Source organism: Pinus tabuliformis, chromosome Q (assembly GCF_031772625.1).
Source record: "Pinus tabuliformis cultivar Carrire ecotype Pingquan chromosome Q, CPIR1, whole genome shotgun sequence".
NCBI lineage: Eukaryota > Viridiplantae > Streptophyta > Pinopsida > Pinales > Pinaceae > Pinus > Pinus tabuliformis.
Genome location: NC_142296.1, coordinates 991465124 through 991609302, shown reverse-complemented (window position 1 = coordinate 991609302; position 144179 = coordinate 991465124). Strand labels below are relative to the sequence as shown.

At 38.4% G+C, this 144179-nt stretch overlaps 1 protein-coding gene across 1 annotated transcript; it reads left to right on the top strand.

Moving 5' to 3' along the window:
- The first annotated feature begins 39648 nt into the window (after positions 1-39648).
- Positions 39649-103824, top strand: LOC149222803 (long chain acyl-CoA synthetase 6, peroxisomal-like). The gene is made up of 23 exons (XM_089385639.1): positions 39649-40013; positions 48965-49025; positions 49127-49204; positions 49465-49536; positions 49665-49746; positions 50042-50147; positions 50260-50336; positions 60488-60532; positions 60664-60750; positions 61376-61465; positions 61632-61711; positions 61835-61928; positions 62318-62406; positions 62525-62613; positions 98624-98753; positions 98875-98993; positions 99128-99251; positions 99495-99581; positions 102491-102594; positions 102695-102780; positions 102922-103008; positions 103094-103180; positions 103330-103824. Exons 1-23 carry the CDS (start codon positions 39881-39883, stop codon positions 103402-103404), a joined length of 2082 nt encoding a protein of 693 aa, XP_089241765.1. The 5' UTR covers positions 39649-39880; the 3' UTR covers positions 103405-103824.
- Positions 103825-144179: the final 40355 nt, after the last annotated feature.

Below are 144179 nucleotides of genomic sequence, written 5' to 3'. Positions count from 1 at the left end.
AACCCTTCTATTCTTTTCATAAAGAAACTAGCTTACATTCCTTTGATACCACATAAAATTATTCATAGTACTTAACATGAAACACAACAATTCAAATTAGTTTCCTTAACACAGTTCTACTTTCTATGATCAATTCTATTTAAGGCATTCAAGCATTTAAATGTTAGTTGAGACTCTAGAATTTACAGGCAAGACCCAAGCATTCAAGCATTTATATGTTAGTTGAGACTCTAGAATTTACAGGGAAGACCTTGCCTCCTGACCAATGAGGATTAGGCTATTGCGTCCTGATTCTCCCCCGTGCTTCTCATTCCAGAACAGTTCTTTCTACAACAGTTATTGATTCATTGGTATTAAGACTCTTTCTCAGTCTAACCTAAAATCTTTTAATTCGCATAGCAAGTCTGAATCTGGAGTTTTCCACTGGCTCTTACTAGTCCAGTTCTGGAATTTCTCCAGGCAACATCTTGCCTTCTTTTCCCCTCTCTCTCCCTCTCTCCGAGTTCTCTCAACTCCTGGGGATAAAAGGGAAATAACCGCTCTTAATTGTTTGGTGAAAAAAAGAATTACTCAAGTCTTTTCCTGTAAATTCTGAAACACAACACATGTAAAAAAAACAATTCCACGTCAATATTATTTCACATACAAATTTATTAAGGTCACCTAATAACCGCAGTGATTTTTGTTAACTGATTTACAAATACCTGGGGATGTCACAGTCCCTCCATTCCTCCTTCCAGCCACACACTAAGGGGGAGGCCCCAACTCCCAGCTGACTTGTGTGGATTAAGACACCCCATTAAGTATTAAAAAGTTCAATTTATAAAAGCTAAACAAATATTAGTTTTTAAATAATTTTAATATAACCAAATTTCATAATTTATTAATCCATAAGAAACAAAAGCTCACTTGTGTGGATTAGGACGGATTAAAAAGTTCAATTTATAAAATCTAAAAACATATTAGTTTTTAAATAATTTTAATATAACCAAATTTTATAATTTATTAATTCATTAAAAAAACAAAAGTCTAAAAAAAAATATTAGTTTTTAAATAATTTTAATATAATCAAATTTCATAATTTATTAATTCATAAAAAACAAAAGAGAAAGAAAATCATACTCCATAAATTATTAATGTATATTAAAAAAAAATTATTTTCAAACTATCTAATAATTATTAATATTATTTAATTTTAAGGTCATGGCCAAATCAAACATCAAATTGGTGTATGAGATGGCTCAATGATTTGACTTCTAAGTATCTAATAATTATTAATATTATTTAATTTTAAGGTCATGGCCAAATCAAACTTTATTGGTGTGTTAAAACACTTATGAGCATAGTCCTCATCAAAAGATTTGACACTCAACAAGAGATATTGGTCTGCATGGTAGGAATGATGAAAAGAATTGAAACGCTAGATAGGAAGTCTCTCTATCTTATGCAAACGTGAGATATTGGTCTGCATGGTAGGAATGATGAAAAGAATTGAAACGCTAGATAGGAAGTCTCTATACAAAGGCATACATATTCTACCTCACTTTGGTTTTGAACCTGTGACCTTTTAGGAGGAAACACATGCTCTTAGCCATTACCCCCACTCAAACTATATAAAAAAAGTTAATCCACACAAATGAAAGGGTTAGCTAAATTAGTGTGGAAAAGATGTGTTGTAATGTCCTGTCTTGGAAAGAAAAATAAATTAATTACTTCAAACAAAAATAAATTAATTACTTCCAACTAATTAAGTTGACTGGGATGGTTTTTGAGCTCAATGTTTATGATAACCCATGGTATTCATGTTGAATATAGCTTATTTAAAGAGGGAAATTAAACCAACAAATTAATAATTATAACCCATGATATTCGTATGCAATATAACCTATTTAAAGGGGTAAATTAAACCAACAAATTAATAATTATAATTATATATTTCTTAATTATAATTAATAATTAAATTAGCTTAGATCCATCTTAACTCTTGATCTACCAAGGGTCCAAAGGGATCAAATCCCTTGAGGTGCAAAACTCTTTTAGGGCAAAAATATATTTGATCCCTCTAAGTGCTTGTGTTAAGATGGATGTAGGTCGTTTATCAATATTTTTAAGTATTTCACTTTTGGTATAGTCTAAGTAATAGAAAAAATGACCTTTTCCCTCGGAATTTGATGATACAATTTTGGAAGAGATTGTGATTTTTTGTTGTTTAAAATAATTTTTGAATGTATAAATGAATTTAGCTACTTAAACAATTTAAATTTATGATAATTAAAAATCTCTACAAATTTTGACAAAATTAAGAGGAAAAAAATGTTTGGGAAAAAAATCGTTTTGTTTATTAATTAAACTACACTTTTCACTTTCTATATTTACAAGATTAGAATCAACTTCTTATTAAAATTTTCTCAAGAGTTGTAAAAAAAAGAAAATAATGAATGAAGTGGTAGCTAGATATGTATTGGTTATGATTTTTTAATGGAAATCTAGATTATACCCATCAAATTTTAAGATTTTGGGTGCCTAAGAGGTTTTTTGATCTCGCTCAATTAATTTCCACCATAAAAAATTGTCACCTCCATAAACAACTCAAAATTAAATTAAATTAAATTTAATTGGAAAATTTAATAAGTTAACATTTTTTTTTTTTTTTTTTTTTTTTTTTATTAATGAAGACTGGTTGGGCCTAAGCCTAATCAACCAATTTTACATAGCTTTTCCTTACATCTTTTCCACCATTAAGGAGATTCCACAAGCCTGAGAAATCTGGAGTGCCTGGACTACCTCTCAGAACTCTGCTCATTTTCCGACATGATGACAAGGTTTGCAGTGACTTTAGCTGAAAACCACTGGAGATTCTGACGCATTATGAGTTACTATCCACTGTAGGCGATTGTTTTCAGTGTCAGGCTGTTACTATCAGTTGTTGTCGAAGCTAGAGCCCTCCATCCGAACCAATTTGAGTGCAGAAGCGTCGGTAAAGAACTGACCAGCAGTATCCTTATACGAAGTCCTCCATCCGAGCCCATTCTGTATGCAGAGTCATCGACATAGTGGTTGCCAGCAAAGTCCATATGAGTGCCATGGTAAGGTGCATATGCCGCCTTCAGAATCGGTGGTAGAAAGACTTGGCAGTAACAAAGAGAGACTCCTCTGTTCAGATCTCCTTGACGAAGCATTTGCAGGCCGCCGTCTTTATCTAGCAGCTACTACCCTGTGTGATTGATTTTAAGATGGAGAAAGGTCCCTAGATTTACCTGTGCACATCATGTTATACCCTGTTACAGTTGATATGCCGAAATTGTCAGTCATAATCCTCTCGAGAATGTTCAGTGTGTTGTGATCCATGCTTCCTGCTTCTTGTTCTGTTCTGCCCTTGAGTTAGGGAACGCAATATGAATTAGCGCTGTTGCCATTGTTGTTGAGAGTTCCCGGTGCTAAGAGACAACCTTTGTTTGCCATTTCGTCCGCCTCCCTATTCAGACTTCTGAGGATATGGTATATTTTGAAGGAGGTGAAATCTTGCAGGATTAGCTTTAATCTTTTCAGAGACTTGTTGAGAATGGCATTGTTGAACTGGTCATCTGAGTTGATCTTCTTAATGAGGATTTCAGAGTCTCCGAATGCTTGGCATTCTTTGATGCCTTTATCCCGAACTATTTGGTAGGCTTTTGTGAGAGCAAGGAGCTCTGCCTGATTGTTTGTGCAAATACTGAGCCCCCAGCAGAAATGGACCTTTCTGAGGTTGTCTGAGAAGTATATGACTCCTCCAGCTCCCGCAGCCCCCGGATTTCCTTTGGAGGCACCGTCAAAGAAGATTGAAGTTGTGTTTTGGGTCTTCCACCAGGTTTGAAAGGCAGCTTCAGGTTCTCTAATTTTCCAAGATGGAGAGGGGAGGGGAGGGGGAAGGGAACAAAATTTGCTAATGGGATGAGGGTTGTGGAGATTCAGCCAAGCCTTTTCAGAGGGGAGAAGGGAGGAGTCAGAGGTTTGGGAATGCAGGAGGATAGATTCGATAAGAAGAGCTTTAGCAATTGAGGCGGATTTAGTAGGAGAGCGAGAGGAATTGTTGAAGATTAAGTCATTTCGGGCAAGCCAGATTTCCCAGCATACAAATTTGGGAATGGAGAGCCAAATGTGAAACCACAGGGATTTATTTGGGATGGTTTGAGGGTAATATTGAAACCATTCAGAAAAAAGATCAGCCACGGAGCTGTGATGGGGAGGAGAGACGGGCAGTCCAAGGAGAGTTAGTTTCCAAACTTCTTTGGCAAAAGCGCAGTCAATGAATAGGTGGGAGGCTGTTTCTCCTGAGTTTCTGCACATTGCGCATCTATGAGGCCCAACAAAATTTCGTTTTGACAAGTTGTCCCCTGTGAGCTGTTTATTCTGCATGAGGATCCAAAAAAAGAAATTAACTTTGGGAAGCCCCTTGGCGCTCCATACCTGTTTCCAAAGCGATGGCGTTCTAAGTCTATCTTTTTTGATCTGCAGGGCAGAATAACCCAAAGCTGACGTGTAAAACCCAGTATCACCCCACCCCCATCTGTCTGCGCTGTTGCGGTGGACCGGCGCTGCATTTGAGAGCAGCGATTTGAGAATTTCGATTTGGTATTGGAACTGCGCCGGCACAGGTGGGATCGCCCAGTCGATCCAGTTTCCTCTACTGTCCCAAGCTGAGATTTCATTCAGCTTTCTTATTCCTGCATCGTGGAGCCAATCTCTGATGTCCCGGATTTCTTCGTGGGAGTTGAGAGGGGGACTGTTCATGATGCGGTCTTTCCAGAGAAGGGTCTTCTCCCCATTGCCCGGAATGCGGTACAGATGTTTCCTAAAACTGCTGATGCTTTTCCTGCAGAGGTTCCAGGTGTGTGTGCCTGTTGTTGTATTGTTTGCTGACAGGTGCCTGAGAGAGATCCCCTGCGCATATTTGGAGGTGAGCATTTCACTGACCGGGTGTGAAGGATCTGAATATATTTTCCACAGAAGCTTGCATCCAAGTGACAGATTAGAAAGAGCAGGGTCTCTGATTTGTAACCCTCCGTCCAATATTGGGCGCTTGACTAGATCCCAGTTTGCCAAATGCATTTTATTGTGATTGCCTCTGCCTCCTTTCCAGAGAAAGTCTCTCAGGAGACAAGAGATCTGCTCCATAATGTGTTTTGGGGCCAGAAGGAAAGAGGCTTGGTAAATGGGGAGAGCAGATAAGACGGATTTAAGAAGGATAATTTTCCCTCCCTTGGTTAGCCAATAACCTCCCCAGGAAGTGATCTTGTCTTTAATTTTGCTAATGATGCCATGCCACAGAGATCTGTTGTTGACTCCAGATGTGAGGGGTAAACCTAGATATTTGATGCTGTCCCATTGTGCGAAGCACTCAAATCCTAGGGTCTGGGCTATGATATTGAGATTGTGTTGGCTCACATTCCATCCATAGATCGAACTCTTTCTGTCATTTATCACAGCTCCTGAAGCTCTACAATAACTTTTTAGCACAGCATCGAAGTTGACTGCTATTCTAGTAGAGGCTCCGCCTAGAAGAATGGAGTCATCTACAAAGAGAGCATGATTTATTGGCTTTAGAGCATTTGCAGTTCGGATTCCTGGGAGATCACCAGAGTTCATTTCCGTAGCCAGCTTCCTGCTAAGAGAATCAGCCATGAGAATGTACAAGAAAGGTGAGAGTGGACAGCCTTGCCTTAATCCGCGATGAGCTTGGAAGAAGGATGTTGGGCGACCGTTGACCATGGGGGCAATCCAGGGGTTTGAGATGCAAGCTTTGATGAGATTGATAAACTGAGGAGGAAAGCCAAAGGATCGGAGGACTTGGAGAAGAAAAGAATGGTTGACTCTGTCGAATGCGTTAGCCATGTCAAGCTTGATCAGCATCCCCTTCTCTTTCCTCTGTTTGCTGGAGTGGATAGCTTCCTGCACTTGGATGATGTTGTCCAAGATGTGTCTGCCTTTGACGAACCCCCCTTGGGCATTGGATATTAGTTTGTCAAGAAGGGGTTTGATTCTATTTGCCATAATTTTAGACAATATTTTATAGGAGGCGTTGCATAGAGAGATGGGCCTAAACCTGCCGAAAGTTTCCGGATTGGCCTCTTTTGGAATTAGAGCAAGGAAGGTGGAGTTGATGCCTCCCCCAATCTTGGCTTTTCCAAAGAAACCTTGTATCATTTTCAGCAAGTCTATTTTGATGATGTCCCAGCAGACTTTGTAGAAATGTATTGTGAATCCGTCTGGCCCAGGGGCCTTATCTGATTCCATTGCCCAAATAACCTTGATGATTTCTTCTTCAGTTAAGGGTTTCAGTAAAGCCTGATTGTCCTCATGGGTGATGAGGTGGGGGATATGGGAGAGGAGATCTTCAGTGTCTTCTTTGCTGCCTTCATGCCTTGTGTCGTATAGATCTTTAAAATGATTTTCAGCTGCAATTTTTATTTGGTCAAATTTATTGCAGATCTGCCCTTCATCATTTTTGATCTCAGTGATATGATTCCGAGATAGGCGGGCTTTGTACTGTCGGTGGAAAAAGGAGGTGTTTCGGTCTCCTGCCTTTAACCAAAGGCTGCGAGATTTAAGTCTCCAGTGCTCTTCTTCCCTTCTGAAAGATTGGTGGATGTTTCTTTGATAGGCTGCTTCTTTGTTTAAAATTTCCGGGGTGATGTGAAGCCCTTCCATACCAATTTGCAAGGTTTCCAGCTGCTGAACATCGACTTTTCTCTGCTGGGTGGAGGGGTTGTGGAGTTTCCTTAGCCACTCTTTTAAGGCTTTTTTGGTGGCTTTTAATTTTTGCTCCCACACAAAGCTTGGGGATCCGTTGATGGGGATATCCCAAGCTGATTGGATAGTATCCATGAACCCTGCTTTTTCGATCCAAAGTGGACTGAATTTAAAGGGAATAGGACCAAGATCTTCTTCAGGGGCCAAAAGGAGTTGAATTGGCTTGTGATCCGAGGAGAGCTTGGGGAGAATTTTTGTTGATATGAGGAGGTTTTCCATCAGCAGGGAGCTTTGAATTAGAAATCTGTCCAGCCGGGCAGCGATGTGGTCAGGCCCAGTTCTGTTATTGGTCCAAGTATATTTGCCTCTCACCGGGGCAAAGTCTAGAAGATCCCTCTGCTGCATTATTTCCTCTACCAAAGGCAGCAACTGATCTCTGTTGCTATTTCCCCCGCTTTTTTCCTTTGGCTTCATGACTAAGTTAAGATCTCCTCCCAGGACGATGTTATTTAGGGAGTGTTGATCTATGAAGGCCGAGAGAGTATTCCAATAGTCTCTTTTTTCTGCATAAATGACAGGAACATATAGATTGAATAAGGCTATAGTTAACTTACTTTCAAGATGCTTGAGCTCCGTGAAGATCCAGTGTTGGGTCTCATGGGAGTTTAACAGGTGGAACTGATCTTCCGACCAGAGAGTTGCAACGCCTCTCGAGGTTCCCCTTGAGCTGACTGTTATGCCTTCGTTCTTCTTCCATTTAGATTTTCTGATATCCTTAAGGGATTGCCCTTCGACTTTGGTCTCTTGGAGCAAGAGGATGTCTGAGGGTTCTATTTTCATCAGATCTTTAACAGCTTCAATTTTTGATTGGGTCCCCAGGCCTCTGCAGTTCCAAGAGACTATACACATTATTTACCTGGCGAGGGATTTGGGATTCCTCCCTTGATGGATCTTCCTCTAGTGTTTCTTCCTATAGTCATCTCTATTGTGGACTGGCTGCCTTGCATTTTGAGACGCTCTGCCTCCTCCTCCCTGACTGCTTTGTGGGTCTTCCTACCTGCTTTCTTCGAGGGTCTCTCATAGGTCTCTTCCTTTGAGGAGTCTGAAGATTCTGGCACTTTTTTCTTCTTTGTTATATCTGCATACGAAGGCCTGGAGGGGCTGCCCTGAGGAGAACCAAGCGATACATCTCCGCCTCGCTCTTTATTTGCCTGTGGTTCTTCGACCTGTGCTGGAATGGTCAGATCCGTAACTGGGGGTTCTGATGGAGAGGCTTCTTTGGAGATTGGGATCTCGTCCAGTTTCTGGTGGGTTTCATTTTCTTTGCTAGGTTTTCCTTGATTATTCCCCTTTGTGGCTCCTTTCCCTGATGCTTTTGCATGGCCCGTTTTCTAGACTGAGGTCCATTGATCTCCCTTGGGGGTGTGGCTCTGCTCTTCCGTTTTTTTCTTACAGTGTTTTGCGAAGTGTCCATAGCCATGGCAGTGTCTGCATTTAAAGGGGATCTGCTCGTAATCCAGCTCTTGAATATGTGACCATCCTGCCACTGTGAGTTTTATTGCTTCGGGTAATCCTTCTTCCATATCTACTTCCACACATATTCGGGCGCAGGAGTATTGATCTTTCCTTACGGCCTGATCAATGTATTTACCAAGGGAGTTGCCGATGATTTGGAGAGATTTCTGACTCCAGCAATGCAGGGGGAGATGGGGGAGCCGCACCCACACTGGAACTGCAGAAGGAACATCCTGGGTCGGGTCGAAATCTGGAGACCATTTGTTTAAATATAATCCCTGTGGCCCCATGAAGTATGGCCCGTTCCTGAAGATGAGGCTCCGGTCTTCTGCTGATTCAAAGACGAATACAAAGAAGCCTTTACCTACAAAATAAGATTTGATCCCTTCCTTGATCAGAGGGGTCCAGTTTCTCTTGATCCAGTCTTCTACAGATTTGGGCGATGGCCAGAGGCCGGTGAACTGCCCAATGAGCCCTCTATCGGCTAGATTCAGTGCCGAGCGGCAGGTTTCTTCCTCAGGGAGGGCCACCGTGGGGATGCAGTCTTTTTTCTTGACGAATTTCTGTTGTTGAGCAGATGGAGGGCGTCTGCTGCAAGCGTCAATCATTTTCTGGAATTCTATGACTTCAGGAGGGAGAGGGGGGGGATCCGCCTCCCCATCGCTAGGCATGGCTGCCAGGAGGGCCGCAGCAGCAAGGGCGATCGCAGCACCAGCACGGGGGCGGCGCGGGGGCTAGGTCACGCTGCGGATCAGCGCTCGCAAAAACAATCCATAAGTTAACATGTTTTAACTAAAAGCTATTAGTTCATATTAATATATTTATTAAAAATGATTTTCATAAATATGAAAAATATATTTGATTTATTCTACTAAATAAAAAATCAACAAATTAGTATAATTTTATATTTTCAATAAACAAAACTGTAAAAAAATCCGCTCTCATGATTCGTAATTATCATTATTTACTAGCAATTGTCCCAAAAGGTACAAAGAGAGGCCGATAGGATTATTAAATTGGAATTGTTGAATTTTTCTAGAAGAGTTAATTGGTTTGTGGAAAACCTTATCGATTTCAAAGATTAGAAACCAAAATTAGTAATAAGACTTGCTTTCCTATTGTTTATATCCTCCTCCAAAACACATTTAAAAATACAACACAGCACAACACATTGATGAAATTGCAACATGGCACATTGATGGAGCGCTCCACCACCCAGACCCATCTTAGCCTTCAATGAGACTGCCTGATACAACTTTACATTAGATTGCCTGAGAGAGAAAGAGAACTAATAAGCTACCAGAATCAAGATATCCCAGTTTAACCTGCTCTATAGACAGAAAAACCATTTTTTTCAGATCACCCCATATATCTCAAGAATGGATTACAAAAAACAAACAAATTAAGGAAACATAAAATTACCAAACAAACTGTTTATGAGCCATCAGTGTCCATAAGTGATTAAATTGTTGAATCACAGTGTCTTCCATATGAAGCCGTGCTAAAGCTAATGGAGCAGTACCAAATCTATGGGAATCTTATGATAAATGGGAAAAATGTGAAGGAGGACACGAAAATGCTCTCGGATAGCCACACATCCGAATTTCAAGAGTTTGAAAAACAAATTGTGGCACTGTTAAATCAGGATTCTCATAAAAGCTCCTCTCATAAGCTTGACCTTAGCGGGATTCTCCTTCACGGTGTTCCACATGAAATAGAGAAACTGTCATCTACACTCGTCAAGCTTGACCTTTCTAATAATAACTTACAGGTACATTGTTTCAAGACTATTATTTATTAGCAGTCGGTCGGAATCTCTCACCTTAAACTAACGCTGATTCAATTGTTTATTGCAGGTTTTGCCTGATTCTGTGACAAGTCTTGTGAATCTTACTCATATGGACATTCAGTCAAACCAGCTTACATCGCTACTGGATTCCATCGAGCGTCTTGTGAATCTTAAGGTTTTCAATGCTTCTGAGAATTCTCTTGCTGTGCTTCCTGATAGTATTGAAAGCTGCCGGTAGGCTAATCAAAGCATCTCAGAGTTGTCTTTGTAATTTATTTTCACTCAAACCCCCGCCATTTTTTGTGATTTTTGACCGGTGACACTTAATTTTTATTTCAGTTCACTGGAAGAATTGATGGCCAATTTCAACCAACTCATATGGCTGCCTGAGGGGTTGGGGTTCGAACTGCTGAACCTCCGGAAGCTGTGTGTTCATTCCAAGAAGCTCACACATCTTCCCTACTCCACCTCCCACATGATGTCTCTCCGCTTTCTGGCTGTCCACACGAATAGGCTTGGAGGCCTTCCAGAAGATCTTAAGAACTTGATGACCTCGAGTATCTGGATCTTAGCAGCAATTTTAACTATATGGTGCCTCTCCCGGAATCGATCGGGGGTCTCACGTCTCTCATCGAGTTAAATGTCGGTTACAATCAAATCACTGCATTGCCTGCATCTATTGGGCGCTTGGAAAAGTTGCAGTTTCTTAAGGTGGATGGGAATCCTCTGGTTGTGCCCCCTCCCTAAGTGGTAGATCGGGGTTTGGACGCTATTAAAGAGTACATCTAGCAGACCAAAGAAAAGAAGGCGCCACTGTAAAAACAAGAGATATTACAAATAAAGTTATGACAACAAACGAAGAAAAAGCCATTTTCAATCTAATATAATAATAACTTCTTTGGTTTTTCTCTCACAGACAAATGAATGGTTATGCACACGACTTGAGGCTTTTTATAGTGACATGTATTACCAATGTGATGCCTTGATCTCCATGTCAAGAAATATCTTGCGCGATGTGCTGTAATAGCTATTTCCAATTAGAGTGAGTGAAGTGTAGATATTTTTAATATGGGAATTCGATGCTAGCAGAGAATGAAAGGAATGTTTCCAATTTTATTGTTGCAGGTACACAAAGTTCTAAGATCAGATATTTCCTATAGGAATGTTTCCAACTTTATTGTTGCATGTATGCGAACTGCAAAACCAATTAATATTTCAAAAAAGCATTCACACTTCAAGTCAACGGTTGAAAGTGTCTCACTTGATCGAACGGAGCAGGGTAAAAGTGTTGACGATTGTTGATGCATAGGCCTAAATATAATATAATAGAGTCACAACACTAATGGCTTAGACATAAAAATATCTCTTCATAAATATCTCTTCATATGTGTTTGCAAGGGAATTGCAAGTTTTTGACTAGTGCTCCACTCCATTGTTACTATTGAAAATGGTTGTACATAGCTTTTATAATTTAAATTGAAATTTTAGGATAGATATAACTTTTTAGAATTTAAAATTTTTGGATGGTCATGTGAAATGGTGTGGATAAGGGGTATTGAGATTATTTTCCTATAGGTAAAAATAGTCTCAAATTTAATTAAAATATATTTTTTAATAAAATAATTTAAATATAGATTAGTTTAATAATTAAATGTTTTATTTTATTTTTTACAATTTAACCATATAATTTTTTAGTGAAATTGTAATATTTTATTATTTAAGATGTTTTTTTGAATGTATAAATAAATTTAGTGTCTTGAAAATTGTTTAAACATTATAATGATGTAGATTAAATAACTCAATTTTATAATTTGGACTATTATCAAATAACAAATAAAATTAAGCAAAAAAACATACCTAAAAAAAGACCAAACACCTAATTTACGTTGTGTCTAATTTGGAATAAGATTTTCAAAATTTTAATAAATGGATGGTACAAATTTAACCTCAATGAAATATTTTTAATAATAATCAAAATAAAGGTTTAAGGTTTATGTAAAAAATAATTGTATTTTTTTGCTTTCCATTTTAATTAAAACACATTATAAAATAAAATAAAAATAAAAAATATATATAATATTTTCATTGTAAAATGAGTTATGGTTTTTTGGACATATAATATTATAATAAAATTTATTTATATATTAAGAATCTTCATAGTAAATTGAAAATAAATCTATATGTCAAAAAAATCTAGTTATATATATATATATATATATATTATATAAAATTATTAATAGTTAAATAAAGTTATAATAATTTTTATATAATAAAATAAGTGTTTTGATGTCTATTATAAATTAACATTTATTAATATTTATCAAACATTTGATTTATATAATTACAATAGTTATAATACAATATAATTATGTTAAATATGTAAAAGCCTTACACATTTACGATTGTTTTAATTTAAATGACTCTTTTCCAAGTCAATTTGGCTCAAAATTCGGTAGAGATTTTTAAGAATTATAAATGGAGTTACCCATCAAACTTGTGATTTCAACAATTTTAGAGAAATTAGACCAGAAAATCTTCCAAAAAATCTCACTAAAAGCAACTCGATCATGAACTCCATTGTTATTATTGAAAATGGTTGTACATACCTTTTATAATTTAAATTGAAATTTTAGGATAGATTTAACTTTTTAGAATTTGAAATTTTTGGATGGTCATGTGTAATGGTGTGGATAAGGGGTATTGAGATTATTTTTCTGTCCGTAAAAATAGTCTCAAATTTAATTAAAATACATATTTTTCAATAAAATAATTTAGATATAGATTAGTTTAATAATTAAATGTTTTATTTTATTTTTTACAATTTAACCATATAATTTTTTAGTGAAATTGTAATATTTTATTATTTAAGATGTGTTTTTAAATGTATAAATAAATTTAGTGTCTTGAAAATTGTTTAAACATTATAATTATGTAGATTAAATAACTTAATTTTATAATTTGGACCATTATCAAATAACAAATAAAATTAAGCAAAAAAACATACCTAAAAAAGACCAAACACCTAATTTATGTTGTGTCTAATTTGGAATAAGATTTTCAAAATTTTAATAAATGGATGGTACAAATTTAACCTCAATGAAATATTTTTAATAATAATCAAAATAAAGGTTTAAGATTTATGTCAAAAATAATTGTATTTTTTTGCTTTCTATTTTAATTAAAACACATTATAAAATAAAATAAAAATAAAAAAATATACAATATTTTCATTGTAAAATGAGTTATAGTTTTTTGGACATATAATATTATAATAAAACTTATTTATATATTAAGAATCTTCAGGAGGTCTGCTGTTCGTGCTGGAGCAGAGACAGGTGACTCGGTTGCAAAGGAGTATCATCATGGCAGATAATACAGGCCGCTGTGAGGGTAGGAGAACACGTAGTCAGGGAGCCGCTATGGAAACGAAAGGAAAGCAGGTGGTAGAGGAATCCTTGCCTCCCATTTACCTGCACATACCAGACGATTCGGAAGAGCTGGAGGTGGATAGTCGGGAGTTCTTTGCAGAGGATACCCAGCGCAAGAACTCGGGCGGAAAAGTTGGCAGGTGGATGAGACATTCCGCTCCGGTGGACGCCAGGGATGATACAGAGATTGACTCAGAGAATGACGACGAGGAAAATGATGGATGGCGTGGTAGAGCTCGAGGGCGAAGGGGGCGCGGAAGTGTGCGGGGTAGAGGGAAGTTTGCAGAGCGAGGAGGGCAACGAGTTTATGAGGATGGCTCTGGCAGTGGGGTTGGGGTTCGAGGTCGAGGCAAAAAAGATATGCGACGGCGAATACAGGAGGCAGAGGTGGCCTACACCAAGGAAACGAATTACAAAATTCGGAGGATTATCGACAAGTTGGAGGAAGAGGCTTTGCAGGATCAATCCGACCCTGAGATGGCAGATTGGGAGACTTATCTCCCTGATCCGGGACATACCAGAGGGCGGATGTCACTTTATAAACAATCCCTGCATGTATATTGGGGTATGAAACGTTTACTTGCCAAGGCCCTGGAACAGGTTGCAGCTGAAATGGTGGAGTTAGCTCAAGGCGTGCCTACTTTCCAAGGAGAATTGAAGAATATTCAAATGACTCTTCTCATGCAGGATAGGAAGCTGGATCAGCTGATACAGTTGCTCAAAGAGAGTGGACTAGTGGTTAAGACAGAAAATGCAGTCAACAGTGAAGCCATGAAGCAGTAGATACGACAGCTCCTGATAAGAGGTTTTTTGTATGCCAATTTTGACTTTTTCAGATAGTAGATGTTTTGTTTTCATTGCTGTACAGTCTGGTTCTATTTCCAGCTCTTAATCGTATGTTTTTAGGTTGAATAGCGGTTTCTATTATGGTTTGACAAACAGAACATATATTTCATTTTGATGGCGGTTATATACTGTCGAAGGCCACCCGGTTTCCCTAATGGGCGGGTGGCAAACTGTATATGTACATAGTTATTATTTTAGTAATAGAATTTTACCTCAGCTTACAGAAAAAAAAAAAGAATCTTCATAGTAAATTGAAAATAAATCTATATGTCAAAAAAATCTAGTTATATATATATATATATATATATATATATATATATATATAAATAATTAATAATAGTTAAATAAAGTTATAATAATTTTTATATAATAAAATAAGTGTTTGATGTCTATTATAAATTAACATTTATTAATATTTATCAAACGATTGATTTATATGATTACAATAATTATAATACAATATAATTATGTTAAATATGTAAAAGCCTTACACATTTATAATTTTTTTAGTTTAAATGACTCTTTTCCAAGTCAATTTGGCTCAAAATTCGGTAGAGATTTTTAGGAATCATAAATGGAGTTACCCATCAAACTTGTGATTTCAACAATTTTAGAGAAATTAGACCGGAAAATCTTCCAAAAAGCCTCACTAAAGGCAACTCGATCATGAATCATTTAAATTGTTTAATCTACAAAGTTCGAGCATGTTAGGAGTTTTTTAAGGTGTTGAATCTTTTTATGCATTTTAAAGTGCATTTTTAATAATAAGAAATCACATTTTTACTCTAGTTGGTAAAATAACCATTTTGTCTATTAATTAAATAAGTAATTGCCCAAGACTTCTTATTTCAACTTAAGGTGATCTGTTGACATATTTTATTTTATTTTTTAATTAAGGGCTTAGATTTATTCTCAAGGTAATATGCTCCGCATATGCTTAGTCTTAATGCTTATCAACTATAGTAGTGTATTAGAGATTTTGTTAAGTTGCATTGACTTTTAATAAATAAAAAAATTAAATTCGTGGCTCTGAGCCCACCAATTTCTTAAGGATCTGAGATTATTCCAATTCTAAAAGTTTCTCCATGATAAGTTCCTCCCTATTATTTATAACATTCATTTATATATAAGCAAATTTGATTTAGCAAAATGGTCCATTACTTTTAATAAATTTAAAAAATTAGATTCGTGTCACATCACTCCCCACCCACCAATTTCCCAGGGATTTGAAAAATTATTCCCAATTCTAATAAATTCCTCCACTATAAGTTCCTCATTATTATTTACAATATTCGTTTATAATTTATTTATTTATTTATTTTTAAGTTAAAATTGACCCATAATCTTTTTATACATGGTTAATCAGGTAAATGTGTGCATTAGTAAGACATTCTTGGTGTTGCAATAGTTTTTTTGGTTATATTTATGAAGTCTTCGTCTATATCAACCACATTAATATTTTTTATGTGGTTTAATGTGGCTGTACTAGTTACCTATCAATTATAAGTTTTAAATAGACAATTTTGGAAAAGGTGGCCTGTTGACACAATTTTCCAAATGAAGCTTAAAAGTTGAGATACCTTTTATAGTTTAAAATTAAAACTTTAGGATAGATATAATTTTTAGAATTTAAATTTTTTGGATAGTCATGTGTAATGGTGCGGATAAGGGGAAAGGCAATCAGCAGTATATGTATGATTCAGAACCTATGGTTGAGGGCTGGCCTCTGCCCCCTCTGAGGTTTCGACCTCATTGTACATAATTTTCTCTTTTTAATAGAATTAGTCTTTACTAAAAAAAAAAATGGTGCGGATAAGGGGTATTAATATTAATATTTTTAGGTGTAGTATGATTAGGATGGTCCTTTGTAGGTATTCGTTTTTTGGTTAATTTTGGAGATTTTTAAGAATTATAAATTTAAGTTGTTGAATCTGCCAAGTTTGAATGCTTTGTGGATTTTTTAGGGTGTTGAATCCATTTATGCATTCAGATGTGCATTTTAGAAAACAAGAAATCATGATCTTACTTGAAATTGTATTACCATAAATCTATTAGTTCGACAACACCATATTTTATGTTGTAAATTGGTCTCAAATTTAATAAAATTTATGTTAAAAATTGGAATTTCATTTTAATTTTAATAATGGGAATTTTATTTAATATTTTAGAAAATTTTAAATTAAAAAAAATGGTTAATAAAATAATGTTTACTTAAAATAAAGAATTAAATGTAACCTAATTATATATAATAATAATAATAATATATAATATAATAATAATAATAATAATTTAATTTCTTTATTGTAATTGTAATTCTTTTTGGTTATTTAAAATATATTTATAAATTTAATGGTATCAAAATCAATTTTGACTTTTTTTCTCTGTAATTTAATTAAAAAATATTATTAAATTAAATTAAATTTATTTAATTGAAAAATGAGTTATGATTTTTTGTGCTTGTGGGGTTGTAATAAAGTCTATTTACATATTAAGAATCTTCATAGTAAATTCAAAGTTATTCATCATGACAAAAAATCTTTTTTTTTACACACATATATATACTACTTTTGAATGCATAAATGGAATCAACACCCTAAAAAATATATGAGACTCAAACTTAAATTTGTGATACTTATCTAGTTAGGTAACATTGACTAGAAAAAGTCCCCAAAAAAGGTCCATTTCATTTATTAATTATTATGTTGTATTATAATTAGTGTAGTTATATAAATTAAATAGCGGGTAAATAGTGATGAACACTAATTTATAATCATGTAGTCTAACTAATAGATGAAATGAATCTTTTTGGGTACTTTTCTGGTCAATTTTGCCCTAATTTCAATAGAGATTTTTAAAACTCATAAATTTAAGTTGTTTAATCTGTAAAATTCTGGTACCTAAGAAGTTTTTTACAGTGTTGAATCCATTCACACATTTTAAACCATAATAAATCACAATCTTCCTTAAAATTATATTACAAGATTCCGTGTTTAAAATGATTGTTATAAATTGATTTCAAACTTAGCAAAAAATTATATTAAAAAATAAAATTTCATTGTAAATTTAATAATTTTTTTTTAATATTTTAAAATTATTTAAATTAAAAAAATAATTTATTAAAAAAATTATATTTCCTTAAAATAAAAATTAAATATGACCTAATTATTAAATATATATTTTTAAATATAATAATTTAATTTAATAAATATAACCTAATATAATTATTAAATATTTTCATTTAAAAAAATATATATATATATATTTTTTGAAATTGCAATTTATTTTTTATTTAAAATAGATTTAATTCAATGGTATCAAAACCCATAAATCATTCAAATCACGCAAATTGCATCATTTAAAGTTATGATTTGATGTATCTTTTTTTTAATATAACATGATTAATAACTGGTGAAAGTTATCCTGGACACACCCATAATCAAATCCAACTAACTATGATTTGATGTATCCTTATTCCATTTTACAATATTTTGATGTATCCTTACTCCATTTTACACTATTTTAGAAAAACATGTACCTTAAAAAACACCCTACCATAACATAAAAAATTAAAGTAAGGGTACAGTAATATTTTAGAAAAACATGTACCTTAAAAAGCACCCTACCATAACATAAAAAATTAATGTAAGGGTACAGTAACTTTAGCACCCTACCATAACATAAAAAATTAATGTAAGGGTACAGTAATATTTTAGAAAAACATGTACCTTAAAAAGCCCCCTACCATAACATAAAAAATTAATGTAAGGGTACAGTAACTTTAGCACCCTACCATAACATAAAAAATTAATGTAAGGGTACAGTAACTTTAAAAAGTAGACGATAATGACCTCGTGTCATTGTAATTGTAAATCAAATCGAAAAGTGGCCCCCACACGTTTCGTCACAATCCGTAACAGAACGCTCTGACTCGTCCAAAACGATCTTGTCATTGGCGGCGGGCTCGACTTTTCATCAGAATTTGGAGTCTTTCTCAACATAGCCGCGCGTCGCCTAAATTTAGAAAACCAAAACGTTGTGAATATAAATAATTACACAATCTCTATCGAAAAAAAAAACAAGTACTTCAAGAAATATTAAAATAAAATAATGCCCATGTCACCCTTATCGTCCAGCGCCCCTGCGTGGCTTGCGGAGGATTTTTTTGGCTTCAATTCCTTCCACAACTATCCAAGCTTCAATTCCTTCCACAACTATGCAAGCGGATCAAGGGTTCCTTTCTTTATTTTCTTTCCATTGATTTTCCCGATTGAAGTTATCTTCATCCCTTTTTAAAGAGCGCCTGCGAATCGAACTCGGCGCCTCTGAACGACAGAGTTGGCTCTTTCAGCAGCTGAAATCTCTTGGACGGTTTCTCTCGGTCGAATTCCGTGTTGTATTTAGATTTTTTGTTTTGATGATGGAGAATGAGAATGGCCTCGAAGTTGCCCGGCGTCGCTTGCAGAGAATCGGCGGCCATCTGTGTAGTGTTCACTCTGATTTCGGTGGCGGGCTAGACACACAGTGCACTGCAGGAGAATATTGCGTTGGTAAGTTCATGCGTATTTTTTTCCCAAAATTAATGGAGTTTGCGGAAGTAATATTTTTATGCGCTCTTTTTCCTCTTCTTCCATGCATGTTGTGGGGATTGCTGTATATGATGCAATATATTCATATATTAGGAAAGCTGGTGTTGGATAATACAGTTGCTGGTTTAAGTGTGATGCTTTGTACAGAGTTACGGATAGACAAATTGGTCTGCAGGGACGATAAATTATTGTTTGAAAAAAATTAGGATTAAGTTTTAGCTTTTTATTTATTTATTTAAATAAGATTGAAAAACAGAGTGTAAATTTTTCTAAGCCCTGCTTCTTTTATTAGTAGGAAATATATTTTTAATTCCTTTCTCCATACTTAATAGATCCAGATTCAGAATCTTAATCCTATACCTATAGACTATAGCATGCAATAAACCTATTCAGCTTGATCTAGTTGCATGCAATGATACCAATACATCTGATTCAACTTGATCTAGTATATGACAGTTGCTAAACTGTGGGCTGAAGGTCAGGAGTTGACATTCTCATGGATTAATGTTATTTGTAGTATTCCTCATGCATCCTAGTGCCATGAGTTATAATATTCTGCAACCGTAGATGTCATTGTCTATCTGCGTGCTGGGGAGCTTGGGCAAACTGTGTTTCCCTTTCAAAGTCTTCTTCTTATCAAGGGACATATTTGAGCCATATTTTGCAGCTGCAGTTCCACAATTACATTTTTAATGCGTATTCTGCAGCTGCAGTTACGCAACTACATTTTTATGCATATTACTTCGATCACGCTTTCCAATTGTTTCACAGCGCTTCTGGTAGGCTTTGACTCTACATTTGTGTCAGAAATATATTTTATGGATATGTTCTCGATTTAGTTACCATGTTCTATGTTCTTTTTCTAAAAATGTCAGTTTTGTGGAATGTCAAGTGAAGAATGGAATTGGTGAGGCTGTAAAAGATTTTTATTTTTTAATTGTGTATGTTTTTTCAAGTGAGGATGTTACTATTTTATCAAACTCCGACAGATTTCTTCCCTCCTTGTTGGTTTTCTGGTTGGAAGATGTAATAACCCCCAACCAAAATAGTGGCTGGTAACTCTAAGGGATTCATTTTGATAGATCTATGTGATGTACCTATATACCTTTCTTAGCTCTCTCTCTCTCTCTCTATGTGATGTACCTAGATACAACATGGTCTCCATTGGACTTCTTGCAACTTGATACAAATTGCCAACCCTGAACCCAAGAGTAAAAGCATCTTGATTTTTTTTCAAACACGTACCTTTCCATCGATGAATACCACCTTGAAACCTTTGACTTCCATTGCCAAAATGGACACCAGGTTCTTCTTGAGATCAGGCACATAAAGATTTTTATTTTTATTTTTTTGTAAATGAATTGTGCTACCCTCATTCAATTGAAGGGTAGCATTCCCTACACCCTTTTCGGGATAGGTGGCATCATCTCCAAGAATAATCTCCACGATTGTTTCCTTCTCTATCAAATTAGAGAGAGCTTCCTTGTATCCGATGAAGTGCCTTAAAGCACTACTATCAATAAGCTAGATCCCCAAAGAGTCTGGAGGAGAAGTAGTGGAGAGCAGAAACAACATTTGATTCTTCATACCTGGAGTTCCTTGCTTTCCTTGAAGAGTTGGCCATTTCCTTGATGACTTGCATTCCCTTTTCCTTTGCCATTGTACTTGTCATTCCTCCGATCATTGAAGATGCCCTTGGAATGATTGATATCGTCAACAAGTGATGTGTCCTTTCTATTCAGACACTCCTTCGCATAATGGCCAAACTCATTGTAAGCAAGGCATCTGCCTTTCCTTCCATTCTTAGATCTGGACTTCCCATTGAAGTGACCTTTAGGCAAGCCACCAGATGCTTCCGCTGCGCCACTCTGATAATCTTCTTTGTTTCGACTTCACCCTTGGTGAATTTGAAGTGGGATGAGGAACCCATTGAGCCTTTTGACCTTGTACAACTGTCTTTGGTGATTGCTCTTTCACTCTTGCTAGGGCTTTGTCTTCGCCTCAGCTTTGATACCATGTTAATTTTAGGTATGTTCTATGCTAAGAGCAAATTTACTTCAATTTTCATATTAGCTCAATATCAATTCTAGATTAGCAATCACATTTAGCATGATAGTAAATTGCAAATAGAACATAAAACATACGTCGTAGAAGACAAGCCAAGACAAGAGGACACAAGATGTGGTGCCAGCTAGGGACAAACCCCAATGTGGGGAATCCTTGATCAATTCTTCTTTTGTTCTTCAATAGTTCAGCAGAGAGAGAGAGAGAGAGAGAGAGAGAGAGAGAGAGAGAGAGTACATATACATCAAAAGTCAACATTTTGACTTGACAAAATAAGAGCCGAGATCTTCTCTAAGAAGAAGACACATGAGGTAGCAGATTTGAACTCAGGTGATTCCATCATCATGCCGTACCCATCACACTATGTTGCACTCAACATACCATCCATCATCACTGTGCTGTACTCTGCTGCATCCATCATCACTGTGCTGCATCATGTTGCACCCATTATCACTGTGCTGCACCATGCTGCACCCATCATCACTGTGTTGCACCATGCTGCACCCATCATTGAGATGTTCTCATCACTGTGCTGCTCCCATCACTGAGCTACACCTCATCATCATGCTGCACCCATCACTGCATCCAATATGCTGCAACCATTTACACTCAATGCATACCAGCCTTAGCTGCTTGCTATGGCTTACAACCCAGCAGAGCAGCTAGGCTATAGTTGTAGACTCCTTCAACAGGTCCAAACAAACAGCTTTTCCCTCAGTCCTCTAATATAGAGACAACTGCTCCAAACATACCTAACCCATGCTTTAGAACAACAGTCTTTAACACTGCTGCTGCTAGGCTTCCTTTGCAATGATAGCAATATTTGAGACATCGAATTACAGCTTCTTCAAGCCTGAGATTAGGGCCTCTTCTAGGCCTCCTTACTGCTGTGTATAGGGCTACTAAACTGAGTCTAAAACTCCCTTTTAGACCTGCGGCTAGTCTTCTTAGGACAACGGATTAAAGTCATTACTGGACTTGTGATAAGGGCTTTAGAACAACAACATAAAACACTTGTTTGCACCGCGATTAGGGCCTCCCCTTGCTGTGTCCAAACCCTTAATGAATGCTGCCTAGGACAACGTATTAGGTCTAAGGTTTAGCTGTTGTTAGATCTCCTTTAGGGTTGAGATAAGGGTGCCTCCTTGCTTGCCTGCGTTATAGTGGCTTCCTTTGCTATGTGTAAGTGCCCTTCTTGTTGCGTATATACCCTCATGGATTGCATTTAGGGTTAGGGCAACCTTAATTACTACGGCTAGGAGATTGCGTTTAGGGTTAGGGCAACAACCAGATCTCTGATTTTAGGACTCCTCCTTATTGCGGCTAGGGTAAGAATGGATCCCTTCTTTTAGGATTGCATATGGGATCCTTTTAGGATAGTGATGTTAAGGCTTCTTCCATGGCTGCATTAGGCTTCTCCATGACAGCGTGATTTGATCTTCATTAGGGCAGCGTAGAGCCTTCTCCCATGACTGCATCCAGATCTAGGGCATCTCCTCTTAGGGCAGCGTATACTCTTAGGATCTCTCCTCCCACCAAATTCCAAAGACAAGTGGAGAGGAAGAGATCACAAGAGGTGTGTGTCAAATGACTTGTAAGCCACCTCTTTTTATAGTAAAACATTGAGGATAGATGGGGGCAATTTGGTTGCTGGCCGACCTTGACGAATTGTCGCATAACACAAATAAATTCATATCTCCATGAATACATGTCAGAATCGGATGATCTTCACATCAATCCTACACCTTGACGAGAGGAATCCAAGAAAAATATTAGCTTCCATAAATAAGAAGACCTACATGGAGTTTGGCCCTAGTTGCCAATTTCAACAACTTTTCCTCCCTATTCTTCATAATTTGAGGACTCTCCTAGTTTCTCCTTTACTTTTTTTCCCGCCTCCTCCCTAGGTTTAACCTCTCACTACCTCTTTGTGTTCTCAACCTTTGTTCTCTCCCTCACCATGCCCATCGTCTAATGGCTAGACACCGTCATTTCACATATCCTTGAGGTGGCAAGAGAGGTTGTCCAGGTCCTAATGCTACCTCCAAACCTTCCCCCTTTGTTAATCAAACTCGGGCTCAGGTAGCGACTGAAGCAACTATGGCTAGATACAGTGATATCATCCTTGCAACGTTCCAAAGGGAAATTTCAGATGTTGAAGAGCAAGTAAGACGAGAGAGAGAGAGAGAGAGAGAGAGAGAGAGAGAGAGAGAGAGGATATTGATTTGGCCATCTAATAAGGAAGTGATAAAAAGAGGTCTAAGTACAAGAGAGAAAAGTGAGTGGGCATACCCAACTCAATATGGCGATCCATAGTTGGAATAAGAGGGAGTGGGTTTGTGGTGACGCAACTCCATATAATGTGGAAGCATTTATGAATACCCAATCATGCTAGGCCTCAACTCCTGTAAAATTCTAACCTCAAGTTGCTCATCATATGGGGGAATATGATCTTGATCTCTTGATTTGATAAGGGAGTGTTGTAAATAGACATAAATACAAGAGAGAATGGGTTTAAGAATGAATGGTCATACCCAACTCAATGTAATGCCAACTGCCATTGGAAGAAGAGAGAGTGGGTTTGTGATGACCCAATAGTGGACTTGATAATGTTGTTGAAAGAATGTGATCATCAGATTTCTTATCATTTGGGATGATATAATATTGGATTTCACGTCAAATAGAGAGGTGTAAGAATGAACATCTTGAATAAAATCAATACGACTCACTTTGAGTTGCTCATCCTTTGGAGGGAAGTAATGACTGAACCGCTTGTTATTTCTCATCTAATGGAGGAGGATAGGAAGACATATCCTTGCCATATTGTACATCTATTGGAATAATAGTGCCATTGAATTGCCCATTTAAAGAGACGTCAAATGGAACATCCTGTAAGGGGGAAGAGATGGATATATCCAACACTAATGAGATTAAACATAGTAGAAATAAGAGTAGGAAGACCAATCTCCAAATACCTTCAAGAGGGAAGTGGTCATATGAATACCCAACATGGATACATTTGAGAGAGCACATCCGAGAAGTGATCTTGAATATAATTTGAGAGATTGAACATAGTTTGGAGAGCTCAAATACAATAGGGTTGGGTGTAAGAATACCAAAACAAATGTAGAGAGCATAGTGTAAGAGCTCAAATACAAATAGGGTTGGGTGTAAGAATACCCAAAACAAATGCACTGTAGAGAGCACAGTGTAAAAGGAAGCTCCAAGACAAGGTGGGAGTGGGTTTACAAATTCAAATTCCCAACTCCTCACAAACTCTTTCGGCCAAATTATAGATGAAAGTGTGTTTATAATTACTCAACTCAAATACAAATAGGAGTGATGGTGGCTAAACTACAAGAGAGAGTTTGTGCGTGGATGTTTAGCTCAAGTAGGCGATCAACCATAGCTGAAATAAAGGAGTGAGAGGGTTTATGGATACCCATCTCAACATAGGGTCGGCCCTATGTACAACATCCTTCTTGAAAGTAAATAGTAGGCCATGAAGAGAAAGCAATACATCAAATCTTCCCCCCATAATGCTGAATGTTGGCCATATGAACATAAAGCCTCTCCAAAACACCACAATATCAATTCCAACAAGGTTCCATAACCAAGCAAGGGGGGCTCTAGTGGATATTTGAAAGACGGAGCCACTGAAATAGAACAGTTGGTCAACTAAAGAAGTGATTGACTCAAATAAGCTGAGAGTCATCTGTAGAGTCACTGATAAAATAGAGTGGGATGAATCTTGTGGATCTCTGAGTAGAAACTGGATCTCTGAGTAGAAACTGCATCAAAGGAGTTGGGAAGGGTCTAAATCCACATATAAATAGTCATAATATCGTTAGTCACTATGAATCACTACTAAAAGTTGAGAGATGGCCTTGCATCACCGATTGCGATATTCGATATAATGTAACAATTCCTGGAATATGAAGAATATCTCCAAATAAAGTGGAGACAAAACCAAGAGTATCAGCTTTGAATTTGGTACAACCCAATCTGCAAAGTACATCACCATATGTGTACCAAAGAAGAAGTCCATCTAGTCCAAGAGAGAGAAGTCGTAGTGAAGACCTCAAGAGAATCCACTAAAAGGCGCAGGAAAGGGTTTGAAACCCTATAATAACAATGATCCAAAAACCTTAGTTTCTTAGCCCTTATGGAAAATGCAGTAGTCACATAGATCAACTATATACTCCAAGAAATGTCACTGCCAAGCAATCTTGTTAATCAAATATGAGAAGCACTTTCACTAGAAACCATAAAGAAGAAAATCTCCTAGTTCTACAATGGAAATACCACTACAAAAAGTCCCATAAAACCCTGAACAGCTGGAGAAAACCACACACTTCCAGGGCTAATCCAAAAACCAGCAGTAAATATTGGCTGAAACAGAGAAAGACATGCTGTGCTTCTGTAGATGAGCACTTATTTGCAAAAGAAATCCTTCTGTCACTGAAATAATAAAAAAACAGCAAACACAGGACGATGCTGGTGGGGAGAGGGTAAAAAGATTTAAAAAACTGCTACTGTGCTGTAACAGGGTGGAAAAATGAAAATCCTAATTCAGAGCAGTATTTCTTTGAAAAAGCCTGTCTTTGGGCTGGAAAAGAGGAAAGCCCTGCCCTGAAAAGAGCCCAAATCTGCAAGGAATCCCCTTAACTCTGCCAAAAAGACCAAAAAACTGCGAAAGGAGGTGGGTGCTTTTGACAAAAATCCCTGAAATTTGCTGCTGTCCAAAGAAGTGCAGAAAACCCTAAGTTTCAGACCTAACTACATCGAGGAAAAGTCACACTGGCTCTAATGCCATGTTGAAACTTCAAAAAACCCTAATCTATCCAAGTAAAACACTTCTGATTTATGATAGCACTATTCAAGAGTAGATCTTACCAATGGAGGTGCTCAAGAGAGGGAGATTGAACCCATGAACAAGAAAGATGTGGTGCCATATGCTAAATAATCAATCACAAATTAGTCAATATTATGTTACAAATGAGGCATGAGCTGTGTATTTTACATAACTCATTAGGTGAGGTGCCTCCCTCAATGAGGGGGTTATGGGCCTACATAAATGCTTAGGCTGACCATGGTCCCTTAAATTAAAGCAAACTAATGTTGACTAGGTTGTCTTATAAGTCATAACCTAGTGATACGCAAAGAGGGCTCTTAACCATAAATGGACATGTGAAGATTACTATCATTCCAACAACCTGTACCTTGCTAGAATCCTGCAGCTTTCCCCTTTTTCCCTGTTTTTCTGGCTGGAGGATGGCAGTTATTTCCTGCCAAAATACTGCTTGATCTTGAAGTCTCTGTGAGCTAACCCTCGGGGCTGAAACAAAACTATATATATATATTCTTCTGAAAAATGTAATGATGTATTAACATGTTTTCAGTGTTGACATTTAATTTGACATATTTTGGGTCAAATTTGAAGTTTAAAAATATTTTTATTTGTTATTTTGTTTGAATATATGAAGTTATACACTAATAATGAAGTTAGAAAGAAATTCATCTCGGGATAGGGTTGAGGATGTCTTCCCTCTTTGATTAACTGCTATTTGGTAGAGGATGTCTTCCCCCTTTGATTAATTTCTATTTTGTAGAGGAATGGATAAGCCTATTATCAGCTGCTTGTTTGTTTGGGGGCTTCTTGACTATGATGTTGTTTGATATATGATTCAGCACTTAAGGGCTTCACTGGGTTCTCTTGATGCCTTTTCTTGGCTAGATACTTATAACGAAATCTGCTTAATTTTGCTTGTGGAATTTAATGCAGAATTCTATCATACTTTTTTGCACCCGCAACTTTTTTTTTGAAATATATTATCCTGAAATTTGAACACAAACAAAAACCAGGTGACTTAAGTTTTCTGTGTATATCTGTGATGTTTTTTTAGAGAGGTGTAACGACTTTTTCTATTAAGTTCACATTACACTGGACTGTAAAAATTAAATTAATCTGACTAAACGGTGTTTTTGGATGAAAAATCAAAATATGTTCCAATTTATTCAAGTTTAATAGGATGGGAGGTGCTTAAAAATTCTCCAAACATGGTAGAATTTAGTCACATTGGACCGCTCCATGAAGATATATATCTTTAATTAATGTTTACATCAAATATTTTACTACAGGAACAATTTGTATAATTTTGCAGTATTGTTCAATGCTAGCAAATATTTTAACGCTGGGAATTCCATTGGATTGGCATGCCTTAAGAGTCTTGTGACTTCCTTGGACATTATGCCTTGGTGGAGGAGTAGATCCAATTGAGCTTTCCCTTGGGTATATCTAGATTCTATATATATATATATATAAAACGATGAACTAAAGTATAAAATTTCAGATTTTAAATAAAATTTTCTTTAAATTGCTCTCACAAATTCAGAAATGCAATTTGGCATGAAAAATTGAGATTTTTTTTTTTTTGTTTTAATGAAGTGAGGGTCTATTTTTTTCAAAATAGTTAGGGTCCCATACTCTTTTCTTATATTTATTTTATGTGTTTTTGTGTTTTACAAAAGATTCTTTGTTTTGGAGGATCCATTGACTTGGGAATTCGGCAAAAGTGAAAACAGATATCAATGTGAGTTTTCTAGAATGTGCATACATAGTGTAAACCATAATATATTAAAAGAGAGTTTGATAAGCTTGGTTAATCTACAATATGGTGTGGATGTCAATATGTATACGGTATAAGGGAGATAATGTCCTCTATTAAAACCTCGTAAAACTAATTTTTGTTTTACCATGGTGAATCAGTAACTCGTTGGAGTAATTTGGACAAGGTCCAAGATCAAACCTAGTGGCTGCCACTATAAGTCTATAACTCCAAGAGTATATCTAGTAGCTCGTAAGCCAGATATAGCATGAATTTATGACTTAGCAAGAGCCAAGACTTCATGAGGGTGGGGGAGCCTACTCCTTAAACCTTATCGCAACGGGGTAAAAATATCCCCTTGTGGGATCCAAAACCGGGTGGAGGGGATAACATCCCATTGTGCCAACCACTCCGTTGTCCCACGAGGAGACAACCTCGTACAACTACTTTATCAATTAAGTTATAGCCTCATCAATCACAACTCTATATATGAAATCTGATAGTTCACCTAATTACTAACCTAAAGTACATTAAATTTTTTATTATATAACCATTATTATATGCTAACTCTAACACCCTTCCTTAATGGTCATATGGTAAACAATCATCTGAACCAAATATGCCAAAGATATCAGCAACGTGATTCTAAAATTCGCTTCAAAAAGTAGATTTTTAAGTTGTCACTAAATCAACAAAAATGTTGATTGGATGATGTGTAATTGGCATCATTGCAAGCCTAAAACACCCCCATTGACCACTTGAACAAGGAATGACTCATTAGCCGGTTGAGAGTCAATGTTGGTTGAACATTTTAGCCCATATGCCATTGATTTAGAAGTTGATTTCAATTTCAAGAAGTTATCCTCTTCCACACCTAGGTATGAAAGTTGCAAAAGTCACAAATAAGGCTTTTAAAGCTTGCAATAATATATAAAGAGCCTCATTCACTCTTGCAAACTTCAATTTGTCTGGCTAAGTCTTGGCCACTTGTTTCTTAACGTGTAGTCCTTTACATCCATCCACAAATCATATTGTATCGTTCTTGTTGAGCCAATCCTGTTGCATCCAACATTGGTTCCACTTCTCTTCATATTTTCAAGTCTTCCACCTTCTCTTTCATGGCTGGACTGTGGAGCTCTTCGTTCTTTGAATCCTCAAGTCTCCAATCTACTCCATCACTGAATTGTAGTAGGTTTATTGGCACGTGTGCTATCTACACAACATTTACATGATGATTGCTCAAACTTCTACACGTCACTTTCTTGTAGGTTTGTTAATTTGTTATCCTCAAGCCAATCATTGTCAATCTGATTCAAATATGAATTCTCATTGATTATAACATCCTTGCTCACAGTAACTTAATTTTTGCAAGGATGCACAAACCTATATGCCTTGCTCTCATCAACATACCCAACAACTAAGAATTTTCCTAAGTGTGGGGACATTATAAGCAACTGCACCAAAGATTTTTAAATGGTTTACCTTTGCTTTCACACTGAAATAAGCCTCCTTAGGCATGACTTCTATAATTTCGATGTTGGGACTCTTATTTAACAAATATATTGGTTTTTTTGTAAGTTCGGCAACGGTGAGGCTACATCATGGTTATGTCCTAGAATAACACCGAATAGGGTGGGGAATTGAACTAGTGACTTGACATCCAGGAGTGCCTTAACAGCGCACCCGATCACCGTCTATCCAAGACCCATTGACCAACAAAATATATTGTTGTATTCATTGCTTTTGCTCAATACTCATATTTTTTAAAACGGTAACAAGATATAGATTATATTCAAATTTGCGCTTGAGGGCACAACCCGACAACAAGAGTACAAATTTTTTGGATCAAGCCAATTTTTTTAGTCATTTTCTTCCAACCTAATGACTAGCAAAAAACCACCAAAAGAAATTTATTAAACTATAACTTCTAAAGGTGTATAGCCGCCAAAACAAGCCTAGGAGCCAACGAACAAAATTTAAATTTCATACTAACTAACTTTGAAGTTAATTATCATCTTCCAGTGCACTTGCTCTATCTTGGAAGAAGGAGCTTGAGCATTCAAACCAGGAATCATTGCATTATCATAACTGACAGAATTACCAGAATTGGAAGAGATTGGACTGGGTTGATTCATTCCCATTTGAAGCTCCACAATTTGATTCCAGAGGGTGCTAATCCCATCCTCCGCTTGTTGGATTTGCAACTTTTGCTCAACCAGAATCTCCATAGTTGATGCTACACTGGTAGTCACCTAATTGTACCTCAATTGCAATCGAAGAATCTCCTTTTGCAAGGATTCAATCTCCTAACCTACTTTATTTTAATAATTCCCTTGAAACATCCTCATGTACACCAACTCTATCCAATTCTGTGCCCAATTTCGAGGACTAAAGCAGAACCAATCCACATTCTAGACCAAACAAAGGCGCACCACGGAGTGACTAAGATAATGAAGCTTACCGCCAGCACACAGACAGAATTTCTTGTTCACCTTCCAAGAATACCGGGTAGAGACACCTCGTCTAAACAAATCCGAAGATTGACCAGTGAAAGTTGCCAGGAGTACCACGCCTGCTTTCTCACTCGATACATTCACTCAGAAACAAACACTATTCTGAACTCCCCTGCAGACTTAAGTTCCTGAATTAAATGACATTTCATCCCACGTGTAACAACATCTTCTCGCGCATTAGGATGCTTATCTCTAAAGTAGGCCATCACTGAAGCTTGGTGAGATGCTTCAAATCTTTCCCACAGAAGCCTGAATTGTTTTAGATAAATCCCCTGCTACCAGCCAGAGGAAGAGGTAGCACACGACACACGTCTTCTATTACCACAATCCATTACTATGACCCGAGCCATCAAATCAGTTGCATCACTTAAAAACTTCAAGCGATCCAAGCTGCCATGCACTAACACTTTGCCTACGTGAGGTAAGCTGTGTCCTTATATCTCTGTACTTGCTCCATTAATTAAAGGAGTCTCCACGTCCCTACACGATTATGGGACAGGTTGAGCTCCCACTCCCCCAGCCTTATTTTATAAGCCATGGGTTAAGGGGATTAAGGAACGGGTTGATATCCCACCCTATTATTAACCATAAGGGTGCTTTGATCCAAACTAATCCCTTTTTCTGCAAGACAATCCACAACCTGATTATTATGTGTTAACACGGGATGCACTTAAGTGAGCCCTTAGACAATTTAGCCGTGAATAAATCCTTTTGAATATGGATTTTAATTTGAGATATTGAGGGAAAGAGGTCAATGGAGATGTTGAATTATATTGCGGAAATTCCCCACAATTTTTATTCAATCATTTTTGTTCAATTTAGATTGAGAAAAGTAACCCTAAGAAGCCCGGGGAGGAGGGTGTATGCTTCAACTTGATTATTTGTTGCACAGCCAAGACTCCAAGAATACTATAATTTTACTTATCCATTGAGGCAAATGATCGGCCCCTTTCCCCCGCCACTCCTAGCTCAATACTTGTCTTTAATTGATTGTCTTGCAACATTTTCTTTATCATCTCTCCAACTCTATTACTGCAACTTTCACCACAACCTCTTTACCTTTTCTTACAAAAATACACAAACATAGTTCAAATTGTTCTCAATGATACTTTGACCACAACCTCTCTACCTTTAGACTCTCTTCTTACAAAATTAAATAAACATAACAAATTGTTCTCAATGATAAAATTAGAAAACACTTAATTTCCCATAATATTTTTCCTCTACCTTTTCCTTAAACTTAATAATAATGTCTAATGCATATATCTTTCTTGAGAAAGAAGACCCATGATTTTTGTGAAAAGATGTCTACCTACATAAATACCATACATGCATAAGATGATGGTGTTCCTATTGATCCACAAACTTTTAGATGTACAAGCTTAATATTCTTTGCCTATTCCTATGTCGGTAGCTTCTTTGTGCTTCTTTCCATTTGAGCATGTTTGACATCTCCTCATCTCGCTTATATCTCCTCCATATTAGATAGGCCATCAGCCATCTCAAACTTACTTATAAGGGAACTATTTGTAAAACATAGATAGGCCATTAGCCATCTCAAACCTACTTATAAGGGAACTATTTCTCCTCCATATTAGATAGGCCATCAGCCATCTCAAACCTACTTATAAGGGAACTATTTGTAAAGCATAGATAGGCCATTAGCCATCTCAAACCTACTTATAAGGGAACTATTTGTAAAGCATAGATAGGCCATTAGCCATCTCAAACCTACTTATAAGGGAACTATTTGTAAAACTCAATCTACTTATAAGGGAACTATTTGTAAAACACAAATGCCAATATGTGGATGTCAAAGTATGTTGACATAAAATACTTTGATTGTCATTCTATTCTTGTTTTATCACGAAATATAACCTTACTACTTCTCAAATCATAATAATGAAATTTTCATTTACTAATTTGAAACTAAAAAAATTACATAATACTTCATCCACTTCAAAGGCTCAAAATAGGTTGAACTAAAGATGTAGTTTCTTAGTTAAACCAATGAGGGAATAGTGGAGGAGGAGATTGCCCAAGATAATTACATAATACTTCATCCACTTCAAGCCTCAAAAATAGGTTGGACTAAAGATTTAGTTTGTTAATTAAACCAATGAGGGAATAGTGGAGGAGGAGATTGCCCAAGATGATTACATAATACTTCATCCACTTCAAGCCTCAAAAATAGGTTGGACTAAAGATGTAGTTTGTTAATTAAACCAATGAGGGAATAGTGGAGGAGGAGATTGCCCAAGATATTGGCATTTTTAAAGTCACTATCATAACCAAGTTTATATAGAATATGTTAAGGATGTTGAGAATAAGAAAGTTTAATTATAACAAAGAAATAATTAAGGATAAAGTTAGAAGAACAAAACTATATATATATATATATATATATATATATATATATATATATATATATATTTTTAATTGTTGCCAATTTCAAAAAAAGAATATAAATATAATAAAGATAAGCATAGATTTTAATGGCCTTATAGTGAAACTAGGCACTAGACAAGCCCTAAAACACTTTGGCATAAAATAACCTATAAATCATATAAAATAAAAAAGTTATAAAATGAAATACAATTTCTCTTAAAATATCTAAGTTACACAATAAAAAAAATCTAAAATATTAAAACATTTGTAATAGAACAAACTTGAAACTCTTTTCAAGTTATTCAATCATAAAATAATTGAAAAAAATATATTTCGAATGTTAGCATGAATAATTGAAAAAAATATATTTCGAATGTTATCACATGCTATTGCTTAAAAATTTATAAAATGAAATACAATTTCTCTTAAAATACCTAAGTTACACAATAAAAAAATCTAAATTTTTAAAACATTTGTAATGCATCAAACTTGAAACTCTTTTCAAGTTATTCAATCATAAAATAATTGAAAAAATATATTGCCAATGTGATATGTGATTTCTTCTGTACCAATCAAATTTGTTTCTAACTTCTATTCTATTATATATACCTAACCCTCACTAACCCTCACTCAGAAGTGTGTGGACAATCTTGTTTCTAACTTCTATTCTATTATATATACCTAACCCTCACTAACCCTCACTAAGAAGTGTGTGGACAATCTGATGTTGAATGCTGAATAAAGAAATAAAATAATAAATAAAAATAATAAATAACAATTATTCTATTATATATCCCTAACCCTCGCTAAAAAAAGTGAAGTGTGTGTGGACAATCTGATGTTGAATGCTGAATAAAGAAATAAAATAATAAATAACAATTATTCTATTATATATCCCTAACCCTCGCTAAAAAAAGTCTTTCGACAATGAAAAAATAAAATTATAAATAAAAATAATAAATATATCCCCAACCCTCACTAAAAAGATTATAAATAAAAATAATAAATATATCCCCAACCCTCACTAAAAAGAAGTGTCGACAATGTCTTCTGATGTTGAATGCTCAATAAAGAAAATAAACTAATAAATAAAAATAAATAAATTATTGGTTATGTTTTAAAAAAGTGTCGACAATGTCTTCTGATGTTGAATGCTCAATAAAGAAAATAAACTAATAAATAAAAATAAATAAAGTATTGGTTATGTTTTTCAAGAATCTGGAAAGGTTTTAATCCTCTAGATGGCATTAATTACTTGTGTACAAATAAAAACTTTGTCAACTCCTATTATATATCTGACTATTAATTAAAAAAGAAGTGTGTTGATAATGTCTTCTGATGTTGAAGCTTGAATAAAGCTAATAAACTAATAAATAAAATAAAATAAAAAAGTGTGTCGACAATGTCTTTTGATGTTGAATGCTGAATAAAGAAAATAAACCTATAAATAAAATGATGTTGAATGCTGAATAAAGAAAATAAACTAATAAATAAAATAATGAATAAAGTAAATAAACTAATAAATAAAATAATAAATAAAGTGACGTTGAATGCTGAATAAAGAATAATAAATAAAGTGACGTTGAATGCTGAATAAAGAATGGTGGATATCTTTTTCAAGAAATCTGGAAAGGTTTTAATCTTCTAGATGGTTTATTACTTTTGTACAAATAAAAACTTTGTCAACTCCTATTATATATCTAACTAACTATTAATAAAAACAAATGTGTTCACAATGTCGGTTGATGTTGAATGCTGGACACACCAAAGAAAATAATAAATAAAGTGTAAATCTTGAGATGGGTGGATATGTAGTGGTCATCTTTTTCAACCAAAGAGCGTTGATAGGATTTAATCTTCTAGATTGCATATTTAAATTTTCAAAAAATATGTTTGATAAAAAAGTCTCTCCAATTGATGTCTACTATGAAAAGCATGTTTAAACTTCTCTACCAATTTCTTTTAACCATTTTAAAAATATTAATTTTATATTTTGAATGAAACAAAGCTATTAAAAAGTTCGAATACTTTCATATTTATTACTTTATTATTTTGAAAATTGTTATTATAATATAATAAAGTTAAGATACAATTTCGTTTATTGAAGTTATAATTTTGTTTAAAGGGTCAAAATTGTGAGGGAATCTAGTGAATTTTTTTTTTTAAGAAATCTAATTTTAAAAATGTTTGAAATTTTTTTTGATGGTGGAAATAGATTCAACACTATTGAGAATTTTTGGGGCACCAAAAATCTAGAAGATTGACATCTATAACCAAAATTTTCAATTTATGCCTAATTTTTTCAAAATCCTACAAGAATTTCTATTATTTTTTTGGGCAAAATGTAACTTAGTTAGACTATGGCATCAAGATACAATGTCTTACAGTTGAATAAAAAATTTTAATATTCTCCTAGTCATCATAATTAAACACTTTTATCATCTTGAAATCGTTATTATAATATACTAAAGTCAGGATATAATGTCTAACACGTGAATAGACCTATTTATTAGGGAGGCCATAATTTGGCCTTGACGACAAAAATTCTGATGGGAATCTGGTGATTTTTTTTTTCAAGAAATCCAATTTTGGAAGTGTTTGAATTGTTTTCTGATGGTGGAAATGAATTCAGCACTATCAAAAACTCTTAAGGTATCCAAAATCTTAAAACCTGACAACTATAATCAGAATTTCCAAAAAAATTTAAATCTTACCAAAATTTCCAATTGTTTTTCCGAGGAAATTGTGAACTAGTTAGACTATGCCGTCCAGATACAATGCCTTACACCTCAATAAAAAGTTTTAATATTCTCAGAGTCATCATAATTGATCAGTTTTATCATCTTCAAAATCGTTTTCATAATATAATAAAGTCAAGATACAGTGTCTTACACGTGAATAGGCCTATTTATTTATAGGCCTTGGGCAATTGTAAGCATTTGACTCATGGGGCCATAATATGTGTGGGCTGTGGTTTGTGTTGAAAATGCGTGGGGTGTGCGCACTACTATGACCATTCAAACTTGCCAACTGTTATTGAACCTTAAAAGTCTGCTGTACCCGGAGACACTGTAATTTGAAGTTTTTGGTCTGAGATTCCTTCTAGAATATACAACTTTAAGCTGAGCACGCACGTGAAGTTTGAAGAAGAGGAAGAGGAAGACTTCACGTCGTCGTAAATATAATCGAACAATGGCCCACACGTCCCCATCAGCACATTTGTCTCAATCCATATCTGAAAGGCCTCTTTGCAGCCATTGATTCGTTAGTATTATTATAGGCGGTTGTGGGGATTAGGTTTAATTTTATGGAAGGAGGTGAAGATGGAAGATATTTTTAGGGAGATTAAGTTTTAGGTTTAATTTGATGGAAAGCATTGAGGTTTAGGTTTAACTTTATGGAAGGAGTTGACGATAGAAGTCACTTTACAAATCAAAATAATATTATTATTAATGGAAGGAGTTGACGATAGAAGTCACTTTACAAATCAAAATAATATTATTATTAATGGCAAGGATTTGTCATGATCTCTCCATTTTCAAATGTCTTTTTCTTGTTCAAAATAATATTATTATTAATGGCAAGAATTTGTCTGTACACTTTGTCAACAAGTTTGTTCCTTGAAATGTCTCTTTCCAGTTATTATGATTGTTTGAAAATAATATTATTATGAGTCTGCAAATTTAATTTGAGGAAGAGTTGAAAATAGAAGTCACTTTTAAATTAAATCATGAATGTGAAAAGAGCTTATCCAAAGTTGAAATATTACACTACTCTCCAACAATGAAATATCTCACAGATGATAACTCGTTCTTCAATCTCAATCTTGGCATCCAATAACATAGAAAAAAAAACATTATATTATCACTATCAACTTGCTTGATCTTTTTTGCTATCCAACCATGAAATATCTCACAGATGATAAATCGTTCTTCAATCTTAATCTTAATCTTGGCATCCAATAATAATCTCTGAACATCATATTATCACTATCAACTTGCTTGATCTTTTTGCCCGTCATCTTTCTCAACCTAGTGCGCGGCTAATTTAAGAAAACCGAACATTGTAAGGTATACCGTAGAAAACGAACACAGTAAGGCATACCGTAGAAAACGAACACAGTAAGGCACAATTTAATAATGCCATGATACCCTTTTCATCTGGTTGGCCCAGGGATGGAATTTGTCAGTCTGTCAAATACAAATACAGCCAAAAAAAAATTCGCCTGCCCGTCAATATTCCTTATTAAAATGATGGAAACGGATTCCGTGCATGAGATTGTGAGTTGCAGAAACGATCACGGGTGTTTCAGATTTGAAATCCCTGCCCTGGGTCCGCTGCGTGGGGCCGGAGGATTTTTTTGGGAAAGAATTAAATGTAACCTAATAATAATAATAATTTAATTTAATTTCTTTTATGTAATTGTGATTTTTTTTGGTTATTTAAAATATATTTATAAATTTAATGGTATCAAAATCGATTTTGACATTTTTTTTCTGTAATTTAATTAAAAACTATTATTAAATTAAATCTATTTAATTGAAAAATGAGTAATGATTTTTGTGCTTGTGGGGTTGTAATAAAGTCTCTTTATATATTAAGAATCTTCATAGTAAATTCAAAATAATTCATCAGGACAAAAATCTATTTTTTTTACACACATATATATACTATTTTTGAATGTATAAATGGATTCAACACCCTAAAAAATATATGAGACTCAAACTTAAATTTGTGATACTTATCTAGTTAAGTAACATTGACTTGAAAAAGTCCCCAAAAAAGGTCCATTTCATTTATTAATTATTATGTTGTATTATAATATATATATATATATTTTAATAAAATGATTCTATTAACAAAAAAAGGGTAGGGGTAATTTACATCTAGACCGTAGTAAAAAACAACTGCCCTGTAGAAGCGGCAGAGAGTATCAGAAACACTGCCCATGACAGTGAACTTAGCCGAGAGCTGGTATTCAAATCCCACGCAGGGGAACAAGTATTGACTCTCTTACTGAGCTTACAAAAATTCAAAGAAGCATACAAATTGAACCATATCTTGCAGAAGTGAACCAAAATTTGCATCTTGAACCAAAAAATAACCGCTGTTAGGGGCCGCGTGACCAGTAATAGAGCAACAGAGAAAGAAACTACGCGTCTGGAGGCTCCTCCAGAATTTTGCACCAACCGAACTCAGTCAGAGCACTTGCACGAACAGCATCAGTATCATCCCTTGCACGAGCAGCATCAGGTTCAGAAGGACCAGGAGCCTCCGTTTCCATCACCATGTCCAAGGCATTGCGAGTTGGGATTTTCGGACCCTGCATAGAGAAAGGAATCTGCACAGAGACAAAGGCAGGGCCCTCCTGATGAGAGTTGGATTCCCCTGCCCCTTGGCCTTCTTCATGAGAGAACACCGAGACGTGAGCAGGGATTCTTGGACGATTCAGGGAACAATTGAAAGTGAAAATCGCCGAGCCAAAAGAGGGAGACGACGAGGAATCAAGAGGGAAATGGCTGGGGAGGTGGAGACGCCCTCTCCCACTGCGCATGCGTGGGTAATGGCCGACGGAGAGATCACTGGAGATGGAGGGAGAACTGGAGGACGGGCGAGAGGGCACACGCCTAGGAGTTCCCATGCGGCGCCTCATTCTATGGCGAAGACGAGGCATAACTAGCACCTCAGCAACCCTTTGTAAACAAGACCGCTCAACCACCTCCTCAGAGCTCGGCCTATTCAAATGGGCATCCAAACTCAGGGTAAGCCTCCAAACAAAGCCTGGGAGATGACGGAGGCAGCGTCGCAGAATTGGCCGAGCATAACAGAGTGGCAGAGCATAACAAAGCAGCATACCATAACACACCTTTACCAGACCAGAAAAGCACCAGAGGCTTCAAAACGATCCCAAATCTGAGCCTGTATTTAACACTATCTGCCATGCCTCAAATTGCACCCGCCATAACTTCAGCATTAAAGAGAGCCGAGGCCCAGCTCAGACGAGAGCATGCGGAACCGATGGAGAAATCAGAGGACGAGTTGGGCAGAACAAAACCACACGACGTGAATCCAAATGAAACCAAATGCCCCTGTTTATGCTGCGTCAGGCGATAAACCAAGTGGTACAGGGTAGGTAGGTGTCGTCCTACCTCGCCGCACCCTGTCCCATCACATTAACCAACTGTATATGCACCCGCATCCGGGGTATATTATATTATAATTAGTGTAGTTATATAAATTAAATAGTGGGTAAGTAGTGATGAATACTAATTTATAATCATGTAGTCTAACTAATAGATGAAATGAATCTTTTTGGGTACTTTTCTGGTCAATTTTGCCATAATTTCAACATAGATTTTTAAGACTCATAAATTTAAGTTGTTTAATTTGTAAAGTTTTGGTACCTAAAAAGTTTTTTGTGGTGTTGAATCCATTCACACATTTTAAATTATAATATGTCACAATCTTCTTTAAAATTGTATTACAAAAGTCTGTCTTAAGAAACCATTTTAAACTAACTTCAGGTTATAAATTGATTTCAAATTTAACTAAAATTATATTAAAAAATAAAATTTCATTGTCAATTTAATAATTTTTTTAATATTATTTAAATTAATTTATTAATAAAATTATATTTCCTTAAAATAAAAATTAAATATAACCTAATTATTAAATATATATTTTTTAAATATAATAATTTAATTTAATAAATATAACCTACTCTAATTATTAAATATTTTCATTTTTAAAAAATATATATATATTTTAAAATTGCAATTTATTTATTTATTTTATTTAAAATAGATTTAATACAATGGTACCAAAACCCATAAATCATTCAAATCATTCAAATTGCATCCTTTAACGTTATGATTTGATGTATCCTTCCTCCCTTTGACACAAAATTTTAGAAAAGTATGTACCTTAAAAAGTACCCTACCATAACAAAAAATTAATGTACGGCTACTTTTCTTCAGAATTTGGAGTCTTTCTCAACATAGCCGCGCGTCGCCTAAATTTAGAAAACCAAAACATCGTAAATATAAATAATTACAAAATCTCTATCGAAGAAAAATACAAGTACTTCAAAAAATAATAAAATAAAATAATGCCCAGGTCACCCTTATCGTCCAGCGCCCCTGCGTGGCTTGCGGAGGATTTTTTGGCTTCAATTCCTTCCACAACTATCCAAGCTTCAATTCCTTCCACAACTATACAAGCGGATCAAGGGTTCCTTTCTTTATTTTCTTTCCATTGATTTTCCCGATTGAAGTTATCTTCATCTCTTATTAAAGAGCGCCTGCGAATCGAACTCGGCGCCTCTGAACGACAGAGTTGGCTCTTTCAGCAGCTGAAATCTCTTGGACGGTTTCTCTCGGTCGAATTCCGTGTTGTATTTAGATTTTTTGTTTTGATGATGGAGAATGAGAATGGCCTCGAAGTTGCCCGGCGTCGCTTGCAGAGAATCGGCGGCCATCTGTGTAGTGTTCACTCTGATTTCGGTGGCGGGCTAGACACACAGTGCACTGCAGGAGAATATTGCGTTGGTAAGTTCATGCGTATTTTTTTCCCAAAATTAATGGAGTTTGCGGAAGTAATATTTTTATGCGCTCTTTTTCCTCTTCTTCCATGCATGTTGTGGGGATTGCTGTACATGATGCAATATATTCATGTATTAGGAAAGCTGGTGTTGGATAATACAGTTGCTGGTTTAAGTGTGATGCTTTGTACAGAGTTACAGATAGAGGACAAATTGGTCTGCAGGGACGATACATTATTGTTTGGAAAAAAAATAGGATTAAGTTTTAGCTTTTTATTTATTTATTTAAATAAGATTGAAAAACAGAGTGTAAATTTATCTAAGCCCTGCTTCTTTTATTAGTAGGAAATATATTTTTAATTCCTTTCTGCATACTTAATAGATCCAGATTCAGAATCTTAATCCTATACCTATAGACTATAGCATGCAATAAACCCATTCAGCTTGATCTAGTTGCATGCAATGATACCAATACATATGATTCAACTTGATCTAGTATATGACAGTTGCTAAACTGTGGGCTGAAGGTCAGGAGTTGACATTCTCATGGATTAATGTTATTTGTAGTATTCCTCATGCATCCTAGTGCCATGAGTTATAATATTCTGCAACCGTAGACGTCATTGTCTATCTGTGTGCTGGGGAGCTTGGGCAAACTGTGTTCCCCTTTCAAAGTCTTCTTCTTATCAAGGGACATATTTGAGCCATATTTTGCAGCTGCAGTTCCACAATTACATTTTTTATGCGTATTCTGCAGCTGCAGTTACGCAACTACATTTTTTATGCATATTACTTCGATCACGCTTTCCAATTGTTTCACAGCGCTTCTGGTAGGCTTTCAGTCTACATTTGTGTCAGAAATATATTTTATGGATATGTTCTCAATTTAGTTACCATGTTCTATGTTCTTTTTCTAAAAATGCCAGTTTTGTGGAATGTCAAGTGAAGAATGGAATTGGTGAGGCTGTAAAAGATTTTTATTTTTTAATTGTGTGTGTTTTTTCAATTGAGGATGTTACTATTTTATCAAACTCCGACAGATTTCTTCCCTCTTTGTCGGTTTTCTGGTTGGAAGATGTAATAACCCCCAACCAAAATAGTGGCTGGTAACGCTAAGGGATTCATTTTGATAGATCTATGTGATGTACCTATATACCTTTCTTAGCTCTCTCTCTCTATGTGATGTACCTAGATACAACATGGTTTCCATTGGACTTCCTGCAACTTGATACAAATTGCCAACCCTGAACCCAAGAGTAAAAGCATCTTGATTTTTTTTTCAAACACGTACCTTTCCATTGATGAATACCACCTTGAAACCTTTGACTTCCATTGCTGAAATGGACACCAGGTTTTTCTTGAGATCAGGCACATAAAATTTTTATTTTTTATTTTTTTGTAAATGAATTGTGCTACCCTCATTCAATTGAAGGATAGCATTCCCTACACCCTTTTCGCGATAGGTGGCATCATCTCTAAGAATAATCTCCACGATTGTTTCCTTCTCTATCAAATTAGAGAGAGCTTCCTTGTATCCGATGAAGTGCCTTAAAGCACTACTATCAATAAGCTAGATCCCCAAAGAGTCCGGAGGAGAAGTAGTGGAAAGGGTCAATATAAGTTAATGCTCCTTTTGCTTATTAGAAACAACATTTGATTCTTCATACCTGGAGTTCCTTGCTTTCCTTGAAGAGTCGGCCATTTCCTTGATGACTTGCATTCCCTTTTCCTTTGCCATTGTACCTGTCATTCCTCCGATCATTGAAGATGCCCCTGGAATGATTGATATCGTCAACAAGTGATGTGTCCCTTCTATTCAGACAGTCCTTCGCATAATAGCCAAACTCATTGCAAGCAAGGCATTTGCCTTTCCTTGCTTTCTTAGATCCGGACTTCCCATTGAAGTGACTTTAGGTAGGCCACCAGATGCTTTCGCTGCTCCACTCTAATAATCTTCTTTGTTTCGACTTCACCCTTGGTGAATTTGAAGTGGGATGAGGAACCCATTGAGCCTTTTGACCTTGTACAACTGTCTTTGGTGATTGCTCTTTCACTCTTGCTAGGGCTTTGTCTTCGCCTCCTCAGCTTTGCTACCATGTTAATTTTAGGTATGTTCAAGAAATCTAATTTTAAAAATGTTTGAATTTTTTTGATGGTGGAAATAGATTCAACACCATTGAGAACTTTTGGGGCACCCAAAATCTTGAAGATTGACATCTATAACCAAAATTTTCAATTTATGCCTAATTTTTTCAAAATCCTACAAAAATTTCTGGGCAAAATGTAACCTAGTTAGACTATGGCATCAAGATACAATGTCTTACAGTTGAATAAAAAGTTTTAATATTCTCCTAGTCATCATAATTGAACACTTCTATCATCTTGAAATCGTTATTATAATATACTAAAGTCAGGATATAGTGTCTAACACGTGAATAGACCTATTTATTACGGAGGCCATAATTTGGCCGTGACAAAAATTCTGATGGGAATCTAGTGATTTTTTTTTCAAGAAATCCAATTTTGGAAGTGTTTGAATTTTTTTTTGATGGTGAAAATGAATTCAGCACTATCAAAAACTCTTGAGGTATCCAAAGTCTTAAAACTTGACAACTATAATCAGAATTTCCAAAAAATTTAAATCTTACCAAAATTCCAATTGTTTTTCAGACGAAATTGTGAACTAGTTAGACTATGCCATCAAGATACAATGCCTTACACGTGAATAAAAAGTTTTAATATTCTCATAGTCATCATAATTGATCAGTTTTATCATCTTCAAAATCGTTATCATAATATAATAAAGTCAAGATACAGTGTCTTACACGCGAATAGGCCTATTTATTTATAGGCCTTGGGCAATTGTAAGTATTTGACTAATGGGGCCATAATATGTGTGGGCTGTGGTTTCTTTAAAAAATGCGTGGGCTGTGCGCACTACTATGACCATTCAAACTTGCCAACTGTTATTGAACCTTAAAAGTCTGCTGTACCCGGAGACACTGTAATTTGAAGTTTTTGGTCTGAGATTCCTTCTAGAATATACAACTTTAAGCTGAGCACGCACGTGAAGTTTGAAGAAGAGAAGAGGAAGACTTCACGTCATCGTAAATATAATCGAACAATGGCCCCCACGCCCCATCAGCACATTTGTCTCAATCCATATCTGAAAGGCCTCTTTGCAGCCATTGATTCGTTAGTAAAATTATAGGCTCTTGTGGGGATTAGGTATAGGCGGTTGTGGGGATTAGGTTTAATTTTATGGAAGGAGGTGAAGATGGAAGATCTTTTTAGGGAGATTAAGTTTTAGGTTTAATTTGATGGAAAGAGTTGAGGTTTAGGTTTAACTTTATGGAAGGAGTTGTCATTAATAATATTATTATTAGTGACAAGGATTTGTCATGATCTTCAAATCTTCAAATGTCTCTTTCCAGTTCAAAATAATATTATTATTAATGGCAAGGATTTGTCTGTACACTTTATCAACAAGTTTGTTCCTTGAAATGTCTCTATCAACAAGTTTGTTCCTTGAAATGTCTCTTTCCAGTTATTATGATTGTTTCAAAATAATATTATTATGAGACTGCAAATTTAATTTGAGGAAGAGTTGAAAATAGAAGTCACTTTAACATTAAATTATGAATGTGAAAAGAGCTTATCCAAAGTTGAAATATTACACTGCTCTCCAACCATGAAATATCTCACAGATGATAAATCGTTCTTCAATCTCAATCTTGGCATCCAATAACAAAGAAAAAAAACACTATATTATCACTATCAACTTGCTTGATCTTTTTTGCTATCCAACCATGAAATATCTCACAGAAGATAAATCGTTCTTCAATCTTAATCTTGGCATCCAATAATAAAGGAAAAAAACATTATATTATCTCTGAACATCATATTATCACTATCAACTTGCTTGATCTTTTTGCCCGTCATCTTTCTCAACCTAGTGCGCGGCTAATTTAAGAAAACCGAACATTGTAAGGTATACCGTAGAAAACGAACACAGTAAGGCATACCGTAGAAAACGAACACAGTAAGGCACAATTTAATAATGCCATGATACCATTTTCATCTGGTTGGCCCAGGGATGGAATTTGTCAGTCTGTCAAATACAGCCAAAAAAAAAATCCCCTGCCCGTCAATATTCCTTATTAAAATGATCGAAACGGATTCCGTGCATGAGAGTGAGTTGCAGAAACGATCACGGGTGTTTCAGATTTAAAATCCCTGCCCTGGGTCCGCTGCGTGGGGCCGGAGGATTTTTTGGATTGAATTTTTGCCACCATTTAAGGAAGCGGATTCCTTTTTCGATTGAAAATATCTTCCTATCTTCACCCATTCTTTAAAGAGCGTTTTTGGATTGAATATTTACCACCATTTAAGGAGCGGAAGAAGAGTTCCTTTCTTTATTTTCCATTGATTCCTTTTTCGATTGAAAATATCTTCTATCGAAATTTATCTTCACCCATTTTTTGAAGAGCGCCTACGATTCGAGATTGTAGCCTCTGAACGACAGAGTTTGCTCTGTCAGTAGCTGAAATCTCTTGGGCTGTTTTTTATTAGCCGATTTCCGTGTTGTATTTAGATTTTGTCTTCTGATGATGGAGAATGAGAATGGCCTCGACGTTGCTCGGCGTCGCTTGCAGAGAATCGGCGGCCATCTTGGTACTGTTCACTCTGATTATGGTGGCGGGATCGACATACAGTGCACTGCTGGAGAATATAGCATTGGTAAGTTCTTGGATATTATTCACAAAATTAATGGAGAATATATGATGTAATGTATTCATATATTACATGCATGCTGTGAGGATTGCTATATATGATGCAATATATTACAAAAGATGTTGCTGGATATATATAGCTACTGGTTTATGTGTGATGTTTTGCACCCAGTTGGTATGGTAATGGTATTTCGGTTATTGGATCCTGAACAAACAATCTGCGATAACAAATTGTCCGACAAATACACAAAAACAACATTAGTACAGTTCAGATTGGAATTTTTCTTTAGTTGGAAAAAATAACTATTGGTTTATCAGGGGATTTTTGGAACACTAACATCACGTTATAACCGTATCTGAAATGATTTAAAAATTCAGATGGACAAATTAGTATCCAGGGACGTTAATTTCGTGTAGATTGATTCTTTCCTATCAGGCTGGAGATAATTGCAAGAAGAGGCGTTAGGTGTAAGAACTATTACAGCCAGGGTGAAAGAAATTTCAATGTTTGGGTTGGTGTGGATTTGGGCAGTTGTAATAAAACAAAATGAAAAATAGGTCCATTATCTATGAAAAAATAAAATTGTTTTTTCAAAAATTATGGGATTAAATTCAATCTTAATTTTGGATTTATCATGTGTTATTTATCTTGGCATGTGATATTTATTATATGCCGAGAGAGATTAGATTCCTTATTGTATAAATTTCTCATCAAGTTTTTTAAATTTAAAGATTTTTTTTGCATTAAGGGATTTGATTCCTCTCTATGTCATAATAAATCCAGAATTAAGATGGATTTACACTCATTCTTACTATATATATGGCAGATGTCAACTACATATTAAGCATTAAAGAAATTACACATTTTCCACATATTGAGAATCATACCATTGAAATGTTTTAAACCTTTTTTACTTTCAATTGCTATATATATAACTTAGTGTGCATATTGAAATATTTTATTGATGGCCAACATCAAAATATTTTTTGTTTGTTAAATGCTTGACTCCGTGTTAAGCATTGAAAGAATTACACCTCTTTGATATTGGGATGTAAAAAACACCTATGAGCCAATTAATTCATTTTCTTACGAGGGGACATTGAATTTTTTTTATTTATTGTTGACATTGAAATATTATTTTCTTATTTATATTTTTTAAATGTCACATGTGAACTTAATATTGAATATCAAAAGAAGTACACATCTCCTATATATATAATATGAATATAAATATCATGTTCAATTTCATAATAAATCAAGCTACAATTGATAAAAAAAATTTGTAACTTTTCTCCTACAAAACATGAAGTGCTTGTTTAAAGCCATAATGGAACATGGCCATTCTTTACAAACCTGAGAGGTTGCAGCATATAATTTTTTTTTAAATTTATTTAAAAAAAACACATTAGAATTCCATCCTATAAACCTTCCAACACAATCAAGCAGCTCAGTTAAACAACTATAACTAGAATCATTGAAATCTAGTCCATTGAACGAGCAGAGAAAAAGTATTTGAATAGTTGATACTTTTTTCCAGGAAAAACCTTTAGCAACCAGACATGCTTTATATTTCTTGAGTCTTCCATTTGCATCATACTAGATTTATGGTGATAACTTCAACCAATCCTAATCCGACCAAGTAAAATGTTACAAATGAGGCATGAGGTGGGTCTTAGGTCCACATAAATGTTCACGTTGACTTTGGTTACTTAATGTAAAATTAAATGTTCACGTTGACCTTGGTTACGGGTTATTTAATGTAAAAATAAATCTTAACAAGATTGGCTTTCAAGCGATAATCTATTGATACAATAAGGAAAGTGATTAGTTATAAATAACTATATATAAAGATTACAATTATTCCAAATACCTCTTAATATTAGCATGGAGATATGACGAAGGATGATAAAGTACAGAAGTAGGTATACCGATGAAACACTTTTTTTAATATTAATAGGGAAAGTTATGCAGATATGTTGGTAGCAAGCTCTAGGGATAATATATTTAGCGAAGGGTTCGTTGAGAAGCTCAGAGCATTTATTTTGAAGCTTCACAGAAAAAGGACCGAATACATCAAAGCAGATAAAAAAACTATCTGTCCCATAGGCTATCTTTAGCCTTGTAGACATTAAAATAATTTCATTTCATTTCATTTCAACAGAGACCTGACAAAAGATGATAAAATACAGAAATAATATGCAAATACAGAAATAGACACACCGATGCAACTATATAATAGAAATATAAAGGAGAGTGGATATGAGATAATCCAACTTAAATATAACCGTGAACGGGTATATGAAAAACCATCATCATGGAACTACTCAACTCTGGAGGAATCGCCACCCATGAATTGCTTTTCTTCCAGAGACACATGATATTGGTCTAGCCATATGGTAAGTGCTAAAAAGAGGATTAAGTAAAAGAAAGAAAAATGAGTGGGGATACCCAACTCAATGTATGGTCATCCATACTTGGGAAAGATGGAGTGGGTTTGTGATGGTCCAACTCAGTAGAATGCCCCAGCGTTTACGAATACCCAATCATGCTAGAACAACTCAATTCCTGAAGAAAAGCCACCATTGAATATGTACAAATATGAGAGTGGGTTTTTAACTTTTTGATGACTCGCTTGAATAGAAAAGTGGACACAATAATCTCTGGAAAGAATGCAAATGGAGACTCTGCACTAGGGCGACCACCTTTGAAGACCAATACTCGACTAGTATAAAGGAATTGCACGTTAGCGTACCCAAAGGGACAAATGCCATGATGACAAGAAATCCGATTTAAGGGAGTAGGGGGTTAGCTCATGCACAGAGCACCTCAGGGACACAGTCAACACTTTTGTGATGAGAGCCCTCATGCTTGTATAAATGCTCACACTGCATCTGTTTACCACGTCACAGCACATGGTGTAGGATCGAGGCATGTCAGCCTCTATCCATGAAGAGGTGCGGCATCCTTCCCATCCCCACCTTGGCACACTTCCCTATTCACGGTTACGGGGTGCATGGGATGAATGGTTATTGTTGGGATTTTATTTTTATTATTTTTATATTTTATGATTTTAAGATAAAGACTTCTATGTTCAGGACTCAACGTCCCATCCCCTTGAATTTTCGGCTGCTCCCACACATCTCTCTGCTCGTGTCCCCCATCCCAGAAACCAGAAACTTTGTGGAACATAGATTTCAAGTAACTAACTTAGCTACACAACCTATTGAGGTAAGCTTCCAGGGGAGCAAACAACATATAGGCAATGAGATTAATTGGACCTAGAATTCTATCCTTTCTGAAGTTGGCTGCTGACAATCGGATGCTTCAAGTTCAGCCAAGTTCTAGTGCATCCATTCCAGATGCACTGCACGCACGATGCCCTATGTTCTGTATTCTATATATTGCACAATGCAGTAGGTGCTCCTAGAGATGGCTCAGGTCCTCCCTTTTATATATTTTATAATGATAGTTGTATCATCGAATTCCATTCGAATGCTTGTAGTCATTTTCTCATGTTAAGTAGTTTTCTTTCCTGCCACATATGCTTTTGAGATACTGTCATATAGCTTGGAAAAACTGAGAAACAGGCATTTCAGTCTTGACATTCAAAAACTGCTGTGAATTCTGCTATGCTATTGACTTAATTCTTGTTTCTTTCCATCTGTTATTTGTGATTTGAGATGGTAGTATTAATTTCTTTACCCACCAAACATTGATTGGGAGGATTAGCTGATTTATCGATTGTCAATTTCACTAGAAGATATTATAGAATGATGTATAAAAATTCAGCTCCAAGGGTTAGCTCAGTTAAGTGTCTCGCCATCAGGAGGTCATAGGGTCCAATCTCCCCGAAGCCTTTGGGTTCAGGCCTTGCTAGTGGGCCGCGGGGCTGATTCCCTTCAGGTTGATCAGCCCAGATATTTCTTCTGTGGACGTATCACCACCCCTTGACCAAAATGCCCGTGAACCACAGCCTAAAAAAAATGATGTATAAAAATTCATTTCCGTCTCTCTGCGAGAATTAACTAAATTCATCACAAGAAAGGAGAGTAAGTTTATTAAACCTTGACCAGCTAAATTTCTATTTTGCAAAACACCGTTGTTTTAATATTTTATTTAGTGCTTGCAGGTGTGTTATTAAATTGTTTCACATGACCATTCTACTTGACATGTTTGATAGTCTTATTTTGCAGAATAACATTGAATTTCCGTTCATGTTTACAGGGCAAGGGTACAGTGTTGTTCTTCCTGAGAAATTACAAACGGGAAAATGGAACGTTTACAGGTAACATTACATTATATACTTTTCTATTGATTAATAAACTCTACTCAATTTTCCTTCTGATTGACATCAGTTGAAATTTACTGTCTGTTTGGTTGCTGCAGATCAGCACGATCTCCTTTGAAGCTTGTCGATAGATATCCAGAGCATACTGAAATTCGAACACTGCATGACAATTTTCAGTAGGTGCTTGGTTTCAGTGTGTTCAATAGTAGTAAGGTTTTTTTATGGTATTGTTTTGCACTTTGAGATTGAACTGTCTATGGCCAAGTGTGTAACCAAAATCTAACTGATCCATATACCCCAAAATAACCCAGTTTTTGTTGATACAAACTTTTAAGAATGTGCCTTGCCATCTTAGGGAGAATTTCTGAGATGCATGAACGATGTCTGTATATAAATGCATTGATTCCATTATTTTATATTGACTTTTCTAATATAGGCATGTTGTGGACTCTTATCATGAGTGCAAATATCTTGGTACACGTGTTCGTGTGGATGGAACAGTTGGCGAGTAAGTTGTGTGCTTTCTTTGGGTTTTTAAAACTTTCATTTGCAGTAGCAGTAAGAACATGATCACTAGTCAGAATTCTGAATGCAGTGTGTATTAATTTGTTGTTTACATGTCTACTTTCTTTGCAGATACAAATGGATGACATATGGAGAGGCAGGCACTGCACGAACTGCATTAGGTTCTGGTCTTATTTATCATGGCATTCCAAAAGTAAAGATACTCTCTTTCACTGCATGCAATAATTACTACAAACTTGTTAAATAGAATAGAAAAAATTTAAAGGTTGGTTCAATAATCCTTAGAAGATGGAGCACGATGGAAATGCTGTGCAAGTATATGCTTGATTTCAAAATGTGATTTTTCCAGAACGTATATGTTTCAGTACGATCTATTTTAACATTTTGAAATTATTGATAGCAGACCATAGATACAATTTTCTTCAGTGTAATCTTATATTTGATGTTGGTGGCTGTTCATGGATACTGAGTCATTTTCCTGAACTTAGGGAGCTTGCATTGGACTGTACTTAATCAACAGACCTGAATGGATTATTACTGAACATGCATGCTCCTCATATTCTTACATCTCGGTCCCTCTATATGACACTCTTGGTAACTGTCAAACACTGTTTTCAGCATATTGGTTTGATCTTATGCCATAAGTTCATCTTTGTTGCAGTTAAATGCCATTAGTCTTGATTCTGCTTGCAACTGACTTCTACAGGTCCAGATGCTGTAAAGTACATTATAAATCATGCTGATATATCCGCTGTATTTTGTGTTCAAGAAGTGTTGAAAATTGTAAGTAACTGTTTTGATGGATGAGAATCTAAATACAGAAATCTAGTTGACTGATCATGGAAAAATTCAGTGGAGATGCTTTTTAGTGGTTGATTTAAGCTGACTTCCTGATATCTTCTAATTTTGTATAATTATATGTTGTTTTTGTTCCATCTATCAGAATTCTTTTTTTGTAAGCTTGGTGGGACTACCTCTTCATCATGTCCAATATATCAACCTGTTTGGGGTGGGGAATTGAACCGGTGACTTCACATCAAGGAGTGCCTTAACAGAACACCTGATCACTGTCTATCCAAGACCCTGTGGACCCATCTATCAGAATTTTGAATTGGACTCTTTTGTCACTTTACCCTTGAAAGTAACTGAATGCTTCTTTCTAATTGAAAAAATAGAGAATCTATTTCTGTGTAATGCAGGAAGGTAATATCTTCTTAGCAGAGATTATCTTGATGGACCTCTTCACTAATTTAGCAAAGACTGTCTTGTTGAACCTCTTCATCAACATGTTAGCTTTCTAATACCCAACTGCTAATTTAATAAAAAATTCGAGATGAGGAAAATGAAAACTGAACTCCAAACTCTTTTACTAAATATGCTGAGTATTCTAACAAAATAATGGCAGTGGAAAATAAAATCACGAAGACACAAGCACACACTAAATAATACACCAGAATTTACCTAGGAAACCCCAAAAACCTGCCAACTTGTTTGTTTTATTATTATTCTTCTCAGCAAAAAAATCTCAGAAAATTGATTACAAATATTGGGAAAAATTCCCCTTCAATTCGCTGTCCCTCAACACACTGTTCTGCGTCTCTATAACCAACTCGGCCTCTACATATCCAGCTGTACGGACTCATACAGGCTATTCGGCCCTCCTGCGCAGGCTGACTCAGCCTTGGAAAGTGAGCACGCTGCTGCAGAAATTGCGGAGGCTATTTGGCCCCATTCTTTCTGCCCTAGCACACTGAACTAGAATCTTTTCTTACTGAGCTAAAACACACAAATCTCTAGTGCGTAATGATGATAGCCAAGTTTGCACCCTTCCCTTTTAAAAAATCGAATTGGTCCATCAACTCAAGTCGAACTGACCTATTAACTCTAGTCATTAACTCAAGTCGAACTGCTTAGATCGTTTTACTATTTTTGACTATAGGAAAATTAGATTTCCTAACTCAAAATTAAGTGAAAGTGTAACTGCACCTTAGCTTCACTTGTGGGTTCCATTGCCAAATTTAGTAAAACCCATCCATCTCTAACTTCAATTAACACTCCCTGTTAGAGAGGAAGGTGTTTTGTACTACACCTAGTTTATCTCTAAAGTAGACGAATATGCCTCTTGCCAATGCCTTGGTCAAGATATTTGCTTTATGCTCCTTTGTAGGTATGTATTGAAGTTTGAATTTAACACTCTGAACACAATCTCTGATATGGTGGTACTTGGTCTCGATGTGCTTGGAGCGGTCATGAAACACTGAATTTTCAAAGAGCTTAATTCAACTATGATTATCACAGTTTATGACCATGGGATCCAACCTTTGACTGAAAAACCTGACATGTAGCTTCCTCAACCAAATAGCTTCACAAGTTGCCAAGCTAACAACCATATACTTGGCCTCAACTGAGCTCAGTACCATTGATCTCTGCTTCCTACTGAACCAGGAACAACTTTTAACCCAACACTAAAAGGACAACCTGAAGTGCTCTTCTTGTCTGTTGAACCCCCTGCCCAATTTGCATCTGTGAATCCATGAAGACTCACTCCATTAACTTGTGTGAATCCATGAAGACTCACTCCATTAACTTGTTTGTACAACAAACCATAATCTTTCGTTCCCTTGAGATCCCTCAACACTTGCTTGGCAACAACCCAATGCACTCTAGTCGACTCAACGATAAATTGGCTCAACTAGTAGACTGTGAAGCAATTGTCTGCTCATGTGTTCAATAGATACATCAATGACCCTATGAGCTGCCTATAGAGAGTGGGATCCACTCACTCACCTCCGGTAGCATCCACCTTCCTTTAGTTTGTGACTAGAGATGTGGTCATGGGCCTGTAATCCTGCATGTGGAATCTACTGCACATATCTGCCTTGTCCCAAAATAATCTCCCCATCACCCTTCCAAACCTCCAATCTAAAGAAATAGTGTGTAAGCCCTATTTCCTTCATCTCAAACTCTTAAGCAAGGTCTCTTTTGTAGTCACAGATGAGCTCCACGTCCCTTGTCAATATCAAATCATCAACATATAACAAAAGAATAAGAGTTTGGCCCTCAACCACAATATAGTACAAGTTAGGGTCAACTTCACTCTTGGTGAAGCCCAAACCAAGAAGGTAGTTGTCTATCTGGCATACCATGGTCTCGGTGCCTGCTAGAGCTCATAAAGAGCTCTCTTCAACTGGCACACATGTGTGTCTCTGTTGAAAGTCTCAAACCCCTTAGGCTGCTCAATATATATATCTTTTCCTCAATAACTCCATTAAGGAAGGTGGTTTTCACGTCCATTTGGTGGATCTTCCACCCCATCTGCACTTTAAGTGCTAGAATAGTCCTAATGGATGAATATCGGGCCACTGGTGCAAATGTCTCATCATAGTATATCCCTTCGACCTAAGAGAATCCTTTGGCCACAAATCTAGCCTTACACTTCTTGACACTCCCAGCAACTGTGTGCTTAATCTTGTACACCCATCGTGAACAAACCACTGATTTGCCAATTGGCCTTGGCACAATATGCCAGACGTCATTCTGCTTGATAGAATAATATTGGCATCTCGCCATACCTATTGAGAAGCTACCTCCTTATAGAAAGAAGGCTCTGATTCTACCACCCGAGTCATAAGTGCCATGTACCTAGTATATCTCTATGGTTGTTTACTCTGTCTGAATGTGGAATTTGGAGCTCCAACTCTCTCCTTAGCCTCCCTAATCAACTGATCTGTCCACCTAGCTCGTCCTCTCCTTGCTCTAGAGTCACTGGCTGAGTGCGCCCCTCTAGCTCTACCCTCTCCTCTTGTTCATGCACTTTCTCCTCAACTGTGTGCTGGTTGGCCTGCCCAACAACTCGCTGTGATGAAGTTTAAGGAACTAGCTGAGCCTGTTGCTTGGGAGCCTACTGCTGCGCTTCCTTCGCTGCACCCTGCTCATTCTCTAAGGACTTCCTGAGAGCCCTTTCTTCCTCGAACTTCACATCACTTTTGATCACTGTCTTCTTGAGTGTTGGTATATACACCCTGTATGCCTTAGATGTCTCGTTGCAGCCGATGAAAATGCCCTTCTTTGGTGTGGGCTTCAACTTCTTTCGGTTATCAGAAGACACATGGCAGTAAAAAAGGCTTCCAAAGATCTAGAAGTGAGACACGTCAGGCTTCTTCCCTGTGAAAGCCTCGTCTAGTGTGACTCTGCTTAACACCCTGTGTGGATTCCTGTTCTGCAAAAACATTGTAGTGTTGCATGCCTTTGCCCAAATAAACATAGGTAGCCCCTGGTCATGCAACATAGCCCTGGCTGCTCCAACAGTGCTCTGGTTCTTGTGCTCAACCTTGTTGAGGTTATGAGGTGCGGTGAGCTCTCTCCTAATGCCCTCCTTGGCACATAAGTCTCTGAAGGCGTTGGAGATGTACTCCCCACCATTGTTTGACCTCAGCATCTTGATCCTCCTACTAGCTTGGTTCTCCACCAGGGCTTTGAACTCTACGAACTTTGAGAAGACCCGATCTTTCTTCATCATGAAGAAGGTCCTTGTCTTTTTAGAATGGTCATCAATGAAGGTGACATAGTATCTATATCCCATTAGGGATGGAGAGGAAAATGGTTTGCATACATCCGAATGTACCAGCTCCGAGATGCTCTTGGCCTTACTGTCTCTGTTGGAAAAGAATGTCTTGGCATACTTGCCAAGTGTGCAATCCTTGCACACGTCATGTTGATCTACACTGTACTGTGGTAACCTTGTAGCAATCTCCCTTAAAATATTCAGTGCTCTCTTGTGTAAATGACCCATACACCTATGCCAAAGCTCTCCAAGGTCACATCTATGCGCATTGATCTCTCTACAACTAAAGGTCGCTTTTGTCTCAAATGGTAACCTATAGAGGTTCTTCACCCTAACTCCAATTTGCTTCATGGCTCCAGATTTTAAGGGCTTGAGGAAAGCCTTTCCTCTGCTGAAGATGACCTCATAACCTTTGTTTTCTAAGGTTGAGATTGAAACAAGGTTTTTCTTCAACCCTGGAACGTAGATGACATCTCTAAGGTAGAGAGGATTCTTGGATTCCCTCTCAAAGTTGACAGTACCCACGCCTTGTGCTAGGTACCTGCCATCATCTCCCATCTCTATATGAAATTGTATATTCGTCTCTGTCAACTGGCTTAAATAACTCTTGTTCCCCGTCATAAGACACGATGCTCCACTGTCAATATACCATATGCTATTGGCCACTGAGCTTTCCATGCAAGCTATGAGAGAACTCCTCAAATTGAGAAGTGAACTCCTCCACCTTTGTTGATGCTGCAACATGATCCTTCTTGTATCCCTTCTTCATTTTTGGACACTTGGTGGGGTAGTGCCCAAACTGATGACAAGAGAAACACTTCACTTTACTGAGATCTTTCTTATTCTTGCCACCTAACCTGAACTTGGCCCTTCCTGGATTTTTCTTGCCCTTGGCCTTGCCCCCTTTTCCAACTAGGGAAAAGTTTTCCTCTTCCTCAGTCTTCGCATGAGACCCATATTTAGCTTGCTTCCGGATCTCCTCTTGCATGCAATCACTCCATAGCCACTCCCAATCTGAAATATTTTCTCTGCCTCCCACTGCATCAGTGAAGTTTTCCCATGACTTGGGAAAGCCTAATAGTGCAAAATTGACAAGGTCTCTGTTTGAAACTCTCCCCAACCCTGGCTAACTCGTCTTTCACTTGGGTGAATTTGGTTAGGTAAGAAATCACAGACTCAGACTTAGTCATCTTGATATTTTTGAGTTTATCTCTGAGTACTAGCTTCTTGGCCTCACTCGTACCCTGGTACAACCCTAAGATAGTTGTCCACATGGCCTGAACTATCTTCTTTATAGAAAGGTGAGGTATGATATGATCCTTGACTCTTTCAAGGATTATTCTTATGGCCTTTGCGTCCTTGTTATGCTGGGCCAGTTGCTGAGGATCTGTTGGTGGACTCTCCACAAATTCCCAAACTCCCTGCTCCTCCAATACTATACCAATCCTCTCCTTCCAAGAACAGAAATTCGAGGCCCCATTAAGCTGTCCTCAAATCTCAGCCCCAAATACACCATTCTGCAAGTTCGAACTTCTCAGAAACCCTTGTGTAAAGCCTGCTTGAAAAACCCTGGTGCAGGGAATGCCTTGGTCACGCAACTAGAAACCCTGACGCAACCCTGAAGTGAATTGTGTCCCCTTTCCTGCGTCTTTCACTTGCTCTTGAGGAAAATAACGCGCTTTTTGGTCTTCAATCAGAGACACGCTTTGATACCATGTTAGCTTTCTAATACCCAATTGCTAATTCAATAAAAGTTTTGAGATGAGGAAAACGAAAACTGAACTCCAAACTCTTTTACTAAATATGCTGAGTATTCTAACAAACAATAGCAACGGTAAGTAAAATCATGAAGGCACAAGCACACAATAAATAATACACCAGAATTTACCCAGGAAACCCCAAAAGCCTACCAACTTGTGTGTTTTATTGTTATTCCGCTCAACAAAAAAATCTTAGAAAATTGATTACAAATATTGGGAAAAAATTCCCCTTCAATTCGTGGTTCCTCAACGCATTGTTCCTTGTCTCTCTATAACCAACTCGGCCTTTGCATACACAATTGTACAGAGTCATACAAGCTATTCGACCCTCCTGTGCAGGCTGAATCGGCCTTGGAAAGTGAGCATGCTGTTGAAGAAATTGCTAAGGCTATTCGACCTCTTTCTCTCTTTCCTAGCACGCTGAACTAGAATCTCTTCTTGCAGAGCTAAAACACACAAATCTCTAGTGCGTAGCGATGATAGCGTAGTTTGCGCCCTTTCCCTTTTTATAAAATCCAACTGGCCCATCAACTCAAGTTGAACTAGCCCATTAACTTAAGTCGAACTATTGAGATCGATTTACTATTTTTGACTATAGGAAAATTAGAATTCTTAGTCAAAATTAAGTGAAAGTGTAACTGTGCCTTAGCTTCACCTGTGGGTTCCACTGCCAAATTTAGTGCACTTTTAAATTTAGCAGAACCCTTCCATCCCTTACTTCAATTAACACAACATCTGCATTGGCCAATGTTTTCATCTTGTTATGTACCGAGTTTTGTATTTTAGCTTGGCTTTAGATAACTGGAAAATCTATTGTAGGAAAGATGATATATTGATCAGGGCTTCTCAGTTGTTTCAAATCTTAGATAGAATATGCTCAAGCATATCCAAATTCTACATTTTTTTCAATGATTGTTAAACACTTGTTAGCTGGAAAGAAAGACAATGGTAAGTTGTCCTCTGTATTTGAAGTGCTTCCTGCCAGTGTTTTCCATGTTATATCATTAGGTTATTGCGCTGAGAGTCGCTACAACTCAGTTTGGGGGTAAATCTCAAGCGTAAATGTTTAACATTTAACATTTTTAATCTAATTTCGGCCCTATTTGAAAATTAATCTAATTTTTATTGTGTATAAACACAATATAAATTTAAAAGCAAAGTGCAGTTGGTTTCATTGAACATGCGAAGTCAAATTCTATTTGTGAGAAAGGATTTCTATAACAAGTGCGGAATGCAATATAAATTTTGTGTTGTGTGATTGATTCCCATGTTTGAATTCTTTTCGGTTTTGGTTTGAATTTTTTCTTAAACAAAGCACTTCCGAAAGTCCAGTGTGACATTATTTCAGTGTTTCGTGATATTCGATAAACCATCTATAACTCAGACAAGGATTTATTTTGCGGAAACCAATAAGAGAACAATTCTTTGTTACACTGTAATCACTCTTGACTGTAAATTGCGTTTATACGTAGTAGGCTAGTAGCCTCTCAAAGATACTAAATACAATTAGAATTAGAATTAAAATATTCATTGCAGAAGGATAGATTAGATTGGATAGGCAACTGAGCCTTGTATCTCAAACTATCAACGATCAGTTAAAGAGTGAATGGTAGAGATGAGATATACATTTCAAGGGATAATGGGGATATTATACTCCTCTATGCTCTATGTATGGTCACATTGTGGTGCAGTGGAAGTGAATAATGTGGAATGATAAAGGTTACAATAGATCAACATTCCTCTGCGTTGACACCGACCCCTGCAATACCGTCAAGTCGCAATTCATTGCAGTATAGGTAGCCATTGCTGTTCGGGATAGTAGTCCACGCTATCGAATGCTCATTGCAAAGTTGGCTTGCCTTGCGACCTGTTACCGCTCAAACTAGTAGAGGATCTAAGGGGGGATCCCTAAAGGGCAAGTGCTAGGCCAATGGCAACAAATGGAGACTTAGCCCACTGTCACCTTAGCGAAGGCTTCTTAATATTTACAAACTTTCACCGATGGGAGGAGACTCGATATTTGTGGAGTCACTAATGGATGATAAGTCAATGGATATGAGTGACCCAAACCCTTTCCTAGAAAAGTTTGAAGGATGGAGCTTGTTTGCTTTCTAAGCAAGGTACTATGTATTTCTAGGGAAAGGAAGAGGATTTTGAAGGCTAGGTTTATGGGAATAGGCTTGTAAAGGAGTTTCCTAATACCTAAAATCCTTGTTAGAATTGGTATCCCGGATGGTTCTTGAAGGATGGTCTCTTGAAGGAACAGGACCACACGGGGCCAAGTGGACCTGGTCTAGGATATGAGGAAGGTATGAAGAAACCAGTGATGTTCTTACCCTAGACAAGGTGGGTGAAAGGATCAAGAGAAGAATTTCACTTGAAGATGTCGAGGACCGAGGTACTAGCCTTGGGGATGATAGGGCAAGTTGTGAACCTGAAGCTAGGGCTTGAATTTTTTTCCAACTTCACAGTCGGAATGGATTCAAAATTGGTGGAAGGCTAGAGGAAAGGCTAGCATAGGAGACCCTAGGAGATCGATTTTTTTTATGGCTAGCTTGCTGGGAAACTGATGCCCTAGTCACCCCAATGTGGCTAGTCCTGGAAGGATGTGAGAAAATGTGGATTTTAGTGCCTTAATCTTTGGGAGAATGGAGTCTATGTTGAGTAAGAGTAGGATTTCTTTGTTCCCAGTCAAGGAGGCCTCAAGATCACTTTGTTTTCCTTCTACGTCAAGAACAAGCAACCCTGCAATGTTTATACTTCACTGTGCAAGAGAAATGGCTTGTCAAGGTCAAATTTTACCCCGAGGAGGTTTTGCTCCCATTACATGGCCCATACATTGAAGAAAATGCTATAATAGAGACAAATTCCACAATATCAAGCAGTAAATGGATGCAACAATTAGCCCTATAACAATGAAAATCCCAATCCAACATATATGACAAAAGTAAGCAAGAATAACAACAAAAAAAATGTTCTTACATGTAATAGTGTATATCCAACCATTCACAATTGCCAATAAAGAGGATCCAAGAGAAGATAGACCAATATCCATACATCAAAACTCATCCATAAAGCTCAAATTCATCCTTAGGAAAAGTGTGAAAATATCAAGAGAGAAAGGAATCCAAACCAAAGTGATGATGAGAAATGAACTCATCTCTCCTATATATACACAACTAAGGAGTTCGAATTAGCCTCCTTAACCTATATAAGCCCCAAAAATAAAATAATGTGCTAATAATACAACTTCTGGTGACAAGCCCACCAAACTAACTCATAAATGAAAAAGTAAGCCTCTCAAGAGGTCAAATAACAATCTATTCATCCCTCTAAGACACTTATTGAGGTCCGCGGGTGCCACAATGAAGAATAGGACCCTCAAAAGCAGTGGACAAGGGGTTGGCCCCTTGTAATAACATGTGGTGCTTCAAATGACATGTAAGGGCACACAAGTGTCCTCATGGGTCTCCAAACAAATCGAAGATGCCTTTAGGTCACTTGCAAGGGCTAGGCTGATAGTGTAGGCGATGCCACATCATCGTACAAGTCCTGGATCAGATGCCAAGTGTATGGTGTAGATCTGAGGTCGGTTGGGCATGATGGATCAGGTGTATCCTCCTCATCCAATAAGTGAACCACGAGCAATCTCTAAATGGATGTGGGGATCCATGAAGTGCAATCTACTGCTGTGGAGGCCCATGGCTTTCAACGCTCACCCTATATGTGCCAATGTAGTCCTCTGGAGGATTGGGACTCCATATAGGGAGACCAAACCCCAAATGGAAACCATCTGCAATCCTACATAAGATCCAATGTGTCCCCTAGTCTTCCAATACAAGAAGTCATAGATAAATCGAGTAAATGAGATTACCTAATCATGGACCATAGGTGGGGACTTCATAATGGCCCACCCTTCCATAATGGGCTTCGGGATGTGCCAGTGTCTCCTAAACTCCTAATGGGTTTAACCAAGTATCCTATTAGGTGGTTTCTGCCTCTAAAGGGGATAATGTAGTCAAGGTACATCCGTCAAAAGATGGTGGCATGTGACAAATGGGTGAATGAAGGGGTGAGGAGGGGGCAACCCTGTGTCACATGTTGGGGTACAAGGGTAGCTAATAAGAGGGAAGCCTACACTTGGGTTTATAATGTGTAGAAGGGAGCATTCGTGGTACATGAGGTGCCCCGACCTTGAATTTTCCACCCTTCTTTGTATGCCTTTGCCTTTTTATGATTTTCTTTGATTAACTGCTTGGAGCTCAAGGGGTTAGAGCATGATGTGTAAGATATAGCAGTGAATTCCCCCCTTTTAAGGTGGGGCGGTTCATCACCCACCAGGTGTTGGGACAATCATGGGTTCCTATATGATGAAGAGGGCTGATAGAACCTGTAGGAACCAGGGCTACGTTTGCACTTCCACACTATATTCATTCTAGTTGTACTCCTTAGTCTCATTGACCTACTTTGTGGTCATTCATTAGACATTAATAAAATTATCTTATCTTCTCTTATCACATAACACAACTAGTTTGATTAGATTTTATTTTTTCTATGAGCTATGCAGCTTGGGTTTCTTTTCATAACATTGTTCACTCTGTCTGTTTCAGATGTTGAGCTTCTCATCAGAGCTTCCCTCACTCCGCCTTATTGTGGTAACAATCTAATCATGCACTTTTCTTTTTGATATTTTACATTGATGAGTAAATGGGGTGATTTCACCTTTTATGATTTTATCCTTGTCTCTGATGAAATGATATGACATGTTCTGATATCCATCTCTCAGGTTGTTGGAGCTGCAGAAGATCTTATTCCTTCCCTCCCATCAAAAGCTGGAATTGAAATTATTTCTTATTCAAAATTATTGGATCAGGTAGAATATATTATTCTGCTATGTTGGAAGTGATTTTTTTATGATATTAGAGTTTCACTTACAAACAGGAATGTCAAGTATCAAATCAAGATACTTATTATCAACAGATCTAGATGAACCTTGATTGGGAAACTAGTACTTGTTATTTAGACAATGTAATCTTAGACAGACAGAATGAAGATAACCTCCAAACGAGCTATTAATTTGGCTTGAATGCAAATCTATGGTTATTGGTCCTTAAATTGGACGAGACTGTTTTAGAATCCATTATTAGCCTGCGTGCTATTCATGATTGAAAATTAAAACTACTAACAGAATAATGAATGCTAAGATTTACTCTTATTTGTGATCTAACCTATTTATTGTTGGTCATATCAGCTAAGGTTTGATTCATGGCAAAGAAAAGATAGAGAAAAGTGTTCAGAAGTTCAAATATTAATAGCACTTAAAGAATAGCCATTGGTTACAAATATTCAGAAGTTAAAATATTAGTTTAAGTAGTGGAGAATGGTACTTGAATAGCTATCAGAATTCAGTTGAAATTGCTACTTTTAAAAAAGTAAGGGGGTAAAACTGTCAAGTATGTTGGCAGTCAAGATTTTTATGATTGTCATTGTTCTTTTAGGGTCGTCGTAATCTTCAGCCATTTCGACCTCCAATGCCAGGAGACATTGCAACATTTTGCTACACAAGTGGCACCACTGGAACTCCAAAGGTACTGCCTGTTCTTTTTTAGTTTGAGTAATCTTAATGTATTTTTTTTTTATCTTGATATCTAAAGATTTTCCACATTGACACTTGACTTTGAATGTTCTTAGCAGACTACATTCATATGTTGTCTAAGAAACGATCTTAAAGTTCCCCTTTTCTGACCTAAACAGGGTGCTGTATTATCCCATGAAAATCTGATTGCAAGTGCTGCTGGTGGTACTCTTAGCGTCAAACTCCACCCTACAGATGTGTATGTTTTTTACAAGTTTAAAAATAATGATCACTATTTAATTAAGTTGGAGATGAGTTGATATCATCTCATTTTGAGTTGTGTTGACTTATATATTCTCTAATAGCATTACATATTTCACAGCTATATTTCTTATCTTCCTTTGGCACACATCTACGAACGGACAAATTGCATTGGGCTGGCCTACAGTGGTGTTGCTATTGGATTTTACCAAGGGGTATGGGAATCTCTTTCTAATTCTTAAAAGGTTTATTACAGTGATAGGTTTTGGTTCCTTTGCAATAGAGGATAAATATTATCCTGTTTCAGACAAATGCTCATTATTTGTATAATTGTGGAGCATGAATATTTAGAATCTACAAGGGAGAGCTTTGTAGTATAATTCAATACATGGGGGGATACAACTTTTTGGTGGATGCAAGGGAATTCTCACACACAAGTATGCACTTGATGTTTTAACTTTTGTCAATGTCAGAATTCTAAGCATGATCTAACAAATACGTATTAAGTAGTAGTTCCCATGGAGTTAAATCAGCTGCTAACTTGTTACCTATGAAGGCATTACTACCCCATCATAGACTGATGCCATGTATAATATTTTTACAGGACAGTATGAAGCTAATGGATGATTTGGTAGCATTGAGACCTACAGTATTTGCCAGTGTGCCTAGGCTTTACAATAGAATATATTCAGGGTACATAATACTGCTGATTAATGTCATTGTAATTGTTGCTGAAATCTGTGTGAACCTTGCTTTGACATTTGAGTGACACTAACATAACTGCGTTATCATTTTATGCCTTTTCAAGCAGAATTTTAAATGCTGTAAAGATGTCTGGGACACTCCGAGAAAGGCTTTTCAATGCTGCATTCAATGCGAAGAAGCAAGCCATTATGAATGGTACGATATTCAAATACTTTTGGATTTCCTTTCTTTATCATTTCTTTTGATGCTTAAGTTATGAATCTTGAAAATTTTAAATACTTATTCTATCTCTTCTAGGGTTTGCCTCTTGTGTTTTCCCCTTTGTACTCTTTATATTTATTTGTATGTATGTTTGTGGTTAATGAGTGGCCTTAGACACTCATATTACCAACTTGTCTTCTTGTATTCTCTAGTTCAATTGACCTATTTAGGCAATTTGACGATATTCATATAGAATTTCATTTCATTTAATATGAACTTGAAGTGTTGTATATTTTTTTCCCAAGGAAATATCCTGTCAGATCCACCCGAAGGGATCACTTCCCGCCGGCTTATTAGCAGAGCCTAACCCCGAGGGAGTCGAGGAGAATTGACCCTGTGACCTCCCATTAGCGAGATGATTTTAGCAACGGCAACTCGACCAATTGAGCTAATGCTTGGGCCTGATCTAAATTGTTGTATATTAATTAAGAGCCAACAAAATTTTTGGATCTTGTTTTCCTATTCTTGACAAACATATTAAGATATATAAAAGAGTGATAAAAGTTCATAGCTCTAGAAGATTTTGTGCTTTCCTTTTCTTGGTTAATTTATTTGTTTTTTGGTTCTATTTTACAGTTCATTTATACAGGCAAGTCATATGTAGGTCCCACTCACCTGGGGGCTTTATTTAGTTTCAGTTTGACCTGGGAAGGGTATCATTTTTGGCATTGTTGGACAAGAAACATATCAAAATCTTCCCTTGAAAGATTTGTTGGGAGTTTCATCTCTGTTCGGGTAGGAAACAAGGAGGGTAGGATTTAAGACAGATTCAAAATCTTTTTTTTTGGATTAAAGCTTTCTTTGACTATTAATAAAAGAAATATGTGTAGGGATAGAGTCTACATTACAATGTCTTAAAATCTAGCAAGCAAAGTGAAGCCACAAGAGCAAATAAGCACCAAGAAGTAATGATGCCAGTATTAGGAGGAGGATGATTGTGGTTGTCTGGTTGTAGGAGGCTATAGCATAGTTTTAGAAACTGGCTGGTTTGAACTGGTAACTAGTCAAACTGTCCGGTTAGTGACCTTCAGGCTTCAGCCAATAACCCAATAGAAAATCTGGTTTGGGGACTGGTTGGTACTGGTTTGGTACCAAGCCTTAACTGGTCAAATAGGTTGGTTAGTAACCTTCAGCCAATGACCCAGTAGAAAAATACAGGGTGGGGACTGGTTGATACCGTAGATGGTTTGGTACCTAACTGAAACCAATAGGTCTGTATTGGCCAGTTCTGCTCCAAACTAGGCCGTTCAGATCTCACATTTGTGAGAGTGTCTGGGTCCCAAAATGGCATTTTTAAGGTGGTTTTGGAGGAAGCTAGGGGCTGTTTCCTTCCCAAAAGAACCCCCCTTCGCTATAAAACCAATCGTCCCCCTTGTAAATTCTGAACCTAAACAGCAAAACCTAACTCAACCCTAGCAATGCTGGAAATCAGTGGTAATGTTAAATTCTTAAAATAAGTGAAATTTCCTTTATCTTTTTATATGTTTTACTTAAGTTTTAAACATTACCCTTAATTGTAAAAGTGACATTTCCTTTATCATTCCTTGTTATTCATTTTACTTAAATTTTTAACATTACCATTAATTGTTTCAGGATATCTGAGAGTGATTCCATCCTTATTGGACTTCATATGGAGAAATTAGAATTTCATATCCTAATCAAAATTTAGTGCCTCATTGATTATGTATTTTGTTATTGATATGTATTGCACTTGGTGCCATTTTGATATATTCCCTTATAGATGAGCAAGATTTGCTTATTTTGTCTCTAATGGTTTGGAATCATGGTTTGAAATCTTAAAAATAGTTTTTTCATTAAAAATTAATTATTTTATGTATTTTTTTCAAATCTAGTTCACTGAATATAGTTTGATCCGATTCTGGCTTGAAAGCTGGTTAGATAGGTTGGCTAGCTCAAAACCTGGTTCCGGTTTTAAAACTATGGGATATAGGGGTTTGTGCCCCTTTGAAATGCAAGAAGTAGTGTCAAACTGTTTACTATTTTACATGATGGGATGGGGGCCATCTTTGATTGTGCTCGTGCAATGGTAAGTCCTATTATGTGGTAGAGCTCATGGTGCACAAGCTCCCATGATAGTACTCTAACCATTGTTGTGGATGCTCCATCTCAAGCTGGACTTTATGTGTTTGCACTATGATTTCTATTGATTGGTGTGCTACATGCCTCTCAAGAAAGACCCTCCATAACCACCTTCCAAAATATTATATGTTCCAAGTCAAAGATGTGAGGGTGCTCTCCATTGTTTTATGCTGTTACAATCACTTTAGCCCAATTCTTATGTTTTTAGCAATCTTTCAAAACAATTTAATCTTCCAATGATTAGTAGCAATTGTAGACAGAAGAGTAAATGCAATGAATAATAAGAGACAAACAAGAGACACCAGATTTGGTCAAAGACTAGGGAAAAACCCCACAAGGAGGAAAACCCTTTCAAATTTTTCTTTTTATTAGATTGTCATAAAATGTTCAGAAAAGAGAGAGTACAATGTTCCAATTCATCAATCACAAGACTATTCGGGAAAACCAACCATACAATATCCAAGAGATGAACCCAATAACAATATTGATCAGAATCAAAGTTCCTGTCCTGTGGTCAACGATCAAGATTTGCGGTCAAATGTTGTCAAAACCCTAGGTCACCGCTGCACAGAGTCAGTGACCATGCGGCTAGTTGCAACTCTCCAGCTGCACGGAGAATTCTGTATGTGTGTGGCTACAACCGAGATTTCCCTGTTCTAATCCTGTGTCCCCAAACCAAAAACCCTAATTCACACGTGCAAGTTCGAACCTTGCAATTTCAGAGTTGTATGAATGAATTTCATGAACCAACCTCAAATTTGTGTGAGCCAATCAAAGAAGAGAGAAGAAGAAGATGCTTGATGATGATGTCCAAATGCGGTTCACTTGACTAGTAATTATAGGCTTCCAAGGGTGTCCAATTTCTCTTTTGTGTCGACCTCACTTTGTGTGAATGTGGGCTTCCATATTAAAAATATATTTTACCTCAACCAAATTAAATTCTTCCAAGGGATAGGAGGGGTCTTTCTTGATGAGGAAGGCTGCCCAAAGGAGGGAATTTGTCCCTGAGCTACCGAATTAACACTCCCTTTCAACTAGGGAGAAATTGCCGACAACAACACATGTCCCATCAAATCAAGTGTCATCTCTACTCATTTGTTTAACACTCTCAAATCTAAAAGAAGAAGAATTTGACGTCATAGGGGAGCTTAGGCTGCTACCACCCTCTATCCAATGACAATAGGCGAGATACAACTTACTAGTAAGGATCACAACCATCCTATTGTTCAATGACAACAGGCGAGATACGACTTGCTATGAGAGGTAAGGATCACATCCATCCTATCGTCTAGAGACAATGGCTGAGATACATCTACCAGCAAGGATCACATCCATCTTGTTGCTTAGTCAACAGGTGAGATACAACTTGCCATATAGGGTAGAGATCACAACCATCCCAATGTATGCTGATCTTCCCACGTTGAACCTCAAGAGTCAAGTGGTAGAACACCTGCATCCTCTATACTTTAGTGAGATACCACTTGCTATGCAAGGATCACACCATCTCAAGTCATCTCAACCCATTGGCCAGATGGGGAGGCAATCCCAACAAGCCTTGCTTGTGGGTAGGATGCATACTGGGGTATACTCTGCTAATCATGATAGGGGGAGATACCCAACTTGTCATAAATGACAAGGATCATGCACACCCTATGGTGACAATAGGCGAGATACCACTTACCACAAGGGTAAGGATCACAACCATCCTATTGTCCAGAGATACCTCAACCCCAGGAGCCCTCAATGCTCCATTCCCTCCTTGGGAGCTCAAACAAGGGGGAAGAGCTATGCTTAGTGTTCTCGATCAATCAGGACCCTTACTCAGGAGGGTCACATCCATTAGTCCAAGCTGCTCTCTGAAGACTAAGAAATTCCCTTTCGGTAAAGCCTTGGTGAGTATATCTGCAATCTGTTCGTCTGTCGATATGTGGAGTCTCACGGGTCCTCTCTATACTATGTATCGAATGTAGTGGTACCTGATCTCAATATGCTTGGACTTGTCATGAAATACGAGATTCTCTGTCAATGGGATCCCACTTGTTATCGCAGTATAACACTGTCATGTCTAGGACCTGCTCAAACAACTCTCCAAAGAGCTTCCTCAACCAAAATGCCTCACAGCTAGCCATGCTAGCAACAATATACTCTGCCTCTGCCGTACTCAAAGCCATTGACTTCAGTTTGCTGCTCATCCAAGATGTAATGGCAAATCCCAAGCTAAAGAAACACCCAAATGTGCTCTTATTGTCAATAACGTTTCCAGACCAATCAACATCGGTGTATCCATGCGGTCTCACATCTCCGAAAGTATATCTCAAACCAAAATTGATCATCCCATGCAAATATCTCAATATGTGTTTGGCATCAATTCACTGTGCATGAAGGGGCTCAGTCATAAATTGACAAGTGTTCAATGCAAAGCATATATCCAGACGAGTGTTCACAAGGAACATTGATGCTCCAATGAATTGTTGATATTCAGAAGGATTTGCCAAATTAGGTTAAGCAACATCTCCACATAACTTCTTGAAATTTATCTCCATTGGGGTATCCAAAGATTTGCATTCCATCAATCCAAATCTCTCTAATAACTTCACGACATATTTTCCTTGAGAAAGGAAAATCTCTCCAGGTCTTTGCCAAACTTCTAATCCCAGAAAGTAATTCATCATGCCAAGATCCTTCATCTCGAACTTAGAGGTCAACTCCCTCTTAGACTCGATCATCAGAATAGATCGTCAACATATAAAATAATTAATATTTTTAATGGAGTTCCTAAGTCTAAACTTAGGAAAAATAAAATATTAATGGGTATTAATATAAAACTGGGTTAGAAGGTTCCAAAGACATGGATCGAGCCAAATCTAATTTTAGCCGTTGATTAGAGATGTAATCCCAATGGTTGAAGGACCAACAGGAAAAGTAAGGCTTAAGGGTTAGTTGGAGGACACACCGAGGGAGACCAGTCAGTTCGATTTCTAGAGCTGGGTTTGTTGAGAAATTTGAACTAGTGGTCTAGATTGTAACAAGAGGTAGCGAGTACGGAACAGAGAGCCGGGAACAACACCAGAAGATCAGCGTAGAGATTAGAGAGGCAGACGCAGAGGCAACACGACTGCACAGTCAATGGAGGGCCTGCGTGGGTGACACATAGAGGTCCAGTGTTGATGCAGAGGGTTTGGGAGTTGCAGAGGCCAGCAAGTCTGATGCTGAGTCTGGGGGAGGGTGCTGGGGAATTTATCTCTGTTGGGTAAGCCATTTTGGCACCCAATTGTACTAAAAAATCGCCGATTAATAAAATCCTCCTCTGTTGCACTGATTTTCCTGCATTGGATTTTTCCGGGGACAATTGTCCAAAATATCTGTGTTGATGTGTTTTGATTCTTGTGCATGTATCTGTTTCTGTATTATGATGTGATGACTACAACAAAATTTATTTTAATGTTTACTGAAGGGTTTTCGTAAATAACTTATTGGAAAATAAGTAGGTAAAATAAATCAATTGTTGCAGTGATAGAATTTACACAACTTGTGGTATCAATTTTCCAGCCATATTATTCTTATGACAAAGTATGATTATTAAAAGAAGAGTAGAGGCGGCACATCAAGACGACGAAGCTCATAGTGATGTTTTGGATATATATATATATATAGTTGTGTATCGCAATATGGTATATGGTCGTGTTACTGCTCAAATTAGCAGGGGTCCTAGAAGGGGATTCTAGAGGGGTAACTGCTAGGTCAAGGGCAACAATGGAATAATAGCCCATTGTCACCTCAACTAAAGCTCCCTACTCTTTACGGAATTTCGTAGATGGGAGGAGACTCAGTATGAAGGGAATCACCTAGATAAATGGGTCAATAAAGGGAGAAAGGGTGATTTCTAAAGACCTATTCATAAGAGACTCAAATTGTGGTTTGCTTGCTTGAAAAGCAAGGTGTAAGGCTCTCTAAGAAGGGCCAAGGGGATTTCAATGGCTAGGTTTTGCAAATGAGACTTGTAATGAAGGAGCCTAGTCCAAGAAATCTTCGTGGAAACTTGGATTTCAGGTGGTCTTTGTGAAATTATCTTTAAGGGGTTATGGGGCCACACAGGACCAAGTGGACCCACAATTAGCCCAAGGGGGTGGAGTAGATCAATCAAGGGTAGGCTTGACCTAATTGAGGCAAAGAAGGAGATCAAAGGAAGAATTTCCAACAATATTAATGTACCGATCTCAATGAGGTCACTAGCCAAGGGAAACCTAGGGCAAGAAATGGTACTCGAGCTAGGTCTTGCAACATCTTGAGATCCCACTATCGGATTTGCTTCAAATTTGGAGGGCCTCTAGATCAAACTCCAGTGCATATGTGGACCAAAAATTGAAGTATTTGGATGGCTAGATTGTGAGATAATTGATGCCCTAGGTAACCTATGTAGGGTAGGCCTAGAGAGAAAGAGAGAAAGGTGAGAAAAATATGCTTTTAGGTGATCACCTATGGAGGATCAATGTCTAATCCTTTGGGAGAAATGGAGTCAAGATGATTCCAATGTTTGGGATTGTTTCACTTCATCAAGGAGGCCTCTAGAACAATTTTGCATGGCAATTAGGGCATGGGATAATAGCTCCAAGGTCTTTATACTTCAACGTGCAATATGTGATTACTTATTCAAGATAAAATTTCAACGAAATATCTCTAGGGACATACACTTATTCAAACATGGTCCATGACATGATGCAATGCTAATTAAAGACAAATTCCCAATCTTTCACACAAGAAAAGCAACAAATTTCGGCCTAGTATAGCGAAATTTCCCAACAACATGCATGTGACATAAGAAAATGATAAAATACCATTACAAGAGCACTTACATGTGAGAAAAAGTATATCCAATCATCATCATATGCCAATATAGAAGTTCCAAGACAAAATTGAAGAGATCCAAACATCAAAATTCATCCATCCATCCAATTTCGTCCTCCAAAAAGAATAGCAAAAATCTCACTAGAGATAATGATCCATCCAAGTGATGATGAGAGAATGAATCAACTCATCATCTATTTATACACTTCATCTATTTATACAATGTCTAATGAGTTCAATTTAGCTAATTTTGGCCTAATGTAGCCCCTAAAATAAAACAATGTGCATAATAAAAACCTTTTGCTGACAAGCCCACCAAACTAGCTCAATAATAAAGGAGTAAGCCTCTCAAGAGGGTCGAATGATCAATAACATGTGTCGTTGGGCCTTAGAGGAGGCCTAATGAAGTACATAGGTGCCATAATGTGAAATAGGACTCCCAAAAGTAGTAGACAAGGGGTTGGGCCCTTGTTCTCCAAGTAATAAACCCGTGGTGTTCCAAAATGGATATGAGGGTACACAAGTGTCCTCATGTGTCTCCAAACTGATCAAAGATGCTTGGAGACCATTTGCAAGGGTTAGGATGATGGTATAAGTGATGCCACATCATCCTATAGATCTTGGACCATTTGCCAAGTGTATGGTGTAACTATGGAGCTGGTTGGGCATAGTGAACCAGGTGCATCTTCCTTGTCCAATAGGTGAACCACGAGCAATCTTTGAATGACCCTGGGCATCCATGGAATGTTGTCTGTTGTTGTGGTGGCCCATGGCTCTCTACACACACCCTACATATGTCAATGTATCCCTCTGGAGGGTTAGAACCTCGTATAGGGAGACCAAACCCAAGATGGAGACCATCTGCAATCCTTCATAAGATCCAATGCGTCCCCTTGCCTTCCAATATACCAAGTCATTAAAGAAATCAAGTAAAGGAGTTTACAAACCATGGAAAACAGGTGGGCACTTCATAATGGCATGCCCTTCCATAGTGGGCTTTGGCATGTTCTATTGTCTCCAAGCTCCAAGGGGGGTTAACCAAGCACCCTATTAGGTGGTTTCTACTTCTAAAGGGGGTGGTATGTCCACAATACATCCTTCAAATGGTGGTGGCATGTGATAAAGTGATGGAACATAGTAGGGGATGAAGGGGAAATCCTGGGTCACATGCCATGGTACAAGGGTAGCTAATAAAAGGGAAGTCCACACTTGGGTAAATGATGTGTATGAGGAAGCATTTGTGGTACATGAGTATCTCGGCCTTGATTTTTCCACCCTTTTTCATATGCCGTTTTCCTTTTATGATTTTTCTTTGGTTAACTGCTCGAGGCTCAAGGGAATGAGAGTATGGGTGTAAAGTATAGCAGTGGATACCCCCTTTAAGGTGGGGCAGTTCATCGGCCACCATGGGTTGGGACAATCATGGGTTCCTGAATGATAGAGGAGGCTCATCTAGGGCCTATAGGAACCAGGGTGATGGCCATGGAAGGGGATAGAGCTCACGTATTGGCTTTTGCCCACGTGTTAAATGTGTTTGTCCGAACTGTCTTTTGCATTTTGTGGTACAATTTCCAGTTGAATGTGGCCAATTATGTTTTTTCTTTTCTTTTTAGCTGCATCAACCTCCGGGCATCGTTTGAGGCCCGACCCAAGGTGTGGGCAAAGGGGAGGGGGTGGCTGACCCTTTGTGGATCCAGTGGAGGAATGTGGACCCAAGTGGGAGGATTCTTGTCCCTTAATACATAGGTCAGTGGCCACCCACAACTTTGATGAATTTGTCAAGAATGTTAGCATCGGGGGGCTTCAAATGGTCAAGGATATCCCTGACTACCCTATCAAATTTTTGGATGAATTCTCAGATATCTTCCCTTCCCCTAGTTATTTGATAAAACTTTTCAATGTTGAAGGTTCCTTGTGCATTACATGACCATCTTCTCATGAACATGTCTTCAAATTGGTCAGAGTCATCTATGCATGCTAGGGGAAGACTAAGGTACCATTCTCTTGCTTGTCCTTCAAGAGACAAAGCGAAAAGCATCATAAGCCTATCCTCATCAAAAATCATCCTAGGTGACATGTGCCAATAGAATTCTTCAACAAAGTCACAGGCACTTATGGTAGCATCACCATTGAATTTGGGCAACCATCTATTGTATTTCTCAGGTAATGGTTTGGGATCATCACTCAACTTCAAAGGGGCAAAGACACTAACCAAATGCCTTTCACATTTGGTCATCTTGGGTTGGTCTTGTTTTGGGTTAGTGCTAGAATTAGTTGCCATCTTTTGGGTGGGATCACTGACCTTTTCAAATCCAGGGGAAGGGTGGTCCTAACAGGTAATGAAGTTCGTTATCCCCTTCTTGCAGTGACCCTAGTTAAAGGAGGAATATTGTCACCTTCAAGTAAACTAGGGATTTGGACAATGAATGGAGTCGCTAGAGGAATATTAGAACTATCGTCAATGAATCAATTCCTCAGTGACTCACTAGGGAGGCTAACCTGCTTATTCTCTAGGAATATTCACTTATTCAAACCTGGCCAATGACATGATGCAATGCTATAAAAAGACAAATTTCCACCATTTCACACAAGAAAATTAGCAAATTTAAGACTAGTATAGTGAAAATCCCCAACAACATGCATGTGACATAAGAAAATGACAAAATAGCATTAAAAGAGTACTTACATGTGAGAACAAGTATACCCAATCATCATTATATGCCAATATAGAAGCTCCAAGACACGAATGCAAACGTCAAAATTCATCCATTCATCCAATTTCATCCTTCAAAAAGAATAGTGAAAATATCACAAGAGAGAATGATCCAATCCAAGTGATGATGATCAAAGTGATTCACCTCACTTCTATTTATACACTTCCTAATGAATTCAATTTAGCTAATTAGGCCTAATTTAGCCCCTAAAATAAAATAATGTGCATAATAGCAAAAATTAGCTCAATAATATAAAAATAGCCTTTCAAGAGGGTCGAATGATTAACAAAGTGAGTTGTTGGGTCTTTGAGGAGGCCTAATGAGGTCCAAGGGGTGCCATGATGAAGAAATAGACTCCAAACATAGTGGACAAGGGGTTGGCCCCTTGTTATCCAATCAAGAACCTGTGGTGCTCCCAAGTGGGTGTGGGGGCACAAGGACATCCTCATGGATCTCCAAATGGATGAAATATGCCTGTAAACGATCTGTAAGGGCTGGAGTGATGACATAAACTCTCCATCTGCAGTGGGAGGCAACCTAGAATATCTGCCAAGTGTATGGTGCAATTGTGGAGCCCACTGGGCATGGTGGACCATGTGCATTATCCTTATCCAGAAGGTGGAACACGAGAAATCGATGAACACTACTGGGGATCCATGAAGTAATATCTGCTATGATGGAGACCCATGGCTCTCAACGCTCACCTTACAAATTCCAATGTGGCCCTCTGGAGGGATAGGACCTCGTATCGAGAGGCCAAGCCCTAAATGAAAAACCACATGCAATTTTGCATAAGATCTAATGCATCCCCTTGCCCTCCAATACAACAAATCATTAGAATAATCAAGTAATAATGCTTACAAGTCATGGGATCAATGGGGCACTTCATGGTGGCATGCCCTTCCATAGTGGGCTTTGGCAAGTACAAGTGTCTCCAAGCTCAAAAGGGGGTTAACCAAGGACCCTATTAGGTGGTTTCAACCTCTAAAGGGGGTGGCATGTCCATAGTACATCCTTTAAGAGGTAGGTGGCAAATGATATAATGATGGAATGGAGTGGGGATCAGGGGAATCATCTAGACCACATGTCAAGGTGCATTGGGTAGCTATAACAAGGAAAGCCCACACTTGGGTGTATTATTGTAGGAGGGAGAAAATCGTGGTACATGAGTTGCCCCAATGTTTCTTTTTGTACTCTTCTTCAAGTGCCTTTTACCTTTGATTGATTTTTCTTCATAACTGCTCGGGGCTCTAGGGGATGGAGAGCATGATGTGTTACATATAACAGTGGATACCCCCTTGAGATGGAGTAGTTCATCACCCACTAGGGGTTGGGACAATTATGGGTTCCTTAATGATGTGGGGGGGCTCATCTAGGGCCCATAGGAACCAAGGTGATGGCCATAGATAAGGGGTAGAGCTCATGTTTGGCTTTTGCTCATGTGCTAAATTTGTATGTCCCAACCATATTTTGCATTTTGTGGTACATTTCCTGTTGAGAGTGGGCAAATTATGCTTTTTATTTTCTTTTTAGCTGCATCAACCTCCGGAGCATCGTTCCAGGCCCGACCCAAGGTGTGGACAAGGGGAGGAGGCTAACCCTATGTGGACCCAGATGGTAAAAGTGATGAATGGGGCTCAAATGAGTGGAAAGGGAGTAATGTAGGTGGTGTCGGGAAGCGGGACCATGCAACCAAAATCGAGATTTCCCTTGTAGTGCCAATCCTGAAGCTAATGGCCAATAAAGGAGATTCCATGGGACTAGGATACAAGGGTAACCACGAAATCGGGCAATGGAGACAAGAACACAAACCTAACCTACTCTTTCGGCTGAATCCCCCATCGATTCATGCCCAAAAGTGCCCATGACAACTAAGGAAAACTACTCAATTATACCAATGAAAAGTCATACCTTTGGGGTCGGGAGGCCCACCTTCAAAACATACATTCATAACAGATGTGTGAGGGACCACACGGCTAGCTCAAGTGGCGGAGAAAAATGGCACATCGAGCTATTTGGGGGGTGGAAGGGTCTGCCGGCTAAGGGCTATATAGGAGAAAAAATTTCTCCTATATATACTACCCATAGGTGGTGGGTAACAGTTCATATGACATTCTTCCTTGAAGCCTTGGGGACCTATGGAGCTTGGTGACTTCTTTGTGTCGTTGGCACATGGAGTTTGGTTGCTTTCTTGGAGGATGCCTTGCCTTGTAGGAGGAGGTTTAGGCTTCTTAGAAGAGGGCTTTGATCCCTAAATGGAATAGGCTATATTGGTTTCTTGCATGGAGGCTTGTACTCGACTTTAGGATACTTGAGTTGAGGGAGTGATCACATAGTTGTGGTGGACCTAGAGGAACACATGACTGTGGAGGAAAGTTCAAGCTCTAGAGGCTTGTAGAGGAGGAGCTTTGAACACATCTTGTGGAGTGCTCATGCAGTGGATCTTTTATTGTGGATATCTGCACCTTAGAGCCTAAGATGTGTCACTTGGAGAGAGAGTGCTCTAGTTGTGAGCCTACTTGTTTAGAGTTAAGGTTGCTTGTAGAGGCTTAGGCCCACTTTATTTTGTTGCCCTTTGTTACCTCTCGTATAAATAGAGGAAGGAGAGAGTCCTTTCATTCATTTTCATTCATTCATGATCTTGTGTTAGAGAGGTGAGGAGTGAGGTACACTAACCTCTCTCATTCTCTTTGTACGCTCCTCACATTGCTCTCTTTCTCTTTGTACTCTTCATTGAATTATCACTTTGTCTTGGAGCACTAGGGTTCTTGGACAAGTCCAAGGATTTTGCAAGGTTAGGGTTTCACATTGAAGGAGGCAAAAAAAACCAAGGTTTGTTATAAGCTCTAGAGGACAAAATAGCATTTTTCATTAGCTCTTGTGAGGGAAGAAGAATAGGGTTTTAGAAACCCTACTATTACTTATTATGCTCAATTGAGGAGAATAGAAATGGTCGTCTTGGACACTTGTGTGAGATAAGTGTTGAAGAAAAGGGGGACTTGTTGCTAACCTGTTGTAGATATTAGTTGGTGGCTAGGGTTTTCATGGTTTTCTCTAGTTGTACCAGCTTTGTGATAAAGCTATGGTACTTACACGTACTCTCTCTCTCTCTCTCTCTCTCTATATATATATATATATATATATGAAGTTTCGAGCTGTCCTAAATTGTATAACTATACAGCTTGCAATGTCTTCTTTATTGGGTAATTTCCAACACTTGTTTATTCTAATTTGACATAACATAAGGTTGAAATTGTTAAGTGATTTAACATATAAGTTGAAGATAAGAGAGCAGATGCTGTAAAATCTGCTGCACTAAATTGATTTTCAGATCTGGTATATGTTTAGAAAAGTGTGCCTTGAGTGTCGAAACTTGTAGGTTGTTCAAAATCTTTTCTCATGAGATGCCTAGTGCGTTGGGTTGAATATTTGAAATATTCTACACTATTTGCTATTGTAAACTAATTTTTCAGATCATCTGTAAGGCTGGAAGTCCATGGGAATTAGATCTAGGACATGTTAGGTGTGAGGTGAAATTTCTGAATTTGCATTAAAAGAAATGTTGGGAAATTCAATATGCTGTGGATGTGGCCTTGTGAATAGGGGTCTTCAGGGCAAGAGCCTCAGAAACCAAGGTCTGTGAGGTAGGATCCTTGGCCATGCCATTACATTTGTTTTTATTAACAACTTCAACGAAAACTCCTTCATTTGCATAAGTTGCTTGGGGAGCTTCGGTTGTAGGAGGAGCTTGGTTGGGCAAGACCACCTCTGGGTTGGCTTGGGTCTTAATTGGGAAATGATGGATACAATTATCAAGGATTTTGATGGTGTAAGCAAGTGTTTGGGAAATTGAAGTATTGGACTCGTTGACAGTGCACTAGGTTACCAATTTAGATGAGCACAAATTCCTCAAGGTTTTTGGAAAGGTTCACCCTAATACAAACCCTAAAGTGAGGATAAGTGTGAAAATAAATTCTCATGCTCATGTTAGATAAACTCCTATTGGTTGGCTGCCATTTACCCCAGGGATGCCAAAACTACATAAAAGGGTTGTGGAAATCCACTCAGACTAGGCAAGCTGGTTGGGCAACTTTGTCAATGGAAAAGTCATGGGTCTAGTGGGAAAAAGTCACTAGGATATTCTTACAGATCTAAAGGCCTTTAAACATGATTTCATGCACATGGGCTAGGTCAATAAACTAAAACAAGAAGAAACCCTTTGTTTTATTGTAGGTATGGGTGCAATGCCATCGATGTGGCACTCTACGCCTCTCAAATCCAGTTTCAAATGAACAGGTTAGGAGGCACTCAGCCTTCAAAGTAGCTTGGAATGGAGCCTTGTGTAAATGGATTGCTTAAACTATTATATTCATAATAAAAAAGTTCAATATTAGGAGGTTTATCACCTCGTGATACACCTTGGGAATAAACTTCTAGGGAGGCTCGATGTTGGCTCCACTCTCTAGATTGGTAGTAGTTCTGAAAATGACAATAGATTTTCTGGGTGAGGCCATATCACCTCCCATTATCATATAAAGGTCATGGCCTAACTTGCCAGCTAGGCCATGATCAATCTGATAAGACCAAACAATTACTTTGAAGTTTGTAGCAATGCACAATGTCATGATCCTTCAGGCCTTGGAACTCCAAATCTATGCTTACTAGTGAATCCCTAATATTGTTTGCCAATAGGGTGGAAACCTGTTTCCAAGTTTCAAAACTTTTTCAATTTCCAACAACCATTTGGAAATCACTCAATGGTTTTTGGCATTTTTTGAAAACATCTGTGGTAGTTTCCTCAATGTTTGAGACAATGTTGATTGTTTACTATAGTGGCATTATCCCCATGGTGGGTGTTGTTCCACATTAACAATACCTCCTTCTCTGCCATGTGTGTATGTTGTGAATAGTCCTAAGTTGTGGGAAACTTGTCTGCTACTCTCCCTAAAATCTTCTAACCCTTGCAGCAAATACTTCAAATGTTTTGGGTAGTGAAATGTGTCAATATAATGAGACCTAATTGTGGAGGTTCCCCTGCTTTGTTCAACATTTGTCAATTATGTAACTGTCGGTCTCCCTACTGACTTTAACATATTTTGTTTCTAGCCAGTGATGTTTCTTTTCTTGTGTCTCATAAGTGTTGTTGTAGGTGTCTATATGCCTTGTATTGCTTCACTAGTGAATCTTACATTGATGGTGGTGTTTTCTTCTGTTGAAAATTTAATACTAGATCTGATTTATTTTTCTCACAATTATTTATACCATAGTTTTAAAATTCGGCCGATTCGAAATGGAAACGGCCGAGTTGATCCGTTTCATTGCCCAAAAATGTGACTCGGTGGAGGAAACGGTTCAGTAGGCCGAGTCAGCCATGACTCGACTCGGCCGAGTCATGGCTGACTCGGCCAACTCTGCCGTTTCTGTATTGACTCGGCCGAGTCATGGCTGACTCGGCCAACTCGGCCGTTTCTGTATTGACTCGGCCGAGTCATAACCAATGGCCTGTAACTCCATCAAAACAACGATTTGACATTTTTTTAATGACATTTTGAAGTGTTTGCTGATTGGTTTGAACTCCAATGTGTTTTATGAATTAGTTAAATGTTATTTGGGGTCCATTTCCCCCTCCCAAACCCTATTTAACACACTCAAATGCTCTCTACTATTGATATGCTATTCAAATTTCATGGTAATGTTAAATTCTTAAAGTAAAAGTGACATTCTCCTTAATCTTCATTTTCATCCTTTTACTTAAATTTTTAACATTACCATGAAATGACTTAGGATGTTTGAGAGTGGTTTCGGCCTCATTGGATTTCATATGGAGAAAGTAGAATTTTAGATTTCATTCAAAATCCAGCAGACTTATCAATTTTTCAGGATTTCAGGATTGGAGGATTGCAATGTTTCCATTGAATTTTGTCATGTATTAGGGTATGGAACTCGTATTTAATCAAGAGCACCAATCCCTCTATCTACCTTGATGTTAGCGACATTGGTTGTCGAACTCCTCTGGGATTCGCTCCCAAACCAGGAGCTTCTGAAAATGTCGCTCCCGCTCCTGTTTTCGCTCCTGCTCCCAAGTAACACAAAGAAGAGAAACCATTTGGATAAAAAACGGTTAAATGATCTATTTTATGTCCAATACAACCTCCGGCTCAGACGAAACCATTTGCTGAACAAAAGACCTGATTCAGATCCCATTGTGTTGGAAGACATTGATACAACATCAGATTGGGTAGTGGAGAGCCGTCCAGCAGAGTTTGATCCTAATGAGGATCTTGATTTAGATTTAGATATTGAGACATCAGTTGAACTTGAACATGCTGTTCAGTTGAATGCAGATCCCAATCCACCAACCTCAGTCGCAGCCAGCGAGGACTCCAGTTGTAGGTGCTTCCTATGCTCAGCCACGACAGAAGTGCAGCCGCATATCTACTCTATCTCAGCTTGCATCTGCTGCAGTTGCACAGCCTGCTAGTGGTACCACTTCTACAGCTGCAGTTGGAGATGATGATGATGATGAGGAGGAGCCATGGGGCCCCCTATCTGACTCTGATGATGATCCAGAGATTGATCGACATGATCTTGGCTGCTCTGGCAGTAGCTACTAGGCAATACCTGTAGTACTAGTACTGGAGTCTGGTCACAGTTTACTTTTGTTGTAGAGGCCATTTCTAGCCTCCTTGGTTATGTGTTTTTTGTTTTGAGTCTTTGATCATGTATGACAGTTGACTGTATTGCCACTGGGTACCATTTTGATATAATGGATTGCATGAGCCTACTTTGATCATATGTTGTCTTCCATCTATATTATAATGCTATGTGTTTGGAAACATGAATGAAAATCTTTAAAATTATGTTTTTTATAAAAAAAATAAATATTTAATGTATTTTTTACAATGACCGAGTCATTGAAATTGAGCCGGCCGAGTCATTACCGTTTCGGAGTCGGAGTCGGAGTCGATCCTCAGCCGAGTCGGAGTCGGAGTTTTAAAACTATGATTTATACCCTGAAATAATTTTTACCCAAATTAAAATCTGAAACTGTGAAAATAAATACGCTGGTGTTCTCAACTTTTAAACAATAAATTTGCAGCGAAAAAATAAATAGGAAATCACAACAATATAGCAGAAACTTAGAAAAAAACAGAGAAATTACGAAAAAAACACAACAATATTAGAACCTGGAAGAGGCTCTAGGATTTTTGGCCCATGAAAAAATTCGCCCCCCCAAAAAAAATGGCTGCTTTGGAAGGTAATTCAGCCCTAGAAATTTCTCGGCCTACACTTGCAAAAAATGTTGAAATTCTAAGGCTAGTGCAATAGAATACATTTTTCTGCTAGGTAATTACTTCCTAATGATTTTCAAATAGTATTTTATGTCATTGCTATCATTGAATAATTACACTTTAGAAAATCTCAACAGTAAATGCAGAGGAAACAGTGAAGATCACAGAAAGACAACCATGCACAAAAGAGAGAATATTTTTACCATGGGAAACTCAATGTTGGGAGAAAACCCAACAACTTTTCTTGGGATAAATTATTCTTCAGCAAGGTTTACAAATCAGCAATTTGTCTAGAAATCTGTGCCAATAATCCGAGTCAAATACTAGTCAATCCTAGTAAAAAAATTCAGCAAGTCAACGCTGGTCAAGCCAACCAAAAAATAAAAAATTCAATGCTGGTCAACTTGGCCTGGTCAAACTAGCTCGCGGTCAATTGCAATCAACCCTGCGGTCTATGGTCAAATCCTCGCGGTCAGTCCTGTGGTTAACAATCTGCATGTGTGGCTAGCAGCTGGTCAAACTGTGATCAAATCTGCACTTGCGGCCTCCAAAATTAGTTAAACACTTGGCCAACTTGGTCTACAACTCGATCAACTTTAGTCAATGCAGCTTGCTCAAATTCGTCTTCCCTCTTCACATGTGCAACTCTCCAAGGGAGATAAAATGATGAAGGGAAGGAAGAATAGACTCCAAAATCGGGCTTCTCCTTTTTGCTCAGACTTGCTCTTCATTGGTCTCCAAATGAGGCATATTAACATCTTATATATACACATCCAGGGGGTGTGACAACTGAAGGGATATGTCCCTTCACAGGCTAGCCGACTTGACTTTTTCAAAACAATAATTTGCACAATGCATTTAGGGCATCCTTGAAGACCCTTGGCCATGCGGAAACACCTCCTGATGCTACACAAAAATCAACACTCCCTCATAATAAGGGAGGTATTCTCCTTCACTGAAAACAAAGTTCTCCTTAGTTGAAATTTCTCTTCCATTAGAAAGGTTCATGAGCTTGCTATGTTGATGTAGTGTGTTCTCACATGCACGTCCATAGATATAGATCACTCCATCTTGGAGCAGGAACTGTGAGTATCCCGGGCATTTACTCCTAGCCAAATCAACATGGCTCCATGGGTAAATGTATCAGTCTCCCTTGGTCAAATCAACATTACCCAACCAAATCAGCATGGATTCTTAGGGGAAGGTCTGCCCCTAGGCTATTCACCCCTGGCCAAATCAGCATGGCCCAACCAAATCAACATGGCTTCTTAAGTGAATTTATCATTCTTCCTTGATCAAATTGACATGGCCCTATGAATGCCAAATCAACATGGATCCAATGGAAGAATGTCTTCCCTATGCTGCAATTTCCCTGGGCCATTAACCCCTGGCCAAATCAACATGGCCCAATGGATGAATGTATCATTCTTCCTTAGTCAAATCAGCATGACCCCATGGGAGAATGTCTGCCCTATTTTGCAAGCTGCAGAAACATCAACACCCTCTTAATGAGGGAGACATTCTGCATCACCCCAAGCTTGCCAATGAAGTATACAAACTTCTCTCTAGACTGAGGCTTGGTGAGAATGTCTACAATCTGCTCATTTGTGGATATGTTCTGGAGCTTCACTGCTCCCATCTGCAACATGTCTAAGATGAAGTGATATTTGGTCTTACTATGCTTCGACCTGTCATGAAAAACTGGATTTTCTAAAAGCTTGACGCAACTATGATTATCACAATATATCAAGCTCATCTCTAACACTTGATCAAATAGCCCTGCAAGTAGCTTTTGAAACTACAGTGCTTCTTGACTTACAATACTGGTTGTGATATACTCTGCTTCTGTTGTATTGAGTGCAACAAGAGTTTGCTTCCTGCTAAACCAAGATATCATAGTTGATCCCAAGTTGAAGCCGCACCATGAGGTGTTCTTTCTGTCCTTTGCAGTTCTGACCCAATTTGAATTAGTATATCCCTATAGCCTCACTTCACCACCTGAGACATCTCAAACCATATCCAATTGTACCATGCAGGTACCTCAACAGATGCTTCGTTGCAACCCAGTGTACCTGCCTCGGCTCAACCATAAATTGGCTAGCTTCCTTTATTGGATACCTCACCACAATTGCTTTCTAGTCACCCTAAGTGGGTGCTACCTCTGACATTGAAGCAAATCTTTTTGTGGCAATCTCGTTTGCTCCCTTTGTCATGGAAGCAAGTCCTCCTGTCACTGCTACTTACTTTGTTACTAAAGCATACCTTGTTGTCTAGCGTGGTCCCCTTCATAGAAGGCATACTGCTCCTAAATACCTCTCGTCTTTGAGCATCTAGTTTGACAATCTCAACCCATGACATCCTCTTGGAAGGCTTTCTCCTTCCACTCTACTTGATTTTTTGCTCCCTCTGAACTAGAAGCTCTTTCGATCATCTGGCATGGTCCTAGACGTCCTATCAATTTGTATAATCTTCTCTTTCAAACACTAATCACTCCTGCTGAGTCTATGCTCGAGCCCTTAGGCCATACAAGAACTTGACCATCTGGTGACTAGAGCAAAAATCTCCTTGTTGTCCACTCCCTCTTTCTGGGAGAACCCTCTTGCCACAAACCTTGTTTTGTACTTTTCGATAATGCCATTGCCTTGGTAGCCTTTGCAATGGACCTGTTCCTCCTTTCTGTAAACCCATTCAGGGGGCCATGGAAAAAAGGAAAAATCATAACCAAGCAATCATTTTCTGGTATCTATACAAAATAAAAGGACAAGAGGATCACCAAAAAATCAAAGCAGGAGAAAACATGATTGGAAGTACTTATCTCTTGATCAAGGAAGAAATTGTTGAGGGTTGTAGGGAACTGTCAACTCCCTCTTGACCCTTGCTTCCTTGCAGAAAATCATTGAAGTCCTCGGAAGTATACTGTCCTTTATTTGACCTCAAAACGTTGATCTTCTTTCCTATCAAGCTTTCTACTTGATCCTTGAACTCCTAGATCTTGTTGAAGACCTCATCCTTAGCCTTCATGAAAAGAAATCATTAATGAATGTCAAAAGTCCATATGCAACCTTATCAAGTTTAGATTCCTTTGTCTTCTTTTGAGGTTGATGTTCATCATCATCATCATCAACATCGACTATTGACCCATGCTGTTTTCTTTCCTTTTCTTTTGAGGAAATTGCGAGGCATAGTGTCCAAAATCATGACAATTGAAGCACTTGATTTTTGACATATCCTTCTTCTTCTAATCTTGAACTGAAGTAGGTCTTCTACCTGAATTCTTCTTATCAAACTTTCCAAATTTCTTCTCCCTTTTCCTTCCTTTGCATGAGCTGCAGGAGGTTGAGTTTCTTCATACCAATCCATAACTTATCAAACTTTCTTCTTAGACACAATCAATCCATAGCTTATCAAACTTTGGCACCGTTTCTTGTGCACAAATTCCCTAAACAAATAGATCCCATTAGGAAGGAAATCCAGTGAGAGTCACTGTAACAAGTTATGCATCATCAATGGTATCTCCAATAGCTCCAAGTTAATCTCTCAACTGATAGACACTCATAAGATAAGAGACAACCAAATCTGATCTGGACATCATGATACTACAGAGTTGATGCCTCAATGCTAACTTCCTGATAGTGTTGTCACTCAGGAGAAATCCCACCAAAGCATCACACTTCTTTGGCAATGTTCAACTCAACGACATGTGGAATCAAGTGGTCCTTTATAGAATCTAACAAGATTCTCTTAGCTTTGGCTGCATTCTTCTTATGCTTGGCTTTCTCCTCAGCTCCCTCTGGCTCTGGAATGACTTCTTTCACATGATCCTGAAGGTCATTTATTTCCAAGATAAGAAGTATCCCCATCTTCCAAGATTTGAAATTAGTAGCACCATCCAACCTGTCTTCTACTTTGAGACTTGGTACCATTTTGACACGAGATCTAAAATCCAATCAAGCTATTGATTACTATCTCTTAGGCTTACTTCAATGGATTCTCTTTCAACAAAGCTCTAATGCCATGTTGAAATTCTAAGGCTAGTGCAATAGAATACAATTTTCTGCCAGGTAGTTACTTCCTAATGCTTTTCAACCAATATTTTATGTCATTGCTATCATTGAATATTTACATTTCAGAAATCTCAATAGTAAATGCAATGGAAACAGTAAAGATCACAGAAAGACAACCATGCACAAAATAGACAATATTTTTACCCTGGGAAACCCAACCTTGGGGGGAAACCCGACAATTTTTCTTAGAATGAATTATTCTTCACCAAGGTTTACAAATCAAAAATTTGTCTAGAAATCTGTGGCAATAATCCAAGTCAAATACCAGTCAAACTTGGTCAAAACTTCAACAAGTCAATGTTGCTCAAACTAGCCAAAAGAAATAAAAAATTCAACATTGGTCAACTAGGCCTAGTCAAACTAGCCTGTGGTCAAACTTTGGCCTTGCAGTCAACTACGTCAAAATCACCGCGGTCAACTATGTTCAAATCACTGCGGTCAACTACATTCAAATAATTGCAGTCAATAGTTCGCACTTGCGGCTTGCAGCTGGTCAAACTGTGGTCAAATCTGCACGTGCGACCTCCAAAATTAGTCAAACGCTCGGTCAAAAGCTTAGGCAACTCAATTTGTAGCTCGGTAACTTTAGACAATGCGGCCTGCTCAAAGTTGCCTTCCTTCTTCACACATGCAGCTGTCCAAGAGAGATAAAATGACGAAGAGAAGAAATAATAGACTCCAAAATTGGACTTCTCCGTTTTACTTAGACTTGCCCTTCATTGGTCTCCAAATGAGGTGTCTTAACATCTTATTTATACATGTCCAGGGGGTGTGACAACCCATGGGACACATCCCTTCACTAGCTGGCCGACTTGACTTTTCTTGGGCCAACTTGACTTTTTCAAAACAATAATTTCTATGATGCATCCGGGGCCGACTTGAAGACCCTTAGCCATGTGGGAATACCTCTCGATGCAACAAAACAATTAGCAAAAAATTTGGCCTCCACAAGTACAAGTGCTCCTTGGGAAAATTTCAACTTCCTTCCTCTCGCGACACTGGCTGGAAATCTCGGCCTTCCTCACAGCCTTGTCCTCCTCCAAAAACTTAACCTCTCTACTCAAAATTGTTGATTTGGGGTATGTTAACATTGGCAACTAGGGCCAAACTCCATGTGGGTCATCTTATTTATGCCAGGTGATGTTTTTCTTGGATTCCTCTCTTCGAGAGGTGTAGGATTGATCTAAAGATCATCTGATTCCGACATGTATTTATGGAGATATGAATTTATTTGTATTATTGGCAATTTGTCAAGGTCGGCCAACAACCAAATTACCCCAACTTATCCTCAACGTTGCATTATAAATAGAAGAGGTCTTCAAGTCATTTGATACACTCAACTCTTGTGATCTCTCTCCACTCGTTCGGGTTTTGGTGGAAAGAGAGGTCTAAAGGAAAGAGCCCTAATTGTAGTCCTAAGGAGAATCCCTATACACTATCCTAAAGGAGTTCAAGCCGCAGTGAAGAGAGGCTTCTATCTGCAGTTCAAATGTGCCCTAGCCGCAGTTGATACATATGCCCTAGTTGCAGTCCTAAAGGTGCCCTAATATGCTGTCAAGAGAGACCTATACGCAGCTCAAAGAGGAGACCTATTCATAGTCTAAAAAGGCTCCTATTTGTTGTCAAGAAAAGGCCTAATACGCAGCTCAGAATGAAGTCCTAGCTGCAGTTTGTGAAGCCCTTATTCCGTAGCAAAGGAGACACTTATACACAGTTGATAGGGAGTCTTAGTAGCTGTTATCAAAGCCTAGATTTGGCTGCAGTCAAGGAGGCATCATACGCAGGCATAATCCACAGCAAGGGACGTTAGGGTCACTATCCACAACCAGCAAGGGAACCCTAGCCGCAGCAAAGGAGGGACCTTAGCCGCAGCCAAAAGAAACCCCAACACAACAAGAAGAAGCATAAAAGCATCATGGTCAGATTGTTGTAGGTGACAACACAGTGATAGAGGTTGTTCCAGGTATGGGTTAAAGTCTGCCTTCAAGGAATAAGAGCCACAATCATAAGGTAAGGCTGTGTGTTGAAGAAGTTTGCCCTCAGACTTAGATCAGATCTATGCAGGGCTAGTTTCATATGCAGATTGGGTGCTCATGTATACTGATGCTGTTCTGAGGACATTTACTACAATGTTGCTATGTGCTAGGCCACAGGCTATAACATCATAACAAGGGTTTCTTAGAGCTTCTCTCTTAGGACTATTTAAAGATTATGAAGGAAGTTTAGGACAACTTCAGCTGCCCTTATCAGATCAACAATTCATCACTGTCAAGGGAGTTTAGGGCTGCATATTGTGCCCTAACCAGAATTGCTGGAGCAGCTAGCAATTGGAGGAATGTTGCATCAGGATATGCTACAACACTCTTAATGATTGAAGACTATCATAATGATGTACTTTCCACTGCTGTCATAAAATCTTAGATTTGTATATTTTTAGTATCTCTCTCTGCTAAACTATTAAAGAATATAAGAAGAATTGATAAAGGGTTTCCCCACATTGGGGTTTGTCCCTGGCTGGTGCCACATCTTGTGTCCTCTTGTCTTGGCTTGTCTTCTACTGTTTATGTTTATGTTCTATCTGTGCTTTACTATCATGTTGATGTGATTGCTAATCTGAATATTGACATTGGGATAATATGAAAAATTGAAGTAAATTGCTCTAAGCATAGAACATACCAAAATTTAACAGGGTAGCATCGGATGTGCTCTATGCCTCAAATTTTGTAGAGAGGCTTGGGCACATGCATTCCAAAGAACCCTTTGGGAAATTCCACCCAGAGATGATTTTATTAAAATAATTAATATTTTTAATGGAGTTCCTAAGTCTAAACTTAGGAAAATTAAAATATTAATGGGTATTAATCTAATTGTGGGTGAATCTTCTAGAAAAAGACGGAGATCAAGTCAAAATGATCTGAGCCTTTGATTAGGAGTTAATCTAGGCCGTTGGTTGTCCAACAGGAAGATATAAGAAGGGGCTTGAGGGTCATTTGGAAAACACACCAGAGGCAGATACTCAGTTACCTAAGTAAGATCGATTTTCTCACTGGTCGAAGTTCAGCAAGAGAAAATCGATTCAGAGGGAGAGTTGTAGGTGAGACAAAGAGAGAGGGCATCGACACATTTAGAGAGTGCAAGGCAACAAGACGCAGAGCAGGAACAAGGTGACGCAAAAAGAGACAGAGCAGAGGCAATTTGACGCAGAGCTTGCGTGGGCAGCTTGACGCTGAGCTTGGGAGAGCAGTCTGACGCAGAGTGGATCAGAAGGATTTTGGGGAAGGAGAATTACTTCATCTGGGGTAGAATTTGTTCAAGAAGTGTCTATAAAATTTCTCATTCCTATTATGCTGGCTGTAATTTGTACAAGAGAATTTGCTGAAGAATAATAAAACCCTCATTTGTTGCATCGATTTTCCCACATAGGGTTTTTCCAGGGACGATTGTCCAAAAATAATTGTGTGATTGTGGTTGTATTTATGCCAGTGTATTTCCTTACATTTACTTTCTACAATGTTTTAATCAATGTTTTAAGACTCCGACTCGGCTGAGGATCGACTCCGACTCCGACTCCGAAACGGTAATGACTCGGCCGGCTCGATTTCAATGACTCGGTCATTGTAAAAAATACATTAAATATTTTTTTTATTTATAAAAAAACATAATTTTAAAGATTTTCATTCATGTTTCCAAACACACAGCATTATAATATAGATGGAAGACAACATATGATCAAAGTAGGCTCATGAACCAATCCATTATATCAAAATGGTACCCAATGGCAATACATAGTCAACTGTCATACATGATCGAAGACTCAAAACAAAAAACACATAACCAAGGAGGCTAGAAATGACCTCTACAACAAAAGTAAACTGTGACGGTGACCAGACTCCAGTACTAGTACTACAGTACTACTGGGCCACTAGCTAGTAGCTACCGTCAGAGGAGCCAAGATCACGTCGATCAATCTCTGGATCATCATCATCAGAGTCAGACAGGGGGCCCCATGGCTCCTCCTCATCATCATCATCCCCAACTGCAACTGTAGAAGTGGTACCACCAGCAAGCTGTGCAACTGCAGCAGATGCAAGCTGAGATAGAGTAGATATGCGGCTGCGCTTTTGTCGTGGCTGAGCAGAGGAAGCACCTACAACTGGAGTCCCTGCTGGCTGTGAGACTGAGGCTGGTGGATTGGGATCTGCATTCAACTGAATAGGCTGAAGTTGAACAACATGTTCAAGTTCAACTGATGTCTCTAGATCTAAATCTAAATCAAGATCCTCATCAGGATCAAACTCTGCTGGACAACTCTCCACTACCCAATCTGATGTTGGATCAATGTCTTCCAACACAATGGTATCTGAATCCGGTCTTTTGTTCAGCAAATGGTTTCGTCTGAGTCGGAGGTTGTATTGGACAAAAACTAGATCATTTAACCGTTTTTGATCCAAACGGTTTCTCTTCTTTGTGTGAATCCTCTCAAAGACAACCCAATTGCGCTCACACCCAGATGCACTGCAAGTTTGACTCAAAATACGAATTGCAAACCTTTGCAATTCAGGACAATGGCCACCAAAGGCCTCCCACCATTGTGCTGCAAGAAACATAGGAGTGTAATGAGTTAGCTCAACAAAATTACAAATTATATTTAACTTTCAAATTATAAACGATTTAACAAACTTTAAAAAAAAGTAAAACTATTAAGAATTTGAAAATTGAAATTTTTGTTTACCTGGCTCATTTGCTTCTCTTGCAATCTTTGCTAGGTTCTTCCCAAAGGTACCTGCTGCATTGCTGAAGATATTGGCTTGTCGGTGTATCTCCAGCTGATCAGACTCCAATGGGATCATGCGTTCAATGCAATCAACCAGTCCATCTCTGACCTCCCCCGTCAAAGCTCCTGACTCCTTAGCTTTATAATGATACCGTGGTTTCAAAAAATACCCAGCTGCATGTATAGGGCGATGGAGTTGATTGTTCCATCTTTCATCAATGATTGCTCAAATGGGCCCATACTTGGCCACTCTATCCTTGTATACCGTCTTTATTTGCTCCTTTGCTTGATCCATAGCCTCATAAATGAAGCCCATAGCCAACCTTTCCCCATCCACCAACCGCAACACCTTAACTAGTGGCTCAACAAGCTTCACAATCTCTGCTGCCTTTCTCCAAAAAGTTTCTTCATGGACTTTCCTTTTCAATTCTTTGCCTTCTGGTTTGTTAGACCAATTGCTTTGATTCCATTCATCACTGGAAAACATCTTTTGCAAGTTTCTATGTTGGGAAATCATAGATTGCAATGTCAAAAAATGTGTAGCAAATCTAGTGATGGCAGGCCTAATAATATCCTTGCTCCCAGTGTGTTTCCTCATGAGGCTCAAAACCAATGTATGATTGTAGATAAATTTTGTTATGCTTTTGGCATGATCTATAGTGTTTTTGACCCAATCTAATTTTCCAATATCCTCAAGCATGAGGTCTATGCAATGTGCAGCGCATGGGGTCCAAAATATGGTCTTGTGTTTTTCCTCTAACAGTTTACCAGCAAGAAGATAGTTAGAGGCATTATCTGTGATGATTTGAACAACATTAGCCACCCCCACCTCCTCAACAACCTGATCCAATAGCTGAAACAACAAGTGGCCATCTTTTATCTTATTAGATGCATCAATTGATTTTAAAAACATGGTTCCCTGTGGGCAGAAGACAAGAAAGTTTATGATGGTACAGTTTCTTTGATCAGTCCATCCATCTGACATGATGGTACACCCTGTTCTTGCCCATGAGTCCCTGAACTCTTGCAAATACTCATTAATGGATTGAATTTCTTTCTGCAAACAAAACCCCCTTAGCTCATGCATAGTAGGGCCTTTGAAGCCTTTTCCAGCAGCATGTATGGCATCAAACATAGGCTCATAATATGGTGAACGAGCAGCATTAAAGGGGATATCAGCATCATACCACCATCTAGCTATGTAATCACAAGCAGTCTCCCTCAATTCTTTCTTCCAATGGTCATCTAAAGTGGGTTGCATTTGAGTTTTACTAACTTCAGGACCATGTGCATCTGATGGAGAGGAGGGAGTGAAATAACTTTTGATAGTCACATCACCCTTTTTCAAATTCATTCTACCCTTTCCCTTATCTTGAACAGAAGCAAAAGAGGGAGGAACATATCGGAAAGGGTTGGACGCCTCAGTTTGAGGGATAGAGGAAGAACCCTCAAAATCATAGTGGGGGTTGGTAGCCATCATTTTTTGTATCTCCCTCTTCCTCCCAATTTCAGCCTGTATGTCTTTTTGCCTAGCCTTATCTTCTTTAAATTTCTCAAAGCTGGCCAACAAATTCTTTCTAATCTCCCCAATTTCTGGTGAGGTACATGGGGTAATTTGGCCTCTAATCCCTGCCAAGTGTTGTTTCAGCCTATTAATGCCCCCAGGACCTTCCTTAATTTTCCTATGGCAAAATTTGCATTGCATTTGACTATCAACCATTTCAACATATGCCCAAGCAGGATTTCTTGCTCTAGGTGCCATTTTTTGACTAGGAAATGAAAGCAAACAATCTGAAAATGACAGAAAAAAAAACATTGATTCAATGTTCATTTATTTGACAAAAAACACTCTCTAAGCTTTCTAGATATGCACCTAAAATTTACTAAGCAAAAACAGATTTATAGAGGTGGAAAAAAATACCTCCAGGCACAAACTGCCTCCTCAAGCTTGCTCCAAGAATCAGCTCCTCAATGCTGCTCCAAATGGCTGCCCAAGAAGCTCCTCACTCCAGCTACAATGCTCCTCCAAGACTCCTCACTGCTGCTCCAAAACAAGCTCAAGAACTGCTCACTAACTCTCAAAGAAGACTCTCACTCAAATGCATAAGACTGCTGTGAGTGAATGAGAGCACTTGGGTGTGTTAAATAGGGTTTGGGAGGGGGAAATGGACCCCAAAAATCATTTACCATATTCAAATAGCTGTTTGGGGTCCAAACCAAACATAAAACAGTTAAAAAATACATTAAAAAATGTTGATTGGTTTGCTGTTTACGCGCCTGGGCCGTCCCTTTGTGACTCGGCCGAGTCATATCGGAAACGGCCGGGTTGGCCGAGTCACCCATGACTCGGCCAACCGGACCGTTTCCTAGGCCGGGTCACTCTCCCACCTTTTGACTCGGATCAAGTCGGCCGTTTTGGTTTCGAAACGGCCGTTTCTTAAAACAGGGGTTTTAATTGTGAAGGGTGCAGTAGAATATATTTTTTTGCCATAAGAATACTGTAGATAACTTATTGATGAGGTAATAAGTAGCAGAAATAATATTAATCACTGGAGTAGGATTTCTATTTAGAAATTTTCACATGGTACCAGAGCTACAGGGAAGCAGAAGAGAGAAGCCGGAGGACCCAACGTTAAAAGGAGAAGGGAATTCGAAATTCCTGCAGGGGCAGAAATTCGAAACTCCCAAAGAATTGTGCATTTCAAGCCAAGGAGATTGGATTTTGTGGGAAAACTCTCTCTGAGTGAGGCGATAGAGAAGTAAGTCTTCCCAATTGAAATTTATCGGTGGTAGAAGGTACAATGTAGCAGAAGATTTAGCAAGGAGGGTTGTCTCAGGTGGGACACAATTTTTCATGCAACAGTTGCTGGGAAAGGTTAGCGTCAGAAATTGGCACAATATGGATACTCAAAGTGTCTCAGATTTTTCTATCAGATTAGATGAAGAATTCACATGCCTAGCAAATTGAGCGTCAGCGGATGTTTGGTACATTGATAGCGGGGCTTCAGCGTATATGATTGGAGTACGAGAACATTTCTCGAGCTATCAAGAAGAACAAATGGACTTCCAAATAACAATGGGAAATAAAACGAAATATACTCCAGTAGGGAGAGACACCATAGCTTTTCAGACGGAAGCAGTGACCAACATTCGAGCCACCAATGTTCTACATGTGCCAAGATTAGGAATGAACTTAATTTCAGTGTCCCAGTTACAGGACAAGGGATATGATGTATTCTTCATAGGAAAGAAGGTATACGTCAAGCATCCAAGATGGAAGAAGAAAAAGAAATTGGGGTTTGAAGCAACAAGTTGTATAGGTTGCAGCTTGAATCACCAGTGGCACTGATAAGCAACAACTGTAATGGTGAGAAGGAGCAAAATGAATTATGGCACAGGCGAATGGGGCACCTACACCATGGGGCACTGAGTATTCTCAAAGAGACTGTTACAGGGGTACCAATCCTTAGTAGTGAACACGATGACTTGTACAGAGGATGTGTGCTAGGAAAATACGTTAATGCAACCTTTTCCAGAAGTAACAATAGAGCAGAGTGTGTATTAGGATTAATACATTAAGATATCTGCGGTCCTTTGTCCACAAGGGCTCTTAGTGGTGGCGAATACTTCGTCACCTTTATCGATGATCACTCCAGAAAAATATGGATCTATTTCTTAAAGACCAAGGATGAGGTCTTTGATCGTTTCTGAGAGTTTAAGGCTCTTGTTGAAAATATGACAGGAAAGAAGATAAAGGTATTGCAATAAGATAATGGTGGAGAATATACAGATAAAGACTTCGCAGACTTCTGCGCAAAGGAGGGCATCAAAAGAGAGTGGACAACTCCATATAATCCGGAGCAAAATGGAGTAGCAGAACGGAAGAACAGAACTATTGTTGGGTCAGCCAAACCTATGTTGTATAATTAGGATCTACCTAGGTATCTATTGGCGAAAGCTTGCAACACAGCGGTATATATCCAGAATAGAACTCCCATAGAGCATTGGGGAAGAGAACGCCCGAAGGAGTTTTTACAGGGAAAAATCCAGAAGTCAGTCATCTCAGGATATTCGAAAGCGTGGCTTATTATCACATTCTAGATGAGAAGCGCAGTAAACTGGATCAGGCTGCAGAAAATGGGTATCTCATAGGATACAACGAGACCTCAAAGGCATATAGAATCTACACTCTTGGTAGTAGGAAAATTGTAGTAAGATGGGATGCAAAGTTCATGGAAGATAGAGCTTTCTGGAAATCTTGTGAGATGCATGCAGAATATCAGTCAGGAGATGTTCCGTTAGTCCAAGAGCAGCAGGGGTAGCAAGAATGATAGGCAGGAGGACATACACCTAGATCGAGTATAGTGACCAACACTAGTATCTCCTCAAAAGGAGGAAATGCTAATGCTTCTCAACAGACGGAACAACAAGATCAGGAGGAAGAGTTAGTTAGCCTCGCACCACCAGTGGTAGAACTAGCTGAGAAGTACGACAGACACTGAGGGACGCATAGGAGTGTGTTGGAGCTCTATGAGCCGAGAAGAGGCAACATAGACAACCAGATAGATACCAAACATTGGTAGCTCAGGTTGAAGAACACTCTAGCTATCAGGAAGTTGTTCAAAAACAAGTATGCGTGGATGCAATGGTGGAAGAATACAACTCCATCATGACAAATGATGTCTAGGAAGTAGTACTTAGACTAGAAGATAGATCAGTTGTAGGATCACGATGGATCTACAAGATCAAGTATGTTGCAGAAGACATCATAGAGAAGTACAAGGCAAGGTTCATGGCAAAGGGGTATGCTCAGAAAGAAGGAATAGACTATGAAGAGACCTTCTCCCCAGTTGCTCGATACACCTCTATCAGATCTGTTATATCCCTAATAGTTCAAATGGGATGGGAGATTCACCAGATGGATGTCAAGACAACATTCTTGAACGGAGTGATAGAAGAGGTATATATAGAACAACCTGAAGACTTTGAAACTTGTGAGAAGAAAACTTGTGTTTGCAAGTTAAAGAAAACCCTGTACGAGCTCAAACAGGTACCTAGAGCATGGCATGGTCGAATTGATAGTTACTTGCAGCAGTTGGGATTTGTCAAGAGTGATGCTTATCCCAATCTCTATTATTTGTTGGTAGAGATTGAGCCAATTATTCTGGTATTATATGTAGATGATTTGTTCCTAACTGGGTCATCCAGGCTCATCCAGGATTGCAAGAAGAATCTTGAAGCCGAATTCGGCATGAAGGACTTGGGATTGATGCATTATTTTCTGGGGTAGGAAGTTTGTTAGAGGAATTGGGAGATCTTCCTTCAACAAGGAAGGTATGCTATAGAAATTCTGAAGAGATTGAGAATGCAGGATTGTCGACCCATGGCTACTCCCATGATTAGCAACTGGAAGAAAATAGATGCATCAGAAGACAAAGAAGTAGATCCCACCTTGTACAAGCAGCTCATTGGGTCGCTTATGTATCTAGGCAACACTAGACCACACATTTGCTTTGCTGTCAACAATCTTAGTCAGTTCATCGTGGAACCAAAAAGGGTGCATTGGACAACAACAAGACACATTCTTAGGTATGTACGTGGAACAATTAGATACGGGTTGAAGTACTCCAGAGGGGAGGATGTCAGTTTGAATGGGTTCACTGATGCAGATTAGGCAGGTAATTCAGTGGATCGAAAAAGTACCTCAGGGTACTGCTTCAGTGTTGGATCAGGGATGATATCTTGGTGCAACAGGAAGCAAAAATCGGTAGCACTAAGTTCGGCAGAAGCAGAATATATGGCAACCACCAGCACAACTACGTGTGAAGCCATATGGCTTAGAAATTTGCTTGTGAGCTTATTCAGAAAAAGGATGGAAGTGACCAAGGTTTACTATGATAATCAGAGTTGTATCAAACTCAAATCCAGTATTTCATGATCGGTCGAAACATATAGATATCCGTTGTCACTTTATCAGAGACTATGTTCAGCGTGGGGCAGTACAGCTACAGTATGTCCCTATAGGAGAGCAGGTGGTCGATATACTCATAAAGGCTCTCGGAAGAGCTAAGTTTACTTAGTTCAGAGAGCAGATGGGTATGGTTGAAAATTCGTTATAGTAGCAACAACAGTTTGTAGTGTAGGGACAGTTGGCAGTGGCAATGCTAGCAGCAACACAAATGCAAACATTCAGAGGGAGCTATAGTACTTATGTAGCATTGGTAGTGTCAGTGTCAAATACAGCAGTATAGTTGCAACAACAAAGCAGTAGTTGGTGGACAACATGTCAGACATCAACAACGCAGAGGACGATTCTTTAGAGTCAGAGCAATATGCAGTAGCAGTGTATTGCTAAAACACATTCCTCACTAAGAGGGAGCATTGATTTGGGGTAGCATCGGATGTGCTCTAAGCCTCAAATTTTGCAGGGAGGCTTTGGCACATGCATTCGAAAGAACCTAAAAGCCGTTTTGGGAAATTCCACCCAGACATAATTTTATTAAGATAATTAATATTTTTAATGGAGTTCCTAAGTCTAAACTTAGAAAAATTAAAATATTAATGGGTATTAATCTAATTGTGGGTGATTCTTCTAGAAAAATACGGAGATCAAGTCCAAACGATCTGAGCCTTTGATTAGGAGTTAATCTAGGCCATTGGTTGTCCAATAGGAATATATAAGAAGGGGCTTGAGGGTCATTTGGAAAACACACTAGAGGCAGATACTCGGTTACCCGAGTAAGATCAATTTTCTCATTGGTTGAAGTTCGGCGAGAGAAAATCGATTCAGAGGGAGAGTTGCAGGTGAGACAGAGAGAGGTGGCATTGACACATTTAGAGAGTGCAAGGCAGCAAGACGCAGAACAGGAATAGGGTGATGCAGAAAGAGGCAGCACAAAGGTAGTTTGATGCAGAGCCTGCGTGGGCGGCTTGACGCTGAGCCTGGGAGAGCAGTCTGATGCAGAGAGGATCAGAAGGATTCTGGGGAAGGAGAAGTACTTCATCTGAGGTAGAATGTGGTCAAGAATTGTTTGTAAAATTTCTCATTCCTATTATGCTGGCTATAATTTGTAAAAGAGAATTTTCTAAAGAATAATAAAACCCTCATCTGCTGCACTGGTTTTCCCACATTTGGTTTTTCCGGGGACGATTGTCTAAAAATAATTGTGTCATTGTGGTTGTATTTGTGCCAGTGTATTTCCTTACATTTACTCTTTGTAATGTTTTAATTGTGAAGGTTGCAGTAGAATATATTTCGATATTTGCCGTAAGAATACCGTAGATAACTTATTTCTAAGGTAATAAGTAGAAGAAATAATATTAATCACTGCAATAGGATTTCTATCTAGAAATTTTCACACAAATCTCGGCCCCATTTAGAAATATCGACAGTCTCTCAAATTCTCCTACCAAAAATCTGCTTCATACTTTTCCTCTTTCTCCTCAGTGACTTGAGCCTCTCATTCATGAGAAAATCGCTTCCTTAACAATGCAAAATGAGGATGAAGTACTCTTTATATTTTCATATTAACCAAAATCCCTAACCCCCAATCTCCAAAGTGATAAACGGCTAGGATTAAATCCTAACCCACTTAGATCAATGGTTGAGATTAGATCTAAGTCACTTAAATAATAGATATTTATTCTTAAAAATTTGCTCAATTGGCTAACATTAATTAATTAAGTTAATTAATGTGTTTTTCCTAAGTTAGACTTAGGATAGAAATCATATTAGTTGCTCCCTCTCCAACAACCACCTAAAGAGGACATGTTCTCCTACATGCTAGACACAAGTCTATGTAGAAGGCCTTATGATGCTATAAAGTCAACATTCCCTGCGAACAAGTTAGAGATTCTCCTCCATCCTTAACTTGTCCCCGTAGAACAAAACTTGCCCTTCACCAGGGGCTTGGTGAGAATATCTGCCACCTGCTCATCTATAAATATGTGTTGCAATCTCACAACACCTCTCTAGACCATTTATCTGATGAAGTGGTACCTCATCTCTATATGTTTGGATCTATCATGAAACATTTGATTGTTTGAAAGCTTGATGCAACTTTGATTGTCACAATGAATAATTGTGGGCACCATCGCAAGACCAAATAACCCTGTGATAATTTTTCAGGACTTGCAACCATGTACTCTGTCCCTATTGAGCGAAGTGCTACTGCTATTGAGTGTTGCTTCCTACTAAACCATGATATTATAGCTGATCCTAGGCTTAAACAACAACCTGAAGTACTCTTACTGTCCACTGCATTCCCGACCCAATTTGAATCTGTGTAGCCTTGCAACTGCACTCCACCAACTGTGACATACACAAGTCCATACTCCATTGTACCACTCGAGTGCTTGAACACATGTTTTGCTGCCACCCAATGAACCCTGCTTAGCTCCACCATGATCTTCAGTGTATTCATAGCAAAATAAATATCTGTTCTGGTAGTGACCAGATACATCAAGGACCCTATCAAATGCGTGTACAATGTGGGATCCACCAACACACTCTCAAAAGCATTATTTTTCCTTAAGTTGGTAAATCATGGGTGTCAAAATAGGCCTACAATTCTCCATCTTGAATCTCTTTAGGATATCAATCACATAATTGCCTTGCCCAAGGAATATCTCTCTTGGCTGCTACCACACCTCTAATCCCAAAAATTAGTGCATGATCTTAATGTCCTTCATCTTGAACTTTGAAGTAAGGTCCTCGTTGCACATCTCTATGAGCGTCACAAATCTCGTTGGAAATAGATCATCCACATAGAACACCAAGATGAGCGGTTCACCATCCACAAGTACATAGTAAAAGTTGGAATCTGCTTCACTCTTCGTGAAGTCCAAGCCAAGCAAGTACCCATCAATCCTTGAGTACTATGCTTGAGGTGCCTGTTTAGGTCCATACAATGTTGCCTTCAAACTACATACAGGGGACTCACTCCCATGCACCTCAAATCCTTGAGGCTACTCAATATACGCTTCTTACTCAATGATCCCATTGAGGAAGGCAATCGTCACATCCATCTAATGTATCATGTACTCCATTTCTCAAGAAATGGAAATAACTGCCCCAATATATGCATATCTGGCGGTAGGAGCAAAAGTCTCTTTATAGTCTACTCCCTCCTCCTGGTTGAACCCTCTTGCCACAAATCTCACCTTACAAATAACTGCCCCAATAAGTATATATTGGGGCAGTTATTTCTCAAGCAATGGAAATAACTGCCCCAATATATACTTATTGATTTGCACAGCGGACCTTTGTACTGTGTCACAACTTCTTATGTTCTGGCTAAATCCCATGAATCAGTTACACAGAGTCTAGTTTTTTAAATCAAAATAACTCCCAAATGGGATATGTTTGACTTATAGACAATATAATTAGTTTAATGTCTTAAATATGAGTCGAGTCTCTTACTATTGCATAACTCAGTTGACTCTGTAACCATGATCAGGAGTCTTTAACCATGTCAACCATCTCCTATGAAAAAATTTGTAGAAAACTATGGTGGATATACAGATTCATTTCATTGTATTTAATGAGATTCTTTGCTTGTCAACCACATTCTATAACCAAGAAAAAGTGATGTTCTCTCTAGTGATATGATTGAGCTAGAGAGTAAAGAGAAAATCAGACCAAGGCAGTTTTAATCTCTGTTTCATATTCCTTTCTTGTGCACTGGACTTGCACTATATTATTTGGTTTCTTCTGAATCGATAGATGGTTTGTTTGAATTTTGAACACAAATGATCTTTACCCTGGCCAATTTTTTACATATTCCTATTCATTTTGTAGAGTTCCCTTTGACAAGTAGAGACACAGTATTTCAAATTTTTGGAGTAGCTTTATATCTGTGTTTGTGACATTTCAAGGGGACCTTTATGGGGTTAATACTTCACGGGATTCTCTCAGTTTTTGTATATAGGACAATTTTGGTAATTTGTTCATCCAATCAAGAAAATATATTTTTCATAGAACCAAGGAGATTTTAAGCATCAAAATCAGGTCCAACTCTGTGGCAATACTTATATTTATCTGTTTCAGATCATGATGAATATAAATATAGAATGCATGCTGGCATCTGCAATTAGGAGTGGGTATATCCAAGGATTGATGTGCATATTGAAATTTGATGGTGTGCCATTTTCCAGGAAAGGTGCCATCCCCAATTTGGGACAGGTTAGTTTTCAATAAAATAAGGGCAAGACTTGGGGGTCGTGTCCGACTTATGATTTCAGGGGCCTCACCATTATCTCCTGAAGTTATGGACTTCCTGAGAATGTATGTTCATTTTTACAGGACCTTTTGCTCGTACATCATTTTTCTATAGTTATGGTATTTCTTTTCATACTTGGTGTTTCACCAATATTTATTTCCAAAATAACTGTCTGTTCCTTTGCAGTTGTTTTGGTGGTAGAATTTCTGAGGGTTATGGGATGACAGAGACATCTTGCACTATTTGCCTTTCTGATGAGGGTGACAATTTGTCAGGCCATGTTGGATCACCTAGTGCTTCATGTGGTATGGTTCTGTGGTTGAGGCCATTCAATCTTCTAATATCTGATTCTTCTTCTGTTGTTGTTGTTTTCCTTTCAACCATTTTTCTTGCATTTTTCAATACAATCTGACCACATTTATTGTTGTTTACATTGCAGAAGTAAAACTAGATGATGTTCCAGAAATGAATTATACTTCGGATGACCAACCATATCCTCGTGGTGAAATTTGTGTTCGAGGGCCTATAGTTTTCAAGGGCTACTATAAAGATGACTTGCAAACGTAGTTAACTTCATAGCTTTATTCTCAATATGACCCTTAGTTTTATTTTGGTAGATTGTATTATATGGCTGGTTTCCGAGTGTTTGTTGTAATGCTCTGGTGTCAAAGTCCAAAATTTATATCCAAAAGGTTTTGTTTAGATAATGGATCGTGTTTTTCTTTTGTGAGGTTAGAAAATATATAAGCTACTTTGAGGTGTATTATTAATGAATTGGCTGATGGGATTACGCAATCTAACTACAGGCGGGAAATACTTGATGATGATGGCTGGCTACACACTGGAGATATAGGTCTCTGGCTGCCTGGTGGGCGATTGAAGATAATTGATCGGTACTGTGTTCCTGTTAAATGTTTTTAATTATGGATTTTTATGATGATATACCCCATGTTCACATTTATGAAAACAATATCTCCTAATGACATATCTATCTCTCATTCCGTCATTACATTATTATATAGCATCCTAAGTTGGTTATGGTGGTTTAATCAACTAATTGGTAACCATAACAGCTCAATGCCACATTCATCACTTATATGAATATCTTAACCACTAACTTTAATTCCCACTATCATCAAGTTCATATGACGTAAAAGAATCAGACATTATTACTAAATTTATGATGGTGATCATAAGTACTGTCTATTAAGACCAACGTTTGTCTATTGAACCCTGAGAAATCAGATGGTCAATTGATTTGCATTAACATTTGATTTCTATGATCAAAAACGATTGCATAGAAGCTTTCTTAGCTCTCTTTGGTTTTCATAAGATAGCAACTTATGAATATCTTTAGTGTTAAAAATATTGTAGAATTGAGCCGTATTGTGCACACAAGAAGGGAGTTTTATAAGAAATAAATTACTTTTCATCCTCTACTTGTTTATTATTACGAATATTACAAATCCTATCTTCTCAAGGGGTTTTAGGTCTTGTCCAAAGCCTAGTTTTGTTGATTTTATTCTTTAAACTACCAAGAAAAGAAAGATAGATTTGAACTTCTAACATGGGGTTAATAATCTCTTTATAGTACATAAGGTTTATCTTACTCTTTATATCTTGTGGTGGCATAATTTCTCTTTAAATTTAGTTGTGATAGTGCCTTTAATGTTATTAATATTTTGGAGAGTAGCCTCCTCTTGAATCTTCTAGTGGTTTAACCAAGAAACAACATCCTTATGCCATCCTTTCTTAAGCTTTAAATGACCTTTACTGGAAGTTGAAGAAATGCTAGAAGCCCTACTTGTAAGAGGATAATGAGATAGGGGGTGTTGTTCTTTATTTTAAGATTGTAAACTGTAAATTGCTTTTTATGTATTTGTTCATTTCTCCTCCAAGGTGCTCTAGAAATGCTACAATCTCAAACCTCACAACCATAAAGGATAAATAGGATAAAAAAGGTATGAAGAGGATAATTGGAGGTCATTGTGTGCTCCTTCAACGCTACATGACGTAACTCAAGACGTAATAGATGTAATTTTGTCCCTCCAATCCTTGATGCAAGGGCATGATTTTTGTTGGTATGCAAAGATAGCATCTTTTCTTTCCTACCTTCATCTGGCAGTTGAAATAACCCTTGCCCTAGTTAGCTTTTCAAAATACTCCAAAAGAATGTTTACATAGTGTTAATCCCTTGGTGATGACATATGGATGGCTCATTTTGAGAGGATGCTTGACCTAGGTTAGTCTGCTAGCATGGCACCTTCACCTAAAAGGTGGTTATCCTAATAGGAATGATGACTAACAATGAGGTGCACACAATATGAGTATCTAGTTGTTTAGTTAGAAGAGGTATTTGGAAAAGGGCACCTAGCCCTAGGAGTTTGGGAGTCAGGACCATGTTATATACACCTTGGTGGTTGGACATTTGACTTGGAGGATGCTGGGTTGAGGAGCATACTTCATGGAAGTGGGTTGTAGACCTAAGCACATGTTGAGAAGCATCAGAGCATTGTAATGACATTGATGCACATGAGAGGAGCATTGGGCATAGGAGACAAGTAAAACATGTGGTACATAGTTAGAGGAGGCATGCCTTAAGGACACTTGGATACCACCATGGAAGAGCAGTCTTAGATTAACGTTTAGTTGGAGAGTGTACCATCCTAGAGGAGGGGCACAAAGCCCTAGGACAATCATCCTTGGAAGGCAGTCCATCTTAGGGTTGGATGTGCATCAAGACCTAGGAGAATCATGCTTGGAAGATGCATCTTGGGGGTTTGGATAAAACCTAGTATGACACTTGTACATCATTGTATTGTAGAGTGCTCCATGTGGGGTTGCCTTGTTGGCTACTTGTATGATTGTAATCAGTTTATGTGGCACATTTGAGAGCAATGGTAATGACAACAATCTAAGGGGAAACCACAACATATATACCAAAAGTCATGGCGGTTATTTGGAGGATGACTAATCACTGAACACTCCAATGAACGGTCAGTGATTAACTTCTCAGCTTCACCTAATGTCCGCTGAAAGACTTTCATTACATTCCGTTCCTGAGCTATTGTTAAAACTTAATACAGTGGGACGTGTGTTCAAAATTGGGTGCTCACTTTACAATTTTGGACCAACAAATGGGAGTACCTTTTTTCCCTTTTGTTAAAGATTCCTGATAAAAATTATAATACGTACTGACATAAGTGACAGAATTATTGGAACTTGTGCATTATGTTTGAGTGATCCATCGTGCTTTGAAGAGGTCATAATCATATTCCTTAGCTGATTTATGGTTTCTGTCATTCTGTGTCGTTGGTTTCAAAAAGATATTACTGAAGTCATTGCGGGCCATCTTTTAAGCTCCATAAAAATCTTTGCTGTGTCATTGCTAAGTACCATGAAAGGGAGTAGCACCTACCTTTTTTACAGTCTTTTTTCTCTGGGAAAGCCACATACCATTAGAAAATTCTATTCTGATTGGTACCAAGAACTCTTGCATATACAAATTATGGAGCCACTGAAACTCCACGCTTTAGGTTTCGTGTTGTGAGGATGTCATTAATGGCTGCTTAAACGTTGATCCGATTATTTGAGAAGATTGATTTCTGCAATACAAAATTCAATGTGAATATTAATTAATCATTTTATCAAAAGTAACTTTCATTGTGCGTGATCTTAAGAGTTAAGACTGGATCCTGCTGCTGTATGTATTGGAGCAATCTTCTATTACCCATTAAGATTAGGAATTTGCCTTTCTCAAGCCTGACATGTTTGGGATTTATGCGATTGCTGGTAAATGCAGGAAAAAGAATATTTTTAAGCTGTCCCAAGGAGAATACATCGCTCCGGAAAAGATTGAAAATGTTTATGTACAAAGCAGTTTTGTTGCCCAGTGTTTCATTTACGGTAAGGAATAAATTTTAGTGTCTCCGATGTCTATATCATTGATTTTTCAAAAACTTTCTCAGATAAAGTGTGTAATAACTGGCAATCGTAATGATGACAGGTGACAGCTTGAATTCATGTCTGGTCGCAGTTGTTGCAGTCGAGCCAGATGTTTTAACAGCCTGGGCAGCCTCTGAAGGCATAAAGGTAGTTGATACAGAATCGTTTTTAACTTTTTATCTGTACAGTTGAATTCCTTTGGGCTCTTGATAACAATTGAGTTTCTCCCAATAGCATATCTCTGCTATAGCAATATAGATCTAGGGTTGATTATGTTGTTTACTGCAGTATCAAGATCTGAACCAACTATGTGCTGATCCACGAGCAAGAGCTGCTGTTTTAGCAGACATGGATGCTGTTGGACGTGATAGTAAGGTATGCTTTTAGATACTTCTCTCTAATTACAGGTCTTACTAATTGGTCAGAGGTGTTGTAATGTTTGGTCTGTGGTTGTCTCTAGTTAAGGGGATTTGAATTCGCAAAAGCTGTTACATTGGTTCCTGAACCGTTCAGTTTGGAGAATGGCCTTCTTACTCCAACATTTAAGGTGAGTATAGTAAACAAACTTAATAGTTAATTAGCTTTTTTTTTTTGGTGTGTTTTTTTGGTTAAATTTATATTATCACTGCATTTGGTGGCATGGAAAAACTTGGGCTTTCTATAAATTATATACTGAGCACCACCACCACGCTGCAGATTAAGAGGCAACAAGCAAAGGCTCATTTTGCAAAGGCTATATCAAATATGTATTCTGAGCTTGCTGTGGAGTAGCCAAATCTTCCTCAAAGGAGTGTAAATTGGGAAAATTTCCACAGGAGAAGTTGGGTCAATCAAATTTATTCATTTTCGCCTACAATAATGAATTCATTCAATCAAAACTCCAAGAGAGTAAACCCTCTTGGAGGATGGGCTTTTTGCCCATGTAATATAGTTGTATCAAGTGAAAATGACCCAATAAAAATGTATTGGCATGTTTAGTAACTTCCTTTATTCTTCTGCATTTGAAATAAGCTTCGCATTCGCTGAGGGAATAGCTTTTATTTTCGCTGTTCTGGATATTTTTTCCCATGTATTTTCGGGTTGTTACTGCAAACGAATTTAATGTTAGAGACGGGGATGCGAACTACAGTTATCTTATTGGGCGCAGAATTTTTGAAGGCATCAATAAAAATGTATTGGCATGTTTACTAACTTCCTGTATTCTTCTGCGTTTGCATTCGAAATAAGCCTGGCATTCCTCGGGGAATAGCTTTTTCAGGAGATATTTCCTCATGTTTTTTAATCAGTTACTGCAAACAATTTTAATGTTTATAATAGGGATGCAAGCTACAGTTATATTATTGTGCAAATTAATTTTCATGGTGTTTTGCAGTTGTACGTTCAATACGAAAGCTTGACTCTCTGCATCAGTGTAAAGATTGGTGACAGAATACTTGAAAATATGCTTAATTAATTCATTCTTTGAAGATTATTTAATAGTTAATTAAAACATTCTTTGACAAAACACCCTGAACATTCCACTGAAGTTTAGGATCACAAAGGTCGTTATCGTTGTGATGCAGTGGTTGGAGTGAATCACTCCACTGCTACACGGGTGGCGTTACCATCACTGCAAGGGATAAGGAAGGGAATGGAGTCACAGCCCACTTTTGAACGCAAGTCGAAACTAAAAAGGAAGAAATCATTCTTCATTCTTAATGTCCTTGGTAGGACGACTGATTGGTTGATACAATGGGATGTTATACTTCCTACTTGGTTTCAAAGCTTTTGCTAAGTCATCAATCCCTGGTATATTTGGCTTACAGGCTGTTGGATATACTCTTGGTGTTATAGTGGCAGCTGCTAGGTTTGATCTTGAGCCTGGCCCAAGTTAAAATAAATAAATAATTAAAGTGGTCCTATACTTAAGTTTGGTTCAATATATAGAATAAAGTGCAAGGAAGGACTTTTAACCCAAAAAAAAGAAATAAAGTGAAATATTAAAGGAAAGAAAATATGTTAAATAATGCAAAATATATCTACAATAATACTAGATCTACCAAAGCAAATATATGAAACAATATTATCAATGTATAGATTGAGTTAAGGAAGGACATTTAACCAAAAAACAAGAAACAAAGTGAAATACGGAAGGAAAGAAAATATGTTAAATAATGCAAAATATATGTAATAAGACTAGATCTACCAAAGCAAATATATGAAACATTATTATCAATGTATAGATTGAGTTGGCTTTTAGGCGTGAAATGCTTCCTACAATGAAAGTGGTGGTAATCCAGCTTGGAGGGGGATCTAAAGGATTTGAAAGGGACCTACAAGGGAAAACCCTAGTTTCAATGAACTAAGGTAACAAAAAGAGAGGTCCAAACCAAGAGATAGTCAACCTAGTGATGTTACTCTTGCTTTGAGAGAGTTAGTGAAGATAATAGTTTTAGTGAGGGTAACTCTGGTTTTTGAGAGCTTGAGTGGAACAATGATGCGATCCTAATGAAAATCATCAATAAGGTTTTGACAATATTTTAGATCATATTTGGGAACCTTAACAAAGATAGAAAGAGCACTATTTATAGATGAGGAAACCACAAAGGGAATCTTGGGCATGGCAAAAAAATATTTAGGAGAATCCATGCCCTCGCTATTAAACTGTACAACCCTAGATGGATTGCCAAACACAATTTGTGAAAGGGGGGATATCATTTTGAGCTTTTCTATCCTTGTGTGTGCCAACAACTAATATGAGGATATTAGGAACATCAAAAAGACAATTCTAACTAACCAGTGGGCACCAGATAAAGCACTTATGTCAAGGTTGATCCAAGGTAGGAAGAGTATGTCCATGCAATGAAACCAAAAACGAATAGAGAAGACCAAAGAGTAGAGGTGAATGGGACCTTGTTTAGGCACTAGACATCACATGGGAAAATCCATTCATACATCTAAGGCAAGGTAAGCGGGTAGCCAAGGAAAGACTACAAGCATAAATAGTTTTCTTATGTAATGATAGGAGGCCTTATGGTCATCTAAGTGAATTGAGTGTACAGATGTTTTGAGTGCAAAATTCACACACTACATATTGCTCCCCTTACTAGGAATGTTTTCTATCAAGAGAATAGCATTGAGTTGTCATGCAAAGAGAGAGTGACAAGCAGAACAAGGAAGACAAAGCACACAAAAATAACAAACACAATGGTGCATGAAGGGGAACATATAGATTAATGGTGGAATGATTTGGTTCCATGATTTGAATCTTTCATGTGGCAAGGCATATGGCATCTTGGAGGTCCTCTTATAAATGCAAATAACTTTGGAGCTTCGTGCATGCACATGATAATGTATAAAAGGAAAATAAGATCGACAAACAACCATGCATGACAAGCAAAGAACATTGAAACATGGGAACAAACAAGATCTAACTATTGGAATGCGCAACAAACACCAATATAAGAGAGCATTAATCTTTGAACACACAAAGCTATTAAAAGCATGACAAGGATTAGCAATAGGAGAAAGTATTTCTTGCCATAAAAAGCTTGAAATCTCAAAAGCATGATAAATGTTGGCTATGAGAAAGCTAACAATACCAAGATTAGATCATAACTTCTTGTGACAACATGGTAAGGTTAGCCACCAATAGTAAATGATAATGAAATTGTGAAATCAAGAAGCTAAAAGAATTGTGTTAGGATTAATGACCAACAATGAATGATAGGGACCATAAAATCAGCAAGATATAAAAGCATGATAATTCTAGATGTTGACAAAAAATAGTGCTTAGGCTATGAAGAGAAATCCAACTACTAAATATATCATCTAAAATAATAATGTACATCGTCTAACTATCAACAACAAGTAGATAAACCATGCCTTGAAAGTAGGGGATAAAAGGGCGTGATACTTGTAGGCTACTTTTACAAATCATCGGGGTAAAGGCTTAGATACCTCACTTTGCCATTTGATATGTGAGGATCAAATGAAAAAACCCAAAAATATGAGTCAGACATCAACCAAAAGGGGGGTACATGCACTAACATAAAGGTGGAAGCAACATCCTCTCCCTTGGATGGAAAGGACACAAAAAAACATAGGAAATAAAGGTCAAGGGAAGACAACATAGGGGGAACATGAGGTACCCATAACTAGTTAAGAGGGACATCTATACATCAACAATTATATAGGATGCAATGACCATGATCATCACTTTAAAAAGGAAATGAAAGAGGAAAACATGATAAATTACCACCAAGGCCTCTATGTGTTAAGTGGGGTGCTACCTATCACATAAGTCCTATAACAACCTTTTGAAGAATCAAGGGCAATGATGTATATTAGGATTCTTCTATACTTGATAACAATTTGTGAAGTACTTTTATAATTATCTTAGCTTGATCTTCTTCTTATTATTAGTGTGTGTGTTTCCTCACACAGATGTTGGCTCTCTGCCAAGGCCAAAACCTCTCTCTCTTAGAGAGGAAAATCCTTCGGTAAGTTTCTCTTATTGAAGCTTTTTATTTATCAGTGCTAAACCCTAGACCCTTATAGAAGCTTTTTATTTATCAGTGCAAAACCCTAGACCCTTAACTAGGATGTCCTCCAAGCACAAGTCAAGTCCTTCCTCTATTCTTCACTTTAATCCTTAGCACATAGACTTCCTCCTTTCGACTCTTTGCTCCCCAGCACTTCGTCCTCCTTCTCTGCTACTTGTCTAGAGATAGACCTTGCTTATGTGAGCTTCTTGATGACATATGCTTCTTCTCTTAGATATGTTTTCTGCTTAAGGAGACACCCTTCCCTTGATCCAATGAGATTCTTCTTGAGATAGCTCTGCAAGCTGATGTAATTGAACAACAACCCTAGTTTTGTCACATGTAGTAGGAACCCTAGAGAATTAGGGTCATTTTTCCTTTGCTAGAGAGATAGGCTTCTTCGCTTGAATTGGGAGGCCTTGTAGGCCTAGTTTCTAGCCCAAACAACACTAGTTAATGGATTGTTTTGTCAATGTTGTCATACCCGCAAACTTGACCTATTTTATCTCGCATGTGTGATTGTATTCTACCTTAGAAACAATCTTCTTCACTTCGGACTTCTTCCTCCTTTCTTCACTTGTCTTGGAGACCCTTAGACTTTCCTTTTCCTTCACTTTCCTCGACTTCTACCTTCACTGATTTCAGAGTTTGCATGTTTGATGTTGAGAGGGAGTGGACAATGTAATGTTCCTAAATAGGAAATTAAGTGATAAACAAAGCAAACAAACAATCTAGCAATCAGAAATGCAAAATACACATTATACACCCACGAAAATGCTGGAAATAGAGAATTGTTGAGCCATTTTATTAAATCATCAAGGGAAAATACAACAGTGAATGGAATGGTGCACCTAGGCTTGTCTCTAAGAACAAGCGTGACAAAACCTAGGTGAGCAAATGTTGATTTGAGGGTTGCCCAAATGCTGCACTAGAATTGATTTGCGCTGCCAAAAAACTGCGTTGTTTGCTCGAATAAAAAGATGGAATCATAGCTTCCCGTGCTCAAAATTTTTTTAAACTTCAGCTCCCGGATCCTCAACAAAAACCCACAAAACCCAGGAAATGTTTGGCCTAGTTTAGACTTTTGAAATTCGACCCCCAAGGAGCCCGTCCTCTGCTGAAACTGTCAAACTTGGCTTGCCTGAATGAAGCTGGGAAAGCTCTCCAAAACTCCCCCAAATCACTGGGATGAGACCTCCTATGAATTTCCTTCCTTCCCAACTGAGATTCTGGTGTTGTGGCTCTTTCCCTCAAGACCCACGTGATGCCCAGACTGGCCCTCTGTGTTGCCCTCCAAGGCTGGATTTCGAACTACCTACTCGCTGCACCCACCTGCTACAAAAATCCTCCCAAGTGCTGACCTCCTAATGTCCTTTAAGTCTCCAGATTCCTCCAGCTAGTGTTGGCCCAATGAAGCTCTGACCACAACTGCGTGTTCCCTTCTCTACTGAACCAGAAATACGCACTGTTGGATGGTGGTTGAATGTGTTGGTTGTGAATGCTCCCTGGTGCTCCTCAAGATGCTATGAAACTGCCTTCCTAGGGTGGCACTCGTAGTCCCCCGAAGGTAAGGTTGAATGTCCCGCTTAAGAGATTCGCGGCTAAACAACTAGTGGACTCGGCTAAGCAGCTCGAGCAAACAGTGAAGTGATTTTCGATATGCAAGAATGAATGATCCCCAAATGAGGAGCTCTTCCTCCTTATGACTTCGTGGGCCTCCCTTTGCCTCACGTGGGCCCCTCCAACAACCATATGAATTCCTCCAAGGCAATTCGAATTTCCCAATGTGTTTTCCTACGTGGGTGGCCCCCACCTTCCACTAGCAAATTAATCTAGGCTAATTTCTCCTAAGTTCCTAAGTAAAAATTGCTTGGGTCCTTTTCCTCAGCAAAATTTGTACAAAATTGTGGAGAGACAAACCTGTTACAAATTCTTTTAGGAAGGGACATGACAATCCTCCCCTCCCAAATGTTGCTTGCCCTTAAGCAACATTAGGGTTGGGTGCTCCAGAATGTGCTCACCAGGTGGCATCCTCATCCGACAAGTTCTTCCAGCGTACCAAGAAATCCTTGATGGTCATGTTCCTAAGCTTCCTCTCCCGCCTCTCCAAAATTGCCTCAAGCTCCAAAACCAGATGGCCCTTATCATCCAACGAGGTTAACTCTACTACTGTTGTCACTTGTTGTCCCAACACCTTTTTAAGGCATGAGACATGGAATATGTTGTGAATCCTGCTCCCTAGAGGCAACTCCAGCTCGTAGGCCACCTCCCCAACTCGCCTGACTACCCTGTATGGCCCATAAAAATGGGGTTGTAGCTTCTCGGCCCCCTTCTGCTTCAATGTTGATTGCATGTACGACTGTAACCGGAGGTACACCAAATCCCTCTCCTCGAAATGTCTCTCGGTTTGGTGCTGATTTTTGGACACCTTCTGTTGGTTCTGCGTTGTCACTAAGTTATCCTTGAGAGCCTTAAGGATGTCTTGGCTCTCTTGGATCCAATATTTGGCCTCTGGGGCACGACTATCTCCAACAATAACGTCAGCAAAAGATAACACATCATAACCACACAAGGCACGGAAAGGAGCCATACTAATGGACATGTGATGGGTGGTGTTGTAGCAATACTTGCCCAAATGCAGCGACTGAATCCAAGCCCTCTGTTGCCTAGTCACGTAGTTCCTCAGGTACCCCTCCAGCGACTAATTAACTTGCTCGGTCTGGCCATCTGTCTGGGGGTGGTAACTCGTGCTAGGGGTGAGGTCGGTACCAACCAACATGAAGAGCTCTTGCCAGAAGCTTCCCATGAACCTGCTATATCTGTCACTCACGTTGTTCTTAGGAAGCTCGTGTAACCGAAAGATCTCCCTAAAGAATAACTCTGCAACCTGTGAAGCCGAATATCTGGTAGGGATGGCGAAAAAGTGGGCATACTTGGTCAACCGGTCGACCACTACATAAATGTAGGCCTTGCCCTATACTGTGGGGAGCCCCGTGATGAAGTCCATGGAGATACTCTCCCATTTCCCCTCGGGGATGGGGAGCGGCTGTAATAATCCTGCAAGATGAATCAACTCCCCTTTGTTCCTCTGACATGCCTCACACTCTTGTACGTGCCTCAACACGTCCCCCTTGAGGCCCTTCCATGTGAAGCGCTCCTTGACTGCCATGTACGTTTTCTTGAACCCCTGGTGCCCTGACAATGGCAAGTCATGTGCTGCGTGGAGCACTCTCTCCCTAAACTGCGAGTTGGGAACCAGAAATATGCGCTTCTTGTAGTAGATGACCTCGTCCATCACCTAGTGGTGCTCATCTGTGTGTGTTCCCTCCAAAATCTCGCATACCCTCTTGTCCTTAGAATACTCCACCAATAACTGGGCCTTCCAATCATGGCAGATGCTCATGAGTGAGAGGCTTGCGGGTCTCTGGGAGAGGGCATTAGTCACCACGTTGTGTTTCCCCCGCACATACTCTATGTTGAAATCATAGGCCTGCACCTTGCTAACCCATATTTGTTGTCTGTCATTGAGGTCTTGTTGCCCCATGAAGTCACGAAGACTGTTTTGATCAGTCTTCACCCGGAACCTATTGCCCACCAAATACTGTCGAAACTTGGCCAAGGCATGCATAATGGTCAACATCTCCTTGTCATATATAGAATATGACCTCTCATGGGGTAAGAGCTTCCGACTCTCGAAAGCAATGGGGTGCCCATCCTGAGATAGTACTACTTCGACTCCCTCCTCGGATGCATCACACTCCACGGTGAAGGGCTGGGAGAAGTATAGAAATGCCAAAATTTGGACAACTACTCATCACCTCCTTGAGGCGGTCAAAAGTTTCATGTGCCCCATCCGTCCATGCGAAAGCCTCTCTCTTGGTCAAGTCTATGAGGGGAGCTTCCAACTGTGAAAATCCCTTGACGAACTTCCGGTAATATGTGCAGATGCCCAAGAAGCCCCTCAACGCTGTCACATCTCTGGGTACTGGCCAATCACAGATAGCTCGTATCTTCTCCTCATGGACCTTCACCCCATCTTCGCCAATGATGTGCCCCAAGTAGAGCATCTCGGTCAGGACAAACTCACACTTGGATAGCTTGACATAGAACTGTTGTTCCTCCAAAATACGTAGCACCTCCTCCAAGCACTGGAGATGCTCCTCCCAAGTCCTGCGGTAAATTCAGATGCCGTCGAAGAAACCAATACAAACCTCCTCAACTTCCTTCGGAACACATGGTTCATACGCGACTGAAAGGTAGTCGGGGTGTTGGTCAACACAAATGCCATGACCAGGAACTCGAAATGCCCATAATGGCACCGAAAAGCTATCTTAGGGATGTCCTGATCCCTCACCCTGATCTGGTGGTACCTCGAACGTAGATCTATCTTAGAAAAGTACTTGGCTCCTCTAAGCTCATCCATCAACTCATCGATGCGGGGGATGGGGTACCGGTTCTCAAGTGTATTCGAGTTGAGGGCCCGATAGTCAATGCACATGTGTAAAGTTCCATCCTTCTTCACCAATGCCAATGAAGAAGAAAAAGGACTGGAACTTGGCCTGATGTGGCCCAATGCCAATAGTTCCTTGATGGCCCTCTCAATCTCGTCCTTATAGGCCCTGGGATGCCTATAAGGGGTAGTGATCATCGCTTTCACACTCGACTCCAGCTCGATTATGTGCTCGAATCCCCTATCTGGTCGCTGCCTTGGTGGGATGTCTCCAAATACCACCAAGTACATGTCCAACAAGGCCTGTATGTCTGGAGGTGGTGGCTGGGCCTGCCCTCCAACCACTAAAACCCTCAGCTCCATTGCCCATGCTATGTCCCCATGTCGCAGATGTGCCTCCATCCTATGCACTGACACTGTCTGTGGTGGGTATGAATGCATGCCTCTAAGGACCATTGGTTTTCTATCTGGGACTGTGAACTCCATCTCCAATGTCTTCCAATCAATAGTAACTTGCCCAAGGGAGTACAACCATTGGACACCCATCACCATGTTGGTGTTTGGCTCATCGACCACAAATAAATGTTCCGTCATAGAGTAGTTCCCCAGAATCACTGTCAAAGCAGTCACGTACCGAGTACATTGCATGGTACGGTCACCTAGTACCAACACTGAAAAGCCCTCAAACTCGGTCGTGGTGAGGCCCCTCCTCTGAACCAACTGGGCATCTATGAAGTTGTGGGTGGCCCCACTATCAACAAAGGCCGATACCTGCTGCCCCTGTATTGTGCCTTTGATCCTCAATGTCAGAAATTTGGGGACCTCACATAAAGAAGCAAGGACTCCCTTGGATGGGGCAAAGGATGCCCCTCCTTATGGAGGTGGTGGTGGTGGTCCCCTCTTTATTGGACTCTCACTGTCTCCCATACCACACTCCTGCTCCACCTCATCCTCCTGGACATCATCTGAAAAGACCTCAATGTAATGTGCTTTACCAGCAGTGCATTGATGGCCTGGTGGCCAGGGCTCCTGACAAGTGAAGCACAACTTCCTCCTCTTGAGGCCCTTTCGTGTCTCGTCATCCAGCTGCCCCCTTCCCCAGGTGGTTCTCTGAGGTGGGGGTCTAGTGTCATGCCCCTTCAGGGGAAAAGGGGTACATGCAGAAAAGGGTGCTTGTGTCTTGGGAATTCCCCCTACAAATCTCGGGTGCACATAACTGCTTCCTGGAGTGTGGAGGGTCTATGTGACTTCACCAGTCCACGCAAGGGCTCGAGTAAGCCCTCTATGAAGTTATATACCATGTGAGCATCTGATAGGTTTGACACCATCATTGAAACTCTCAGAAACTTTGAGATGTACTACTCTAGGTTTCCTATTTGGTGAAGTTGGGTTAGCTCCCTGAAATGAGCCTCTCGATCCCTCTGGGCAAAGCGATCCACCACTTTCTTGGTGAAATCCTCATATGATGTCACATTGGCATGCCCTAGGGTGGCCAAGCCATGAAACCACCAGTCGTGGGCTTCCCCCTCCATGTGCAGCGTGGCCATCTTGATGGCTTCCAGTGCTATCATCTAGTTAAGTTGGAAATACGTGTCCATCTTTTTAACCCAGGCTCGAGCAGTGCACTTGGAAGTGCCATTGAATGTAGAGTAGTACATCCTCCCTATTGTCCTTTGCAACTCATAGCTCTGCGTGCCCTGCCCTCCATAACCCTTGCTCTTCTCATTCTGCTTGAGCTTGCAAAAATCTCTGAAAGAGAGTGCTTCCCTGAAGTCTGCACCCATGGACTGCCATTCTCTAAAGTGTTCTCCCATTTGTGAAGGGTCTTCAATCCTTGCTTGTTCAACTTGTGCCACAGGCACGAAAGAGGGCAGTGTGGCTCGAGTTGGCCCACTTGCTGATGGGGGTTGTGCTACAGGTGAAGGATGATTGAATTACTGAGAGGCCCCAAAATTTTCCCCAAATAAGAATCCCTTAGGGGTGGTTATCTCTCGGTTCTGCATTTTAATCTCCTCTAGCATCTCCTTCTGCCCCATTGCTAGATCATTCAAAGCCTTCAAGAGGCTGTCAAAAGCCATCTCCTCCTTGCTCTTAGGCTCTCCCATGTCTTCCTCTGCTACTATTTCCTTCCCCCTATCCTTAGTGTCTGGAGTGATCTCCAGTTCTCTTTCTCTGCTTCGATACCTCTACCTTCTGTGTGTAATATTCTATTGGTTCCCTTCTCTCATAGGAGAAACACCCCACAGAGGAGCCAAGACCTAGGCTCTGATACCACTGTAATGTTCCTAAATAGGAAAATAGTGATAAACAAAGCAAGCAAACAATCCAACGATCATAAATGCGAAATACACATTATACACCCATGAAAACGCTAGAAATAGAGAACTGCTGAGCCATTTTATTAAATCATCAAGGGAAAATACAACAATGAATGGAATGGTGCACCTGGGTTTGTCTCTAAGGACAAGCGTGACAAAACCCAAGTGTAGAGCTATAAAAAGGGTTTCTTTCACCTCTAATTACCTCACATTAATATGTCAATCCGAGAACGTTTTGTTGTTTCAAAGAGTGTCTCAGTCTGAGGCTATCATTTGTCAGAGTAATGTTAGTAGTACAGTGTTCAGAAATACAAGAGTAAATGCTTGTCTACAGCTTAACTTCTTCGAAAGATTAAATCACACATTCAAAAGACTAAGCAACTTATCAGTCAAGGGTTCGGTAGCAATAACCCATCCCTTTGGAAACTGATGGAAAATGAAATCAGAGAACAGATTGTGGATCTAGGAGTCAGACAGTAAATGTCAATGCTCACTACAACCTTAGATCGTTCTTCACACCAAAATAACAAATGACAGGAAATGGAACGGCAAATAAGAAATGGGACATCAATTAAGAAATCGAGCAGCAAGTCTGCAATGGAACAACAAATCCGAAATGGAACAACAATTCTGAAATAGAACCATGGCTAAGAAATAGAACAACGACTAAGTCTCACAAGCAGTAACAATCTTAATCTATCAGATCAAATGTATTAAGTGAATCGAACAGCGCACACCAATGGAACAGCACTGATTACTGATAAATTATGGAACAACGCTTGAAAGCCATATACACACACAACACACTTAAATAGTAATCTGATCCAAGTATCAATCTCAGTTAGAAGGAATACGACTGTGTTTCAAAATAGAACAACATTGTTCATAAATCCAACAATCGTAAAGAAAATAACTCCCAAGATGAATTCCGTAACATTAATGAACAGGTGCACAACACAAAAGCTCTGTAATGGAATAGTAATAGTGTTCTGTCAAGACTAGCAATATTAGATCAACTCTTAAAAGAACAGTGATATGATGCAGAGTTAATACAATAGTTATGTCTGTAAAAACCTTAATGAATTAAACATAATAGAGCATGTGATGTAAACGTATAAAACACATCAGATTACCAAATAACGCCGATAGGCAAACCACGCATAAACCAAATGTAATGATACAGAAGCAAGTGTCCTCCAGGGTCGGGCCCTTAGCCTCCAGGGGTACACCGCTTGAAGTTAATCCAGACTCAGAGATGAAGTAATAACCAAGTTTGTATTAATGCATAAAGCAGAATTACAATAAACCAGTTCTTAGCGAGACTCGATGATCAAAGTTTTGATCTTAAAAGAAATTACATAAAAGCATAACCGTGTCTAACTCTCTCCCCCGAGCTAACAGTGCTGCCCCTTTTATAAGGGTGACGACGGAGATGTCTAAGTGCAAAAATAGATAAAACAACGATCCCTCAGGATCAAGGATCTTGAGGGATTCGCCGAACCGTTAGTCCTCAGTCATTTCTTTTCTCTCCTGCACCGAGCTGATATCTCCACCTCCTTTTCCGGGCTGATTCGCTTTGATTTGCTTTGCCTTGTTTGCATTCGGTCTCCCGTCAAAGGGACAACGGTTAACCCGTCCTTGTCCTTTCCTTTGGAACAACAACTTCTCGTTTTCACTCCTCCCTGCATAAGGAAATGAAAATTGTCAGTGTTTTAGTCTTGCATATTAATCTTACATGTTTTGTTATAATTCTTTATCATTTTTCGAGTTCATGATGCAAAAGGTTTGCAAGTTCTAATGAAAAGATACTGAAACAATCATCAAAAACATATCTTCTTTAGTATTCCACACGCCCCCCTGCTTAACCTATTTCATGCTCTCATGAAAACATTGTAGTTGACATGCAAGGCAGTGAGAGAATAGGCTGGAGATGGAATCTCATGTGGAGGCTTACAACCATGATGAGTAACTAGGTAGTAAAAGAAATGGCCTGTCTGACCCTCGGGCATCTCATACAGGGCTTGGTATCCAGGTGCAGGGTGCCAAATAATTGGACTCCAGAACCTATATCCTAACCAGGATGGCCCTACCCTCAAAACGATTTCGCCATAGAGGTGCAAGCGGTTGGCAGCTAATTTAAAATTCTCATACTTAAACGGTTCCCTGAGCTGGATATTCAGATTAGAGATTTGATACCGAAATTTAGCTGCATCAATGGCAAGGTCTTTGATAGAAAGAAAGTATTCTAATCCCTGTCGAATGAGTGCCTCATGCATGGGTCCTAATGTTTCAATTACACCCGGAGTCTTCATGAGGTTTCTATGTGCTTTCCACAACTGTACTGGGTTCCTAGGCTCAGCCTCTTCTTCTTCTTCTTCAGATTGCTCGGCCTCTTCTTATTTTTCTTCTTCTTCAGAGTGCTTGGCCTCCCCTTCTGGCCGTGAGGGTTGCTCATCTTCAATTTCTACCGGCCAGCTGGTGCCTTCCTGGGGCTTCTCCAGCCTCCCTCGTAACCGTGCTAGCCGGACCGATTTCCTGCGTTTTTCTGGCCGTTCGGGTGTACCGGTGGCATGCTTACGTTTTGCCAATTCCTTGCGTTTTTCTGGACGCTCGGATGTACTGGTGGCATGTTTCCGTTTTGCTAATTCCCTGCTTTTTTCTGGACGCTCTGGTGTACTGGTGGCATGTTTACGTTTTGGGGATGGTGCGGTCAATCCCCTATTTATCATGGCAATTAGCTCTTCCCAGCTGCTCTGCTGCTGGGTGAGGCTATGGCTGACAATTAACCAAATCAACCCATGATGACTAACCACTAACTCTACATGCTGTGCCTTTTTTATGCTTCGTGCAACGTCATGAAGTAACGAATTCAAAAATGCAGGTAAATTTACAGAGCATTTCTGCTTTAGTACAGCTAAGAGTTTAAGATGTCGTGGTCTTACCACATCTTTTCTGCCTTCACAGGTGATGTAGCTTTGAATGGTCCTTGCCAATTCTGCGTAGGGTACTCCTAGCGTTGCTGGAAAAACTCCCTTTCCTCTAATTACCAGGCTCTGGCCTTCGTCCCGGAAGATTTCTATAATCTTCTGCAATCTCTCCTTTTTTAACGTCCATACAGGTCCGGTGGCTGGTAGTCCCGAGACTTCTGCGATTATGTCATCGGTGACTGCTATGTGTCTCCCCCTCACTGTGGAGTAATCCTCTTGCAAATTCTGCAGGAATTCAATTGCCACTGTCTCGTTAGACTCCTGCAAGCGGTTGAGATAAGTCAGCCACCCTGCTCTTGCCAGGATTTCCCAGGCAGCAGCGAAGACTGTCAACACCTGCGGTTCCCTCCGAATCGATCTTCCTCCCATGGTTTCACTGTAAACTCTCAATGGAATGGTAGCTGTTCGTGCTGTTGAAACACAAAGAGGCTAATAGACGCAAGACTTGTTCAAAAACAGAGTATACAACAGAAATGGCTTATGAACAACAATTCATGCAGAAAAAATAAAAATAGTATGTCGTTGAGCCGTGCCATACCCTAGTACACAACTTTCCCGAATAGTGAGCTGACACGTAATCCAGGGAATAATGAGGTTAACCTCCCCCCCGCAATGTGATAGGCTGTCTCAGCCGTCAAATAAAGGAGCAGCGCCCGCTCTGAAACAGAGTCATAAAGGAATAGCGTATGGCAATATGCCATGTTTACAAAAACAGCGAATTACTGAAATCGAGGCGTAGAGTTAGATCGCTTATTATGTAAGAGGTTGCTGTGATATGATGTGAGGCTGGGAGGATAGGACATCTGTCATACATTCTCAATCTCATGCGGTCATTGTCAATTACTCTGCCACGATTGGTGATAATAAATTTACATGCGTTATATAATTCGGGAAATGATATATGATTAATTACTAAGGTATAAGAAACAAAAGGGTGTTAGTAACTCACCTATTGGTGTAAATAATGTGACTTCAATACCATTAACAGTGCTCTGCTGCTGTGTCCATAACCTTGGCAGAGTTGTTTATTTCACCCATGGAACCATGATTCTTTGTGTATACTTAGGGAATGTTGTGCGATGTCAAAATGTAGACAATTATGCTGGCTTGGTGACCAGTTAACCATAATTCCATTCACGAGGAAGGAGCGAAAAGTGCGCTGGCCGGCTCGTGATGAGACCTCCTGTTCCAAGGGTTGTTTATTTGATATACCTTTTGGACCATATCCCTGGTGTGGTGGCCATAGTGGGAATGCCACTTCGCTTCCATCCTCATGATCATGGTAGGCTGGTTCTTGATGAGACCCCCTATCCTGCATTTGACAACTTATAAGTCATGTTTACTTTTTTCTTTCTTTTTCATAAAGTACTTTCCATTATTTATACACAAGGGGTGGTTCAACACTCCTTAAGAATAGGAATGGTGGAAGAAGTCTTAACATCTCAATAGGAAGATATAAACCCTTTGCTCTTATTCCTAAATAATCAAAGAGGATTAAAAAGGGGTCGTCATGATAAAGATGACCAATCATAGCAGAATTAGTAGAACAATGACAACAAAAGATGATAAATAAGTGTGTCCTTCCTTCTGACCTCTTACCAATGCAGAGCCTTATAAAAATAGCGATTTATGATTGGCTGATTTCAGTATGTTGTGATTTTGTATCCATTGCATAAGTGCATAGCTGTATTCTAAAAGACTTGAAAGAACAGGAGAAATAAACATCCTTAATTTAGAACAACAAAAGGAATAAGTTGTTTCACAGGGAGAGCAAAAGCATGAAAGTGGTGTTCCTTTTGGAAAAAGGAACAACAAAAGACCACAAATAGTAGAAAATACAAATGCCGTTCCTTTGAAAAAGAAACAACAAAGATGGAAAACGTTGTTCCTTTGAAAAAAAGGAACAACAGAACACACATATGTCGTTCCTTTGGAAAAGGAACAACAGAACATTCCAATGCCGTTCCTTTGAAAAAGGAACAGCAGAAATAAAAAATGTTGTTCCTGTGGGAAAGGAACAACAATCACACAGAAATGTCGTTCCTTAGGAAAAGGAACAGCAGAAACCAAAAACACTGTTCCTTTGGAAAAGGAATAGCAAAAGAAGCAAAAAATGTCGTTCCTTCGGAAAAGGAACAACAGAAATAAAAAATGTTGTTCCTTTTCCAAAGGAACAACAAAACATGCAAAAACGCTGTTTCTTTGGAAAAGGAACAACGAAAATTGAAAATGCTGTTCCTTTGGAAAAGGAACAGCAAAACACGCAGATATGCCGTTCCTTTGAAAAAGGAACAACAGAAATCAAAACAACAAAAATCAAAAATGCTGTTCCTTTGGCAAAAGGAACAGTAAAACACACAAATGCCATTCCTTTGGAAAAGGAACAACAAAAACACACAAATTCCATTCCTTTGGAAAAGGAACGGCAGAAATAAAAAATGTTGTTCCTTTGTAAAAGGAACAACAAAACACACAAAAATAAAGAAAAATAACCAAATTGCAACAAGATGACGACTAATCCAAAGGGGGTTGCTCTTTTGAAAAAGGAACAACCAGAAGAAAATGTTGTTCTTTTGAAAAAAAAGAAAGGAACAACAAAAATAATAACAGCAAAAATATGTACAAAAATGATTCAAGAAAAGAACCTATGTACAAACTGTAGAAAGAAATGAATTCCTTAATGAATGACAGGTGAGGAAGACTTCTCTTCCTCCCCCAAAATCTCCATATCAGAGTCTCGGCGTAGCTGCTGGCAGAAGGACTCCCGAGTGAGTGGTTTGCGATAGAGACGAACTCGATGGCCATTTGCCTTGAAGGCATATCCAGAACCGTCAATAGTGACTAGATTAAGGGTTCCATTGTCATGTACCTTCTGGATTTCGTATGGTCCCAACCAACGAGTCTGGAGTTTCCCGGGGAAGTCCTGAAACCTAGAGTCGTACAACAGAGCCCAGTCTCCCTCGTGGAAGACTTTATTTTTAATGAGAGCATCATGCCATTTAGCTCATTGCTGTTGGATCAGGGCAGTGTTTTGAAGTGCAGAGAGCCTAATTTCGTCCAGCTCATTGATCTGCTGCAATCGATTAATCTGTGCCTCGGTTAGATCTAAGCCAACTTCCTGTGTTGTTCGTAATGTTTGGATTTCGAACTCTATGGGGAAAATGAGTTGTTTTCCAAACACTAATTGATAAGGTGAGTAACCAGTGGTGCTTCTCCATGTTGTTATGCAATCCCACAGTGCTTCAGGTAGTCTGGAAGCCCAATCACGTCTATGTGACGCAATGGTTTTGGTTAGGATTTCTTCTATTATTTTATCGCTGCTTTCTACCTGTCCATTTGCCTGTGGGTGGTATGGAGTAGTGATTTTATGCTGAACATGATAGTTGTTGAGTGTTGCAGCTATTATGTTCCCAGCGAACTGTGGTCCACTGTCCGTAGTTATTTCTCTTGGAAGACCATAACGTAAAAATAGATGGAACAGAAACTGTATGACAGAGTCCTCTGTAGCTCTAGGCAATGCCTATGCTTCAACCCACTTGGTGACATATTCTGTTGCCACCAAAATATATGTTTTCTGGTTTGATGATGGGTTAATTGGTCCAACGAAATCAAGAGCCCATCGCTTGAATGGTTCAATGACTAGTTGTGGTTTCAGAGGCATCTTATCAGACTGACCAGGGCGTCCTGCTCGCTGGCCACTGTCACAAGCTTGGACAAATTTCTTTGCTTCTTTGAAAATCGTGGGCCAATAATACCCTGTCTACAACACTTTATGTCCAGTTCTGCGATTGGCGAAATGTCCACCACATGGTCCGTCATGGCAGGCTTTTAAAATGTCAAAGATTTCATCTTCTTAAACGCATCTCCTGATGTGCATGTCTGCCCCTGTGTGAAACAAATAGCCCCCAATCTACGAACATCGAGTACTCCGCTGAACAATCTGTTGCCGCTCATTAGGGGTTAGATGCTTTGGTAATTTACCTACTGCTAGGTAATTGGAAACATCAGCATACCAGGGTGTTTGAACAGCCACAACAAACAGATGCTCGTCTAGAAATTGGTCTTCAACTGCTACTGCATCGATTGGCTTTGGCATTCTTGAGAGAAAATCGGCTACATGATTTTCTTTGCCCGGTCGATCCTTGATTGTAATATCAAATTCCTGCAATAAAATCAACCATCTAGTTGTTCTGCCATTTGAGATAGGCTTGTTTGCTAAATATTTTATGGCAGAATGATCTGTGTACAAGATAACATGATATTCAGTAATGTAATGTCTAAACTTATTGATAGCATGTATTACAGCTAGAAACTCTTTTTCAGTAACAGTGTAGTTTAATTCAGCAGGGGATAAATTTTTGCTAATGTAATAAATTGCATATGGTTTTTTATCCTCTTCCTGCCCAAGGACCGCTCCAATGGCTGTATCTGAGGCATCAGATGATATCTGGAATGGAAAATCCCAATTTGGTCCTCGAAGGACTGGGGTTGTGGATACGAGCTTCTTCAGATCCTTGAAAGCACGTTCACATTTTTCTGTCCAAAGAAAATCAACGTTACCAGTTAGTGCATATAGAGGTGCAGCAATGTGTGAATAATGTTCTATAAATCGCCTATAATAGCCAGAAAATCCAAGAAAGCTGCGTACCTTTGTTTGAGTGGTAGGAGTGGGAATAAGCAAAAGTATTTGGATTTTGGCTGGGTCTACCTGAATGCCAGCTGCTGAAATATAGTGTCCTAGGATAAGTCCTTCAATCATCATCATATAACATTTTTCGTGGCTTAAACAAAGCCTGGTAGCAATGCAACATTGTAGGACTTTTTCTAGGGTATCCAATGCTGGATCGAAATCATCTCCATATGGTATAAAGTCATCCATGTATACTTCAAGTCCGTCATTTATTAAATCTGCAAAAATACTAAGGATAGCCCTTTGGAATGTGGCAGGAGCATTGCATAAGCCAAAAGGTAGAACTCAGTAGGCAAATGTTCCCCAAGGACAAGTAAAAGTAGTTTTGTCTTGGTCTTCGGGGGCAATCTGAATCTGATTGTATCCACTGAAGCCATCCAGGAAAGAAAAGAATTTCTTTCCTGCTAAAGTGTCTAATACTTGGTCGATGAATGGGAGAGGAAAGTGGTCTTTTTGTGTTGCTTTATTTAGCTCCCTATAGTCCACACAAATTCTCCATTTTCCATTCTTTTTTGGTACCACCACAAGCGGAGAGACCCATTCACTATCAAAGATAGGATAGATAAAATTGACATCTAAAAGTTTTTGAAGTTCAGCTTTTACCACATCTTCAAGATGAGGATTAAGTCTCCTTTGAGGTTGACGAACAGGTCTTGCATACTTTTCTATATAAATGTGGTGTGTACATAATTGGGGGTCAATTCTTTTCATATCAGGGTAGTCCCATGCAAATGCTTCTTTATATTTCCTTAACAAATGGATGAGCTTCATTTCTTTTTCAGGTGTGAGGTTGGCATTAATATTTAAGGTTTTTCCCGGTTCAATTTCCACAATTTTACTATTTGCAACAGAAGTAACAGGTATTGTTTGATCATGTGTATCTTTTAGAGGATCTTCTTCTAATTCATTATCAAATGCTACTTCTATCATGTGACATTGTGTGCAGGATCTGGATTCAGTTTGACTAATGAAATTATTAATGGCATCATCTTCTGTTTGGTATTTGAAATCAAGTGCCTCTTGTATAGTTAATGGAGATCTAATGTTATCAGTAAGGTATGATACAGGGTGCTTATTAGTTTTGATTATTGTGACACTTGGCTGCGCTGGAGGATATAGTACTAAATTCTTGATATTTGGTCCTTTGGTTATGGTCATATTTCCTTGCCGGCAGCCAATATAAGCACGACGGTGGCAAGCCAAGGTCTACCTAAAATCAATGGATGTCCATCAAGTCGGGTTTTGGGATTTATTATCAAAAAATCGATTGGATATTCCCAGTTATCAGCAGAGACCATGACATCATGTAGAGTACCCTCCAGCCTAACCTCAGATCGGTCAGCCAATTCTAGCAAGGTAGAGGTGGGTTCTACAGATGTAATGCCTAGCTTTTGGCAAGTAGTGGTTGTTAAGATATTAATTGCGGCTCCTAGATCAACTAAGGCATTGGATAGGGTCTGACCATAAATTTGGACAGTTACAATTGGATTTCCTGGGTCTTCATATTTAATGGGTGTTTCTTTCCCTGATAGCAAGTCAGATAAGGTGCCGACTACTTGGATTCTTGGATTATTTGTTATATTCCTCCTTGGTTTCTTTATGCACAATTCTTTGATAGTTTTTGCGTATATTGGGATGTCTTGAATGGCTTGGAGGAATGGAATTTTTATGTACAGATATTGTAATTCTCCCAGAATGTCAAAATCAGGATATTGTATAGGTCGAGGTATGACTAATCGTTCTGGGAACAGAGGAGAGGATGTGGTTGCTTGATTATGAGTTTGTTGTTTATTCACATCCTCTTGTTGTGACAGATGTTCTCTGGGTAACTGATCTTCAATCTGAACTGTCTTATCTCCCTTGGTTTCAATAATACGCCCAGATCTTAACTGAAGATCATTACACTCCCTCAGATCGGCTCCTATCTCAGGTGTTTCTATGATTTGGACAGATTGAACCGGTCTGTTATTTGGATTGGGGTTGGGTTGGGCTGGGAGTTGCGGTCTCAGATTAGACTGGGGATTTTGTTGTAAGGCTGGCAGTGTAGGTTGAGGGAGCGGAATGGTTCCTACTGGCTGATGCATCGGTCTCTGCCAGTTTGTCTGCCAGGCTGAACTTTGCGAGGTAGGGGGAGTCCATTGTGGTGGATATGAGTTACTTTGCCAATATGGTGGGGTATAAGGAAAATTCGGCCAACCAGATTGGCTTGCCTGATTCAGCCACGGGTTTGAAGAAGGAAACGATTGTGGTGACCAGTTTGGAAACAGGGATTGGGATTGACTTTGCCACATATTATATTGTTGAGCATTATACTGCGGAGGCTGAAAAGAAGAAGTTGGGTTTGGAAACATACCAGATTGTCTCGGCTGCCACTGACGGCGCTGGTTGAGCAAATACACTGATTCTGGCTCTTCTTCCGCTTCCTTATATACCGCTTTCAATCCAGGAAGTGAGGGACAGCTCTCCGTAAGGTGATCTTTTGTACAGATGGCGCATGTTTGGACTATATCCAGTGGACACTCCTTGTGGCTATGCTTTTTCCTGCATCGGGGACAGAAGATTGCCAAATTCTGTTCTGCCTCCATTTGCTTATGTTTGGCCTGCATAATATCAAGTTGTGTAGTCAGTGTCCCTAGTATATCAGTTTTAAAATTTTCCAATAAATTTCCAATTTCTACACGTGTTACTCCTTCTGTCGAAATTTTATTATCTCTTACAAACCGATCATGTTCTGCCGGTTTTACTCTTGTGCTGCCTCTCGAGCTCCTGATACATAAATCAATAATGTCAGCAAAATTTTCTTGATAAATATCCCCTTTTCCCATAATGTTTAATGTTTCAATCCATTGTTCCTTCATGCCCCTTATTAATGCTGTTTTTAACACATTATCAGGTAAAGGTAGTGATGCATAAGGAGATCTTTGTAGATTATACTGGAAACGTTCCACATACTCCTCTAATGTTTCATTCGGTCTAGCTGTCATCTGGAATATTTTGTCCTTCAGTTCTCTAGACCTGCAATAATCCTGATATTTTTTTAGAAAAGATTCTTTCATTTGATCCCAGTTATTTATAACTCTGCCACCTAATCCCATAAACCATCTTAAAGCAGCCCCTTTTAATGTAGAGGGAAATAGTTTCAGTTTTTGGGGGTCGGTGGTGTAATCATATCCCCTGCACAACACATCAAATTCAAATAAAAATGCATATGGATCTTCTGATGGAAGACTATGGAATGTGGAGATATGTTGAAGATGGATTGCTTTCATAGGCGCATTTGCTGTAGAATCCACTATGGGGTATTGTAATGTAGAGGTTTGGGTGTTTGGCTGGTTTTGAGCCATTGGGTCGAATATATGCCAATAACCTTCTGGGATATCTAGGAGGGTATTCCTAGGTTGAGAGGGAATGGCTTTGACAAGAATAGTTTTAATAGCACTTCCGCTATCTGGGTTAATGAGAATGCCTGATGTCTGAGGAGATTGAGTTTCTCCAACAATGATTTTTGCAGCACTTCCCTTGTTTGGGCTTTTTAATCGCTGATTTGTTCCAATAGGAGACCTTGGTTCCTCAGTTTCCCCTATCTCTCCTTCTCCTTCACAAAGATTGTTGAAATTCCCTTCCTGCAATAGTTCTAGAGTAGAATTTTCAATTTCTTGAAAGTCCTGCTCTTCAGTTTGACTATGCACCTCAGAAAAGGCTACAGATAGTGATCCTGTGGCCTGAAGGGAATTAGTAGGCTATTTAGAAATGACTTTCCTGGGTCCTACTGAGGGTTGAGATTCTGCTCTCTTGTAGATTTCGTTTATGAAGGTCGGTCGGCCAAGGGTCACTGGCCCCTTAGCTTTTTCTGGCTTGGGTAGAGGTTTGGTATTTTTTTTTGGTTTTTTCTGCTTAGTCATGCACTCAAATTAACTACTAAATTCTATTCAAACAAAACAATAGCAAATCTGTAGGAAAGCGGACAGAGGAGCAGGGCTTTTACATGCTCCACACGTAGGTTCTTACCTTCCGTTTTTAAAATCCAATTCTTCCCTAGTAGGTTCGTACACTACTCTGAAAAAAAAAAGAACTAATGGCTACACTCTTTCCCCAGCAACGACATCAAAATGTAGAGCTATAAAAATGGTCTCTTTCACCTCTAATTACCTCACATTAATATGTCAATCCGAGAACGTTTTGTTGTTTCAATGAGTGTCTCAGTCTGAGGCTATAATTTGTCAGAGTAATGCTAGTAGTACAATGTTTAGAAATACAAGAGTAAATGCTTGTCTACAGCTTAACTTCTTCGAAAGATTAAATCACACATTCAAAAAACTAAGAAACTTATCAGTCAAGGGTTTGGTAGCAATAACCCATCCCTTTGGAAACTGATGGAAAAGGAAATCAGAGAACAGATCATGGATCTGGGAGCTAGACAGTAAATGTTAATGCTCACTACAGCCTTAGACCGTTCTTCACACCAAAATAACAAATGACAGGAAATGGAACGACAGATAAGAAATGGGACAGAAATTAAGAAATCGAACAACAAGTCTACAATGGAACAACAAACCCGAAATGGAACAACAATTCTGAAATAGAACTGCCGCTAAGAAATAGAACAGCAACTAAGTCTCACAAGTAGTAACAATCTTAATCTATCAGATCAAATGTATTAATCGTAATCGAACGACAATCTTTCACTCTTAAGGGCGAATCGAACAGCATTGATTACTGATAAATTATGGAACAGCGCTTGAAAGCCATATACGCACACAGCACACTTAAATAGTAATTTGATCCAAGTATCAATCTCAGTTAGAAGGAATATGACTGCGTTTCAAAATAGAACAACATTGTTCATAAATCCAACAATCGTAAAGAACATAACTCCCAAGATGAATTCCGTAACGTTAATGAACAGGTGCACAACACAAAAGTTCTGTAATGGAATAGTAACAGTATTCTGTCAATACTAGCAATATTAGATCAACTCTTAAAAGAACAGTAATATGATGCAGAGTCAATACAATAGTTCTGTCTGTAAAAACCTTAATGAATTAAACATAACAGAGCATGTGATGTAAACGTATAAAACACATCAGATTACCAAATAACATCGACAGGCAAACCACGCATAAACCAAACGTAATAATACAGGAGCAAGTGTCCTCCAGGGCCGAGCCCTTAGCCTCCAGGGGTACACCGCTTGAAGTTAATCCAGACTTAGAGATGAAGTAATAACCAAGTTTGTATTAATGCATAAAACATAATTACAATAAACCAGTTCTTAGCGAGACTTGATGATCAAAGTTTTGATCTTAAAATAAATTACATAAAAGCATAACCATGTCTAACTCTCTCCCCCAAGCTAACAGTGATGCCCCCTTTATAAGGGTGACGGCAGAGATGTCTAAGTGCAAAAATAGATAAAACAACGATCCCTCATGATCAAGGATCCTGAGGGATTCGCCGAACCGTTAGTCCTCAGTCATTTCTTTTCTCTCCTGCGCTGCGCTGATATCTCCACCTCCTTTTCCGGGCTGATTCACTTTGATTTTATTTGCCTTGTTTGCATTCGGTCTCCTGTCAAAGGGACAACGGTTAACCCGTCCTTGTCCTTTGCTTTGGAACGGTAGCTTCTCGTTTTCACTCCTCCCTGCATAAGGAAATGACAATTGTCAGCGTTTTAGTCTTTCATATTAATCTTACATGTTTTGTTATAATTCTTTATCATTTTCCGAGTTCATGATGCAAAAGGTTTGCAAGTTCTAATGAAAAGATACTGAAACAATCATCAAAATATACCTTCTTTAGTACTCCACACCAGGTGAGAAAATGTTGATTTGAGGGTTGCCAAACTGTTGCATTAGCACTGATCTACGCTACCCAGAAACTGCATTGTTTGCTGGAACAAAGGTTGGAATCACTAATTCCCATGCTCAGAAAATTATAAAACTTCAGCTCTTGAATCCTCAACAAAAACCCACCAAAACCTAGGAAGGGTTTGGCCTAATTCAAACTTCTAAATTCGATCCCCAAGGAGCCCGTCCTCTGCTGAAACTGTCAAACTTGGCCTGCCTGAATGAAGTTGGGAAAGCTCTCCATCACTCCCCCAAATCACTAGGATAAGACCTCCTATAAATTTCCTTCCTTCCCAAATAAGATTCTGGTGTTGTGGCTCTTTCCCTCAAGACCCACGTAATGTCCACACTGGCCCTCTATGTTATTCTCCAAGTCTGGGTTTCGAACTGCTTACTTGCTGCACCCACCTACTCCAAAAATCCTCCCATGTGTTGTCCTCCTAATGTCCTTTAACTCTCCAAATTCCTCCGGCTGGGGCTGGCCCAATGAAGCTCTAGCCACAATTGCGTTTTCCCTTCTCTGCTGGCCCAAAAATACACAATGCTGGATGGTGGCTGAATGTGCTGGCTGTGAATACTCCCTGGAACTCCTCAAGATGCTATGACACTACCTTCCTAGGGTGGCACTCGTAGTCCCCCGAAGGTAAGGTTGAATCTCCCACTTTAGAGGTTCGTGGCTAAGCAGCTAGTTGACTCGGCTAAGCAACTCAAGCAAACAATGAAGTGATTTTCGATATCCAAGAATGAATGATCCCCAAGTGAGGAGCTCTTCCTCCTTATGACTTCGTGGGCCTCCCTTTGCCTCATGTGGCCCCCTCCAACAACCATACGAATTCCCTCCAAGGAAATTTGAATTTCCCAATGCATTTTCCCACGTGGGTGTCCCCCACCTACCACTATCAAATTAGTCTCGCTGCATTTCTCCTAAGTTCCCAAGTCGAAATTGCTTGGCCCCTTTTCCTTAGCAAAATTTGTACAAAATTGCAGAGAGACAAATTTGTTACAAATTCTTTTGGGAAGGGACATGACAGAGAACCTCTATATATATAGAGGATTGTCCCTCCTTTAGGCCGACGTGATGTCTTTATGTCGACTTGACTGTTTCTTCATTATGTTCATCTTTAGCTTCTTTTGGAGGATGTGCTGCATGGAGAGGACTTGCACTTTGCTTGGAGGTATTCCTTTGACCTTATACAATTTTTATACATAGTGTAACATGACCTCTACGGGTCTTACATAAATGCATTGACCTTTTGACTTCCTAAAGGCACTTAAACATGTGCTTGACCTACTTCAATGAGCAAGAAACTCATTGACAAATAATATAAAAACAATTTGTCTTTTCTTGAATAAATACAGATGTCAAAATTACATTTATGAAGACCGAACCTAGTTACATTTCCTTCAACACAACCAATCATCTAAGATGAGGAAAAATAGAATAAGTATCAACAACAACAACTTAATTAACACAGGGTTGGGGGAACAAAAGGCATATAATTCAATTAACATTTGATTGGATCTAGGGAACAAGAAATGGAACAACATGTTGAAATTTGAGTGCAAGCTAGAATTTCTAATCATGATAATTACTTGTGATTATTAAATGTGTTTTTCATTTAGCATTTACTTCATTCAATTAGGTCATCAAGCAATTATACAAGTACAATGCACAAAAAAAGGAGAGACACCAGAAATTATTCTAAAGGCCAGGGAAAAACCCACAAGGGGAAAACTTATCAATCCTTTCCTTGTAGAATCTTATGGCAACAAGAGAAATCCAAGTCATAGACAAATTGACCAATTACCCAAGTGCTAAGTCAACCCTCCAAAGATCTATTAATATGTCACATGTTTGTCCTTTGATGCTACAATTCATAGAGATTATGTGCTTTAGGAACTCACATAATAGTGGAGAAAATACGCTTCAAAGATTTGCATGACCAGAGAGGAGTAACTTCATATATCTATAGAAAAGTCTCTTTAGAACTTCATATAAAAGCCTCAGACATCATTCTAGTACCATAGAAAATTCCTCCTTTTCATAGAGGTATATTGCCACAGGGAGCTCAAATATCACAAGGGTATAATGCCACAAGAAAGCTTCAATATTACAAAAGTATATGCCTTGGAAACTTGCTTTGTTTTTGAAGAAGTGCCTCAGGTAGCTCACAAATCTTCCTCCAAACAGATGAGTCAAATTAGTTCCAAATGGTAGAGGATAGATGTTAATATATAGTTGTTTTCTCATCTGAAAATGTGCCTCTAAACGTTGAGCCGACCCATCATCTAGAGGGCCAACTTGGCAGTTGGAGTTTAACCAAAAGGTTAAACAAAATATTTTTCTTTTTCTTTCAAATCTTAAATAAATTATTTTTTACTCTTTACAACATCATACATTACGAAGACCGAACCTAGTTACAAATTCAACACTCCCTCTTAACTAGGGAGGTATTCATAATGAATATCATGATGTTTTCAAGTTGAAGACTTCTATATGAAAGGATCATCGACATTAGGATAAGAATCATCATCAATATCATTATCGACATCAACCACATTACCAAAACCCAGTCAGTACCTCTGACATATGGCACATATGCATTGTTTGGTAAACAAGATCACTTTAGAAAGAGATCAGAGCACGATGCCAAAACAAGCTCACTCTAGAAAGAGATCACAGCATGATGTTGGGACACCACATCCTTTAGGACCATTCTCTCTAGTCAAGTCAAAGTGACACATGGATAACCTTCCTAATTTGGTCATTATACAATGACACTGAGAGAATGACTATCCTTTGCTGGACCATTTTCATAAACATGTCAAAGTGACATAGGGGATATATCCCTATTCAAGTAATTATAGAATGGCACATGAAAATGTCTTTCCACGAGACCATTCTTCCTAATAAGGTCAATGTGACATAGGGATTACAACCCTAATCATGTTACTATACAATGACACAGGAAGAATGTCAGCCAACCGGACCATTGTTCAACCAAGGTCTAAGTGCTTGAAACAAGGATAACCTTCCTAATCAAGTCAAAATACATGACATGGGAAGAATGTTAGTCCATGATGTTATCCAATCTTTCAAACCATTCTCTAGCCAAGGTGATAATGACACAAGGAGAACTTATCCAACCAAGGTCAGGATGATACAGGGAGAATATCAAAACACTCTCCAACCAAGGTGATGAAGACATAGGGAGAATGCCCATCTCATCAGCTCTTCCTCTCAATGAGAGAGGCAATATTCACAAGCTGAAGGTAAGTCTGCAGTTGTACTTCTCAAAACATTCATGACCAACTATACCAAGATGGTAACACACGTTGAGCAAACCATCTTGGCTTGACCATAGACCATTCTATTCCCTTTGCGAGTTCACAAATGCTTTTTGGATACCCAAATTGGATGTTCCCTCTCATACTGACGATCCATCATCCATGAATCTAAGGTAAGCTTTCTCTAGGGTCAAAACAAGGCTTTTTGACTTCTCCGTCTGAAGACAATACTTTTCTTCACCACTGCTTACTCTGTTAGAGACGGACTATATAGGATCATTCTTGAACCATTTACTCAAACCCAAACGACATGGTCTTCTCCAATCATGAGGCTTCTTCATGTTCTTCGAAAATCCGAGGCGATTGAGGCAAACATCTTCACACGATCCTCTCCCTCTTTCTGGGATAAGTTTCTCAAATCTTGCTACCATGCTGCCATCTGCTACATGCTAGATCTTGAGTTCTCTTTGACACAATCAATGCATATTTCAAATATCCTGCTCCCTCTAAACTTGGGTCTTATAAGATCCTTCATGTAGAAATTTTGGAAAGTCCTCTTTCTTTGCTTTGTTCTTTCACTTCTTCCATCTGCTACCAATGTCTAGGCAGTGATTGTCGTTGACCTACAATCCTCAGTAGGAGATCATGGAAGAACGATTACTATCAAGAAAAGGATATAAATATTAATCAAATGGTAAAGATAATAACAATAGTAATAATCACAGAGGAGAGATATAGAATACTTATCTTTTGAGAATTATAGAGGAATGCCAACTCCCTCTTAATCTTGGACTGCTTGCATTTATCTTGCAACTTCATCATCATTGTCCTCAACATTAACAATATGTCATTTATGTCATTCCTAAGGGCTAGGGGTTCTTTTTTCAACAAAAACTATCATTTCTAGCTCAAACCTTTGCTAGTGTTTACAAGCCCTATCTAAAATCCTCAAGACTTGCCACATTTCCAGATTGCAAGTCCTACACGTGTACTAATATGTTAGCTCCAATCCCTCTTCTATTTTAACCAACCTTGTGTTCGGTGCCAAGACACAATCTGTTTGGGCTTCTTCAAAGAGGTATTAAATCGACTCCTTGCAAAAATTTGATCATTATTAGGTGCTTGTTAGATGTCATAATTGTTTTGTTGTAGTTACAGATTCTTTAACTAAGCTCAGTCTTGGACCTACTGTAGACCTTAACTCAGATAACTTCTACCATAGTTCGAACTTTAAACACCAATGTTCACAAAAATATTAGAGAGAGGAGGCTTCTGCATAAACTTTAGACCTATCCTCAGACTACGGATAGCAATTACAAACCTCAGAGTCACTCTCCCACAAAATCAAATTGTAGCATATTGTAGCTCAAATTTATTTACTTTCTATACCATAGAGATGATGAAATTTTTCATTGGCTGCAATAGGTAATATAACTCAGACCTCGATTCATAGGGAGAGGACATGGGCTATACCAAATTCACTAGTATCACCATTATGTACTAAGCAATACCACATAGATACCATTGGATTTCGGTCTGCGACAAGGATCTTGAATCTTCATTACAAAATTCGAATGCTTGCTTCCTTTTTACAGAGGTTCGATCTCATAAATTCATAGGTATATAAGACCTTAAACATATGTTTTTTCCACCCTTAAGGTCTTAGTTATGAGCAAGATATAACAAATATTTTTGGCACTCTTTTAGGGCGCCTGTAGTAGGTACAATTCCTCCCTACAACTTGGCCTCACAGACTTCTCCAATACCTATGCATACCTTTCTTATAAACCCTCATTTCCTTTTTTGTACTTGAAATTAACTCGACCCTTATGAAAATTCAAACTCAGATACTAAACCCTACATCCAACACTCCAACAAAAGACTGGACCTACTTCAAGATGCACAACAAACTTGGTCAAATCACAAAGGTGTTTGCTCCAATGTACGCCCAAAAATTCTTGTAAACTCAACCAAAATCTCTCATGCACGTCCTAGACCATATCACAAGAAAAGATACAAGAATTTTCCTTCTCTCAAACTTGGATTAGGCTCCTTGGGTCCATGACTACCTCAAACTTCTCTTTAAGACTTGCTATGATACCATGTTGAAATTTAAGTGCAAGCAAGAATTTCTAATCATGATAATTACTTGTGACTATCAGATGTGTTTTTCATTTAGCATTTACTTCATTCAATTAATTCATCAAGCAAGTATATAAGTACAATGCACAAAAAAAATGTGGGACACCAGAAATTAGGCTAGAGGCCATGGAAAAATCCACAAGGGGAAAACCCAACAATCCTTTCCTTATAGAATCTTTTGTCAACAAGAGAAATCCAAGTCATATACAAAGTGACCAATTATCCAAGTGCCAAGTCATCCCTCCAAAGATCTGTTAAAACGTCACATACTTGTCCTTCAATGCTACAATTCACAGAGATCAAGTGCTTCAAGAACTCACATAGCCAGAGAAGGGATGCTTTAGAAATTTGCATGACCAGAGAGAAGTAACTTCATATATCTATAGAACAGTATCTTCAGAACTTCGAATAAATTCCTCGAACATTGTTCTAGTACCACATAAAATTTGTCCTTTTTCACAAAGGTATATTTCCATAGGAAGCTCAAATATTACAAGAATATAGTGCCACAGGAAAGCTTGAATATTATAGAATTATATGCCTTGGAAAATTACTTTTTTTTTGAAGAATAGTGCCTCGGGTAGTTCACATATTTTCCTTTGAACATATGAGCCAAATCAGTTCCAAATGGTAAAGGATAGATGCTAATATATAGTTGTTTACTCATTCAAAAAGGTGCCTCTAAACACTAAGTTGACCTGTCATCTGAAGGGCCGACTTGGTAGTTGGGATTTAACCAAAAGGTACATTAAAAAAAAATGTTTTTCTTTCAAATCTCAAATAAATTCTTTTTGACTCTTTGCAACATCTTACATTATGAAGGCCGAACCTAGTTACAACTTCAACACAACATATGCCAAGGAGTTGGTTTGAGAAGATCCTCGAGTGTACATGGAAAAGGGAGTAGGGTCATGCCATAGTGAAAAAGACTACAAGAGCTCTATTAAGAAGGTGCAATGGACAACAATTGTTGCATCTATCCAATGGTGGCCGTAAGAGAATCTTGTAGCTTAGATATCCTTGGAGCACTAAGAATTGAATCCCTATCATTTACGGTAAAGGGTTAGAGGGATGTTATTGCTTCCAAGGAGTTTAGTCTTGAATTTTTTAAATTACATGAGAATTCAAAAGGTAGGAGCAAAAGTAGAGACCCTTAGGGCATGATACGTTTGAATACCAATGATCTTGAGAGTAGAAAGGCTTAATGGAACATATTTTTCTTTCTTAATTAAAGGGAAGGCAAGAAAGGTCAAGGGAGAGAGAATTGTGATGAGCCTTAGAAAACATAGGGTTGTATTGACGGAAAGACTTGATCAACAAGTCTATATAGTCCAAGAAAGTTCAAAGACCATCCATGATAATCATTGTCAAGTTATGGGAGTTGAGGCTTGAACAAGGAAAAGAAAAAAGAAATAATGGTGTAAGTCTTTGTGTGCATAGTAGGAGGAGGAAAAAGGATAGGGGGCATTGATGATTCCCACATGTGTGTCTTGGAGTTGGCTCCAATCCAATGAACATGTATGGAATTATTGACATCAAGGAATCTACAAGGCTCACAAGGTATAGGAAACACAAGGGGTTTGGTCAAGCAAGTAGAAAGAGCCTTATCAAGGTTAATTAAGTTAAGTAGAGGGACAACCTTTTGAGGGAGGACAAGGTTTATAGTGCTAACCCAATGGGGACCATGCCCAATTGATAGAACCTTATTTGTATTTATAGGAGGATGGTTGGTAGAAGGTAGATTGAAATCCTCCCATTTGTAATTAGGAACATGGTCCAGCGGACCACCTCTTCTCCATCAAAAAATGTCCAAGTCAAATGTAGTAGAAGAAGCCTTCTTCTTCTTCTTTTTCTTGGAAGGATTCTGGGGATTAGGAGGATAATGGTCATGTAAACGTTCTTGGTAGATTTGATCTTGGAACTTTCATAATGAGTCTTAGGTCTATCAATTTTAGGATTACCAAGAAGTTAGTTTGATTTTCTTGTGTATTTCATTTGAAGGACTCGATGCATCATTGTGTCATGGATTTATACTTTATGATAATGAAACCAGTTTCTAGTATTGTATGCTAGGGAATCAGGTTTGGTTTCATTCATATGAATAGTCTTATTTTTAGACTTTGGTGTGGATTCATTGGTCACTGCATCAACAGTTGCATCCTTGTCTGAGACATGGGTCTTGGATGCCTTAGGTTTATCTTGTCTTAAGGTGGCCAAGGCATGCACATTCCCCTATAGGATAATATGATTGATTACTTGCTCAAGGGTGTATGGATTATAAGAGTACAATTTGAAAAAAGGTGCATAAGCTTGTCATTAGGTAGGATAGTTATTGTGTTATGGAGGGAAATCTGTCATTTGTGAATGTAAGTCGAATTGGATTATTTATTGTATTGTATTGTATTTAGAAGGTTACAAGAACTTCTTAATCAACCTTGAGATTGTTAAAATGTTAAAAAAATGATCAATAAGATTTTCAAAATTATAAGCATAGTCCCCAACGAATAGTTGAAACTAATGGAAGGAATTTTTGGCTAGAGACTTGGGTAAGTGTTTCACTACCATGTTATTGTTATAAACAAACTCAACATAGGTAAGGGAGAAGGCTTCAATATATTTCTCCATGTTTTCATCCAACCCTCTATTAATTTTTTTGGGTTCAAGAATCAATGAATGAAACAATGTAACAATTATATGCAGGGCCAAGGGGTTGTGGGAAAAACATGCATAGTTCTTCTTGGAAAATAATATGAAGTTGTTCTAGTATGTATGTCCATTGTTGGATTGATAATTTCATTGCTAATTTAGAGGGTTGAATTTGTTCAATGGAGGGTGCTTTGGGACAATATTTATGTGATAGAGAGGAGAGCCACCGCTATGAGAGGCCCCTCCAACGTTTAGAGTGTTTGAGTTGGGATGCCATATTTTCTGAAAGTTTGGTGTCATGGTTTAGATGTAACCTTGGCTATAAGGTTGTGTTTTATGTTGTATACATACTTGGATAAGCAAGACTTCCTTGATAGGGGAATGGAAAAACATAAGGGGAGCATTGAAAATGTTGACTTAGCTAAGATCAACTTGTGACATTGTCAAATCAATAGTTTGGCTAGGTTGAATTTGTGGCAATATTGAACAAACACTTTTGATCAGGTGAGCTTATGGCATAGTTGAGGACATAAGTTGGCTCATATTTTGACTCCATGTGTTTTGAGTATGAGGGATTCTCTATGAATGTTTCATGAGTACATGGCTTGTATAAGTGTTGGGAGGAAATGTTTATGGGAAAATTTAAGGAACCTTCATAAAAATCCCAAAGCTCAAGGCACCAATGGTCATAGGCTAGACCCAAGGGTGAGATGGGTTGAGGCTTGAAAAAGGAAGTAGTGCAAAGCAATGGAGGTTTATTGGGGCATTCCTATAGAATATGGAAATTTCGTGGTACCAAAAATCATAGGCTATGCAATGTCCCCAGTTACTTGAGCACAGAGATACCTTCGCACTAGCATAACTATCTCTTGTAGGCTAGCAAAAAGGGGAAAATTGCTAAGGAGGTAAAGGAGTATTGCCCAATTTTGTCTTATGATGTTATTATTATTAAATAAAAAGGGGCAAAAGTCACTTGAAGAAAATAAGTGACTTTTGGCTCAGTTACCGGAGAATCAACAGTATGAACCATTTTTCTGTCAACGTTTCAAATCCCAACTGGGATCCATCATCAAGACTTATGAATGATGATATAAGAAGAGCTAATTTGGAGGAAATAAATAGTTATGAGGAAATAGATTTAAGGATCAGCTGAATGTCGGCTTGATTTTTAATATCTAATTGTAGATTTTTGAATTATTTTTATTTTTACTGCTGAGTTTAATATATTAATTTTTACTGATGAGTTAATATATTAATTTAAATTATTATTAATAAAATCCTTAACCTTAATGCTAATAATAATCATTAAATATTTAATATATTTTAATATAATATTATTTATTTTATTTTGTATGTGAAATGATTTTTTTTTTTAATATATATTAGTATTTAATGAATAGAAAAACTGGTATATTGTATTAATATTTATTTATTTATTTTTTTTATTTGAAATTATATTAGTATTAATAATAATAATTAATATATTAATTATTTCATAAGTCCTGATGATGGATCCCAGTTGGGATTTGAAACGTTGACAGAAAAATGGTTCATACTGTGGATTCTCCGGTAACTGAGTCAAAAGATATAAACCATAGATCTCTTAAGTCCATAAGTGACTTTATCAATAAATAATAAAAAAGAGATTTCTAGAAGATTAGGGAAGATTCGACAAAATATTTTAAAAGGGGGGAAAATAGGTCATTCCTCATCATTCTATTTGGTGATTATTTCTTGTGATTGAATCTTGGCTCAAGATCAATTTCCACCCTAGATGGTACTCAGCCGATTCGGATGGACATCAATTGCCACCTTAGTTGGCTTTGGAAGAGATATTTCAGGTTTCCTATTTGTGCTTATTACAAGAGTGGGAATGAGATTTTTTTTGAATACAAAACCCTTGGTTTGGAGAATAAATTTATGAGTAAGGTTTCCTACATTTTCTAGAGAAATTCTAAGGAGACCGAGCTTAGTTAATATATTGGGGCCAAGTTTCATATTTCACCAGGAAGCCGAGACAATACTCAAATCCAATTCAAATTCTTTCTAGGATCACATTACTAGGAGACATACAAATTTTAGGAGGTTAAAATCACTCCTATAGGGAGACCTAGCTCACTCCTACAGGAAGATCAAGTTTGTATGGCCATTCCTAGAAGAAGTCAAGCTGTGTTGCTAAAGGAGGCCGAGTTTTCCATTCAATTGGAGGCTGAATTTATTTTTGGTAGATGGGTTGATTCCTTGTAGTGATAACGCTATTTAGGAGGGGAGAAATATTTTTTGAGGTCAAATTTATTCCCCATTTGGGAGGTTAAATAACGTTGAAGATGTCTGTTTAAAAGAGGTCATAATTACTTACTAAAGAAGGTCGAATGGCTTGATGAGATCGTGACCTATTGATTGGAACAAACATCCCTTATTGGAGGCCAAATTTACTGTAGTAACTCCTTCTGAAGGCCAAATTCCTTGTGCAAACAAGCTCATAATTTGCTAGAGGAAGACCGAGTCTGGCTTCAAAGGGCTGAGTCACTCCAGAATTCAGAGGAGGGAGTTCAATGTAAAAAATGGAGGTTGTATTGGTGGTGTTTCAGAAGTTTTAGTCATCTCATATTTTTCAGGCCCAATTTATCTATTTTTAGGTCAATTTACATCTTGAGACGTTGAGTTTTAACTATTCTAAGGGCTGGAGTTTCCACCTTCTTTGGAGGTCAAACACCTTTCTATTGGAGACAATTTTTGTCTTTTAATTGGAGACTGAGATTCATCTCTTGTGGTGGCTGATTATATCCTTCCAAGGATTGATCTATTGCATTTTAGAGGGCCAAATTACCTTTGGAGGGCCGAATTGCTTATTTTAGGGGGCCAATTTATGGCATTACATTCATATTTTGGGACGTCGATTTATCTAGTATTAGAATCCAATATCAGTGGGATGAGATCATTATCCTGAATTAAAGTTCTTCATTACATGTTGAGTGTTTGGAGGCTGGGTCTTGCCATTTCCAAGAGCTGAATTGTCTCACTAACTTGAGGGCCGAGTTGCACTAGGTTGAAGGGCCAAATTTTGGTGGAGGTCGTGTTCCATCAGAGAAATTTTGAGGTAAAAAATGGGCCTCAAAACAAATATGTACAACAAAAGTCAACTTTATAAGAACCAATAGGATTCAATATGACGATTTCAATCATGGGGGATGATTCACCATTTTTGGAGTAAAAAGGTAAAAAGATAAAAAAAAGTAAAAAATTTAAAATATACTTGTTCAACTAATATTTTCAACTTATCTCCTTACAATTTTATTCAAATTTTGAGTGGGAGAAATAGTTGGATGCAAAATTCAATTTTTCATTCAAGGAGTACCCATGTTGCATACTTTCGATGGACCCTGTTACATGAAAAATGTGAAATACATGACAAAACGTGATTGCAATCACATTTTTTAATGTATTTCACATTTTTCGTGTAGTAGGGTCCATCAAAGATATGCAGCATGGGTACTCCTTGGATGCAAAATTACATTCCGCATCCAACGAGTTCCCCCACTCAAAATTTGAGTAAAATCATAGGGAGATAAGTTGAAAAAGTAGTTTTTTTTTTCCCTCCAAAATATGATGAGATAATCTAATATTATTTTATTATTTCCACTATTATTTATAATATTCCTTAGGAGGCCCTTTTTAGACTTCAAGTTTTTGTAATGATTCTCAGCAGATCTATCTTGGTATTTGAGAAGGCCGATTGGTCCAAACTCTACCAGAGTGGGTGTTCTAGGTTCTATCATTGAACTTGCATTATAATATCTCCCTCCAAGTTAATAAAATATTGATTTTCCTGCTATATATTCTTGCTTGAAGTCTTCATTATTTACCTTGCCAGGTGTTTGACGAAAGATATGTTCATTAAATTTTTGTTAAAAGTCATGAAAAGGGTACATTACATGCTAGACCCAAGGGTTATATGTGTAGAAATTAATGTGTAGATTCAAATCTGCTCATGAAATTTACTAAATCACAAGACTTGAAGCTACTCTATTCACCTGCGGAAGTTAATTCGCCATCTAAAACAAGAATCATTGACATTCAAAAGGAAACATCACACATACACATAAATTTATCTAGGGAAAAGAAATTGCTCGAAACCCCTTACTATCTGTATTGCATTAATCAAGGAATAGAGAATAAATACAATGCTTTCTCAAGCTTGAGCACACCCTGCAATAGTATAGTCTATCGCTCTGCCTAACTGACTGAACCTAGCCCAACACTTAGCCAATTTCAAGACTTCCCAAGCTCCTATTTCCTTGAACTGTTCCCTTGGGAATTAGGCCCCTATTAATTAGGAAATTCCCTCATCTGGATTGCGCAATTCCATTAGGTCAATTCTGTGAATGCATGCACCATCTGTATAACTTGGAATAGTTTGCAACTGATAGTACACTTCCCTTAAACTCCAAACTCAATTGGTTGACTCGAATTCTCTCCATGCATGAGCTAATTTATGCTAATTGATCATTGAAGTCACACCCCACTACTTGACCTTCAATTAGTTCCTCGAAGAGTTAGAACTAGTTTAATTGACCATAACTCAATTTAACATAATTAAATTGCTACCACTGAAATTAGCTCAACCTAAGCTCCTAAAATTTAGGAATCACTGCACACAATTGAAGTTCATGCCCCTAAATCAAATTAACTAATCTAACTAAGTGATAACAACCATGTCACCTCATTTAACTCATCCAAGCTATCCGTTGATATGGAATTTCGAATTTGCTCAATTTGACTAAGGCAAAATCAAATTAAGAATTTCTTGATACATTTTTCAACACTCCCTCTCAGCAAGAAAGGGATTCACATCTACCCCGATCCATCACATTTGTAATGAACTGCATGCAACACCTCTCACTATTTCTGCTGCAACTGCAACACCAACAATTGAGAAGCATACAAAAAAAAGAAACTGAATCAACTGTGTCTGCAACTCTCTACTGGGAAAACTGTGTTGCTGCTGACTCTACTATTGAGCCTCCTTCTCTACTGTCAACACTCCTTTGTACTCCTCAATATCTTATTGACACTGATCCTCCTACTACTGAATATTGTGGGCCCCCATAGCAAGGTAATGATCCATGAGGAGAATGCTTCAATGGACCTTGCCCAAATTTCTACAACTCTTGGACTAAGGATCTACATCATTCCACCTAGCTCCTAGAGGTATAGCTTTATGTTCTCCCTTTGTCCATTTGGCTCGAATTCTCCTCCTACTAGAGGTCTCTGACTGGTCCTCTTCATCATCATCCTCCTGGTCAACCCAACTGCCAACTGGCTGAGGCTTCCTCTTGAGAGCTAAATCATGCTCCCTCTCAACCACAACATCTCTAATCCTTGCCTTGCTCCTCAAGGTTGTGCATGCATCTTCCTCTAATGTGTAGAGGCTCTCGATCCTGACACCAAATTGCTTGATTTGACATGAAGCAAGATGCTTGAGGTAGGCCTTCCCATCTTTGAAGACTACCTCATACCCTTTGTCTTCAATCCTCAATTTCTTCATCAGTTCAAGTTTCTTGGCTTCATTTCTATTTCCAAATAGCTCATTGAGAGTCTTCCACATAGAAAAGGGAGTCTCTTTTCCATGTAGTTTCAAGACTATGTGGTCTCTCACACCCTCCAGGATGATCCTCTTAGCTCTAGCTACACACTTCTTCCAATCTGCTAGATTCTAAGCATAAACTGTTGTCGTTTTCTTGATATCATTATCAATGAATCACTTCAACCCATTATCTTCCAGCACTGCCTCCCATGCAGTCCTTCCAGGCAACATAATTCGAGCTTCCCTCAAGGGCATACTCGAGTCTTAATCCATAAAAGCCCATCTTGCTAGCTCTAAAGAATTGATCTTGCAAGTTTGATCCTCTTGCAATAACAAGTTCGAAATCTCTTCTCTACTGTGATTCCATCTCTAAGACCATGTAGAAATTTCTACAAATCTAGCTCTGATAACATGTAGAAATTAATGTATAGATTCAAAACTGCTCATGAAATTTACTAAATCACAAGACTTGAAGCTACTCTACTCATCTATAGAAGTTAATTCATCGTCTAAAATAATAATCATTGACATGCAAAAGGAAACATCACACATACACAAATATCTATCTAGGGGAAAGAAATTGCTCAAAGCCCCTTACTATCTGTATTGCATTAATCAGAGAATAGAGAAGAAATATAATGCTTTCTCAAGCCTAAGCACACCCTTCACTAGTATAGTCTATCTCTCTTCCTGATTGACTGAACCTGGCCCAACACTTAGCCAATTGTAATCCTTCCCAAGGTCCTATTTCCTTGCGTTGTTCCCTTGGGAGTTAGGACCCTATTAATTAGGAGATTCCCTCATCTAGATTGCGCAATTACTTTAGGTCAATTTTTTTACTACATGCACCACTTTTACAACTTGAAATAGTTTACAAGTGATAGTACACTGCCCTTGAACTCCAAACTTAACATGGTGACGCGAATTCTCTGCGTGCATGAGCTAATTTAGGCCAATTGATCAGTTAAATGGTTGATCACTGAAGTGACATCCCGCTACTTGACCTTCCACTAGTTCCTCCAACAGTTAGAACTAGTTTAACTGGACATAACTCAATTAAATTGCTACAACTGAAATTAACTCAACCTAGGATCCTAAAATTTAGGAATCAATACACACAACTAAAGTTCATGCCCCTAACTTGAATTAACTAAGCTAACTGAGTGATAACAACAATGTCACCTCAGTTAACTCATCCAAGCTATTTGTTGATATGGAATTCCGAATTTTCTCAATTTGACTAAGGAAAAATCAAATTAAGAATTTCTTGCTGCATTTTTCAACAATATGGGTCAAGGCTTGACAAAGAAATTATTTTAAAGTAATGGACGTTTATTTGGACATCCCTATAGAATATGGAAACCATTGGCATGCCTTGGGCTTCAACTAACACTGAAGTTGAGACAAGTAAAGAATCCTGTAGGGGAACTTAAGAGGAAGGTGTGTCCATACATCACAGTTTGGCTTAACTAAGGTGAACATATGAGTAAAGAACATTGATATTCACTAATGAGTTTCCTTTGTCTGTTCCTAAGACTTATGCCACATAGAAATTTTAGTATTTTCCATGATTTAGAGCATTGGAGGGAACAAAGGAAGAAATGTGAAACTAGATATGAGGTACTTATGGGATGTAGGTTGAATGGAGAACATTCAATTGTTCTCCTTGGTAAGAACCTTGCTATGTCAACAATTCTATTCTACTAGATTGTCATGGTTGAAAGATAACAAATAAGAGAAAGGACGATCTTGTTCCTTCTTATGAAAATACTAAGAAGGAGATAAAGCAAGTCTTCCACTAGAGATCTAATGCAACAAAAAGAACTTTTTGTTTGGTAAGGGGAGGAATAGAAACAAACAAAAAGGAAACCTCTCACTTAAGAAAGGAAAAGGTTGATGGGGAATCCTCAATGGAGTCACGAAAATGTGATGTAGGGGTTTGAGTGAAGCATAGCACCACCAAAAGTGTCTCCTTGTTTCCATCACAAGGGAGGAGGAGGGGAGTGGAATTGCTGCCCTTTCTTGAAGGAAACTAAGAGTGTGAAATGTAGGAATAGGAAAATTCACTAAATTTCTTGTTAAAATTTATATTATTATTTTTGGTAGGGTTTGGTTAAATTTAAAAGGGGTACTTCACTTCACTTTTGAGAGGGTTCAATAGCCAAAAAACCAAGATGGAAAGATAAATCTAACTAGAAAACAAGAAGCATAGTGAAATAGTAGAGGGGAAGAGATGGAAAGAACACATTTGGAAAAAGAAAGAGTTTGTGCCAGTTGTTGAAGACCATTTTAATCTATGCTACCGACCATTTTCAAAGTACTAAGATCCTACTTGTGATGTACTTGGAAAGAAAGTTTCCAAAACAATGTAAGATATGTAAAATAACATTCAACCTACCAAAACAAATGTATGAAATAATATTCCCAAATAATAGACCAATTTGACTTTCAACTATGAGGTGTTTTCCTTGTAACATAAGTGTTGGTATCCTCCTTGGAGAGAGTTTGTCCAAATAGCACTGCAAGGAAATTTAAATGTTTGAGATAACATCATTTTATGAATGTATGACAATTGAGCAAGAAATAGGTCAATGGGATGAGAGTACAACTAGATGTCAATAAGTTGTGGGAGTGTCTATAAGACTCCTAGATAATAAAAAGCTATAAAAAAAGAAATATGAAAATGATGATAATAGAAAGAACAATGGGATATAGGTAACATGCAAGAGGAAAATCCTAAGAGGTGCGAGGTGCCAACATCATCATGAGTAATAGAAGTAAAAGTAGAGGTGGAAGGAGGAGAAGAGGGAGAGAAAATAAGGGATGCAATCCTAGTTATTATGTTGTATAGATTTGGAAATATATGAGATACACATTCAAAATCTTAACAAAGAAAAAAATTAAAATAAAATCTATAGACAAAGAAAACATGTTGGGGATTCTAGTGTATATAAAATAGTTGTTGATGAAAATTCAAGATTCCAATTATTTATTTGAAAATTTGATTATGATATCAATGGGTCTAATTAGGCCAATTCATGGGTGTTTTGTTGTAAAACGGCTTTCTGT

Coding starts and splice junctions, on each gene's coding strand:
- LOC149222803 (XM_089385639.1), top strand. CDS start 39,881: ATGATGGAGAATGAGAATGGCCTCGAAGTTGCCCGGCGTCGCTTGCAG. Junction 62,407..62,524: donor TACAATAGAATATATTCAGG/GTACATAATACT, acceptor CTTTTCAAGCAG/AATTTTAAATGCTGTAAAGA. Junction 98,754..98,874: donor GTTATGGACTTCCTGAGAAT/GTATGTTCATTT, acceptor GTTCCTTTGCAG/TTGTTTTGGTGGTAGAATTT.